At 41.0% G+C, this 144,179-nt stretch overlaps 6 protein-coding genes across 17 annotated transcripts in view; 3 read left to right on the top strand and 3 right to left on the bottom strand.

The window, feature by feature from the left end:
* sulf2a (sulfatase 2a) overlaps positions 1–12,376 on the bottom strand; it is a 68,636-nt gene extending 56,260 nt beyond the window's left edge. Inside the window, exons 1-2 of one of the 3 annotated variants that reach the window (XM_086087440.1) lie at positions 12,351–12,376; positions 11,352–11,409 (exon numbers count right to left, since the gene is read on the bottom strand). The gene's annotated coding sequence lies outside the window, so the exon portion shown is untranslated. Of the gene's footprint in view, positions 1–10,244; positions 10,306–11,351; positions 11,410–12,350 lie in introns of those variants that run through there. The other 2 variants (XM_086087441.1, XM_086087442.1) reach the window with 2 other exon arrangements.
* A 41,241-nt stretch (positions 12,377–53,617) lies between these two features.
* id1 (inhibitor of DNA binding 1, HLH protein) lies at positions 53,618–54,688 on the top strand. The gene is made up of 2 exons (XM_086086973.1): positions 53,618–54,098; positions 54,181–54,688. The coding sequence occupies exons 1-2, from the start codon at positions 53,736–53,738 to the stop codon at positions 54,214–54,216; spliced, it is 399 nt and encodes a 132-aa protein (XP_085943099.1). The 5' UTR covers positions 53,618–53,735; the 3' UTR covers positions 54,217–54,688.
* A 2,329-nt stretch (positions 54,689–57,017) lies between these two features.
* Positions 57,018–92,668, bottom strand: ncoa3 (nuclear receptor coactivator 3). 5 transcript variants are annotated; one of them, XM_086087043.1, is made up of 23 exons: positions 92,538–92,668; positions 76,929–77,007; positions 74,652–74,756; positions 73,338–73,498; positions 72,351–72,451; positions 72,053–72,227; positions 71,748–71,939; positions 71,537–71,623; positions 71,187–71,330; positions 70,420–70,567; positions 69,205–69,722; positions 68,184–69,133; positions 67,967–68,087; positions 66,754–66,993; positions 66,350–66,562; positions 65,957–66,074; positions 65,678–65,849; positions 64,469–64,825; positions 62,201–62,440; positions 61,862–62,117; positions 59,723–59,915; positions 58,829–59,063; positions 57,018–58,747 (listed from the first exon to the last, which is right to left on the bottom strand). In XM_086087043.1, exons 3-23 carry the CDS (start codon positions 74,735–74,737, stop codon positions 58,736–58,738), a joined length of 4,719 nt encoding a protein of 1,572 aa, XP_085943169.1. In that variant the 5' UTR covers positions 74,738–74,756; positions 76,929–77,007; positions 92,538–92,668; the 3' UTR covers positions 57,018–58,735. The 5 variants fall into 5 exon arrangements, with proteins under 5 accessions (XP_085943169.1, XP_085943168.1, XP_085943172.1 ...); XM_086087042.1 differs by having other exon boundaries at positions 76,939–77,007; XM_086087046.1 differs by having other exon boundaries at positions 61,871–62,117; positions 76,939–77,007.
* Positions 92,669–94,415: 1,747 nt separating this feature from the next.
* Positions 94,416–117,052, top strand: LOC147166889 (MYND-type zinc finger-containing chromatin reader ZMYND8-like). Of its 6 annotated transcripts, none has more exons than XM_086086493.1 (21): positions 94,416–94,465; positions 104,211–104,275; positions 106,556–106,704; positions 107,958–108,126; positions 108,255–108,368; positions 109,546–109,611; positions 109,804–109,896; positions 109,991–110,078; positions 110,750–110,805; positions 110,904–110,981; positions 111,056–111,171; positions 111,259–111,737; positions 111,810–111,932; positions 112,975–113,130; positions 113,216–113,713; positions 113,792–114,238; positions 114,325–114,449; positions 114,579–114,659; positions 114,737–114,815; positions 116,079–116,318; positions 116,389–117,052. In XM_086086493.1, exons 3-21 carry the CDS (start codon positions 106,622–106,624, stop codon positions 116,562–116,564), a joined length of 3,267 nt encoding a protein of 1,088 aa, XP_085942619.1. In that variant the 5' UTR covers positions 94,416–94,465; positions 104,211–104,275; positions 106,556–106,621; the 3' UTR covers positions 116,565–117,052. The 6 variants fall into 6 exon arrangements, with proteins under 6 accessions (XP_085942619.1, XP_085942616.1, XP_085942615.1 ...); XM_086086490.1 differs by lacking the exon at positions 94,416–94,465 and adding an exon at positions 97,560–97,671 and having other exon boundaries at positions 107,958–108,101; XM_086086489.1 differs by lacking the exon at positions 94,416–94,465 and adding an exon at positions 97,560–97,671 and having other exon boundaries at positions 107,880–108,101; positions 111,259–111,725.
* Positions 117,053–118,354: 1,302 nt separating this feature from the next.
* On the bottom strand, positions 118,355–120,684 carry arpc4l (actin related protein 2/3 complex, subunit 4, like). Its single transcript, XM_086086495.1, has 6 exons — positions 120,530–120,684; positions 120,001–120,119; positions 119,652–119,763; positions 119,301–119,396; positions 118,843–119,013; positions 118,355–118,767 (listed from the first exon to the last, which is right to left on the bottom strand). The coding sequence occupies exons 1-6, from the start codon at positions 120,530–120,532 to the stop codon at positions 118,762–118,764; spliced, it is 507 nt and encodes a 168-aa protein (XP_085942621.1). The 5' UTR covers positions 120,533–120,684; the 3' UTR covers positions 118,355–118,761.
* A 278-nt stretch (positions 120,685–120,962) lies between these two features.
* On the top strand, positions 120,963–124,338 carry tada3l (transcriptional adaptor 3 (NGG1 homolog, yeast)-like). The gene is made up of 9 exons (XM_086086494.1): positions 120,963–121,173; positions 121,558–121,805; positions 121,942–122,189; positions 122,547–122,652; positions 122,750–122,885; positions 123,187–123,290; positions 123,370–123,476; positions 123,644–123,835; positions 123,905–124,338. The coding sequence occupies exons 2-9, from the start codon at positions 121,596–121,598 to the stop codon at positions 124,095–124,097; spliced, it is 1,296 nt and encodes a 431-aa protein (XP_085942620.1). The 5' UTR covers positions 120,963–121,173; positions 121,558–121,595; the 3' UTR covers positions 124,098–124,338.
* The last annotated feature ends 19,841 nt before the right edge of the window (positions 124,339–144,179 follow it).

Raw genomic sequence — 144,179 nt, 5'->3', positions numbered from 1 at the left:
GTGTTTGTGTATTGTGTGTGTGTGTGTGTGTGTGTGTGTGTGTGCGTGCGTGCGTGCGTGCGTGCGTGCGTGCGTGCGTGCGTGCGTGCGTATCTCATTGTCTCCCATTACTTTCACCTGAGCTCAGCTTTGTAGTCAACAGCTCCCTAAGGTAAACAAACACAGTAGCTATATTATATACATTAAAAAAACATACTCCACCATAAATAATAGTGGATATGAGTAACCACTGCACGAAAGCATTCGAGAACTATCACGCTAGCAGGAGTAGCTGGGCCAGTCAGCGACAAATTTCTCCAGCCTTTATCATTTCTGGGAGCGGGTTTCAACCGTTTCCTGAGCATATTATCTGTGCAGCCTTCACTTTTAGTCTTAAATAACCTGGAGCATCTGCAAGACTTTTTAGAAACCAATACATTGGTTAACAAGAGCACAGCCATAGACTCTATAGAAGTTGTTTTTATCCACAATTTTTTCCCGCTTTTCCACGTTCTCCTCTTCCATTCACTGGGAAAGCTGTCAAGACCCACACTTCTTTCATCATAACCTTTGGACCGCAAACATACGCACCTATTCGAGCTACTGTATTGAAGTCCACAGCAGGTTGACAGAAATTGAAGAACCGCTTGCTGACCGTGGGATCCACAGATCAAAGAGCCCCCCCCCCCCCCCCCCACACAGACACACACACACACTCCCAATCAAACAGCCTTTTCCGTCCAAGAGATGAGCGATCACAAGGAACGGAAGGCGCTCGGGGCCAAGAGGCAGCATATCTCTAGACAATTAGCAGAAGCCCCTTTGACGGTGTGTTACTTGCATTTGTAATGTACAGCAGACAGTGTAACGTCTGCCAAACATATTAATAAGAAGCGCTTGCGGGCTTGTATAACAAGGCACCCCAGTGTTTTCAGCACAAATACATTTGTAATCAGTTTAAAGCGTCGTGAAGGCGGCAATGCAGAGGAGCAAAACCACTGGGACTAACAATTTCACAGAACAACTATAAGAATGCTTGTCATCTTCTATCCTCATGAATAGGGATAGATCGGTAATTGGCCTGGCTGATTATCGGCACCGATACTGGGCATTTTGACTAATATCGGTATCGGCCTTTTAAAAAAACGATTTATTTAACTTTTCAATTCAAGATATTCTGCTGACGCTGTGAACATTCTGAATCCTTTTTTTTCTCGACATTAAAACAAAGAAATGTGAAAGTTTAAGATTTTTGGTATTTTTTTATTTTGTAATAAAAACAAAGAAAATTTGTTTTGGATGTTTCCCTGCTCCAACGCACCTCTTCCAATGAACAGGATCGTTAACCTATCAGGCCGCTGCAGAGTTTGCTGTTGAGCTTCAGGTGTGTTGGAGAAGAGAAACATCAAAAACCTGCAGGACTCCGGCCTTCGAGGACCGTGTTTGGACAACACTGCTTTAAGACATTTCAACAGAGTCAAGATTGACATTGGTATTTAAATTTTTTTTAACGCAAATATCCCCTGTCCGGGGCGGCACGGTGGTTGACTGGTTAGCACGTCCGCCTCCCATTGCAGAGGACGTGAGATTGAGTCCAGGCTCTGGCCTTTCTGGGTGGAGTTTGCATGTTCTCCCCGTGTGGATTAATTGTATTTTTGAAGGACGTGTACCGACAGCATTTCCCAAAGGACTGTTTTGTTCATGAAAAGCCTGTTCAGAGCTGGATTTGGATTTGCAAACATAATGGATCGATCCCAGCGTTGTGTGACACGACTGCAAACGTGAAAGGTGTGAAAGTTTAACATTTTATTTTGAATATAGTTAGTGTCTAAAGTGGGATCTACATTTGTCATGTGGAGGTTGTTTGGTTACAAGAGGTCAGATATGTTAGCTCACTGCGTTGAGCACCCGCACCATGTGTAGAGGCTCGTCCTCGGAGCAGGCGACCCCGGGGGCTGTGCGGTCCTTTCCCTTTCTCTTTCCCGTTTCCTATCTACTCTTCAGCTGTCATGTCAATTAAAAAAACACATTAAAAAGACAAAAAGACAAAAGATATGATAAAACAGACGGTGGTTGGATAATAAAGTACCGGCCATCGGCCGAGCATCCCAGGGCCGCTGGAGCGTACCTCGGATAAAATCTGGGCATTTGTCGCCCCTCTACCTCCGGAACGGAAAGTCGGCACCGACACCGTTGGAAAGCTCTTGTCGGGCCGCGTCCGGTGACGTGATTATTTCCCCGTTAAGATTTTGCGTTCCGGAGATACTAGGGGCGGAAATCGCGGCCGGCAATGGTTCTCCCCCTTTTATTATTATTATTCGCGTATTGTTTTGCCAAGTTACAATCCGCGGTGGTTATTTTGCAGTGACAACTCGCCACCTAGTTGACATGACTTTGTAATGGTAACTGGCCGCTAAGTGGTCTCGACGTGACGGCTTGCACGTTGCGACTGCGCAGTGGCCTAAATGTGCACATTTGTGTTATTCATAAGCGCCAGTAAATGTCTACAAGCATTCACGGCAAATCAGAGACATTCACGGCAAACTAACGTTCGTAGGTGAGTTGCCGGTTACGGCGAAATAACCATTGCCTAAACAATTGCAAACTAACGCTACAACATAGTGTCTGTACTAGTAACGTTATGCTACTTTTTCTTAAGGTAAAACGTTATGCCACTTTTCCACTTATTCAAATAGTTCTCAAATGTGTAAAAGACGTGTCTGTCTGGCTCAACTTGGTACTGTTGTACCACACTGCTTCTCCTCGGCCATGGCGGAGTCGTTCCCATTCACAACATTAGCACATTGACTCCCGGTTTTTCTGCAGATTTAGGGACAGCAAAAAATATAAGATCCAAAGTCAATTTTGAGGAATGTATGTCACAGTATGTATTTTACACATTTGAAAACTATTTTAGCATGTGGAAAAGTTGAATAATATGGGAGCTTTAAATGAACAGCACACTCTTCTCACCGACGGTGCCTTCCCTAACGCACATACTTTAATGTAAACCTAATAAATAATAAAATACAGAACACCTGATTCCTAACACTTTAGAACTCACTTAAGTCACTAAACAAGTAACTATATATTATTGACAAGTAAGAAAGAGAAGCGCTGCTATTTACAGCTTGAATGTTATGAAAGTCATTGAGGGAGTATTCAAATCGTCTGAGGGGGTGACATCATTGGCTGTGTCCAAATATCCCCTAACCCCTCATTCACTCTATAGTCCAAACTATACAGTTGCCTAACATAAGTGCCCTCACGCTGTTTGGATTCGGACAGCCAGCTCACTACTTGATCGTCGTTGCATATCATGTGACCACCGTACCTCTTGTGAAGCAGCGGTGCATAAATCTCCGACACTTATTGTGAATTTAAAAAAAATTAAAACTGCATTTTATTTATTTTGTTGTAAATCTTTTCAACTAAAACCAATTAATTATTTCTGTAATATATAGTTAATAATAATGTATTGCTTTGATTCTTATGCTTGCGCTATTGCTTGTTTAGTTTTTTCCATACTCACAATGCATTGTGGTCTATATCAACCGGTTGAGTGATGTTCACTACTTCAAAATGCATTGTAGGTCATTTTTTTTTCCTTTTGGTCATTCAGATACCCCTACAAAATGACCTGAGCCCTTCGTAGTGCACTATATAAGGAGAGGGTGCACATTCGGAAACAGACATTTTTTTGCTACTCATGTGTCCATAAACAGGAAGGAGTTAGAGATTTGCATTTTCAAGATGGAAGTACAGTCACTATTTTGAGTTTGTGTCAGCTGAAACGGAAATATTAAGGTTTACGGCACACTCTGTGCTGTCAACAGAGGTTATGTAGCCGTGGCAATCACACTACGTCATAAAAATAAACATGGGTCGATAGAATCAAGTAATCAAAAAGTAACTGAGTTACTTTTTAAGCTAAGTAGCCAGTAAAGTAATAAAGTTACTTTTAAGGGTAACTGGGGGCAGCACTGTGCACCAGACATTAAGTGCTTCTCTGGCATAGTTTAACCTCTCGTGCAGCTTAGTAGAATGTAGTATAGTACTAATATGCAGCACTATGTTGCAACTAAAATCGCAATAACAGTACATCTTTTGTATAAATGTATGGCACTGGTGCTATTCACAATTCGTAGGAGATAGGGACCGAGCCAGCCGGCAAATAGCAAAAATCCGTGCATAATTGACGCCCGTTGTAAGTCATTGTTCTTGTGAGTGTTTGATGTGTATGTACACTCTGTGGATATACTGCATGTATAATATTTTGTGTGTACAAATACTGAGAAAAAAATACCCAGTGTTCATTCATTGTACTGCTTTCACACGTACTCTTAGTATGCGTGCACAGCCATAAACATTCCATTCAGTTAGAAGTGCACTTGAATGCAACATTGCAATCTTTCGAGTCAGTGAAGAGCCTGAATTGGAAACGAAAAGACTTAAAACAAATATGTAAATTAGCAAGCAGCCGTGTTTGGTGTTCTCAATAATTAATGGCTTGTTTGTACCAGAGTGGACCTTTCTTCTTTTTAGTGTCGCTATGTGCATCTTGCAAGCGAACACTCAACAAGGAGCTGATGGGGTTTAAGCCAAATAAATGACATCACCACTGAACAAACGTGGCTGCTGCAAGGAGGTGTGTATTTTTTATTAATTGCTGTACTCCTGAATGCAAAATACCTGAAGACAAAAGCAAAACATGAAGATATTTAATGAGACGTTGAAGACATGCAGATGTTTTACCAGCCTCAGCAGAGTGACACTTAAAGCCCACTAAAAACATAGCAGCCTTTTTATGAACTGCCTCTCCTTATTTCTACCCACTGGCCATGTCTAAATGGCTGGCCTGAAGCCGCCCTGTAAGCAGACTAACGACAAGTGGGAGGATGAAATAACTCCTTCCCGGGAGAGGGAGCAAGATGATGAATTGTGTAAAATCTCAGTTGGCGATGCATTTTAAAGACGTCACAGCAGAAAAGAGCTGATGCTGACAGAGCACAGGACGGCTTATTAAAGTCTGTCCAGCCATGTGACAAGTCGCTCCTTAATGAGCTGTCTGAAGTCAAACAAGAGAAATACCAACACAATAAATTACGAGGCTCATCGCTTCCTGTTTGCCTGCGCTCAGATACGGCTGGGTAATCTCTCTATCTGCTCTGCCACCATCCAGAATGAGATTCTGTCAAATGGCATCCTACGATCCTCGGGTTAATTTGCATAACTGCACTCAATGTCTCCAGTCAAGCTGGTGGCATGTTTTGCTGCAGTTAATTAGATTCTGGAATTAGTTTTCCCAAAAGAAAGAAAAATACAAGATGGTCGCTCCTCTGCTTGCTCTGTTATTCCCATTTGGAAGTGACAAGATAAAATTGTGTATGAGGGTAATTGCGCAGCAGACAACTGGAATGAAAGAAATGTATTCTTGTAGTATAGGGGCTAATACTCTGGTCCAATTTATGTCTGTTTAGCATGCAGGCCGTGAACTGTTCCCTCTGACACGGCGAACCTCATTAAGATAGAGCAAACTCATTCACTCGAGAATGAAAGCTAATTCTCCATACTTTTTTCCCCCTCTCAGAGATATAGAGACAAACCTAAATTGGGTCTTCGGGGACAAGAACGCAGGAAGGTAGAGACCCCCCCCCCCAACTCTCATCATCACACTTTTACTGTGAACTAAACTGAAGGACACAACCTTAAGCTCCTTTTGAACGGATGCTATCAGAATGAGGACGAGGACGAAAACCTTCAACGCTGCGAGCTCACACTGGACAAACTGTCAAAGGGATGGACATCAAAAGAGATCACACTGGCGTATCGATTCTTGCTCATACATCACGCATATAGTATGACCTTTGGATAAAGAGCAGGTGGATGGTGAAGAAGACAAAAGGGAGGAAGGGCCTGCAATGGGCGCACGTCCATGAACCGAGCACGCAGCATGGGATGTGACATTTAGCAAGAACAGCAAAATGTCATGTCAATTAATCAGGAACACCAACACCGGCTGTATCAATACTCGGCTCCCTCACACGCCATCTTTCAGCATGCGCGCACACCTCGTCTCTGTCTGTGAAAGAGCACTATCAAGATGGAGTGCTGTGGCTTGGCTCTCCTCTTAATAATATTTCTGCTTCTTCAGCTTGGACCCACACAGAGAAATGGAATGGATCCATCACTTACACAATCACAGAGTAAGGCCCCAGGAGACGGCATACATTTTCCACTGCAGGGAGTTGCAAATTGCTTTTGAATAACCACAGTCTAATTGACGGGAAAAGAATGCGCATGTCATAAACTGTCATCAACACATTTTTCACTTTGTACGTGCTCTGAGACATTTTTCTGTTGCTTTTTTTCCCCCACCTCAATCTCTCCCTGCTACGCTGACTATGTTTTAAACTGTTTCTGTGAGCTGCATGCCCTTAGGGGACTGAAAACACTGGAACAATTGGCTCATTAGAAGTAAAAACACATCAAAACAGTAGACAATGCGGCTGGAAGCCCTTCGGAGGAACGACAAAGTCAGGGAGAGAAGAGCACAGATGGACGGATATGAGACACTGGAGGGTAGTCAGCATGGGAGGGGTAGAGATAGACAAGCAGAAAGGTAACCTCCGGCCCTACATGCACTCAGTACTTCTCAACTATCTTGCTTGCGAGTCCATTTAAGAGTTCACTATTTGACACACATGAAGTTCAAGAAACTATTTACACTGCAATCCAAACTTATTGGAACTGAGAGTTGCAAATTGAAAACATTTAGATTTGACATCAACACACGACTATGAGACACGAGGTCAAAGGGTTTACGGGTGAAAAAAAAAGTTTGGGGGAACTTGACATCAACAGGATAATCGATCAAAGTCATTGCACAAACATCGGCATAATCCGTACGACCACGTACTGAAGAAGAAAGAAACCACAAACGTACTAAGTAACAGATGTCGAAAGGGTAGACCAGGGAAAATAACAGTTGATGACAGAAACATTTTGGGAGCTGTAATGAAAAACTGTAAACAACTGCTAGTGAAATCAGTAACATCAAAAGGGCAGTAAAGAATATCACAATTTTGTTCATGTAGCAAGATGCATGGTGCCAAAACAACAAATGAGTTCACCAAGGGAAAGACTTTTAGTCAATCTCCAGACTTAAACTCATTTAAGCATGCATTTTACATGCTAAATATTTTTGATCACCTAAAAAGAAGTAGTGTCAAATTCCGATTTTAATACACTACCTGCAAATAAAAGCTGTGGGAGATCCACACTGCCCATAAATGGTGAAATTTGCTCCTTAACATTTGACAGCAAGTACATTAGATTTTTCATCTCCACACGCATGTGCAACAAGCTAATTTGCTGATTTTATTGTTGTTGTTGTTATTTGTTAAATATTTTTTGTTCCTGACCAACTCCTGTTATATTCGTCAGTCCATGTATCATTTATATAGTGAAGATGAGTGGAAATGTGAATATTTGCTTCATAAGTCGATTTACAGTGTATGCCCCTAAATTTTCTACTTATAAAATGTCATATTAAAGCCCACTGTGCTCGATACATTGTCATTTTAAAAATCGAATTGTTGAAAATTTTGGATTATTAAAAGCTGTTGTTCTTATGTTGTGTTACATGCAAATATTTTTGTGGCAGAATGCTGGATGGGTGCTTTACAAGAGCTGTTTACTATAGCTACGAACTACTTAATTGTGGCATTTAAGAAAAAACTATGAATGTTAAGTTTATGTCAAAACTAATTTAGGATCAGTCTACATTATTGTTGTCGGAACATTTTGCACAGGAATTATTTTTGACCTTTAAAAAACCTTTAAATAAATGTTTGTTGGGTTTATTAGATTAAAATCGATTAAAATCGTAATCGTCCTGAATGTCAGTAAAAATCAAGATTATTTGGGGGGGCCATATCACCCAGCCCTAGCTCATAATAAAAATAAGGGGTTAGTCTGGGGTTTATTTCACAAAACAGGTTTAGTGAGAACCCTGAGTCAAGAAACTCTGAAATGTGTGAAACTCTGCGTCTTCCGTTTCAGAAAGGGAGGTAAAACCCTGAAACCAGGGGAAAAGAGGTAGGGGAAACTCTAGCCAGTTTCACAAAAAGAGGTAATTTAAGATCTCAGTCAGTTACCGTAGTAACACATTCCATGAACCTAACCTGGTTGGTCGCAGGTGTTTCACAATGAACCACAAGGTTTTCTCTGTCCTCGCCTCCTTTCAGAAACACACATTTCATTTCCTCATTCATAAAGTCCGCTGCGGCGAGTTTATAAATACATAAATAAGCCTATAATCTATAGCGTAAAGTCCACAAAAGTACCAGGTATCGGTATCGGGCCGATACCAGACATATTTCATGGTATCTGTACTCGCGACGGATATCGATACTGGTATCGGTCCCCGCTCTTGTGGACGTTTTACGGTCAGGAACTAAAGGCTGAAATGGTTATTTTGTATTTATTGACCGCCACAGGTACCTCGAGTATGAAAAATCCGAGAGCTTTTTCCTGCCTCGAGTACTGGTTTATTTAAGGCTTTAGCGTAGCGGACGCACAGGCTACTTTTAATTTAGCCACTTATATCACCAACGCAAGGGAAGGAAGAAGAAGCGGATGTTACTTATTTGATTCAAGCAGCGGGAATGAAAGAATTAAAGATAAATCGAAGGTGCGAGCGGAATGCGGAAATGGCGACGATGAACAAGGTTTCCGTAGGTGAACCTGCGGAAGGATAATTATCGGAGAGAGAAAGCGGCCCGACTCGCGGGAGCCCGGCCGGCCACGTTACGTTTCAACTGGCTCCAGAAGTGGCCTGTAGGGCAATACTAGTAGCTAATGTGTTTCGTGTCTGCAGATTCATCACAAACTTATTATTTTTTTAACCTGTAACGCAAAAGAATAAAATGTCTTAAAAATACCGTATTTAATTTGCCTTACTAGGCCTACTGGTCAACTGCTCCAAATTCATAAATGCATAATTCACTACCCTGGCGTATAATGTAAGTGTACAATTTGAAAAAACTGTTGATTTAAAAATAAAAAGGAAATCATTGAGCCAACTTGTTTTTCATTATTAAGTGAAAATGTCAAAAGTATACTTTATCCGTGTACTTGAGTACTCGATAGAATTTTCAGTTGAGTATTCGAATACTAAAATACTCGATAGTTGCAGCCTTACCGTATTCCTTAAAAGCAAGTTTTACAACCACATATTTTGATTGGGACTTTTCTTTTTCTGGCCACTGGATTATTTGTTTCATTTTATTTATCTTTTTTTTTTATTCATTTTGTGTGCTCTATGCAAAATGACTTTTATGAGCAAATTGAAAGAATATAATTGCCATTAATTTCAAGCAATTTTAAGGAAATTTGCTATAATTGGTCTGTGAGTACTGAAGATTTGAGTATTGGTATCGGTCTAAAATAAAAGTGGTATCGAACATCCCTAAAATTAAATATTCGTTGTGAGATTGTTATCAGACCGCGCATAGATATGCTGGCATTTCCCGACAGTTATCTTTTTGAGCGGTACCGTTTCACATCACAGTCCATCATCTACATACACAATTTAATCCGTCCTTACATTTGCAATTAACATTACCGGCGCCGTACTGATGCACTCACATCCCAGCATATATTGTGTGTTGAACTCTGCGTTTTTCTTAGAACCATTTGAATAATGTTTCATCTTAAGTCAAGTGCGCTTCTCCCCCGCAGGATTGCGCCTAAATGAAATGAAATAATGAGCTACCATTCAAGAAGTTTCCTCTGTAATATTATTGTGATTGCAAAGGACTACATTTAAATGTTCGCATTGACCCCGACTCCAGCAGCAACGTTCTCCCACGCCGAGCCGCTGCGGTTTGCATTTTTTTCTAAAGACATGTTCAAATTCGCCATAGATTAAGATTTTCAGTTGAGAGGGGTAAAAAAAATAAAAATGCGGAAGCAGAGGGTGGCACTGCGCTCTGCTTCCCCGTTGCCATGGTGACTAAACGAATCGAGGCTCCATTGATGTGATGAAACTACTCTACCTCAAATCAGCTGCCCTGGAACCGAAAACCCAGGGTTTCCTCTCTCAGTGTATGTCAACTGGATGTTCAGGGTAAGTCTCGGTGTTTGTTGAACATGCTTTATGAAATGGACCCCTGGAGCCCTAAGCCAAACCCCTAACCCTATCTTATCTGATATTCATCTTTGATGTCAAACCAGTCTAAAACAGAATTAAAGGAGCTGACCTCACTTTTCTTATACTTTTGGAGTGAAGTATAGATTCCAATAAAGTGTCATTTGTGGTGCCTGCAAAAAAAGAAAACATCACATTACTGACACTGTTGGGAATTACCTAAAGGTAATTTCCCTGAGGAATAGAACATTAAGGCTGTCAGATTTTATTTACACTTAAAAAATGCAGGCAGATAGTGCACTGCCATTACTTTCAGACTAGAGTATACTTAATTTTAAACAACAATTTGCTTGCAAATTGTGAAAAGTGGATAAACCCAAGATCATAGAAGTAAATCAGCTGCAACCAGAGTGAACCTCACTTATGATACCTCAGTTTACTATGCGATATTGGTATCTATGAGAAGTGTTATTGACTTCAATTAGAACCAACCGTCTACCTACTTTTGTTTCATAGTTTCATGGTATGGTGGCGCATCACAACTGGAGGGTGTCAGGTGCGATATATTGTTGTACAAACGAAACAAGCATTTCTAGCTTCACTCTTAAACATTGAGAGGATGATGACAAGTCTGGTTATAAATTATACAGTGGCTATAGATCTGATCAAGATTGTATAATGTTTGTAATGAAAAGGCGCCAGGATACTTCCAGGTAGCAGATTCACACAAATACTGAATTTTAATGATTTTTGGTTGGGTTGGCATTGAGTAATTTAATGCTAATACATTCATTCCATTTTGCAGTCAAAATAGCATCGTGTTGACTGTGTGAATTTCCATCTTGTCTATTTTCTGAATCAACTTAGCTCTCAAAACACAAGTTACAGTCTGTGTTCCTTCTCTCTTCAAAGTAATTTATCTCATGTACCATCTTTTTGACTGACACTTAACACATTCAATCTACCGCAGTAGAGAAGAAGGCTAAAATCATAATTTACTGTAGTTTTCTCAATCACTCTGCCTTGGTCAAGTGGCATGTAAAAGATTACTACTGCCATATTGACAATGTCTATACATAAAAGAAATAACTACAGGTGCCAATAATGAAAAAATATTGGAAGGAAATATAATCTTTTAAACAAATGTATATGTTAAACTAAAAATGTCTCAACATGTCATGGTCAGGATGTGAATATTTGAAACACCCAACTCTCTTACCTTGATTACGCATGCCAGCTCAGTCACTCTCAAGTGATGCCTCTTGTCAAGTAGTTGCCTGGAGCAGAGGGGAAAAGAAGAGAAACTGAATGAATGAATGAATGAATGAATGTATGACCTTCAGCGGCAGCCGCATTTTGTGCTACATTTCACCAAGGCTTACCACCTGCAGCAGCAGCAACCTTTTGGATTCAAAATGTACAGAATATAGTTTTGATATGTCGTTTGTATGTCTATCCAACCATCTTCTATACCGCTTGTCCTCATTAGGGATGTGGGTATCTCAGGGCACATAGTCATATATGGTCACACCTATCAGGCGTGAGGATAAGCGGTTAAGAACATGGATGGATGGATGGAATGTTTTTGTATTCTGAGATGAAGCCGGAATAAATTGGACAAAACTTGCTAGTATGGGAGGAGCATGTAAATACACACAGAAAGGAAAGGGCTGAGATAGATTCGAACCAGAAGATCAAAACTATGAGGCAGACAATCTCACCACTTACAACCGTGTTGCCGTTTCTGGGTGTGTCTGTAATTATTTCTCCACAGCTAAAACATGTTAATTAGTGGGGTTGTTGCAGCGGACCGTGTACATTGCATCATACCGTTACCGTGAGTTTCTGACGTTATATTATGCCTCACTTGTGTAGTAGTATATTTGAAACGCAGTGAAACAATTCTCCACGATTGCAAGCTCCGTATAAAAGGGTCGTGTTAAATTCACACTCCTCATTCAACACAAAGTATCGTTATTTGTGTAAGGGCATAACTAACAAGAGAAAGTTGTAGTCGTAAGTATATGTGTGACTGTTCCTAAAATTGTGGCTTGTGACTTGTGAATTTAGTTTAGCGTATGTGTTGTGTCACTAGGATTCCCGCACTACGTGATGTGAAGATAGAGTTTCGAAAAATGACTTTACATCCTGGCAAAAACTAAATTAGTAATTTAGTTATTATTATCTTCTAATCTGGAATACATTTCAGTTAACCTACCTCTTGTGACGTCATATCTATGCGTCTGTGGCGTAGTGCAACGGCTTTGGCGGAGTGTTGACTTGCAGTGCCATCTGCTGCTCGATTAACAAACAGCACGGGATAGTTTTCACATGGCTTGAAAAACATTTCAGTATATTGTTCAATAAACCATTAAAAAAAATACACGACTTGAAAATGATATAAGCACTTAGTTTATATTTGTATTGGTCAATATTAGTTTATATTTGTATTGGTAATAATATTGACCTAAAAAACGAGGCTGGATAAAAGCCTTAAAATGTGTTTAGTCACGTGGCGTTCTGTAAAAGTCAAATGGGAGTTATTACTTACACTTGGACGCCTCATATTACGTAAACGCATCACCGCCGTTTTGATCATGCCATGAGTATATGAATGAATGGAAGGTAAAAATTTTTTAAAAAACACACTTAATTATTATGATCATATTGATATTGTTAGTAATCATTTTACTGTTAATATTATTATTAGTAGTAGTAGTATTCTTCCATTATAATAGTACATTAGGCCATCTACAGTATATTTGTTATTGTTTCTGTGATTGGAATAACCTTTCAAATACTGTACTGTATGCCATTACTTCATCCGACACACGGGGGCGGCCTTACTACACGTAATATTTTTCAGTACTATTCTAAACTGTCAAGATTGGCTTGCCACAGGTCAAACTGAATGCCACTTGAGAAAATATTAATAGTGTAAGCATTTTTAAAGAAATATGTCGACGCCTTCTTAAAACAATCGCGTAGGTCATTTTTTTATACATATATATTTTTCAGGAAAAACAAAAAAAATTAACAATTTGCATCATGAGAAGATGATTTAGGCAAAAAACAACAACTAATATTTGCAACAACAAAAAATACGTAGGCAATTATTTTAAGAGGGTGCCGATATGAAATCCTTGAAAAATAATAATTGTAGGTTTTATTTTCCAAAAAGTGAGTATTTTGCATAAAATTTAGCTGGGCACAATCATTTAAGTGATTTATTTGTTGGAACCCAAACAACTAATTCTAACCTTACAAGAGGAAAGTCATCTTAAGATGTTTCATAAACAGCCTTGTTCATTCAAGCATCTATTGTTCCCGAGGGGTGTGTATGATGTGGGAAGAATGTGCTTGGATTACATAAATTCATCCCAGAGTTATGGGAGAGCAATAGAAAGAAATATAGCAATAACTTGTAGATCCCTTCTCTATGAGACCACTTCAAAGAGCTATGTTTAGTTTTCATTATTTCCTCAAGCTACAAAGGTCATAAAAAGGACATATTGTGCCCCCTCCCCCCAAAAAAGCTAACTAAGAACTCATTTAAACTGACTGTCTAGCAATAGGAAGAGCGCTACTTTTACTCTTAGCTCACCCTCAAGCCTGTTTCCGTGGCCAAGAATGTCAACCTCCTGATTCTGTATGTGAGTTCTTTTTATTTACATGTCTACAGTATTTGATTTATCAGACCTTCCTGCCTCAAACCCTGCTCTATCCCAAAGTCAGCTGGGATAGGTGGCCGTTTATCTGTGACCCTAACAGATTAATGGATTAAAATTAGTACTACAAAAAAAAATATTTAGAAATAAACTCATATTCATATATAAATAATCTGGTGGGGCACTTCTCCTCTAATGCAACATTGCCACAGACCAAGGGTATGACACAACAAGGTCAAGCAAAAGTTTTCAGGACCACCTGCAGATGGTTGGACCATTCAGGGCGTCATAACATAGCCATAAAAAAGCTCTCAAGTCACTTTGTTACAATACAAGTTAACACACTCGGAGAAGTTTACAGCTGGAGCAGATACACACTAAAGTGCTTTACGAAGTTCATGCCTGACAGGTTTGACAATGATGCGCATTCAAACTCCCGCACCTGCACACACACACTTTTTTTTTTAAACAATGACCTTTATTTTAATTACTTAAAATAACTTAGGTTATAAGTTGCCAACATTTGATGACACTTTCATTTTTGGTTTTAGCACATGACATATTTAGGTACACAAAAGCACAAATCACAGCACACAGTCACACAGACTTAAACTCAAATTATTATTCAATTTCATGCACAGTTAATGTCTATCTTTTAAAAGAAAACATTTAATGTTACTGCAGGTCAAAAACCAATGACCAGTTGAAATCTGTTTTAAAATGTTAATTGTAGTCTCCAAAACCACATAATCTAAACAAAATGGCTCCCTGTTTTTATTTGTCATGTTGCAGTATATGGGCCCTATAGGTCTGGCATTGGTAGAGATGAAGGGGATTAGGGAACCGTTACTGACAAGTAATGAGCAGGTTGACAGCAAGAGTCCCATGTGTCATTTTATGCATACTGCTAACTTTATATGTTGAAAGAGTGAGAAAACGATCTGGACATATATCAAAATAAATATTTAGCCACAATTAAGACTGAAAACACAGACAATCCAACAGATAATGTCCAGTCTGAAAAAGTTCAGATGGAAACTGTAACAAACTCCAAGAGGCACTAATGCCATGGCAACAAAACTCGGGATGGGGTACCAATGGCGAGAAAGAATGAGTACTTTGGTGCCAGATTTTCAGTGGTATCACTTTCATTGATGAGAGAGTTTGAGCACCTGCTCGCCACATGGATGTTGGTATATAATCATCCACATTAAAATCTGAAACTATTTAGATAGCTAGACTCTTTTATTCTTTATAAATGTATGCGTGCATTGCATAATTTAATGCAAATGTTAATGTAAATTCAAATGTCAACTGTCTGCAATTATTATTTATTTATTTATTTTCAGTCCATCATGTTTCAATATTGCTTACCCAGCGCATCATTTTCAACATTGAAAATGTTTTGAAAACAAAACGAGGAAAAAGCGACTGATCGAACGAAAGGTCATGAACAGCAATTCCCACACACCACAGCTGTGTGACTGTTTTTCTTCGCCTCTTTATCAGCAGTTATATCATATACACAATCATCAACTTGAGCAGCCTGGTTGCATTTCTTCACACCTGAATCTAAGATTGCCGATAACATGTTAAAACATGTTTTCCATTCGTGAAACACAAACCGAGCAAAAATAATAATACTTGCACCACCTGTTGTTCGTTCACTCAGTAATATTTTCATGCATGTTATTTGGTTAATTATGTAATTGTTGTGCAATTGCTGAGTTGAACAATATGACCACTTGTATTAGACCTTCAAAATTATTTGAGGATGTCAGTTAGTGTGGAAAAGTGGTATGTGCACAACATTGAGATCACTGTTACTGCTACATTGTGATCAAGTGACTTTCAACTGCACATGTTCCCTATCATTCTTTGAACACTTTTTCAATTGGACTACGAAACCAAAGAAAGCAAGGGAAAATCGTTACAGGCCTATTTCATTATATTGTCACTCTTTGTATGTAAATAAGAAAATATGTATATTACATTTAAAAGCCTATATAAATCAATGATGGGGTCAGAAATGGACACACACACCATCTCTTAGTGATCATGAGATGAAAAGGGATATATCTCTTGCAGGTAGACTTTTTGTGTGTTTTAACTCTACCAACAACGGATGCAAACAAAATATTCAAGGCCTCGGATGAATACGTTTCGGTAAAGCACGGTAACACCAACTGGAACATGTTGACGTAAGCGCCCCAACTCATGAAATGCACAATAAAAACACATCGTTGCTCACACATATTGAACCACACCTTTTCTGGAAAACTGGCTTAGGATTTGCATTGTTGGTAAATCCGTTTTTTCTGTGTTTTGTCATGGTTCACATTGGCTTACACAGGGGGTCGGCAACCTTTACTGTCAAAAGACACATTTCAGGTCAAATAAATAACAAAAAAAGCCGCAAATCATTTGAACATTGTGATGAAGGAAATAATGTGTTGGTGTTAGTCTCATGTATTGAGGGCTCACATGCTAATTAGAGCTGCGCCACAATAGAAAAATAGAAAAGCAACATGCAAAATATAGACATTCATTTTCTTCTGCCTTTTGTCTTCCGTTTTGGATAGTTTTGTTTTTTGGGGGTAATTTTTCATAAATGTTAAGGCTTTTCCTCTTTGTCAAATTTCTGACATTTTTGACATTTTTATGGATATGTGATATGGTAATTTCTTGCCTCTCTTCTTCCTTTTTTGGACATTTTATGGCTATTTTTGACAGTTTATTTTCTGCCCTTTTTTTCTTTTTGCTATAAAATTTCTGTTATTTTAACATTTTAAGGTCATTTTCGGGATTTCTTCTTTTATAGTTTCTTTTTAGGTCATTTAAAAAAACTTTTTCATATACACTTTCATCTCTCTTTTTCTGACAACATAAGAATTTGGACTGTGACATTTAATTATTCATTTTTTAATCTAAATCCTTAATTAGTTTTAGGAATACGTAACAAAAAATAAATACATAATTTCTACTTTTTTTCCTTTTTTTTAGGGAGCCACAGCAGATGGACTAAAGAGCCACATGTGGCTCCAGAGTGGCAGGTTGCAGACCCCTGGTTTACACATTTTCAATGACAGCTGTTGACCAATACTAAAAATCCTGGATTGACATTTTTAATACTGATACGCACACAAATCCAACAATTTATTTCCCATTTTACATTCAGGGTCTTTTTTCCCTCTTACTATCAACTGCAACTTCCTTGAGTGCTACAAAAGAGCGGAGTGGACGCCACAGTTGATACAGGTGGTGAGACGATGTGCAAAGGTTCAACTAGAGTGAGTGAGAAGAGACCATTCGAATTAGGAGCTCGATTTGTTTTCTAATGGTTTCCAGAGAGGGCAAACGGCGCTATCCAGATGTTTTCTTTCTTGTATTCCTCTCTCTCTCTCTCTCTCTCTCTCTCTCTCTCTCTCTCTCTCTCTCTCTCTCTCTCTCTCTCTCTCTCTCTCTCTCTCTCTCTCTCTCTCTCTCTCTCTCTCTCTCTCTCACCTTCTTTCTAAAATGAATATTACCTTGTTTTACCCGAGCAGCTGGATAATTTGTTCCATTTGAGGGGAGGAAAGGGGGAGGCCGGCAGGCGACAGTCAGGCGAGCAGCCACATAGGTTCAAGCCTTGTTGAAGAGTATCACGTAGCTGCCTTTTATGACCTGTTAAACACCCCAGAGCTGAACGCCACCATTTATCCTACAGTGTAGGGCACAGTGTGAATAAGATAGGGTGAACGTAATCGTAAAAAAAAGCATGTTTGTTACTGGGAGAGGAAATCAGACTACACGGGGGAATAAAAGGAGGCCCATGTAAGCCTACAGGAAAATACTGACACTCGACAGTTTGTTCCTTCTGTAACATTCCAGTCTGTATATGTGATAAATTGCCATTGTGTTGATAATGACTGATAATTAAATATGAATATTTATATAATTGTAAAGCAATGTGCTACAGATGTGCTTTGTAAACTGAAGTTGGCTGTAGCAAGTTTTGCTCTGACCAATCAGAGGACAAAAAATGCTGACATTATCAAGTGCCAGCTCACCAGCTTCATGAGAACAAATTGGCCTGGTTAAAAAAAACACGCTCAATGCTAATACAATTTAGTTTAAATTACATGGGCCAGCACTCCTGATTCTGAAGGCCCTGGGCAGATTAAATTCAAGTAGCAGCACTGAAATTGGATTAGCCGAAGAATCTAACATTAATTTATTGTACATACTGGAAGCATTGCAGCCAAGTGAAACCTATGAAATAAAGATAATAAACTCTTGTGAATAATTTCATGGAGCAACTATTACGATGTGCTGTAGGTTATACCATTACCTTAGATCAATACTTCTGACTGTGTTTAGGTCAGCAGAGATGGCTTTGTTGATCACTCACCACTGGGTTCAAGTGATATGCTCCCCATTTGTTTTTCTTAATGTGGCCAAGTTTAGATATTCTATAGGGGCACTGTGAGCAGCAACAAAAAAAAAAGTTGTATACGGTCGGTATGTATGTGGATACAAATATGAAATGCAATGTAAAGTCTCATACACACGTTACAATTTTTAACATCTTGACCAATTTTTTCAGCCAAACTTAGGGTTGATCACACTTTAGGAATATTGAACTGGTAACATTTAAGATTGTTGGCCTCTATTAGGGTGGAAAACCTACCTTTAACACACTACAGGATAATACGTCCAGACAGCCGATAAACAAATGTTGTTGGGTTTTTTTTGTTCATTTTTCCTTTTGGACAATCATAGAGACAATTTACAACATTCACTTTTCACATACAATTAAAGCCGAAAAGAAAAAGGGCTGACGGGATGAAGCCAAAACGTATTAATTCCCATTCCCAGAATACAATAGGACGCAGATAATCAAAGTGGTAATTGGTCACATATCTAGTTGAGTGGATTATCAAATTGTTGATTGATGCAAACCTCGATCAGAGTCAGAAAGCGGAAGCATAATGTATAGACTATTAAATAGGGAAAACACTGACTGCTGGTGAGTGCTGGTATTGTGTGTATTCAAACATATGAAGGAACTACTGGGGCCAACAAAGCATACACTCACCAAAAATATAAACACAACACTTTTGTTTTTGCTCCCACTTTTTTATGAGATGAACTCAAAGATCTCAAATTTCTTCCGCATACACAATATCACTATTTCTCTCAAATATTGTTCACAAACCAGTCTAAATATGTGATGGTGCGCACTTCTCCTTTGCCGAGATTATCCATCCCACCTCACAGGTGTGCCATATCAAGATGTCGATCTTTGATTTTAGAGTTCATCTAATAAAAAATGGGAGCAAAAACAAGTGTTGCGTTTATACTTTTGTTGAGTATATGTTTGTTTCCTTCCTGTTGTCAGTGTACAATATTTCCCACGTTTATTTCTGTATGTTGTGTAGTTTTTTCCCCCTACTATTTGAGTGAATGTAAATGCAGCATCAGTGCAAAAAGATGCGAATGAGAGACTAAAAGGCAAAAAGTGTGCAAGCTTGAATAAGTCAAAGTTGAGTTGAAAAAGATGTGTTTCTATTTTAATGACACCCACCAAAAGGAGTCACCAGTAAGTGTGTGAGCGATCATGTTTATCACACTGCTGTTTATACATGTCAAAGGCAATGTGCTTCAATGACTGATCTTTGTCTCAGATGTATGATCCTCGATTCCCCCTCCCACTCTCCAGCTTTCAGAGAGAGCAATAACAATCCTCTCCGTGATTCCTTCCACATGCATGTCGTGACACACACTTCATTTCAGACTATTTCGTCCATCGTCAGATGTGCTGGGCAAGAATTAGAGAGAAGAGTGAGAGAAAGACAAGAAAGGGGAAAGCGAGTGGGAGGGAAATAGAGAGACCTCTTCTTATGTTTCAATTGCGGAGCGGCAGCTACGCAAACAGTGGATGAAGGTGGGAGGGAGGCGCTGCAGCTGAGGCTGAGGGATGGATGGATGTGGATGTGGAGAGCGAAGAAGGGAGGGAGCGAGGCGCTAGGCAGAGCCACTGAGTCTAGACTCCAGATGTGCAGGCAGCAGCATAGTGGCTGCATTGGCCCCCACCAGGCTGCTCTGGGAGTATCCCCAGCACATGTCCCCACGCCGCCTGTAAATCAGTCCAGCTCGGCCTCAGGCTGCACCGCAGCCACAAAACCCCTCCGCATGGACCCCCAAACTTGGCTGGCCAGCGACAGAAAGACGCCAATGAGCCCACTGTGTTCAGTTTTATCCATAATTGTCTCTCGGACTGCCTATTAGATAAAACCAGCTCCAAATTTTAAGGAGACCTTTATGCAACAGAGTCTTTGCTGATTTTGATGATAAAATTGTGTTATTTTGACCATTTATTTACACAAGCATTTTGGAACAATGGTGGACTCACTTAGTGCTTGAACGTAACACTTTCTTTAGCATAGAGTACATTTACAGCAAATTCTACATTTACCAGGGATGGGTAACTTTGGAGGGGCCCACAATTTTTCCACTTACGCTGCTTGGGGTTACACAGAGGGTTACACACTTGCAAAAACAGGAAGGAAGACCAAAAATATTTTTAACAAGGTGTGAGAAGCAGACAAAAAAATAACCACATACCACTACTGAGATTTTTGTTTCCGTTTATTGCAAAGGGTTTTTGTGCATGAAAATTCATATTCAAACAGAACTGCCGAACAGCAAACAATCACGACAAACAATCACGTTCAAGAACTCATTTGATGAGATTTTCTCCAAGATTTTACTATCACACTATTGGTCCTGTAAGTCATTCAAAATCCCAGAAGGAAGAGGCCTACCCACTGCATGTGCACAATACGGCAGTGGTTCATTCGATATTGTTGAAGGAGCCCTGTGAATCAGGTGCACCATCCCTAACAATAGCTGATTCCAACACGATTAACGGCTTTGAAAAGTTCTGTGTTTTTGGAGGACAGAACTGTCAACAGTTTTTCTGAAAATCCGCAGCTGGCTAACGTGCATCACGTGTACTTTCATACAAGGCCAGGGAGAAGTAGCTTAACACTGTTGGCCATACTATGTTGTCATGTCATAGCTCTGGATGTAGCAATATTCGACTTCACAGTTTCTTGAATGTTGCCTCCTTACTGCTTGCCATCAAGTAAATACATGCGTATTTGTTCTCCATTGTACCGTTTAGCACTTTTCTTATTCTGATTAATAGATTCAATCCAGTTTTTGCTGCACAGGTACGTCTCCCAAAAATCAACCATCATAAAGCAAGATACTGGCACAGGAGAAATTTTTTTTACTAGCTAGTTGTCCTTTAATTAAACAAACTCGAAGGAGTCGCAATACTATTGCCTATCTGTGGTTTCTAATTTGTGTATGTGCATATTTGCATTAGCACATGCAAGTGTACACGAGAATGCAGCTGATGGTCGGCTCCAGCTGCCTACAGATCAGAGAGGAGTGCTGCTTGGTGTCGCTTCTCATTTAGTTCCACCACAGCTCATCTGCCGCCTGCTCCCCAGTCTCACTGGCACCAGGGCATTCCTTCAATAGCTCGCTGCTTCCCAAACTTTATATCCACAGAGCACATTTATACAATTACAGATTCCTGCTGGATGTGAGTATGTGTGCGCAATCCGTTTCCATCAATGCACACACATAATTAGATGTTGGACTGAAAGGCTCGCACCATATATAGTAAGCAACGCAGACCACAAGCATGCGCTACAAAAACCACAATTCTCATTGTAGTCCATCAGGGAGCTATTTTAAAGGAGGAGGAAAATGTTTTTTAGCGGGTCAGCATTTAACACATCCAAATCCAAATGAAGGAAGCGAGCAGAACGAGGCCTATGCATGTGTCTGTGTGTCCCGCAAACGCAGCCTGCGCTATTGTGCAAAGTGTGAGAGTCGACGCCTCGCTCAGCTGTTCAAACAGGTAGCGCGGAAACATTGGCGCCGTGCTTCAATTGATCGGGGTGTAGACGTCCTCTGAACAAACAGGTGAGCACAGGGATTGATGCAGAGGTCAGAATGCTGATGAGTTTGTGTGAACAGGTGAGCAAGTCATCGTTTGCAGTTCCGCCCATGTGCACAGACAAAACAATGAAACACACAAATTGACACTCACACAAATCCCAGCTGATCCTCCTAAACTGGTCTTTCCCAACCTTTATTGCAAATTGTGTGATCGCAGTAACAGCGGAGCTCACACTGTGTGTCCATATGTGTGTGTGTGTGTGTGTGTGTGTGTGTGTGTGTGTGTGTGTGTGTGTGTGCACATTAGAGTTGTTCAAACACTTTAATTGTGTTGATACTCGTCGCAGGTATACATGGAGAGCTTTCCCAGCGTTTAGGCCCTGACCCCCCCGGCGGGATGCTCCTGGAAAAACTAGCTGACAGCTTGTGGAATTCCCCTGGACATGAGAGGTTAACTGGGCTTTAACCTCTGCTCGGTGGGAGCACAGAACAACACAGATTGTCATCAGAGGCTTATGCGACAGTCAAGTCAAACGCGTGGATATTGAATGACGATACCACATGCAAAATACGCGACACAAGGTTTATTTTCAATGATATCATGGAAAATGTTTGTGAGTTCAATGTAGACTAAGAAGTTATTGTTGATTGAGTCAATTCTTTATACTGCTCATTTAGGGTGAGGATGTTGTAAGATCTGGACAGATCACTTGTCAATCACGAGACTGACAGAGAGACAATCTGTTTACAGTTTTCAATAAAGCTGGCCTTCAAGTGGATGCCCACTCAAATGTTAGGGTAACTATATGAAATGTTATGTTATCCTATGTAGCCCCACTATTCTAAACACGATATTCTGATTACTATTCTATTTGTGGAATCTGCGTTTAAGCAGGAAAATCCACCATTTTAATCCATCTCAGAAGGCGGCCATTTTGCCTTGTACTGCCACTTTCTATCCACTACAAATGACATCACAGTGGGGCGCAGGTAACGACCAATCACGCCTCATGTGTTTTCTGAAGCTGAGCTTTTGTAGATGACACTAATTTGCAGACTGACATTTCCATCATTTGAAGAAAGGTATGTGTCATTTTGTGGTATTTAATTACAGACTTATATCGCCAACTACTGGTCTGGCATGTTAACTACCAGACAGCTCTGGGGATCTCCTACACTTACAAACACACATTACATATTTTTGCAAGAACATTGCCAAGCATACATAACTGGTGACGGTAATCCAGTTTATAGTTTTAATCTACAGCAAATATGAATGAATACAGCATTTTACTTAAATAAAACAAAACAATATTGCATTCATGCAATTCACTGTGTTAGTAATCACATTTTATTTATTTAAAACTAGTAGTTCTATGTGGGCCATAATTGTTTTGGTCACTTGGAACCAAAGGAATAGAGACCAACAGTGTTGTTAGACTGCTGACAGAGAGTGAGTGGCATTCCAAGTCCAAAGCAGCGTGGGAAAAAGTGTAGCCGCAATTCCTCAGACAATATAATAATTACACGCATTCACAGAATACACTTTAGACTAGACACCTATTAGTAGGGATTGTCGAGTACCAATACCTTACCTTATTAAAAGGTATCCGTGCTCGTCATGGCAGCCGATGCCAGTATCGGCCTGTCTTCTTGTAACCATTTCACACTAGAAATGACAAATTGAAAGAATATAATTGCCATTAATTAGATGCAATTTTAAGGAAAAAATGCTATATTGGGATATATAGATCTTTGATTACCTGTCATTGTTTTTGTTTTGTTTTTGGGGGTGGGGGGGGGGGCTAGCGTATTAAAAACATTAGTCGGTCTGGGGGGGAAAAAGTCGGATCAAACATCTCCATCTTTTAGCCTGCATTCAGCAGTCTTCTGTTAAGTGCGTCAAAGCGCTTGAAAAGCTCCAATGCAGCAATGTGTTTTCTATCCCTCCACTAGAGGGCTACCTCCACCATCTGTGATTCTCCAGGGGTCGTCAACCGATAGGAGTCTGTGAGTCTGTGTATGCATTCGTGTGAGTGTCTGTCATGCATGCATGAGCAATCCCGAGTGGGGGGATTGCAATAGACAAGGCAGTCAGTCAGAAGGCCTTGGGTTCCTCCACTTAATTAGTAGCAGTACTAGGCCGCAAACAAGCCAGCATCAGCCGCCTGGCTAGCAGTCATCATGTGAAACGGCTGCAGGGGAGAACATCTCCCTGGTGCTGACTGTGCAGATAGAGTCGTTCAAAGAGCTTATCTCAGGCCGTCTGGCCTTGTCTTATCTGATGTGACCCCAGTGCAAACGCCTCCTGTTACGCTATGTTTCATCTGGTGCACAGTGTACATGTTTCTGTGTGCACAATTGCTTTTTTGGATGGCAACCAGGGCAGAGTGAGGTCACCGTTCGTAACCCAGTGTGGGTCACACATCAAATAAAGCGACATCATAGTATAGTTACATGGATTTGTTCTGTAGTGGAGTAGTGATTTATGAAGTGATTAATAATGGAGGTCTGTGAATAGGATATGTTGAAGAGTGTTTTCATTTAAGGCCACAGCTCAGCAAGAACAAGTGTCTGATATGGTTCCCATGACTTTTTCATGGAGGTGAAGGTGATTACTTATAATACTTATACACATTTACTATTTAACCACCGACTCCTGAATCATTCGAATAGGTTACTAATTGTGCTTTTGCTGAAAAATAAGACACAGTCCAAAAATAATGAAAGATCCAATTTAATGATGGTAAACAGTAAGTGGAGTACACTATGTATAGCGCTTTATCTACACCATATGTTCTACAAAGCGCTTTACCAAGCCTCCTATTTATTCACTTTTTGAAAACATGTCTGAGTGTAGGCCTACATTTACGACTGACAATGCTAACACAGCCGCATCAGCCTACGGAAAGATTTTCCTTTTTAGTTTAAAATAACTTATTTTGACCTCTAGGATCCTTTGCTGCACCCTGGCCAACAACAGAATCCAGGGTGTTTTTTTGGGGTTTGTGTAAAACTTTAAATCATGCGTGTCGTCCATCCATGACATCTGTCGTCGTGTCTGTCATATTAGCTAGCTTGCGCTAAACTAAAAACCGTGAGGGTTTGTCTCTCCCGTGCAGTGTCCAAATTTTCAACGGCTCTTTGTGCTAAAACATCATCAGAGGCTAACAGCGAAGTTACAAGAAAGGTGTTGATACACTACTTGATTGAATTTATTGACTGATTACTTAACAGGGTAGTATAATGATCATTAGCCATCTAATCATTGCCGTACACACACAAACACACGACGCTGTATACTCCCCACATAGGTACAAACATTACACACACATTCAATCATTCCTCTGACAATACCAGTGTTGTACCGGAACGAGTTCAATGAACAAAAGTTCATGAACTCGTTCATATTTTGGGCGAACGTGAACTAAACGTGGTGCATTTTTGCTTCGTGAACATTTCTGTGAACGAGCTCATTCTGGGGTAAATGATTGGCTTTCAACACAGTTCGGTTTTTTTTCCAGGTTGCCAGGTTTTCTTTTGTTAGAAAACCAAACTAAAGACACCATAAACTGGCCTTAATTAGACGGGAAATGCCATTATCTGGCGACAAACGGTCGTAAGGCACATACATCATCAAAATGCGACGCTAGCTTGCCTGATGTAACTCACAGCATCGCTGTATGTTTCTTGTGTAGCAAACGCAGAGCGTATGTGATTTTACCATCCCTAAAGGTAACAAACAAGAACAAGAAATACACCCACCATATATTTAAACACATAACATGTTTAGTTTAGAAAACATCGCTAGTGCTAACGCTGAAGTCGATGGCGGATCCCGTTCAAATGCTAACAGGAAATTAGCATCAACTTCGGGGAGTGCTATTCCTTCAAATAACTGCTCTTCACACACAAACACATTGGAAACACATACACACAGGTAAGATCATTCAAAGGCACCCCCCAAGCTGTGAAAAACTATTTGTATTAACAGGGCGCAAATGCGACTTTCTTCCATCACATTGTACATTGTATCTATGCATGCACGGCACCACACTGCCCCTAAGAGGCAGGAACTATCTGTCTTTGTTTTTTGTTATTTTATTTTAAAATTGCCAAGTCTTATATTACTTTCCTACTAGTTTAATATCTCATTGTTCCTTTAAGTTATATTTAAAGTTAAAAAAAACAACAACAACAACAACAACCCGATGAACTAGTTCCTTTTTGGACCAATGATCTTAGTTTAAAAATGTTTAATTACAAACTATGAACTGAACTAGCTCATTTAAAAATTTGTGAGCTGAACTTTGAACTTGTTTGCGTAGAAAATGAACTTTCCCAACACTGACTAGTACACATGACAATATGCCATGATTAATTCTCCCTCAAATCCGAAAATTCCGATTGGACATTCGCATGTTGTAACTATGTACACACTCATGGCACAAGGCCACTGGTGGGCCGGCATGAACAATTCAGACACGATTCAGCTCCAGTGCTGTGGTAATTGTTGTTGCCCACTGTCTACCCCAGGGGTGACCCCCGCTTCCCGAAATGCAAACACATGCAGATACAGATGCACATACTCAAACACATTAACACACAATGTTGACACAGCTTCGGCAGTGATGCCTCCCCTTCCCCGCATTCGCTCACGCACACACATCCACACCATATCCCCCCTTCTGCCTTCTTGATCCCTCATCCTATCATCCCTCCCTACAAGACACACTTGCACGCACACACACACACACGCACACACACTGCTGTTTAGAGATCAGAAGCCCAGCTCGGAGGCCCCACACCTGGGCATGTTTGTGGAGGAAGCGGGCCCTGGGCGGGCTGCGCTCCATGCGCCTGTCGACTGGCTCCACCAAGTCTGGCCAGCTGTGCTCCTGGCCTGGCCTCTTGCTGTGGGGGCTGTGCAGCTGGGAAAGGCATGTTTCCCAAAAGGGGAGAAAAAAGGACAAGCGAGGGGAGGAGGGAGGGAGGACATAGAAAAGAGGGAAAAAAAGGGGCTTTAGGTTATTTCGAGATCATTACACATTCATCCCTGGGCTTTCCTAAAGCATCTTTTTTTTGGTATGAGAAAACCATACAGATTCTAGATAATGCATTCCAGTTTATGACTTTTTTTTTTTTTTTTTTTTAATAACCCTTACTAAGAAATGTCTCTCTATTGAATCACAAAAAAATGCAGCTGTTGTGAACACATTTTCAAAGTATAACTGATTAAGGATTATGGGCCTTATTCCCAAACTATTCGTAATCATGTTTATGCACTTTTATTTAAAAATGCATTTAATCCTGACAAACATACTATAAGTGTGTCATGATTGAACAAAACAATCATGGCTAAACCTATTAATGAGGTTCTGGAAGAGTTTTACTGTACTGATAAAGAGATAATGGCATTTTGAATCTCATAATATTACATAAGTAAACACCTAAATGTGTGTATGTATTCGTTGAGTTCTTAAGAAAATACTGATCATCTACAAAAGTCTGTCCATGCAAGTTCATGTGAAAAAAACACGAGCATGTGGAACAGGTTGGAAAGAAAATATTAAAGTTGCTTGCATGTCTAATGACTTAATACACTAATTGTAAATGTCCCAAAAAATAATTGGCAAATTATTGTTATATTATGATTTATGAACGTGAAACGTTCACAAATGGAGTATTCCGTCAGCACGTGAAATGATCTTTAGATACGAAGCACCCATGCAAAACTTTCACCAGATTTCACAGAGACAACAAACAAATGTTGCGGCATTTGCTATTTCAGATGTCACCTCTTCCTGAGTGTACTTAGCCCGCTGCCATGCGGAGCTCCTTGGGGCTGCACAGCTGAGCCACGCTGCGTCTCAGGAAGGGGAGGACGTGTGGAAACGCTGGCTGCCATGTCCGCCTGTCACGCAGCAATCATCCACGCTGAACCATACAGGCCATGCCCGGTGCGTGACACGGCTTCGGGATGAGTGCGGAGCTCATCCTTGCCTTCCTTGAGGATGAGTGCCAAATACTACACGGCCTTAATTATGACGGATTGCGGGTGAGATTGCACTGATCCTATCAGCAGTGCTGTTGTTTTTCCAAGTTAGGAAAGTGAAACAACCAACCAGAGGTTGTTACTAAATACTGCTATCTCTCTGAGGAATCTTGACCTGTTTGCTATCACGTCGCTATTTTTCGCAGTGTGGGATAGTTCCGTTTGTAGGCACATTGATACGATCTGCGTAGGCAATCCAAACCCTTGACTGCTGCACAACCTCCACTGACCTGAGCATGAGTGTTCAGGTGAAACAACACTAGTTATCCAATGCAGCTATTTCAAGTCGTTCTAAAAAGCCAAACAGATGACCAACATACCAAAGGCATGTGTATTTAAGTTACGCTCGTTTAGTGAGTGGCAACGTAAGATGTCCGCCGCACATACAAGTAGTTCCTGAAAAACAAGTTTCCTCGTGAAAAGAGCATAAGCAAAACATAAACCTTAAGTTCAGTTCAAAGGAAGTACCCCGATCGCGTTTTTATGACCAAATACAGTATTTGGTTAGAAAAGGGGTAACCCAGGTGTCTTAATCAGGTTTTGAAAACCCCTAAATAAGAGCATGTTTGGCGTTTTGTGCATGTTTACATGGCCTTGATTGATTGATTTGTTAACCATATAAACATTAGAAAATAACAAATAATTGAAAGAAAGAAAAGGACCATCAATAGAATTCAACACAGTTTACATGTTCATAGGGGAGAAGGAAGAAGTACAAGACCTTATCTAGTAGGGGTGGGAATCTTTGAAAGTCTCACGATTAGATTAGATTCAGATTTTTGGGCCTGCGATTCGATTCGGAAAAAGGATTTGGTTAACTCATTCACTGCCATTGACGCCTATAAACGTTAAAAAAAATAATTTTACTGTTTCTATTAGTTTAACATTTTTTCGGCTTTTGTTAAAAAAAATTAACAATCTTTTTTTTTAGAAAAAAAGAAAATATTATAAAAAATTAGGGGCGTCAAGCAATTATTATTTTTTTATTGTAATTAATCGCATGACTTCAATAGTTAATTCACGATTAATCACAAATTTTATATCTGTTCTAAATGTACAATAAAAAAATTTATACTCTTGTTAACAAAAGTGGGGAAAAAATTAAACTAATAGAAATAGTTCAAAAATTTTTTTGACATCTATAGCCGTCGATTTTAACTTCAATCTATAGATGTGCTAGGAATTGTAATGTGGTAATGCTAATTAGCGCGCTATTCGCGGCACTTTTATCACTCAAAAGAACGGCTCCACACTGCAAAGAAACAACTTTTATTGGATTGATCGTACCTTTTTCCTTGTACTCTCTAATGTGGCTACAACTTAACAGTGTATTAGACCGCGTGGAACCACACTGCCCCTAAGTGGCTAAATTGGGTATAACATGAACAGCGCTCCAAATAAAGGCACACACAGACAAAGGCAAGACAGCATAAAATAATTTAAATAAAATCGATTTTGGGACATTTAAAATCGAATCATACTAAATGAGAATCGCAATTCTTATGAGAATCGATTTTTTGGCACACCCCTATTATCTAGTCTTACCCTACATTACTGTCAATACACTATCAGGTTATTCATTTTCAATATTATATCAAAATAAAAAAACAGAACATGCTTATGCTCATGTTTATATCTAATTTAAATATTTCTCTAACACTATAGATTTACACTTTTTCCACATTTATTCCATAATGATTCCATAACGTTCCACTTAGCAACCCTCTCTGATTCTGATCTCGTCAGCCTCTGGATACTGTGACAAAGATGGTTATCTTTGTACATTATGTGCGCTGTTTTGAGTTTGACTAAGTCATACAATTTGAGAGTGTTTAATTTGATATATAACGGATTACTGTAGTTGCTTCTGTATACTTGGAACGATTAATAACTCGTGAAGCTCTTATTTGTCAAAGTTCAAAGGAGATGCACACAATTTGACCCCAGGGGATGTCAAGGTAGCTTATTCACTGGCATCGGCCTGTAGCCTCACTATCGAGTGCGCGCCAGGACGTGACCCGCTATCTCTTGGCTAGTCCTGCTCCTCACTGTCGTCCCACCACGACTCTCACCGGTTGCCCAAAAAGAACATACGGTGAGAGAGGGACATAAGGTGAACATATTCTGAAGTGGGTGTCAGGAAGTGTAATTGTTCTATTCTAAACTAAAATAACATTCATGGATGATAGGTGATGCATGGCGGGATGGGAAAAAGTGAGAGCTCAGACAGAGAGGCGTCTGGAGTCAAACAGTCGCTTCTTTTGACTGCGCCTCCTACACTCTCGCTCCTCATGCTGCTTTTTCTCGAGAGCCGCCCGCTTCTGTTTGCTCGTCCACCGAGGCCTCCTCCTTGTGGGAAGTCTGTGCTCGCTTGCTGAGATTCTTCTGAGGCCATGCTTACATCACAACCATCTTGAATACGTTTTAATAACTCCCATATGAATATGAAGATGAACCCAGTGCACAAGGATCTCTGAAACAGAATCTGTCATCATAGTCAACAAAACAAGCGTGCAACAGCAATTGACAGATGTACTTTGTAAACTATTAATGCCACCAGGGAAATTGAGGAAAAATTTCTGACAAAATCCCGGATTAATTTTTAGATCTTCTCACTGAGGTCATAAGATTGAAACAACATTTTGGGGGGAAAATAAGGCTGTAATGTCAAACAAAACCTCTGAGTTCAAACTGCATCCATGACGTTACCTGAAGCATCAGCATGTGCCTCTCAAATGATTCTTTGCTTAGGTTTTGCTTTTTCTTGGGCTTTTCTTGATGCTTTTTTTCCAAACAAAAGAGAATAGGAAGAAACTGATACACACAAGTTACATAATTTGTGGTCAAAGTTGGGTACGAGTGTGTTTACAAGGGATGGGCGAGTTCTTATTTCAAGGTGGCGGTACTTACAACGGCCAACTTCTTGTGGTCGGGTTACAATCAGGTATGAGAAATTAGAAGAATAGAAAATTGCCATTAGTTTCATGCAATTCTAAGGAAAAATGCTCTATTAGGATATTTAGGTTGTTCTTTAAAATTAGCTGTGATTGTTTTTTTTGGGGGGGGGGGGGTTTTATCGATCAAAGGGTTAGTACTAGTTGTATCGGTACTTGGCATCGGTATTGGTGACTACTCAAGAGTTGAGTACTTGTACTGGTATCAGTTTTGGGGAAAAAAGTGGTATCGGTCTAATTTACCTTTTGTCATTAACTCATTCACTGCCATTGACGGCTATAGACTATTTTTATTAGTTTAACATTTTTTCCACTTTTGTTAACAAGAGTATGAAAACCTAGAATTGTTTTTATTGTACATTTAGAACAGATATAAAATGTGTGATTAATCGTGAATTAACTATTGAAGTCATGCAATTGATTACAATTAAAAAATGTAATCGCCTGATGCGATTTAAAAAAAAAATAAAGAAAAGATCATTTAAAATTAGGGGCGTCAGGCCATTAAAAAATGTAATCGGAATTTAATCGCATTACTATTTGTTAACAAAAGTGGGAAAAATTTTAAACAAATAGAAATAGTTCAAATGAATTTTTGACGTCTATAGCCATCAATGGCAGTGAATGAGTTAACAATGTTCTTTTTTAGGTTTGTGTTACAACTCAGAATGAGAAAAAAAAAAGGCATATGTGTGCTACTAGGCGGCACGGTGGCTGACTGGTTAGCACGTCCGCCTCCCAGTGCAAAGGTTGTGAGATCAAGTCCGGGCTTTGGCCTTCCTGGGTGGAGTTTGCATGTTCTCCCCGTGCTTGCGTGGGTTTTCTCCGGGTACTCCGGCTTCCTCCCACATTCCAAAAACATGCATGGCAGGTGAATTGGACACTCCAAATTGTCCATAGGTGTGATTGTGAGTATGGTTGTTCGTCTCTGTGTGCCCTGTGATTGGCTGGCAACCAGTTCAGGGTGTACCCCGCCTACTGCCCGAAGCCAGCTGGGATAGGCTCCAGCAACCCCTGCGACCCTTGTGAGGACAAGCGGTACAGAAAATGGATGGATGGATGGATGTGTGCTACTAATACTGTACTCATGATGACCAACACAACACACCATGCACATAATGATCTCTACTGACAATAGTGAGTCCTTTCTGTAGTACCAGGAGTGACCTGTGAGAGGCAGCATGGTGTCACGGAACATCCAACACTACCTAAAATATAAAGAAGAAGGACAAGTAGTAGAGAAACAGAAGTAGCTACGCTGTTATATTGCGGTTGCAAACTCTTCTCCTTGTCCTTTTTGATGTGAATTACTTTGAAGACATTTTATAGGCTTACTTTTACAATTTAGTCAATTTAAATAAGTTGAATATTGTAATTTGCACATGCAATGGTATGGTGATACGGTTCTATATTGTTCTGAACAGTATAAAATAGAAGGTGCAGAAAGACTTTTTAAGGTCAAAAGTCAAAACTAATTGTAAAAACATGTCACTTTTCTGGTTGTCTGAACTGATATATTGAACTTAAGTAAGCTTATTGGCTTTTACAACCATGCCTGTGGAAAGTGCAATCATAACCTTTGGATAATTATAGGGTGTTCTGTTATAGGGCAAAGTCATCACACTTGTAAAGTTGTTTATCACATATTTGTCATGTGATGGCATTCTTGCAATACCCAAGTCCTGGTGGCCGCCCGCTCCACTCTCACTTGCTGTCGCCAGCCCAGAATAAATTAACCATGAACTGGTTTAAAAATAAAATGGATACTGAAATACTAAAATACTGAGTGGTAAGACTTGCCCAGGGGCACTTTGTTTTAGAGAAGGAACTCTCAACCCCTACCTCTTCAACTTGCAGCCATATGGGTGGCAATGTAGTAAGTAACCATACCTGTAACATTACCTCTAGATATATATCAGAATAGTCACATATCTCTTAATTTCCGCCATGTAGAGAAAATGATAAAACTCTGGGGGATCTAATTTATTTGGCATAGCCAAATGAAACCTGCAGCACTGCAGAGAAAAAGGAAAACACAGTACAGAGGGAAAATCAAGTCCCTTGAGAAACGCAGAGAGAATGGAAAAAAAAAAGTCCTGACAAAAGCAGAACGAGAGAATTATCTGTGCAGCTGTCTGTGCATCAGGATGTTGCTCCCAGAGAGTCAGCTCCAACCAGCCTGATCACAGAGGCAACACAGGAAGTCGCACAAAAAGCAAAGGAAGTAAGCACAAGCTCCAGGAAGTGTTTTTTTTTTTTTTTTTTTTTTTTTTTGCAGCATCGGCTCCACGAAGTCTGGATCCTGGGAGGGAGGAGGAAGGGAGGCAGCCCGGCTAAACACCAGAGTGTGAGAGAGAAGGAAAAGGGAGGGAAAACCGACAGTGGGAGGGAGGGAGAGATTAGAGCATGCACATTATAAGAGCAGTGACATCTGTCTCTATGTCTCCCAGCTGTGTGTCATTTAGCGAGTGCTTAGAAAAGCCCGCCTGGCATCATTGAGTGATGTGCCTGATGCTGTGGCGCCAGGCGTTCCACTTTAAATGACACTGGGTGCTACCACCAACCATTTCCTTCAGCCTACGCACAAATTGCTCACTTCAACACAAGTAAACACAAGCTTGTGTTTAGGAGAGTTTAATTTTCTTTCCTTTTTTTTCTCTTCTCAATCGGAGATGTTTCCATTCTTCTTCTGCAACCCATTTCAACAGAATATGAAATGTGACACATTAGTGCAATTTAACAGTAACCAAGCAAACAGGCAGCATCAGGACAAACAGATTAGTGGCTCCGGTGACAAGAAGCCGCCCCCACCTTCCCGTCACACGCTCATACACACACCTGTGTTCACATATTTACCACCTAAGCCGTCATTTTGCATGTAAATAGAACGCGTCGTTGTGTTGAAGAGGTGCTAACTTCCTCAGTGTTGCACCTGGACGGACGTCTTTTGCATAAAGAGGGGGCGAAGGGAGAACGTCAGAGGTGTTAATGGAGTAAAACCTGATAATTGGGGGGTACTTAGTCAACTATTGTTACTGTGAGGAACAACAGATGAAGGCTCATTTTTAATTACATGTGACTTTAACAATGGGACATATTGAATTGATGTCGCTCATCTGTTTTTGCTTCTCTAGTCCAATCCTGACTGTTGATTCTTGGGATTTAACCATGAATGCCATGCTATAATTTGTCTTCAATTAGCTATTTCACAAGATAACATGAGCTGTACCAAAAACCTCAGTTATGAACTGTCTGGACTTGCAAAAACGAAAGGAGGCAAAATATATTAAGATTGCTTGTTAGGCAATTTAATTTATAATGGTTTTTTTTAATCTAAATGTAGAACCTTGCATTCATCAGTTCCTCACCACAATCCAATCCAATGAAAACAGCAGGGGCCTCAAAATTGAACCCTGTGGAACACCATACCACAGTTGGACAACACGCGGTACCGCGGCTCAGAGAGAATCAAGCATTTTCCGTTGCTGGTTCCTCTCTTTGGAATGACTCCCCGATCAATGCTAACCAAGCTTTCTCTCAGCCCGTTTGTAAAACTCGTCTTAAAACTAATGTTTACTCTTTGGCTTTTGATTCAGCATGACACTCTGTATTGCTTTAATGCATTGTGTTGTTTGTTTTTACGTTTACGGGTAGTCCTCTAGTTACGAATCTTCGCAGATACGAACAAGGGCTGACTGATGTCCATAAATGTTGCATTACGCTCGCAAGTTAATATTTTGAAGTGTGCGCCATATCATACATTTTGGTACAGTACTGTACTATATTTCCCCTCTCTGGGCATTTCAAGTACCTCTCTGTCCTGCGATGCACGGCACCGGAGCCATGGCGCACGCATTCTTCATACACCAAATATTGCCGGCACACTGTGAGTACATTTCAGAGGCTCTCCTCCAGGATATTCACGAGAAGCAGCCCTCAGTCATCTTCTTTATCGGCGTAGTAGCAAAACAAAAAACAATATCTCTTCAGCTTTGAGATCACTTGAATCTGACTCGGTGGTCGCCATCTTGAATCGTCATACACGGTAATCACATACATGTGCACTTCAGTGACTGGTCGGAAAACAGTGAGCGTATTTATATTTGTTTTTATTGCGTTGTACTGTGTAAAAATTGAATTTAATTTACTGTGAGGAAAAGTGGTTCAGATAATTGATGGATGGATGATGTAATACATTTTTTTATTTCATTTATGTACTTTATAAAAAGTATATATTTTATATCATTTAATTTGTTTCATATTTTGTATTGCTTAATTTATTTTTCATTTTTTATAATTTCATAAAATTTAACTTTGAAACAAAATTTATATGTGAAACAACCTCTCGGAACCCAGTGTGTTCATAAGTTGAGGACTACCTGTAATTTATTGTTTTAATTGTTTATGTTATTGTATGACAACATTTTTACTCCACGTACAACACTTTGTACGCAGCAATGATTGTCTTAAAGTACTTTATAAATAGAGTTGAGTTAACCACTGCAAGCTTGTTGCATACACGTTCCTCTGTCACATGCACTGATTATTTTTGAAAAGATTGAGTCCACACAACTCAATTTACATTTTTGTTATTGTTGTAAGCAACGGAAAATGATTACTAATATTTTAGTTTACTACTACTTGTTAATCACTGGACCAAAATGACCATAAAAATGAAACCCGCTGTAATATCACTGTCGGTCATTAGAAACACATCTTCAGTGGAACGTCACCCCAAAAATATTGAATCATATTATATAGTTCATATTGTCGATTAGAATAAAGAGATGGAATACTTCAATTTGTGTCTCAACAAGCAGTACATGCCATAATCACAAAGCGATCCAGCGGTATGCTGACTGCGCATCTTCACCGCAAGCGAGTGGTTCAAATGCAAAATCCAGACATCTGAATGTGTGTTTGACTTCACACAAAGATGGATAAGAAGAAGCCATCACGTCTGAGTGCGACCTGTACTGTATCTTGGTGTCCCCCTGCATGTCCTTTGCCTCTGACTCTGCTCATTCTTGCCTGATAAATGATAACATGAAGAGCATATGCTCTCCATTTGTTATCAGACCCTATCGGGGGCTTAGAAGCGTATCTGCTGTGGCCTCATCAAGGTCAGAAAAGCTGCTCATCCAAAAATCCTTCAGGCCTGCGAGTGCTTTTCAGATGGGACCCGCGCGTCTTGGAGCCAGCCCGGTACACACAGTCAAAACATTTGGGTTGGATTCTAGCAACAGACATAATTCAGCACAGCTTTGAAAGCAAAAGCCGATAATATTCGATATAACTTGTGTCATCGCACTTGAGAATGAGTGCTTTGGCTCGGGGCCAGTGTGCTATATTTGGTTATTTCTGCAGCCTTTTAATGACTTCACGAAGCAATTTTAGCCCCAGCCTGTGTGTTGTTTCAGTCTCATTTTCAGTCAACTCTGTGATCACCTGGCCTTTGCGTTCCACAGGCCTTTCACTGGGAGCACAAAGAGCCAAGGGGGCATTAGTCCACAAGAAAAGCCCAGCTTTGGCTTCTTTAAGAAAGCAGAGGTTTAGCTCTTTCACTTCCACTGCATTGTTATGCTAAGGCCCAGCTTGGGAATAAGAGTGAACCATTAGCATCTGAAGAAGAGCCAACATCTGAGGGAAACACGTCTTTAAGGCCCCAAAGAAAAGAATCCATGCTGTCTCTCCCTCTCATTTTCTCATTCTCTCACTCGCTTGCTTGTTCCTCGGCTCCTCTCTCGTCCCTCGCCGTCCGTTCCATGGCCCGTTCTCTATTCTTTAAAGCCTCTTTTGGCGCCAAGAGGGTTCAGATGTATGTGTGTGTGTGTGTGTGTGTGTGTGTGTGTGTGTGTGTGTGTGTGTGTGTGTGTGTGTGTGTGTGTGTGTGTGTGTGTGTGTGTGTGTGTGTGTGTGCGTGTGTGAGTAAAGAGGAGGATTAGAAATTGGAATGCTTGCTGATGACACAATGAATACAGCTCTTGACGCAAACTGCATAGCTGTATCAAAGAGGTCGCCTGAATCAATTAGAAATGGAACCCGCATCAGAATAGATCATTGGGCCACCAAGAAGGTTGAAGATATTGAAGTGATGTTTTGCCCGTTGATTTGAAGCAATTTAAAAACAACAATTTAGCCAAAGTGCAGATATCTGACATTGTGAAACCTCTGTTTAGACATGCATAGCAATTAACAGATTATAATGTCAGAAAAGTTTGATTTCAGCTGTTTGGACGATGAGAGCACACTTCACACGATCGAGACTTCGCAGTCAGGTTATTGCAGCTTCATTCGGTTGTTGCATGGTTTTCATTTGTGACCGTAACTTCATCTATTGTGGATTTTCTTGCTCTTTTATTTGTTTTTGTTTTCTGTGGGAAAATTAGTTTTACAAAAAACGAGACTATGAACATTACAGCTCGTCACCCCCCAAAATCCCCACTCGCTCATCGTGGGTGCGTTTGGAAATACATTCCGAGCACACTGCCTCACTCAGGCCGTTCAGGAACGCAGTACGTGGTTCAATTGTATCATTTGATTATTCAGGGTGCCCCACCTTCAAAAAAAAAATAAAAAAAAAATAAAAATTGAGTACCGGAGTCCAGTGCATCAGGCAGTACAAGGAAAGCAAAACGAAGATGAAAAAATGCGCTCTTAATAACAACCTTAGTTTTTAGTTTTTTGTTTAAAGTGGCTTACCTTAACAAAATCCTGCCTTTTAGCACAGAAAATCCTTGTTGTGGTAATTTTTTCTTCTTCTTCGTCTAATTCTTCTTCTTCTACTACTTCTTCTTCCTCTTCTTTTTCTTCTTCTTCTAATGGAAGACAACAAGGATTTTCTGCACCAGTATTTTTCTTCATTTCACATTTTAAAAGTTTAATTTAAGAGTAAAAGTTGTTTATTTTAAGGGTGGAAACTGTGAGTGGGGGGGAGGGGGGTATCATAATGGGAATGAGAATTCAGAAATCCCCCAATAAGAAATAGGGGAGACCGGGGCTAGTATCACGGGTAAGTTGTCACGTTGCAATTTTCTTCTGCACCAGAGGGCGTTACTAATATAATACTAATAATACTAGTTTTCGTCGTATAAATAAATGGTCAGGGGTTGTGTACTGTCTGAGAAGAGAATAGCACATTGTGAGTTGAGATGCGTGCCAGTTATCTGTTTTGCACAACCCAAAGTAAAAATGTTCAACTTCATATATTTTGAAACAGGCGTCGTACATAGACAAATTCTAGCAACAAATGATTTGGACTCGTTAGAGGAGAGATTCAGGCATCTTGTCATGCCTCAGTCACTGCTCTGTTTTAAGCTAACTTTAAACTAGAGCAAGTATTAGCCAACATGGTCGTTTGGAGCAACTTGTCTGGTTTGTTGTCGCATATGCAAAGAATGGGCCAATGAAAAATGCACCTCTGGCAACTTGGGCAATTTATGCCAGAATTGTTCTTTAGATGATAGAATCTGATGAGTGAGGAAATTAATTTTCCATGTTCTGGTTCATTGTTTATAGTTAGATTTTTCCAGTTGTTGGAACAGGACTGGTTTAAGTTTCATGATGGAACATCCATCCATTAACCGAAATGCTTATTTATTTATTGATTTGGTCCAGTTTCGGAAGGGTAGGCATTTGAGGCTGAGAGCTACAACATGCCAGCCGTTCCTAAGGACTTTAATCAATTTCGTAATATTTTATGTTAAAGTTTGCTCAATTATTATGCTAAACCCGTGAAAAGTCACACACAAATCTCTAAAAAGTAGTATGTCCAAAATTTTGCTTGTGCTTATGTCTCATAATTATGCAAGTATGTTTAATGTCCATGAGTGCAGACCAATCAAGCTTGGATAATTTAACCTGGCAACATTTCGAGTTTCCATGAGTGTAAGCAGCTTGTTGTCAACGGAGCCGGCTGAACATACTGACTACAGAGCTGCAGCCAGTTGGGGGGGGGGGGGGGGGGGGGCAGCTGTGGGATGAATCACTGTGCCGACACACACGCGCGTACACGTAATCTTGGGTGGAAACACACAGATGCTCCCCTGGATAACAGCTGGAGTGGAACACAATACGAGAAAGAGTAATGCTTTTAATAAATGGTCGGTGCAAGCCATGGCTAGGATGGCTTTTGTTAAGATCTGGTACTTAACAGGTACTTTTATTGTTTAGAAAAACGAAATATTAACATTGGTATTGTTATGATAGACCTTTGTATTGTTTTGAATACATTTAGTTTTCTTTAATGTCGTATTTTCTTATGGTTTGTGTCCTATCTCGGTCGTTTTCTGTTTCCACCTGTGCTCATTAACCTGGTCCCTTGTGTATGCCAATTAGCTCCCTCCTCCGTCCAGTTGCTTTTCCTTGTCTCGTATTTAGTTCCCTTCTTTTGTTGAGTTCTTGTTAGTTCATTTTTGCGCTTGCCATCTCAGTTTCAGTCTCAGACCAGCTCAGTGGCCTAGTGGTAGTGAGTCTGCCCTGAAACTAGGGGGTTGTGCGTTCTATCAAACCCATTACCTCCCTGCATGCTTGACACTCAGCAGGGGTGGAGTTAGGGGTTTAGATCACCAAATGATTCTCACCCGTGGCACTGCTGCTGCTCACCGCTCCCTCAGGGAATCGGGTTGAATGCGGAGAACAAAACAAACCCCATTTTGGTGTTTGTGACAATCAGTGGTACTTTAACCAGTCCTTGTTCTAATGAAGTTGAGTTTTTCCTCTGTTTTTTTTTTTGTACTTTGAACCTTGTTCTTTTGGATTTGTGTTATGTTAGTGTTCTTCACAATGCTAAAAATCTTAATGTAAAAATAGATAAATAAAAACTGTGATTTACTGAAAAAGTAATGTTGTGACCATATCACTACTCTAATATAAACAATTATTTAATGCAACAGAAAACAGCAGTGTAAAACAACAATGGCGTGCTAAAAGCGCTAAATGCTAATGGCGCGCTAAATGTAAGAGACTTGAACGTAGCATCGGTTACTTGTTTCTATCATCCATTTTACCACTGCATAAAAGTATTTGAGGGGGGGGGGGATCAGGACCAATCAAACCAAGAATAACCAACATTTTATATTAACGTAACAGTTAGACTGAGTGTTACTGTAAATTGATGAGCCACCTGGAGAGTGAGACGCAACGCTAACAGCTGTTGTGTCTAACTGAGCTCAGTTTTACCCTTTTATGGTGTCCGGGGTCTGTGAGACCCACGTACCCACACAAAACACAGCTCTCATAAACCCGAACACCATACGAGGGTTAAATGCCCTGATTCAATATTAGCTTAGGAACACAGCTAAACCAATAAACCCCACATGCCAAAATAACAATATAAACAGAGTTATATGGCACTGTGGACGTTTTTATATTTATATATACTACAAATCATATTGCAATATGACTGCTCAGAACTGTATGGGCACAGAAAGGAGCCAATTGTGTCTCTCACCCAGTGGGGCGAGATGGCTTGTCTCTAAGTTTGAAAATGCTTCTTAGACGAATACACACATTTTATTGTTATTTAGAAACGATATCAGAGAAGGTGCAAAATAACGTTCACAAAATAAAAAATAAAAAAATTTAAACAACTATAATTTAAGTAATTTCTCTAAGCTTGTTAACATACCCACTGTGGCATTTATTTAAGAACATGCATACGGTTCATACATTTGTGTGTCCACTTGTTACAGGACAGACTTGATAGGGCTCAAGCATAAATGTTTGCATGAAGGATCCTGCAAAACTGACGATTGGAGTTCCACAGAGTACAGCGAAAAGACAGCAAAGCAATAATGCCGAGTCAGTTGTCATCCTTGAAGAGAACTGCCCTCAGCTGCCTGTTGACATAAAAACGAGTCAGTTATGAGTGGCATGATAACAAACCACTGCCGGTGTGAAGCCTCCTATATGATAAACACAAATCTGGCAAGGCTCTTCGGTCAAAACTTTCCAGCTGAGTAACGGCTCACTGAAGCACACAGCCAGTTTGGGTAAAAAAAAAGAAAAAGAAAAAAGAAAGATGGATGACTAAGCCGTGCACCTGCCTCGCTTTCAGACTGTAACACTGACAGGAGGGGACGGAGGGAAAGGAGGGGAGGGCTGAGTTCGCATGAAAAAAAGGAATTTCCAAGGACAGGGAAGATGTTGTGAAATCATATTGCGCATGTGACCCGTACAGCTGCAGAGGGAGGGGATTGCTGCGTGTGTAATAGCATGAATCACCAGCAGAGTTCCTCAAAATTCAGAACATACGTTCACCTCTCTTCTATTTCTTCACTCTCTCTCTTTCTCTCTCCTTTCCAATCTGGCCTTCTTTTTGTCTCCTTAAACACGGTTGTACATAGTGAAGTAAAATGATCACATGAACGACGCTAAAAAAAAGATGTGAACACGCACACAAACAAGCACGCACACACCTTATTAACAATGAACAATGCCCGAGTCATCCAAAGGTTCTGCATCAGCATGAGATCATGTGACACATATAACCCATACACACTTCCTCCCCCCCCCCCCCCCCCCCCACCCAGTTTGGTGCAGGTGGCTGACTGCAGCAGCCGGAGCAACATTCCAGCTCCGTTGTTAAGTGACATCTCCCTTGTACAAGTGTCCTCATCCAGGAAAAGAAAATGACTCATGAGCTTGTTTACTTCAGATGGCAACCACGACCAATACGTGGAAGCTGGGGAGGGTGGGGGTGGGGTAGGTGTCTATTGCCTGGACACCTGTCGCATTGGATGCAGACATGACTTATCATATATTCAAAGTGTTTTTCGGTTGGCTTTGTTTCCTGACCAATTCTTTCATGACCTTTTTTGACTGAAGCGAATTGAATAAAAATCGATCAATCTAAAAGCTGGACTCGGCAAATCCATATTGACGGTGTTGACATTCAACTTAGGTGGTCAAAATCAGCACTTAGCAACCTTTTTTTCAAATATCATTCAAACATGAATATATACGAAATTTGTATCCGAATGGTTAGCTGACCATCGTCACATTTCTGAGATTGGAGTTCAAATCTTGCCACCTTCCTTTCTTTTTCCTCCCATTTTCCAAAAACATATATGTCAGGTTAATTGAATACCCTAAATTCACCATAGATGTGAGTATACTTACCACCAAAGTCCGCTGGGAAGGCTCAAGGTCTCCCGCTATGGTATGGAAAATGATTTCACTTCCCTTCCAAAAGTAATGAGGCCAGTTCATTTTGCTGGAGACTGAAAATATTCTTGTACATGTGAACTTGATAGTTGAACATTTCAGCTTTAATTTCCACTTACTGTACTTACATCTGGATCTGATACACAACTCCGATGACAGCACCTTTTGTTCAAAAACATCAGTTTTTCCTGTGAGCTCAAAGTATCGGAACATATGACTGACAAGTGTGTTTTGTTGCCCGGGAGCGTCCTCTTCCACAGATTTTTCAAAATGTTAAATCACAGTCTTTACACAAACATGGGCCATAGCCAGTACAGCCCTTTGGAATGCTCTGGATAAGGAAGAAGCCACTGGTGTACTAAGTAACAGACTTTAAACGTGTAGACCAAGAGAAACATTTTGAAAGTTGGAAAGAAAGAACCCTAAACAAGATTGAGTGACATCATTAACAACCTCCAGGGAGCAGGTGTGAAGGTATCTCGCAATCTACTACAGAGGACTCCATGGGCAGAAGAACGGAGGCTACACCAGATACAAACAACTCATTACCAAGAAGAACGGGAAAGCAATTTGCCAAAAAGTGCAAGTCGAAAAAAATTAATGAAAAAAGTTTTCTTACGGTCTATTTGTCAAAAGACCCGCTGACGGCCCCAAATGTACTTAACGATCGTTAATTAATCACCTAAAATCTAGAGAAACATTGTGTCTGCCAATTTAAAGAAAAATGCAATCAAATTCAGATACTTGAAAACATGGCAAGCTAATAACCCAAAACAGCAAAGGAGTTCATCAAGGGAAAAACATCAACGATTTTACACTCGCTAAGACTCAAACCCTATAGAGCATGCATTTTACTTGCTAAAGAGGAGACCTATGAGAGAACACAAATTGTATCATATTGCTACTTTTAGTGGCACAGACCAAATTTACGTACACCATTGTACTCATATTTTACTCAACACACATTGTTAATCATACTAATATGAATCAGTCTTGAACTCTCTCGTGTGTCTTGCCAAACTTGTTTAATTCTTTGGAGTGCTATATTTTGGTCACTACTTAGTGGCAAATCTGCAACTTCATGCTTGCCGATAATTTTGTTTTCAACAAACCCGGGCAACCTTGACAACTTTTATTAGCGGGTCTACTGAGCTGCACCTTGCAGCTGCCAGATGGTTCAACATCAAGAGAGGGAAAATGTTTTTTTTCTTCCTCTCTCTCTTTCACAATAAACAGATAAAGACTCAAATGTGATGATACGCCCATGGCCACTTATGACTGCTTGCACGACTTAATGAGCTCCAATACTAGAGTTATATAAAAAAAAATTGTGACCATGAAAATATTTTTTTAACTGCTCAGTATTGATTTAAAAATGTATTTATTATTATCGTGGGAGGAGTTGGCAGAGGTGTAAAAATTGCACTGCAGCTTCCTGAGAGCTGTTTCTTACAGGATGGATGGATGGATATATATATATATATATATATATATATATATATATATATATATATATATATATATATATATATATATAGATAGATAGATAGATAGATAGATAGATAGATAGATAGATAGATAGATAGATAGATAGATAGATAGATAGATATATAGATAGATATAATAGAAACGATATCTAACCTTAGCAGATGCAAGAAGTGAGGATGTGGCAGTTTCGATCGGCCTTGTCTTTTCAACAAGAATTTAAAATTGGAGTCGTTGCCACATCACCAAGAATAGCGTGTATTTACTTGTACAAAGCCACCTGTAGGAACCTCTCAGTTCCTAGTATGGCTGAGCCCTAAGCCATGAATATGAATATACTGAGTGATAAATAGAATATGGGGGGTAAGCAGTTGATGAGAAGCTCCCCAGTGAAGTGAAGAGGGTGCCGACATCTTTATCTATTCAAGCTGATGCTGAATTGAGAGCTTTGGAATGTGTCTTTAATACTGATTGAATGGTTAAATCCATCCATAGCCAGGCTGGCCACAGTGGCCCGGAGGGTAAATGTGTTATCCAGGGTCCGTAAGGACTGTCCCCTGGTCCTCTGTGTGGTCTACCACCCCCCACCTCAACTGAAGGCTGAGTCCGTTTTCTGCCTCCTTGTCCTCCTTTGATATCAAGAGTGCTGGAATGGAGGAGTAAAACTGCAACGAGGGCGGGAGGGGGTGGGGGGTTGCCGGGTCTCCCTAGTTGCCAAGCGAACGCCATATGGGCAGCTCACTGGTGTTACTGGGGGCCCAGGGCTGTTCCCAGAATTCACATGATAATGAAGCCCGGGGCCATTCAGAGTGCCGGCCTAAAGCTGGGCCTAAGAGCTTTTGATAGCCCCCGGCAGGCTGTAGGCCTGCCCACCCCAGTCCCAGCCAGCTTTCCTGCCAGGCCTAAACCACCTGTTTGATTTTCCCAGGGCCCTGCCACAGTGGAGTGGGATATAGGGAGGAGGGAGGGGCAGCAAAGGAATGCCTCACGTTTTGTCACCAAGTGTGTACTTCCCTTTTACTTCCTCTTTATAATCCTGCAGCCCTCCCCTCACATGCACTCACAGTTGGTCACACAAAGTATAACCTAGATGCACACACACACACACACACACACACACACATCCCCACACACACACACACACACACCAGTGGTCTCCCTTTATCAACGCAATTCCCGGGAGAAGAATGAAGTTTGAAAGTAGGGCACCTTCTGCTGCATAGGAGCTTCACACAAGCAGATTCCTGGAAGCCAGCCCTGGGTGCGGGTCTCTTCTTACGTGGGAACCAGGGGACCAGTTGGGGTGGACGAGAAGGTGACGGGGACGCAGCGGATGAATTGCCGGGGGGTCGATGTATGTTGACTGGGGGCACATTCCTTTATCGTGAGAATGGCTGGTCGGTGATAATAACTAACACCAGCACAGACATGGCAGATGGCCTCAAGCCTAACGCATTCTAGCTACTGCACATGAAAACAAATCATGTGTGAACAAAATCCCTCAATTGACTCGTCAAACAGGCGCTTGCAAGAGTGATATTTATAGATTGAATTTTTCTCAATGCCAAAACATATAAATTCTTGATCAAATGCGCTCGATCCTTTGGGCAAGATTTTGTGGTGGTTTTTTTTGTGGATTCGTGTTCTCCGAGCAGGTGTGCAGGTGTGGCGCTGTGTACTCTGCAGCCACTTCTGGTTCCCAGCGTGAAGGCGGGGCAGCGTTCCTGCAGTTTAACCTGAACTGCCGCCTTGCTAAGGGCTAAACACCTGCAACACTGTCACGACAACAGCAACAGGGGGTGAAGAGGGGCGGTGTCTCGTCTCATCTCACCTAACACAGTCTCTGGTTGCTGCGCTGCGTTGCCGCATTATTCAGGTGAGGTGCTCAGGGGACGGCGAAGCTATCAATGCCTTGCGCAGTGAAGCCCTATTGACAGTGACAAGAATACACGTAACTACACCTGTTGCACCTGAATTCCTATCTGGGGGGGCCCATGAATGGAAAAGCACAATTCCCACACCCAAGGAAATTAACTTGCTCTTGTTGTTGCACCCTCTATACACATTTGACGAAGGGAAACAACAAGCAAGAGCGGAAACCTGAGCGCGGGCATATAGAGAGGCTCGCGGAGGTGCGACTTAAATGTCAAGAGCGAAACAAAAACCTCCCCGAGGCCCAAATAACTTGATTATAGCCGCTCCACAATCAAAACAAAAGTGTCAGGCCCAATCTGTTCACTGTCAATGGCGGCTCTCATTTGTCAAGCCCATCGGAGAAGTTGGTTCTCAGGCGACTTGCACAATGCCCAGTGACAAACAGGAGGGCTCTCCTTTTAGCCCTGCCTGCCACCGGGAAGCCCATCTGAAGTATTAATCTTTGGGTGGAAGAGTGGAGGAGAGGGCTCAGCCTGGCCCAGCCATTGTCCCCAGGCCCGGGCCCTCTGAATGGGGCTTTGTCAGCTCCCCAGCTGCCACTGTCCGCGCTCCATCTTTGGGCTCGGACTCTCATGTCCCCGGCCGCGCTGACTGGACGCCTCTGTGCAGCTGTGGGGATGTGAGCGTTTGTTTGAGCGCCAGATGAAGAGAGAGGTCAGGTGACCGACTCTTGGCTTGTCATTTTGCCACCTTCGCTTTCCATGGGAGTCTCACAATTGCTAAACCATCAATATGATAGAATAAATACACATAAAATGGGGTCAATGTAACAGAGCCCGAGATGCTTCGGAGTAATTACTTCCTGACCTTTGACCTTCCCACTGTGGTTAAGTCCCCGATAACATTTTTTTACACCACAGACTGGTTTCCCTGGTTTGCGCAGTCCCCTCAAAAAATATTTGAACGGCATGGTCAATTCCTTTGTTATTGTTGTCCATTTGGGTTTCAGATGCAAAGATGAATATAAGACAATAAGTTCAGAATTCCAACTTTTATTTCAGGCTATTTACATCTAGAAGTGTTAAACAACTCGGGACAGAGCTGTTGCTCAGTTTTTGTTTGTTTCAACCTTCAGTTTCCTCATCATGAGGTAAAATGCATGCTCTATTGGGTTAAGGTCTGGTGATTGACTTGGCCAGTCTAAGACATGACTCAGTGGCAGCCTTGTGTTTGTTCTCTATGTGGTAAAGCAGTTTTGCAACGCATCATGGACACTTTGGATTTAGCAAGTACCCATTGATAAATAGAAAAACATCCCATAGATAATATCATAGGGCACAAAATCGGTCTTTTTTATTTTATTTTATTTTTACTTATTTATTAAAAAACCTACATCAGCCCTTCTGGTCTCAGTTCATGTTGTTGGATTCTTGTATCGCCTCGGTTGCTTCGTCAATTCTATTTCACAGATTTTATGACAGCTTGTTTGATTCTTCAAATCCATTTTTAAAGGTGTTATTTATTTGGTCTTCACCAGTCTACTAAGTTAGGAAAGGGGGAGGGGGCAGCTGGCCAGCAGCAATCAGGCCTGTCCCCCATGGGCATCTTCTGGCTACCAGCTGGGAACAGCTGGTCCTCCTTCTGCTACCAGTGGACCTGGACTCTGTTGGAGTCCTGGCGAAGAGGTGGTCTCACAGGATTTGACATGTGGGTAGTATTCAAACATAGACAGCCTTCTGCTAATGAAGAGGCCTCATTAGGCTACACTTACAGTTTCTATAGCGGTGCATCTATTGTTCACTGTACAACCACTGGGCTGGTCGGGACAATGGAGACGCTCATCAGGTTGTGTTGTCTGTTTTACTGTGACCTCAATGTAAAGTCAGTATAAACTCACCCGCCCGTCCACTCTTGTGATGTCACCAGTAAACGGTTTGCTGAAAGAATGAAGGGAGGGCTGAGATGGCGTTGGGAAAAACTTGTGGTGGTGATGGGCCGGGGCGGGGGGGATGACCAGCCGACGGAAAAGGGACTCGGGCGTTATTAGATTCGCAACAAGCCGTAACACTGTCTCCCATTGTGTTTCCCCCCACCCCTACACTCCCCCAAGCCGTGACCGTAGAAAACACTAGCAAGCATCCCCTCCATTTCACCCCCTACTCACCAAACTCGAGCCCAACGCCCCCTGCGCTCGCACCCCCGACTAAAGCTCTCTCTCCAGGCAATTGCCACTGGAGTGGAAAGTATTCCAGAGTACAATGTCCGTGCTCTCAATGGGTGCTTTAGCATGCCACCAGTGCGCTGTCACCAGCAGATGGGGAGCTAATTAGAAGCCATTAAAGGGCTTTGATAGTGTGTGTGGGAACCAAGCAGTGGGAGATGGCCACCGGGGCGTAAGGAGGGGTACGTTTTGGGTCTGGGGAATCCACAGACACACGTAGACCAAACCAAACTCGCTGTCGGGCCAAGGACGCAGACCAAAAGACACCTGTCCTTTAAGGATAACATGCAGATCGTGTAACCTGCCCAGTAGCACCCAACTACTGTCAAAAGAAAAGAAAAACACTCAACAGTCGGCTCCGGCCAGTCTGCGCTACTGATGACACATCTCTGAACCGGGACTCCTACAGGAAGTGACTCCCAACCACGGGCCCTCAGTCATTACACAGGGAGGTGCCAGGCCACACCGCAGCGCACCAGCATCTCCAGGAATCCAGGCGGGGTGTGTGCGTGCAGCAGCTGACACGCGACGACACAAAATTTCACTTTGGACTTCCTGTCCCGGGTGGAACGTCGCGGCGGCGTGTCCGTCATCAATTGGCTGAGGTTGAAATGTGACAATGCGGTTGTGGTTGACACCACGCATACACGCACACCTTCCTGGTCTCACATTAGCCTCTCCATTCACCTGCTCACCTGCACACAGGTGTGATCATTATCAAGCAAACAGGAAGAGCCTGACTGGGAACTGGAAACTAATCCCACAGCTGCGAGGAGACAGCCTCTAGCGTGTGTGCGTGTGTGTGCGCGTGTAGAAGAATAGAAGGAAAGACAGCAAGCAAGCACACTAGAAATAACAAGCTAGCAAGCTGGATAGTTAGCAAGCTAGCATAGATAGATAGATAGATAGATAGATAGATAGATAGATAGATAGATAGATAGATAGATAGATAGATAGATAGATAGATAGATAGATAGATAGATAGATAGATAGTAAATGTGGGTGTCTATGTAAAAATATATGAATAAGTGTTTTGGTTTGTGGAAATTATCAATATAAATAGCACATCGATATCTTGAAGGCAGATGTAACTAACATAATGGTGAATGGGGTAGAATTTAAATGAATTTTGCATTGTGTTTTAGCATTAAGCTAGTGGATATGCTAAAAACAAGGTCGTGTAGTTTGCTGTAAATAAACATGGTGTAATTCTGTTTGTTTTGTTTTATTTGACAGTACACTTTAAACGGTATTGACAAGAAACAGCTTGAAGCTTCTTCTTTAAAAAAAAAAGGGAGGGGGGAATTGTTCACTGGATGCCAAAGTGCAGTTTGTTTTGTGAAGTAAATTGAGTTTGCTGCCAACATCTCAATTTCTTGCTAGCAAGTCAAAACCAAAACAGATGCCAATCAAATCAATATATATTATATTTTTGTTTTTTGTACTGTATGTTCAAAATTAAAATCAACTCTATGAATGAAATAATAGTTGTGCTACAATAATATTTGTATGTGTGTGTTGATGATAATGTTATCTGTTTCTCTCGGAATTGATTACCAACAGCGTTTCTGAAACCCATCTGTCCAAGAAACAAAAAGATTTATTCCGTCACCATTATTGTGACTCGGGCCACTTTCATGTTTCAGGAAGTAGTAAGACTGCTTCGTATTGTCCCAACAGTAATAAAAACAGCAGCAAAAGTGTGCTGGAATGTCCCATTTCCTCTGAAGGAATTCCTGCATCAACTTTTCCCGGATACTTCCTGTAATGTGCTTTACTCGCACAAGTGATAAAGAGGGCGTATTATTGAATATGCTTCCCTTCCACCAAATGGAACAATGTCTCCAACAAAACAAAACAATAACGGCCAAGATACACAATGTTCTTTAAAAGCCTTTCTGCTGTTTGATGGCTGCAGGATGTTGCGACAGACCGTCACAAACGGTAGCCTGTCAGCAAACATAAAATAGTGGCAACCAGGCAAACGTCTAACGGCTCCGCTGGGAAATGAATCCCGTGTCGGCAATGAAGGCGGGACGGGGCGCCGCAAGCGGGCACTGCCATTCTGTCAGTTAAAATCAGGAGCTAATATGGTTCACTTTTCTTTACCCTCCTCTGCCTCTTCCCTCTGTCTCCTCTCGCCTTGATGTGCTGTAAACAGGCTAAAAAGGGCCCAGCTGTGTGGAGTTATTGTTGGTGTCAGTAGGAAGTGCTGATAGCTTTTGCAGCTGAACAAAAGCTGGATGAGGGGAGTGGAGGGGTGCTCCAGACACTGTGGCTCCAGCCTAGATTCTCTCCCACAATCCCTGCATCGCGCTCCCATTGTTCTGCCCACCCGGCCCTCCCACCGCCCTGTCAGCTGCGACCTGGGACAGAGGGCAGGGGCAAAAAAGAAAAAAAGAAAGTTGGGGAGAAAAGTTTTTACAGGTTACTGCAACAGAAAGAAGAAAAAGCCTTGGGCTAGTGAGATTGGTTAAAAAGAAAACAACGAGTCATGGCTCTTTTAATAGATTGTAGACTAAAACAAGGGTTATTTACAAAAGTATTTCAAATATTGCATATGTTTGTGCAAGGCAGGTATACCAACATATAGTCAAATATCTAGAGTATAGAGAAAAATACACTAATGTTAAAGAGGGTCATACACAAAAGATGGAATATGTGGCCTTGCATTAAAAAAAGAAAGAAAAAAAGACAGCTGATACTTGATAGCATGTAAAAATTTTATTTTCATTTTTAGAGCCAACAGAAATATTTCACCCTAAGGAAACTAGTCTGGACAAAAATAACGTGACAAAAAGTGTGGTTGCACAACCTTGGATTTCTGTTACTCTCAATGAAACATGTGCACCTGTCGACCGGTATTTTGGCACACTTGTCGTGACAAAACTGCTCCGGCTGGTTTGAAATGGCCTTTCACCAGATTGCATGTTTCAGATGTTCAATAGGGTTTAGGTCGGGCTCATCAGTTTTGTTCTTTGCCATTCTTTGCTGTTTTTAGCTCGTTTTAGGTCTTTAGATCTTTTTCTACATGTGTATAAGCGATATTTCAATTATTGCCAAGACCTGCATTCAATTGATTCGAAATTACAATTTCTGACCATGCATAACAGCCACGAGTGACATGGATTCGATTTGAAAATGATTCTGTACATTTTACATTACTTTCCATTTTTTAAAATCTATCCCATCCATTTTGTATAGCTTGTCCTGTTGGCGGTCACGGGGAGATGCAGCTAACTTTTTCAGTCCAATCACAGATCACATATAGACAACTATTCAGACTCACAATCACATCTATGGACAATTTAGGTATCAAACTCAAGGCCCCGGGGCCAGATCTGGCCCACATGTCGTTTTATGTGGCCCGCAAATCATGTGCGCTAACTTCCAGGAAAATCTGTGCAAAATTTCAAATTCTCATATGTAATGAATAATCATGTTGATATTGCAAGATTTTTTTTGTTTTATCAAACAGTAACTGTAACAACTAGTTATCCATTGGTCAGTTTTAAGTTTCTGAATTGCCTTAAGGAAAGATACGTTAAAGCTATTTTTTTATGAATGCCATAGCACTAATTATCCATCAGTTTGTTGTGAAATTAAACATTCATATGGTTTCACAGTCATAACAACCCTCTGTATCTTTGATGAGACCCACAACAAAAATGAGTTTGACACCCCTGATTCAGAGTCTTGAGTGAACTTAGCATACTTGTTTTTGTTACACAGGAGGAAGCCGGAGTCACCAGACAAAACCTACAAGCATGAGAACAACATACAAACTCCTTACAGTTGTGAGGTTTGAACCAAACCTCACAATTGTAAGGTAGTCATGCAAACCACTACACCCACTGCTGTCTGTATTTTTTTTTATTTATACAGTATATTCTATGATGTTTTATGTTTTAAATCATGATGTAATTAATGGATGGTTAATTGACATCATGTGTTCAAAAATAAAATCAAGTGGATGTAATGTATGAACAACAGTAAATCTCACAAAGAAAAAAACATTGTAAACAACTCATCAAAGTCAATGCAGTGACAGGAAGTATTGAAGTCCAAAATTCTTTGTCACTGTACTTAAGTAGATTTTTCAGGTACTTTACAATAGAACTTATTTTTAGAGAATTTCTGCACATTATTGTCGGCAATCAGGCAATGTGAATGATTTCTGGCAAATTAATTGTGTCTTGCGCCTTCATGAAATCCACCAAATTCTGGAATGCAAAATTTTCTGTCTAATCTGCAGATAAAATGTGTACTTTTCAGTTGCTATCATTAGCATAATTTAGCTTTCTTTCTACTTCTTTTTAATGTTGTTTTATTTAGATCATGCAGGACCTGTTGTCTTGATTATCATTTCATAATCTAGTTTGCAGTAAAGCTATGTCCTGTGATATTTTTTTTTTTAGCTAACAGGTAAAGATTTTAATATAGCCATAGCCTATTTGATGCAAAATGAAATAAAAACCGGCACATTTAGATAAAGATGATGACCAAAAGACAATAGATAAAAAGCCCACGTGAAAGTGGTCATGTGAAAGAATGCAAGCGATGTGTGTTCAAATGCAAATTCAGATCCTTCCCACCCCACCCCACCCTACCCGGTTTGCACTAGTCTAGCGGCGCCTGTGCAGGTGCGCGGGGCGGTAATCTCATCTGGCTGCTGCAAGGTGATAAATGAACGACAAAGCTCCGGAGCTGGTTTGTTCTCGGGGTGCAGGTGAATGGCCGAGCGAGGCGGTGCGAGTTCTCTTGTTTGACGTCTCCATGGAGACCGCCCGAGCGGCGCCAGGCTGACAGGCGTCAAGGCTCCAATGAATGGGTGACGTCACCGCGCTGGCGCCTGCCAGTCTGCGCGCTGCGCGGGCTTGTTTGGATAATCTGAGAGGGAGGGGGGAGACGAACCATGTGAAAGCGAGGCTCCGCACACACTGCAGAAACATGTGAAGGAATCTGCGAAAAGTTTGCGCCGCCGCGAACACTGCGGGTCTTGTCGATTCGGAAAAGGTTGGAAAAGAAGAGAACAAGCGAGCAGAAAGAAAGCTTTGAGCTCGAGTGGTTGCCAGTGAGGTGGAAATACTCACGTTGAATAGTGCGGTCGTACCTTAAATTCACTAAATGAACCACCCCACTTCTTTTTGTTTTATATTTTTAATTTAAAAAAAAGTTCAGTTAAGTCATTGTTGACATTTATTGTAAAATATTTAATACTCTGTTAATTAGAATTAACTTATATATCTAAAATGTTTCATCTGTTGTTGCACTTTATTGTGGTTGTTGCACTATAAATGGCTTCTGCACATTGTTGTTGCTGTTTTAAAAAAAAAACAGATGGATTTATTTATTTATTTTTGTACACATTAACACAGTACACCATAAGACAAAGATTAATTCAAACCACTCCCATTTTTTTAACAACATTTAACAAATAAGTATTTTAAAACTGTAAAATGTTCTTCCTGTACTTCATATCATTATTGTAAGCATTCAGGGAGCAAAAAAAGAAAAAATATATTTCCTTGATTATTTTTAATTAATCGGCTGATTAATCGGTTATCTGAATTTTATTCTGCCAAACGTCAGAATCAGCACTTGTACATGCACTTATTAATTTCTTATTGCTTTATACTGTGTGTTTGAAACAAAAATAACAATCCATTTGGCTGGCAGAAAATCCCAAACTGAAATTTATTTTAGGGCAGGGCCCCAGGAAGCAGCTCTGACAACAGCGGTGCACATCTGCAGCGCTAGCAACAATGGCCAAATGTGTGGCAGCCTAATTAACACGGCGCATTCATTCATTCATTCTCCCACCACAGCACCCCGTGACTGTCCCGCAGGCAATCTCCACCTGCAGAGTCCCCAAGCCTCGCAATGGACAGCTGGATTCCCACATATTAGCCATAAAAGACACACATTTGTTTCCATTTGTAACGCCATCCCTCAAACAGATTGGAAATCCCGATAACCAGGCGAGCGCGCTGATTGGACGAGATGTCAGCGCGTTCATACGAAAGCCGACACTCGATTGGCTGAGATCCTGCAAGGCCGCGCCCCCGACCACCGCTCTCGCTATATAACCAGGAAGTCTCTCCATGTGGACGTTGCGAACTGTCAACATTACCACGCTGCAATCTCCAAAGGAGAACTTACACATCGACCTTTTTTCCCTTCCTGTGTGGAAAGTACGAGCTGAAATCTTATCCCCGCCATGAAGGTCGTTGGATCTACTTGCGCCCTAAAGAGCAAAGTTGGCGGCGAGGACATGGTGCGCTGCTTATCTGAGCAGAGTCTCGCCATCTCCAAATGCAAGATCCCGCTGCTGGACGAGCAGATGAGCGTCTTCCTGCAGGACATGAACAGCTGTTACAGCAAACTCAAGGAGCTCGTGCCCACCCTGCCCACCAACAAAAAGGCGAGCAAGGTGGAGATCCTGCAACACGTCATCGACTACATCTGGGATCTGCAGGTGGAGCTGGACGAGCCGGAGAGGAGCCGCCACCAGCCCGGGGGCGTGCAGACGCGCACGCCGCTCACTTCCCTCAACTCGGAGCTCGCCGGCATCGCCGTAGAGGTGATTATCACAAAATTCATCTCTGCGATTCGTTTTGCCTCAAAGCTTCACGGTGTGCTAATCGTCTGTCTCCTTTTTGCAGAATGGCTGCTCGGATGATAGGATCATGTGCCGCTAAGAGCTTCACGAGGCTTTCCAAAGGTGTCACCACGCAGCATCCACGAAAACGTTGAACTGTTAGTGGTGGTGGGGGCGGTTTCCACTCCCACAAAAACAAAAAGCTAGAAGCGTTGCGTGGACGTTCTCGAGGATGTCAAAGCAAGAAGTCACTCGAGGCTCTCGATTCATTAGAGGGTCCAGAAAGAGAGAAGACACAAGACCGTGCTGGCCACTGGGACCAAGACGAGACCAGTCCAGCAGAACCTGTTGCATCTTCTACAAAGCTTCTGTTACATTCTTGTATCTTGTGCAAACTATCTGAAAAAAGAAAAAGAAATCATTCCACAAATTTGTATTGTATGTAATTCTCAGATTCCTGAGCGATCAACTGTATTGTATATTACAATGCCACATTACATGTGAACATATTGTTTTCTTACAATGTACATTTTATTGGTGTTTTTTAATTAAAACAAGACAATTATTTTTAACTTTTTCTGCGCATGTGTTACTGCTTCTGTCACACGTACACACACACGTGAGGCTCTTAGCACTGATTCGTTATCCATGTGTGAAAACTAACACTTAGCTATTATGGCACCGTGATGGGTCTTATTGGAGCAAAATGGTGGAATGTACAAGTCGATGTTTTGTCACACTCGGGACAAGCTGTTTGGTCACTCTAGTGAGTGTTTCATTTGGTAACAAAAAGCCACAAGTTTGGCGGGTCAACACAATGGCCCTGCACTAGAGCTCATTTGGCTTTGTGTGGCTCATTAGCAGCTATCCCCTTACTAGAGACGTTTCACTTAGCCTACAACTCTTCAACGTCGGGCGAAAGGAAACACAATGTATAGGCTCCCTTTAATATAACTTGTAATTTATTTTATAGACCTTAATTTGTTTTCAAGTATCGTTCTGTTGTGGGTCCTCGATTTACGTCGGAGTTAGATATACGTTGTAACCTGTACATAAGTCGGAACATGTTGCTGTAAAGTCATATTTACCCTACATGACCATCAAATAATTACAGACTAGTTAATTTTGTCTTGTTCGTAACTTCGGAAATATCTTAATTAATGTGATAAACACATAAATATAATGGGGAAAGTAATTAGCCCGCAAACATTTAAGTCATATCATTAATAAATAAATATTTGTTTACATGTTTGTACGTCGAAATCATCGTAAAGCGAGTGTGTGCATGAATTGTCAAATGACAAGGCGTCAGTCCACTCTAAAAGTAATTTCCCTGAGTCAGGCGTCACTTCAACTTGCTGTTTCAATGTGTTCTGCTATAAATCAGCATGTGCGCCGCACGGGTTAAAAACAGGCTCTGGCTTTAAGATCGCTTGTAAGATTTATTCTGTCTCCCCGGTGCAATGTTTTTCCCATTTTCCCTGCGGTGCGATGCGCACAGCTGCGGGCCGGCGTGGCCGCCCGGGCGCCGTGTGATTGTGTTTGTGCGATAGCTTTGTGCCAAGGGCAGGGGCGGGGGGGAGGAGGGAGGCGGCGAGGGGAGGGGAGGGCGGCCGGGCCCAGACTGAGCGGCGCCGCGGCACACCTGGGGAAGTTCAGGTTAAATAGCTCCACATTCCTCAACACACAGCTGATTGAAACATTAACAAACAGTAATCCGTGGGCCAGGCCGCAGATGGGCCGGGAACCGAGCCAACACACAGACAGAGAGAGAGAGAGAGAGAGAGAGAGAGAGAGAGAGAGAGAGAGAGAGAGAGAGAGAGAGAGAGAGAGAGAGAGAGTCAGCCTCGCTTTGGCACAGATTCCCACACTACAAACTCGTGATTGAGATAGATCTGCTACCCCACGTCATATTTTTACACACGCAAACACTGGATGACGTTTAACTGCGAATTACCTTCAATAAGAAAATGTAAATATATTATCGACTGTTTCGAGACGATTTACAGCATTTCCTCTAAATTAGTATTGTATTCAAGAAATGTGAACGACAACTTTACAATTTAATTACAAGCTAGCTGCAACTTTTGCAAGGAAGTAGCACTTCCTAGCGTTCATTTGGGGCATTGCAAGTATTCAGCCGAACCAGCTGGGCTGCGTTACAGAGCAATATTGCCCCCTGCTGGCTAAAGTGCAAAACGGACAGATCATTCGGAGAAGAGTTAAAAGGTTTAAAAGGTTTGGAGTTATTAAAAAACAAAAAACTGTTTATTCATTAATGAACAAATGATACATTTTCAATTCATAATTAATGTATCTATTAAAATGATGTTATGTAGCTACATTCTTTTTTTAATTTTACTATTTTATTTACAATACATGATACAATTATTAAACGAGACAGGAATTTATTACATTTTAATTTTAAAATGGACAGATGTACACAGATTTATGTAAAATATAAGGTAATTAAATACTGACATAATTCAAATGTACAATTAATTTAATTATAAACAAATCAGATAATAAAATAAAACCATGGCTTTTATTTTCAGTAACTCAATATTTTTTTGAATGAAATACATGAAGGAAAGCAATACTTACAATTTAATTAATTTAATGAATGCCACAAATATTCCAGGACTCTTGCGAAGGTGGCTGCTCGGTTGGCTGGATTACAGAACGGAGCAGGTAGTATATGGCCCACAGGCTATATAATGAACACCACTAAACAAAATGTGCAAAATGTATATTCTGCAGCTACCCTGTATTGTTGCCTTTTTTCAATGAACTCATAAAATAAATTTGTGTGAAATCTGGCCGTGTTTAGTTAAGATAAAGCTGATACACAGGCGGATGCTTTAACAACCAAATGTTATTCCACAATAACTTGACACGTCATGGTTTCCTTTGTTTATTTTGTAAACATAATATACTAGCAGATGTGTCCACTGATAATCATAAGTTCACAATCAAAGTGTTTAAATAGAAATTTGTATTTACATCAATATCAACATCAACTGAAAAAAACCTGTAATATACATCCTGTAAAATAACAGCTATTCAAATCCCAAAGATAGGAAAACAGTTCAATTATCTTTTGCGTCGCCTTGCACTTCATTCAAACATTACAAAGTTCTGTTCCCCACGCAAAGAGCAACATCAGGGCCTGGTACGAAGTTGTAGTTGTGCCATTGATATGTCTTGAAGTGAACTTTTCCTATTTTGAGTTGAAGGGCATTATGCAGCGGGGAATTTCATAGTCTTTTCTGCACACAAGCTCCCAACAACCTAACCCCTTTATATGACTAAAATACATAACCATCATATGAGTTTACAGATGTATGATATGTACCCATTTACCATCTGAATAAAATAATGTATATCATAAAAATGTACACTCCAAAACCTTAGAAACTATACAAAGATGTGGAAAAATATCTTTGGATTGCGCTTGTTGAAAAGGTAGATTGAGCAGAATAAGAGTCCAAAGGAAAATGACCAAATGGCAAAAAAATAAAAAATAAAACACAAAAATAAAAAAATACACTCCACAGAAAGAGGAAGCCGGAAGGAGAACAATGCGAGGACCATAGGTGTGGTGTACTGCAGACTGTTTGTTCACGTCCACGTCGTACTGCAGTCAGACGCGCCAAAACTCCTCTCGCACGTCAAACAAAACAGCGTTGCGTGACTGACAGTCCTAAAAGACGGCACTTCCGCAACACTCGTGAGTGCGTAAGCTCAAACCTTCAGTTCGCCAGATCCTTGTCACAATTAAAAGTGCCTCGCTAAGACATGAAATACAAACATTTGCAGAAGAAAAGAAAAGAAAAGAAACACAGCGTTTAAAAAGGAGGGAAGTCCCATCAGACCTGTAATATTTGGAAAGGTGTTCAAAATAAAACAAAATACAAACCTAATAAATCAGCTTTGACCTACTGGACAAAAAATACAAGCCAGTCTCATTCTTTGTGCAATAATAGGCCTTTAAATTCATGTCTGATATATTTTGTTGAATATTTACAATTCATATTCACAGATGATGTTTGAGACATCTAATACTGCAGTACCATTTGTTTGCTTCAAACAGAGGTTGAGATGCTCAGTTACAGACGAAAAGATGGACATTATTGCTCCAATCTGCATACCATAATAAATTGTGCTTATAGCTTCCAATGTCTTACATGAGGCGCATCCATCCAGACGATCAAAAACACAAATTAAATCAGAAACAAAACCCATTGTTGTGAAGGCATCCATTTTCGAGTAAGGCTGTCAAGATGAGGAAATATTGCATCAATCTTTTTTTTTTCATACAGAAACCTGCAGGTAAAGTGCAGTCAGAGCCAGTTGTACCGTCGCTCCCCGTTTCGCTCAACACTGACTGACATCTCCAAGTTACACACACACACACACACGCACGCACACGCACGCGCGCACTAATATGAGGGTGCGAGGCTCCTGTTGGAGATAAAACCTGGCACAAATTCATCCTCAGGGCAAAGTTCCACTTGGATGAGCAGTGTGTTGTGTCGATGTCATGCTTGATGCTGGAGAATAATGTTTGCGTGTCCTCAGAGCCAAAACCTTTGTGGCAAGGCTGTAAGCTCACGTACTCAGCAATATTTCTACAGAGAGATAAAAAAAAAAAAGATGAGAAATGTTATGACGCATCGGCAGAATGTCAGGTGTGGCAAAGTGTGGCGTACCTGATCAGGTCCCATTGGCATCCGACCCATTCCCATGGGGTTCATGCCCATCTGGCCCTGCATTGGTCCTGGCATCTGGCCCTGCATTTGATTCTGCATCTGGACAGGCATTTGGCCCATTTGTGCCGAGCCGGCACCACCGACCGCACCGGGTCTGCCAATCGAGTTGTTCATCATCATGTTCCCAAACTGTCCCTGGTTTCCCTGCTGTGGGAACTGTTGCTGGGGATACGAGCTGGAGGACACAAACAAAAAGAAAAGCTTAGTCATGTGTCGGAGATTTACTACACAAGTTCTTCCCAAAATTTTATACTCCAATTTATTTGTCAAAAATTACCATTAATTCAAACTATCTCTTTGTTTATCGGTGACAAAGTGACAGGCAGAAAAATCTTATGTTCTTCCACTAGATGGCATTTGGTGTTCATACAAAAGAAGTCATGGCTTCCTGTGCATAGTGTTCAATTCAACAGCCACATATTGCACACTGACTATGTCAATGGACTCTTTCATGATTGGACAAACTGATTAATCCAGGTGTGCCTGACCATTGTCGTCATGGTTACTGTGGTCAGGCACACCTGGATTAATCAGTTTGTCCAATCATGAAAGACAGGAAATGAAGGAGTGGTACTGAGTTCAGGAAGTAGTGGATTTGTGCAAAGAGCCCATTTGTGAGTACATTGAGACAAGATCATCTTTGTTTTAGTTTTCATACATTTTCATGTAGCCATTTTTTGGTAATGTGCCATGAATGTTTATACATAAAATGGTGCCAGCCCGAACAGCAGACATGATCCATCCTAGCAGCAAGTACTTTAAAAGTAATATTCCTTTTTTTCTTCTTTTATTTTACCCCAGAATGACTTGTGTCATTATGTTGGCCTTGCATACCTTTTGCGTGGCATCCCACCCTGCGGCCAGCCCTTCATGTCTCCTGACGGATACATGGAGCCTCCCTGTGGATTTCCTTGCATTCCTGACATCATGTTGTTCTGAGCAGGACCTCCCATCCTACCCGCCATCATGTTTTGCGGTGGGCTGCTACTTGGAGCCATGAACGATTGCTCCCCCTGTTGGTTCATTCCTGCATGTGCAGAAAAACAACAGTCAGGATTGCAACTTCCAACATGGCGGAGAAAACAAGCAAAATGGAGACTCATCTATGTAACTGCCACATTGGCATTTTTGTGGGGATTATTTGTTTTCTTTGCTATTGGGCATGTGTCACCACTCACACCAGAGAGGGTGCTGTAGGGCGGATACGGTATTAGTGGGTAAATAAAAAGCCAAAGGTGAGTGAGACCGTATCATTAAAGGCACAGAGTGTATTATTTAGATCACATCTAGTAGTGAACTAATAGAATGCAACGATTTTTAAGCATGCACACTTGCACCAATTACTACTCTAAATGAAGATTTATTTTATGTATTTTTGTTTCGAAGGAGGAGGACACGTTACAGACTATATTTTCAGTATGAACTTTCAACTATGGCAAGTTATTTTCAGTCAAATAGTAACTACCTCACGAAAATAGAGTGTTACACTATGAATTAGTATTTGGAGTGAGCAAGCAACCTGGCGAGTAAGAAAGAGCTGAAGCGGTTAACAAGAACGGCTAGCTGGAGTAAAGCAGAGGGAGACAAGCGTCGGGAGCCCGAATTAACGAGATTCGTAGCAGAAAAATGGCGGCGAAACATGTCCGGCTCCCGAAGGCATGGCAGCGACCTATGTAATATAATTAACGATTGCTGGACCTGCGATTAGTTTAAAAAACGTAGGTTGATGTGATAGAACACATTTTTTTGTGTGCATATTATTGAAATGAATAGTGGGGTTTTAAAACGAATGAATTAGTAGTTCACCACTAGATGGAGCTAAATATTACACACTAAAGCTTTAAGAGCATACAAAAAGTGCCCTTTTGGACATTGCATACAGCAAGTTTTTGTTGTTTTTGTTTTGGTACATTTTGTGTCGGTCAATATGTTTTTGTAAGTTAAGTAGAAGTTGTATTTATTTTCTTTATGCTAATTGTTGCGTTTGTTTGAGTATTTTTGCTCTCGTTTTCACGGTGGATTCATTGTTTGTCAAGGAGCAATAAACTCGGCAGTCAAGGAAAACCACTTGTATCTGCGGCTATGAAGTGCAACTAAGGCATCTATAATATAAAAAATATATATTTTGCCTAAAATCGTAAATGTGATTTTATTCACAAAGGGTCAAAACATTAAAGGGGAAGTCAACCCCCCCCCCCCCCCCCCAAAAAAAATCTTGTCAATAATATGTTCTATGATGCCCCACTAGTGTAAATGTGGTATTCTGATTAATATTGCGTTAGTGGAATATGAGTTAAGCAGCAAAATCCATCCATCTCATCCCATCAATGTTGCTCAAGTCTCAGGTAACAATCAATCACAGCTCAGCTTCAGAAAACAGGTGAGCTGTGATTGGTCATTGCCTGAACCCTGAGCAATTGTGTTGTCCTCTTCAGTCGACAGCAAGTGGCAAAATGTCCGCCCCCTGAGATGGATAAAAACGGCTGCATTTTACTGCATAATTCATATTCCACAAATGTCATATTAATCAGAATGTCATATTTGGACTAGTGAGGTCACATATAAAATATTATTGTCAAAAATGTTTAAGGTTGACTTCCACTTTAAGAAATAATCCATTCTAGAGGAAAACAAATATTAGCCAAACAGGAAATGTTTCAAAACATAAAAATAAATAAAACTAGTGGTTGAGGGGGGAAGTCAAGCCAAAAATGTTATTTGCAATTAATATTGCATTTGTGGAACAATACAAAAATCCAGCAAAATCCACCCGTTTTTACCCATCTCATTTGGCGGCCATTTTGACTGAAAATGACATCACAGTGCTAAAGGGCTCAGCTTGTGAACGTCACATGACCAAACCCAGAAAACAGGCGAGCCGTGATTGGTCATTACCTGAGCCCTTAGGCACTGTCATGTCATTTTCAGTCAGTGACTCTTAAAACACAAACAGCTTTGTCGTAAGTGACTCACCATAGTTACCTCCATAAGTGAATCCCTGCTGTCCTGGCTGGTTCATGCCGGGGCCTCCCATGGCACTGTCCATTCCTCCCGGTGCGGTGACATTTGGAGGAGGGCTGAATCCTGCGGCAGCCCCTTGTGCCTGTGCCTGTGCCTGTGCCTGTGCCTGCATCTGTTGCTTCTGCTGCATCAGTATCATCATCCGGTGTCTCCTCATCTCCATTTCCCTGCTGCGCTGGGCCATCATCTGAGCATTCAGGAAACCAGGCTGCGCAAAAACAAAAATACACTGACTAACTTGCGTCAATAATAGTGACTTTCGTGAAGCATGAAGGACAGTTGCTTACATACCTGACCACTCATCCCAGACTGCATCCCAGGCTGCATCCCAGGCTGCATCCCGGGCTGCATCCCGGGCTGCATCCCGGGCTGCATCCCGGGCTGCATCCCGGGCTGCATCCCAGGTTGCATACTGGGTCGTATGCCAGGCTGCATGCCGGGTTGCATGGCGGGCCGCATGGCAGGGCGCATGGCGGGATTTCCTCCAGGGGCATTTTCCATCTTTATGCCTTGACGGGTCTGGTTCATAAACTGTCATATGGGATCATTTCAAAACATATGTCATTACAGGGGTTGATTACTTCTGATGTACTGTAATCAGGCCCGGCTTGAGAAAGCGGGACGAGCGGGCCACTAGAGGTCACTATTTCGCTAATTTCAAAATCAGCCAATAATATGCTTGTGGTAAACCTTGAGCCATGCAGGCGCAGTGACAAAGTTGGAGCATATAATATAATATTTTTCAGAATGTACTTGAAATTATTTGCACACACACACACACAAAAATCATGAAATATTTTTGACCTCTTGTTATTTATAGCTTAGGTCAGTGGTGTCATACATGTATTTGTTTATTGTTCAAATAAACATTGTGATCCAGTAATCAGGGATGTGATTTGACCAAAGTGAAATTATCTGAAAATTTAGCCGGGGGTCTGGGGGCCGCGGGCACTCAGCTAGGTCCAGAGCTCATGGGTTTTCCGTGTTTTTAAGTACTTTCAATGCACTCAGATGACAAAGAAATAGACGAAACAACAGCATAAATTTTCAATGTATATTGAACTATCCCATATAAAATTGCAGTTTTAGTCAACTCAAAATCAGTCACATTCAAAAACATTGGACTGCCTTTGCTTTTAAAAACTATCACTGAGAATATCATCATATATATTTACCATGCAATAAATCATTTAATCAATCATTCTTAATTTAATACATAATGCATAACAAAAACATAAAATACCTCATGCAGCAAGCTCTGGTAAAAACACAATCATGCATTCGGATTGACTAAGATCATCTCTGTAACTGCATACATCAAGATAGTCAACATATTGAAACCTGAAAAGTGCAAATAATGCAGCATTCATTTGAGTTTGTGTCAATGATTAACCATGTTAAATATTTATGGCCATTTTTATTACGTTATAATATTTTCGAAAATTTGATTTCGATTAATTTGAAAAGTTTACCACCGACCTCAAAATTCACGACTCTATCAGCAACTGGTACAGGTTGTTGGGGTGGATCACGTCTCTCTATTACCGCTTCCGATTGTGATGTCAATAAGGGATGGAGGCCGTAAAGTTTTGGAGTTTTCGTTTGGGCACCGAAACTTCCAGCGATGGAATAATTTGTTCTTGACTGGAGTTCTTTCACGTGTTTTTTGCTCTTTGCGTGACTTTCAAGAGCTTTGAAACCTCTCCCACCATAGTCAATGGTATCATGGCACCAAATGCAAAGCGCTTTCCCAGCACGATCGATCTTCCGAATAAAGTCACTGAACAAATTCGTCACAGTCTTCTTTCCAACATTTGTAGATATATCCTTCTCTAACCAGTCCCATCGAAACTTGTTTTTTACGATCTTGTCAATTTCCTTAACTCGCGGAGCATCTTTGCGTTCGATCACGGACATCTTTCTTTAAACACCCGGCAAAAATGTCTGAGAAATGAACAAGGCATACTCCTATGCCTTTATAACAAGCGCGTTTATTGGTCAACAAACAATGGCATACGCCTATGCCTTTATAACAAGCGCGTTTATTGGTCAACACGAGACTTCAGCCAATCGCAAGATCAGTTTCATTTCAGTTACGGAAACACTAAAATGGAATGCTGTCGAGAGACGAAATCGGATTTTTTACCACTTAAAAAATTGTAACATTTTATTTTTGGAGATAAAAAAAAAGCGGAATTCCGCGAATTAGCGGAAAAATCACATCCCTGAGTAATGGCATTAAGTTGTTACTTTAATTTTTGATAAAATACACAAAAAATATCGATGTTGGGTGGAATATGAAGCTATTTTAGATCGATATGCTAATACTAATATGCAAAAAACAAAAAACAAAAACATCATTAAAATGCTGTGAACTGAAGTGGGCCAGTCTGAGCATTGAAACTCCAGAGCTGAAAATGAGTCCCAGTCCGGCCCTGACTGTAATACAGTCAGTACTTTACAAATTGACTAAACCATCATTAGAAGAAAAAGTACAATAAAATGAACATGACAATTTTTTAATTAAGAATTCAAGAACTACTCTACGAGTGTTATCACCTGAAGCCTCTGTTGCAGCTGCAGTCGAAGAGGCTTGGCTGTGATCATGCTAGGTCTCATGTTAGCGCGGGGGTTACCCAGACCTGCCATGCCCCCCATTCCTGGGAAGCTTCCGGGCTGGCCCATTTGATTCATCATGGGGTTGAATCCTGCTGGAGATTGGCTTGGTATCGAGTTGCCACCATAACCAGGCTGCATGCCTATTGAGGCAGTTCTCGGTGGCCCAGGATACCCTTGGCCATACAAGGGCTTTTGCTCCATGCCAATGGTTGAGTCAGGCCCTGTGAAAGGCTCTGATCGGGCAGATTGTGGCTGTCCTTGATCCTGGGCCTGAGGATGGCCCTCAGGTCCGTGGTTCTAAGGTAAAGAAGAGAGAAATCTCATCATGGATTGGACATTATAGATCTTAACTCATTCACTGCCATTGACGGTTAAAGACATCAAAAATGCATTTGAACTATTTCTATTAGTTTAACATTTTTTTCCCACTTTTGTTAACAAGAAACCGAGAATTTTTGTTATTTTACATTTTAGAACAGATAAAATTTGTGATTAATCTTGAGTTAACTAGTGAAGTCATGCAATTAATTATGATTAAAAATTGTAATCGCCTGACGCGCCTAATTTTTTATAATCTTTTCTTTCTTTTTAAATCGCGTCAGGTGATAATTTTTTTTAAATTGTAATTAATTCCATGACTTCAATAGTTAACTCGCGGTTAATCACAAATGTTAAATCTGTTCTAAATGTACACAAATGTTTTTTTCTAGGTTTTCATACTCTTAACAAAAGTGGGGAAAAATGTTAAACTAATAGAAATAGTTCAAATGAATTTTTGACGTCTATAGCTGTCAAAGGCAGTGGATGAGTTAATATGTATGTGGAGTGAAGCAGGTTTCATAACGTATAATGGAGGTACCCAAAACATGAACCTCCTAAATTAGAGGTGGGCAATCTCGGTCCTCGAGGGCCGGAGTCCTGCAGGTTTTGGAGGTTTCTCACTTCCAACACAAGCTGATTCCAATCCACAGGATCGTTATCAGGCTTGCTGATGTGCTGATCATATATCAGCTGTGTTGGAGAAGGGCAACATGCAAAACCTGCAGGACTCCGGCCTTCGATGCCCACCTCAGCTCTAAATAATAATAATGGAAATCAGTTGCCAATAAATTACTTTGCAGTTCAAATCATCCTTAATAGTACCCGTACCTGGCCTACTATCTCAGGGATGCCGAGGGCTCGGTCGATTTCCTGCAAAGCAATGACGTCTGCAGTGTTGAGCAGAGAGTCCAGCTGATCCAGAAGTGCCCGCTCATCACTCTGTCCTTCACTGCTCGCCAGGGGGCCGAGAAGCTCTTCTAGTGGGTTGCCAAACTGTTCCCTATCACAAAAGATGAAGAGGAAGATATTGAACGGATGTTACAAAAAGTTGGACAACGTCTGTCTACAATCATTGATTAGGATCAACTGAGAAAGACATATGTTTACCTGTTTGTGTTACTCCGTGATCTTTCAATGCCCATGGCAGAGTCTGGCCAGGACGGGGACCGAGGTGGGGGCCCGGCCCCACCAAATGGGCTCATGCTCATGTTGCCTTCATTGGTACCTAGAGTGGAGACAGTGGGTGGTGCAATAATCAGCAGGTGGTTGAAAATATTCAAATTATTCACATAACACAATACCAAAAAATTAATATTATAACTGCATATATGCTTACAGTCAGTTCCAAGTCAGACTTGTGAAAATACAATTTCAAGCAAGCATTACATGCAACTAAACTACCAGTAAATTGATTCGTTTATTGAAGAATGTTCAGACTGATGTTGCTTTGGTTTCTTTTTTATTACATAGTGTATACTATTAGTGCTTTGTCAGGCGTACCCATCTCCATAAGTTGTTGCTGCAGGATTGACCTCGTGTTTGCGGGCACACTGTTGGAGCGGTTGATCATGGGTCCCCCCATTGGACCGGAGCGAGCCATGCCTGGGTGGCCTGGTCCAGTCATCGGGCTGGTGTTGGATCGTTGCATTACCCAATCCCCTGGCCCTGCCATTGGAGGGCGTTGAGGCATTCCCGTCCCTCTGACCATGCCTCCTGATCGACAAAAGTCAATAACAAAACTTAGTCACACAGAAAATATTCTTTCTGAGACAAAGAGAACATGCAATAGTCAAAGATAGTTTCTACAGAAAACATCTATACATTTTTCCAATGACTATTCTCTGTAACTAAGAATTCATTAACAGACTGTTGTTTTAAGAATGCTAAGATTTTTTCAAATGTACTTGTTGGATGGCCTCTTGGTGGACACACTCCCGTGCCTCCGGGGAAGCCATTAGGAACACCCCCAGGTCGGATGGGCGCATCCATGTTCTCTTGTTTGATGAGTGTGGGACAGAGGACATTCCTTCTTCCAGCCAAGCCAACTCCCACTGGCACTTCGCCACCCATCGGCTTAGAATCTACAGACAGCGCTCTTTGACAGGCGCCTCGCTGACCTGGAGTTAAAGCGCCTCGATTGCCTTCTAAAACAAACAAGTAAACCATTTAGGCTCTTTAGTAGTCCAATGCGTACATGCTTAATCAGTCAATATTAAAAGCTATAACATGAAAATAAAAAGTATGATACCACTTTTATTTTCTTCAGACCAATATCAGGGTGACTAGTCAACTCTTGAGTAGTCACTGGTACTGATACCACTAGTATTTTTAATGCATAAAATTTCCCCCAACAAACTGACAGATAATTTTAAAGAAAAATCTACAATTCCCAATATAGCATTTTCCCTTAAAATTGCATTAAATTTACTCATTCACTCCCAGCTATTTTCACTGAAGCAATCCGTTTGCTCCCGGCTGTTTTACTGGATTTTGACAAATTTTGCAAGGCCCACAGAATATTGTGTTCTCGTGCTATAAAAACATGGACCTACCTACTAAAAGAAAGATTAGAGTATTTTCTTTCATCAGAAAAAAAACTATTTGTATCTGTTTCCGCTTTGCAGCAATTAGCATTAGAATATAGCTAAGTTTCATCATTATTCCCATTCCTGTTGAAAACACTGGCAAAAAGAGCTTTTTGCAACATAGCCCTGGCTGATCTCTTATACTCTGCTGCCACCTGCTGGCCGTTTTTTTAAACAACTACCATTGCTTCAAGCCACCTCTTCATGTCAGAAGCTGCATCAAACCCTTCTGTGTGCTCTTGCATTAAAAATATTTTAAACAACACACACATAAATATGTTTTTGGGAGTGAAGGACAAAGTATTAAAAAAAAACATGTACTTTTATCGCTTTGAATGAGTTCACGACAATTTTCTATTTTTCAAATTTCTAGGTCCTGATTGTAAAACGGCCACGCTACTGGGATTGGCCGCCGTCGTGGGTACCGATACCTTGAAATAAAGACGGTTATCAGCCCGATACTGATACCTGGTATCAATACTCAGTGAGTACTCAGTCTTTCATCCAAGAAGCAAAAATGTATTTGGCTTACCAAGCAAACTGTCAGGCATGATTCCCTGTTTGCTCCCGACTTCTTTTCCTGATCTGGAATCAGGCTCAGGGAAGAAACCAGAAACATTCCTTGTTCCAAGGATGGTCTCCAGGGTCTCCACCTGCATCATTGATGTGGGGAATCAAATTAATTACAAAAATGTTTATTGCGCTGACTAATGCTAAAATGAGATTGTTGGTTTGAGTGAAAATATCACCTCATCAGATGGCTCAAGCTTGACTTTGCCATCCATTGAGTGGGTCTCAGAGCTTGTGACCCCTGACCCCAGAGCTCCCCTCCCCTCTAGCTCTTCCAGCTTTGGCTTGATATCAGCACCTTCTTTTGAGTCATCCTTATTAAGGAGGTAGTGAAGGAGTGCATGGGGCTTCTCCTTCTTCGGACTGTGCTGCTCCTGCTTGGATTCTGATCCCCGAACTCCTCCGACAGCTCCTGCCTCAGATGTGCCGGACTCCAAGCTACTCTTGCCAGTGGCTTCTTCTGTGATGCGGGCCACCTCAGCGGGGGTGTTCCCAGTTTTCAGAAGCTTGTGGAGAATCTTGTGCTTCTCTTGAAGTGACTGGCTTGTGAAATGCCCTGAAGAAGACACGGCGCCGTGACCTCCGCCTGTAGAGGAAGACACACCAGTTGAGGAGGAAGGGCTGGTAACACCAGTTGTTCCGTCTTTCACATCCAGTGTGGAACTGGGCCCAGAGCTTGGAGGGTGTTTCGCTGGCGCAAGCTCATCTGTTGGGGATGTGAGGAGCTGCAAAAGCTTCTTGTGGCTTTTGTCGGGCCCCCGACGATGAGATTCTCCCATGTTTGGTCCCGCCTCTCTGCTTGCTTGACTGTCTGGTTTGTCTGAAGGGCACTCGCTCGAGGGGGTGTGGGGATGCTGCTCCCCCGTTGCCCCCAGTGAGCTACCCGGGCTCTTTGAGTCGCAGTGGGATGGGAGGCCGGATTTGCAGGGCCCACTTGTAACCTGGTTGGTGGAATTAATACTTGGTGAGCTGTCAGGCTTGTGCGTGGTAGGGGAAGTAAGTGGGGAGGGCAGTGGGTTGCCCACACCCTCGCTGATTGCTTGCAGAGCATTCAAGGAGCTGCTGGAGAAAGTAGTGGTCCCGCCTCCAGAGTTACCCGGGTGACTGGAGCTCATGGGAGAATTCAAACCTATAAATAAGATAGCACGTGAGCTTGGTAAAACAAATACATGTGAGAATTGCAGATTTTGCTTTTTGTACCTCCAGGAGAGAAGGGGCTGGCACCCATCTTGGGACTTCCTCTGACTCGGGGTGAACCCATGACATTGTGTGGAGGGCCATTTATACCTGGACTGGCCTGTGGCGGACTGGTCATTCCCATCCCGTATCCTCCACCTCCAGGTCCACCCCCGTGGAACTGAGCCATCTGTTGATGTTGATGTTGGTGCTGATGCTGCTGATGCATGCTGTGGTGGCCCATCGGATTCATTTGCCCCATTTGGTTCATCGTGTTCATTGAATTCATGGAATTGATTGGGCCCATGTTGTTCATTTGGTGCATGGGATTCATTTGATGCATGGAGTTCATTTGATTCATGCGGTTGCCCCCATTGTAAGGAGGTGCTCCTCTTTGGGCCAGGTTTCCCTGGTCAGCAATGCCATAGGGCATGCTCATGCTTCCACCGGACACCATGTTCATTTGTTGGTTGGGGTTGTTCACACCCATGCTTTGAGGCCTGATGCTTCCTACTTGGTTTCCACGATAGCTACTCTGCTCTCTGAAAGATTAAATACAAAATATGATGAGACAATCATGCAGTTGAATCCAAGTCGCATCGCACCGTGAATAACACAAACTGGTGTATAATACCCACCAACAGACCAGAAAAAAAACACCCTTAAAAAATGTTGACTTCTCTCTGTACTTGTGTATATTACTGTCCGCCAATTTGTTGATATCCTTTATTATCAGAGTGAATAATATGAATGAATAAAGAGTCAAACATACTACTATTATGTAAATGTTTTTAAATCCATTAAAAACAATGCTATTTTCCCATACCTATGATTAAGGTATTTCAAAGTATTTTTAAACTCATGTTTTCCAAAATCTTGTTCTTGCACTGTACGCTCTTTTAGTCACTTTCGTTAGCTTTTTAATTTATTTGCTTTTAAATCTCTTTAACTCTATTTGTAACTGCTTTCAAATAGTGTAATTATACAGTATGTGAAGCATATTGAGTTACAGTGTGTGTAAAATGTGCTATAAATCAGTAATTCTATTTTTTTCTACAACCCGCTAGGGACTGGTAAACTTCTAAATAATTTGAAATTTGAATTTCGCCAACCCCCCCCCCCCCCCCCCCCCAATTAAGGATAAAATTGCTAAAAATATAAAAACACACGCGGGGGAAAAATTGCGTGTAATTCACAAATTCACAGGATGTTACAGCTGATTAAAAATGTCATTTTCACCTCTGAAGCAGGTGTGTAGAGAGAAATGAGTGTGGTTCATTGGTGTTAGGATTCCTGCAGAGGTCACTGCGAGTCTGGGCGGTGACGGGGGTGCCATCAGAGAGGGAGAATCGGTAGAGTGGTGTTTCTGCATGGCCATTGTGGAAAGCTGTTGTGAAACAGAGCAAGGAAAAAATATTTAAGAAAATTACCAGACATAGTGAATATCAATGACATGGGGCCAAAACTCCATCCATCCATCCATTTTCTTCACAATGGTTGCGGGAGGCGCTGGAGCCTATCCCAGCTGGCTTTGGGCAGTAGGCAGTAGTACACCCTGAAATGGTTGCCAGCCAATCGCAAGGGCCAAAACTAAATAAGTCTCAATTTGCTAAATTTCTTATTGTAACACAAATCTATCCTATTGGTCAGTCCACACATGTGGGTGTTTTTTTCACAAATAATTGACCAATCTAAAGTGTTGAAAATGGTTTGCACTCTTTGATGATTTGGTGTTATTAGTTGAACAAAAAAAGCAATTTTTAGGGTCTTCTCAAAAGTGACTATTTTAGAAGTACAAGGTTTCGGCCCAATGCCAGCGATATAAGTGACTGAGCAGTCAACTGAGGTCATTTAAGGATAGGCATACATTTTGAATGCTGTCTGTTATTGTTCCTCCTATCTAGACACAGAAGTGAATCCCGACCCTGTTCAAATAAAGTGGTCTGGTAAAATATGACCACATTCTGAATGTAATGCTTGAAACGACTCAGTTCAGAAATACAAACCATCTTGATAGTGGCGTTTGTAAGACCACGGCTGTCCATCGCTTCGACTGAGGAACATCTGTATGCAGCGCCTCACCAGGTCCTCCCAACCAGGACGCATTGTGGTGTGAAGAGTGCTATGCTGCTCAATTTCAATGAGTTTACCTAGAATTGCGGGACAAAAAATTAGGGTTGCATTGAAATGTAACTGCTGGGATGCATGAAATGAAATGTCATCCTTTCATCTACTGCATGAAAGGATTTCAAACCTCATGTTGACACAGTGAAATTATACAAGTAAAGCAAGACCCTTATGCTTGTTTTTCATTATTTCCCATTTGTACACCATTCGGGAAAAAAAGGAACCTTACCTGACAGCTCGTGGCGTGTGCTAAACCGCTCTGTCCTCTCTAGTGCTGTGATGCGTCGAGCCACGCAGATCATACATGACTGGAGATCTGAATCAGAAGACAATATAATATTACATGCTTTATTTTGATACTACTTTTAATGCATTTTTAATTTCAGATTAAGCCAAACGGTATCTTAAAATTTTGGGGACAAAATATTTGAGCTAGATACCTTCCCCTTCCTCCATCATGGCCCGGGGCTGAGTGAGAGCAAAACACTGCATAGTCTCATAGCGCTGTCCACCGGGCCTGTTTTCTGACAACCCATGACATTGACCATGGACCAAGTTTACCAACATGCGACAGTTGAATGTGTGGCTCTTCTGTCTGGGTGCCTCTACCGCCCACGATGCCCCATTTGGAACTACAAGAAGCGATCAAAATGATTACTGAGTGACTACGATAACATTTTGTATTGTGTTGGTGTTAAGGCGTTTTACTCATCATACTCATTTGAATGTGTAATTCATATCTCACCAGCAGATTTGGGCAAATTCTTGTGAAATGCCTCCCTGTCGTCATCATGAATGATGTTATACACACTAGTGTTGATGAGCTCCTCCTGTTTGTACTGAAGGTATTGTGTCACATTGTCTGACACAAACACAATGCTTCCCTCTCGGTTTACTACAAAGAGAAACCCATCTAGAGCCTGGAAAGAACAAAAATGTGGAGAATTAGGAATGCACAAACTTTCAGTTGACTTGTCAAGTGCAAGCAATGACAGGGGGGAGGACGCATCATATTGGATTTTTGGCCCAGGTGAGAAACTGACCTGTAAAAGCAAGGGTCCCAGGTGGTCTTTGTCAATGACTCCTTGACCAGTAGAGGACACATCCGCCTTCTGGACATCGTCAGCGCTGCAAGAGTTTTTACCTGAGGAGACATTGCACAGCAGCGACTATAGACAAAAATCGGCATTTATGTCATATGAGTTTCTTAAAAGTGCCCCCAAAAATTAAGATATATATGTAATATCTTTGTCTGATCACCAGGTGGCAGCACAAGTCACGTATACATGCTTAACATACCTTTCTATTTTTAAATTCAGCATGTGTCTGAGACTTTGTTCGACAGCCTTCAATATAGTAGGACTATCTCTGGGGTTAAGTGCTAAGTAAGACACAAAATAGAGTAACCTTGGAATAAATATCCTTTTGTTTGCGATTGCGAAGATGAATGTCACCTCATCTGAGAGTCCAACTGTGGATGTAGTGGAAAAGTAAATGATGTGTTGAAACAATATATATATATATATAAAATGGTCCCCTTCCATTTTGTCTGTCCATAGCATCCTGGTAGGGTGATGCTGCGGGGTCCAGTAAAAGAACCAGTAACTGTGTGAGACAGCTCTTAGATCTTATCTCAATCGCGCAAATACAGGTGAAAAGAATGTTCTCAATTAAGTCAAATTTGCAAAATGGTGAAGTGGCATTATCATTATTCTCCAATGGCAAGCAGGGAAAACAGATCAACAGTGTCTCTGACAGCCTTGAGCCATGACCACCGAGCATTGGTCTCAATTACTGGTGTTCATTTACCCTCGATGACACAGCCAAACTGGCTGTCGATCTGAGGCCTGGCCCTGAACCAAAAGCACCACTTCATCACCAGCATCATCTGCTCTGCAGAAGGGTAATCCGTCTTGCCAAACCATATTCACTTTCAATTCTCCAAATACAAATAAGGAAGATACAAATTGCATATTGTGCTATGGAGGTGTCCATCATATATGTAGGTGTCGCATGCACTCGGCTTGTACCTTGCTCTTTGATTTGTCTGATCTGCCGCACAGTCTCCTTGAGGATTGCACATTTGTCAGGCTTTACATTGAAGCTATCAATGTTAGAGAGGTTAGCAGAGATGAGCTCAGCCAGCTCCTCGATGTACTTGGTCTCTTGTTCCCGTCGACGCTTGTCACACCTGCCAGGGCGCCAAGGGGATTAGACATGTTGCCAAGACAACCTCGCCACCCCGTCAGTATGCGCAGTAAACTGTTCAGATAGTTGCAAGGCAGGAGTAAAAGCAGTAGCCCGCAGTGTGTCCATACATTAAAGAGGAAGTCAAACCTAAAATGTTCTTGTGTATTGTGATTAACATTGCGTTTGTGGAATATTCGTTAGGCGGGAAAATTAACTCAGGCCATTTTGTCACTTGCTGTCCACTGAATATGAGAAAATCATTTAACGACCAATCACGGCTTACCTGTTTTCTGAAGCTGAGCCTTGATTGGTCGTTACGTTTAAGAAACTGTGATGTCATTTTCAGTTGACAGCAAGTGTCAAAATGGCCGCCCCCTGAGATGGTTAAAAAAGGGGCGAATTTTGCAATTTAAAGGGAAAGTCAACCCAAAGACTTTCTTACAATAATATGTTCAATGCGCCCCTATTAGTCTAAACATGTTATTCTGATGAAAATTGTGTTTGTGGAATATAAATTAAGAAGCAAAATCCACCTGTTTTTATCCATCTTAGGAGGCGGCTATTTTGCCACTTAGTGTTGACTGAAAATGACATCACAGTTGCTCAGGGCTCAGGCAACGACCAATAACGGCTCACCTGTTTTCTGAAGCTGAACTGACCAATCACGGCTCACCTATTTTCTGAAGCCATGATTGGTCGTTATCTGAGCCTTGAGTAACTGTGACAAGTGGCAAAATGGCTGCCCCCAGAGAAAAATGGGTGGATTTTGCCATTTTATTTACAAATTATTATTATTATTTTATTCATTATTTTGCCATTTTAAAGGGAAGTCAACCCAAATATTTTCTTTAAAATATGTTCTTAGTCTAAACATGGTATTCTGATTAAAATTGTGTTTTCTGAAGCTGAACCGTGATTGGTTGTTAACTGAGCCCTGAGCAACTGTGATGTCACTCTCAGTCGACGGTATGTGGCAAAATGGCCGCCCCCTGAGATGGATAAAAAATGGGTGGATTTTGCTGGTTCGCGCATATTCCACAAATGCAATATTAATCAGAATGCCATGTTTAGCCTAGTGGGGGCACATATTATTGTAAAGAAAATCTTTGGGTTGACTTCCCCTATAAATTGATATTTAAGACTAAAGCACTCACCCTATGCCTGGTGTCTCGCAGATGGATAGTTTACGTTTGCGGTCCGAGCACAGTGGCTCCAACGAGTTGTCCCCTAATCCACTCATCGTCAGAGCATATCAGCACCTGGAAATTTACAGTCACATCTTACACGTGTCCACTCACAAACAAAGGCTTCAATAAATCAAACACTGAATGACCTGGGAGTGTGTTTTACGTGCGCTTGTACGATCTGATCAAAGGAGACGCGTCCTCTGATGTCAGTAAAATATGTCAAACCTCAGGCAAACCTTGAAAGCTAGGTGTCAGGTTGAGGTAAAAAAAATAACATACAAACTCCCTAACCAACTGAGGTTATAAATGAAATGACTTCCTTGGGAAGAGCAGATTCCTTCTGATTTATGAGGGAAGACTATCCAGTTAGTAAAGCAGCCTTGGTTCTTGATGGGAATGAAATCTCATCTGTTCCACTGTGGGGAGCGACTGATGATGATGTGGTGATTTGAAGCCTCGGGGGAGATGGGTCATCCTGCGTTCAGCCAGCTTGCCCGCTAGAATGGTACCACTCCACTCTGCCGGCAGTAGCAACACACATACGTATACATGCTGCTATACAAACCCTTTCTAGTACACGTATGCGCTCAGGCATGCCGCAGCACAGTGTGTAAGGGAGATGAATGCTAGGAGCAGCAAGGCATATATTCTGCAGCCTGCCTCTCTCTCTCTAACTGTGCAGGACCACATGAGTGAAAAAAAAAGAAAAAAACACACACATTTCTCAATCTTGTGTAGCCTAGACTTGGTCCTCTTCATGGCTACCCACTAAATTTCAGGGACTAGCAAATAAATATCCCGTTTATGCATTCTATTTACTTAGCTTTCTCCACTAGGCTACATCCGTTCTTTCCTTCACAAGATTTTAACTGCTCTTTCTCCGCATGCCAGCCTCAGACAACCCCTCCCCTTCTCTCCCTGCTTCAATATAGTATTCAATCCAATCCAAACACATTTATATTGCACCAAAGCAAAACCTCAGTTACGTCTCGTCATTTTTCACATAGGGCAGGTCAAGAATTACACATTCACACAGCCACATTTGCACTAAATAACAGTTGCAAGGAAAAACGACATTTTACCCACAATTACCAACATAAGCTTGTGCTAGATGCAACTACAGTAATCTTGTGGTGACTCTGCACTTAATTCATTTCTATAGCACTGACCCAAGTCTGACCTCCTCTCAGTTCACATAGGAGGAAATCTTGTTACCCGGTCTGTAAGGTCACTCCTCCTTCCTATCCCCTCCGACAAATACAAAGTTGCAGTGCTCTGTCTGCTGTACAACCACCAATACTATCCTGGACACTGTGTCTGCATGGTTGTAAATGCACAGGAACAAGCAGTCTTTCAGCACAAAGGAGTGAGCTCATTCCAGAGTTGAAAAGTGTAGAACGGATGAGAGCAATTATGCAACTCCAGCTCCACAGTTGCAGGCTCGAACATGCAGCTAGGTCACCCACCACTGCTTGCCACGACTACATCTACCACCAATTTGCACAAGTAATGCCAGTGCTACAAACCCTCAAAGGCACACTTCATACTATAAATCTGCTTGTCCAGCTACCCAAATGATCTTGCTTTGCTCTGCTCTGCCTTGAGCTAATCTCCCTTCTTTTTTTCTCCCGTCCTCCCTGGTTTCTGTCCTGGGGCTCACCTCTACAATAGTGGAGAAAGATGACATCAACACACAGACAGCATCACATTCTGAAATGAACAGCAGAAGTTGAGTGCGCTAGCATTTCTGAGAATAGGGAATTACACTTCAGGATTTTCATTCTGGTTGCAGGAAAACAAGTTTGAGCATGTTTTAACGTAGAAATGTTGTTTTCTATTATCCAATCAACTGTGCCAGTTTATCCTCCACTCCAAAAACAGTTGGGTCGAAAATAACCCAACTATGGCTAAAAAATGGACCGATCCTCTACCTGGGTCAATTTGACACAACTTTGAGTCAAGAAATGTGTCTTTTAGTGTAAAACAATTCATAAACATTGGTCAGATCCTTTACTTGGGTTAAAAAAAACTTTGGGTCAAACAGACCCATAAAGTGGATCTATCCTTTTTTTTTTTTATCCAAAATTGGGTTGCTTTTGACCTAACTGTTTTTAGAGTGACTGGTATGAATCAGCTCAATGTGGTAAATGTGCTCAGTGGCATTTGGCCTGCTGGTAAAGGACTGTTCATTATAGTATTTAGTCAGAGTCAGATTTTTTTTTTTAAACATTTTTAAACACATACCTATGCTCACCTTGGTGTGTAAAATTCCCAGCTAAGCGCCATTCGGGTTCCCTGGGCAACTTCAATGTGCTGTCATCGCCTGAGAAAGCAAACAAAATCTCAAATGTAACATTGTATGTTTATGTTTAGCTTGACAGAAATTCATAGGAATAGATGATTTTGAAAATTTTGCAAGAAAGCCACAGTAAGTTGCATCCTGTTTGCTTCGTTGCTCAGCTTGTTCCACTGCGTCATCACTTCCCTTTCCTGGAAGTGTGCCCACTGCCACTTCATCCACCCAATTTACTGCCTGTATCAGGCTCGTTGTTTCGAGTCATTTTGGTTTCTACTCATGTTTTGACCATAAAAGGTTTAGTAAGCATAAATACTTGACAACTCTCAGGTCTTCTCTCGTATAATATTGCAAAAGTCAGAATTAATGAGAAAATAGTTCCTAATTGCAGCGTACCTGCAGTGGGCAGTTGGTTTGTGTAGTCAAGAAAGCACATTAACTCCTAACCGCCTGCCACATACTGAACGACAATACCGGTACATAATATTATCTGTATAAAAGCCACTACGACGGTGCCTGTCCAACATAGTAAAGACAAACATGACAATAGCAAACTCCTCCTATTACCAGAAAGCAATTTTCACTACAACACAACTGAGAACTATGTTAGGATCCCACTCCCACCTTCATCCTACCACCAGCCATTGAGCCTTGTCAGGTTTTCAAACAACAAATTTTGTATCTTGTAGTTCGCAGCGTTGTTGTAGTAATGTGTAACTAAATTATTTTGAAGTGATTTATCAGTATACTGTACCCACAACCTGCATTTGCATTTGTAACCTGCTATGAAAAACAAAATAGACAAACCCTATACTTACATATACAGTACTTTATACTAATTTATCTATATCTATAGTAGAAAATAAAAATATATCTATTTTGAAAAAAGGGGCTACCTGGTAGAACAACATTCAATCAAGTACAGCTTGTTTATTCTTCCCTCACTTTAACAATTGATGAAAAGGAGTCACAGCACATGCCTGAGTACGTCATATTCATGCATGCCTAACACTGTACAGGACTGTTGTGTGAGTTTCACTCAAGATTATGAGCTTGAAAGGGGGGGAGGGTGGGGGGGAGTCATATTTAATTACGAATACTAACAGTAATTTGTTTGCTGACGTCGGCACGATTTGCGAATGACTATTTCAGGACCAAGTCCAGCCCCTAGCTATATTATACATCTTTTCTGTTTTGTTTGTATATAAAAAAGAAAGAAAGAAAACTCACATAAATGTATTTATAGTTTATAATATTTGTGTAAATGGGTCATTAAAATACGTAGTATGTACAAGCAGTAAGAAAGAGACCTAGTAATAATCTGCATCAATTCAAGATCAAGTTGCATTGATAATCAGTCACTGAATCATAGCCCATTGAATTGTAATTTAGTCAAATTGTGAGGTGGTTTGAGATGCCCACCCAAAGTAGTTTACCAAAACTGAGACCACATTAAGTGAATGTTAGTGTGTCACAAGATGTCACGAAGAAGAAGTATGATATTATTTTTTTTTTTAAGTTTTTATTATAGCATTTGGTCTGAAGAGGACACATTTTTCCTCTTTGCTGTGTCCTGTGATGTTTATGAAGATAATAAACATTTTTGGACAGGACAAAATGTGCATGAAAGTAGCTTGTCTTTTAGAAGTTTTGTTTGGAAAGTATTAGCTTCATGGTTTTAAGTTGTGCTTAAAACTGTTTCTGAATAGTTTATTCTCCATCTCTTGCAAAAACTTTCCAGTTCTCGTGCATTTGTAAAGCATTCTTTTACCACGCTTCTTTTTCTTTGTCCTGTTTTTGCATAGCTAGGCAGCACAACCAACTTGTATTACTTGTATCTCAGGATAAAATGTATTTTAGTACTATATATTGTGCTGGTGATAGATTGTACAAGTTGTGGAGTATGAAGACTACACAGATGCTACCAGGAATAAGTGACTTGATCACAACAAACTGGTTTAGTGTCAAATGAGGGTTTTTCCCGATACTTTGTAGATGTATTGGCCGTGCTACTGCTGCAAAGTTCAGAACAGCAGCAGTGTCACGCAGTCAGTACCAGAATAGTGAGGAGGACATTCCTGCTCAGCGCAAATAAAAGCCTGAAACTTGAGCTCTCCGAGACAATGACTTGTGGGCCAACAATAAACACGGACACACCCAAAACAAACTGGGGCGCACGTACATGAACACACGATTACAATCTCACAAAATCACACCCAATTTATTGTACACTGACACAGCTGAGCAGAGAGGTAAGCAGGTGTGTCTCACAACAGAGAGAGGTTCCAGTAGATTCGACTCATCTCTGGCTGTTCTGAGTAGAGTTTACGTTTTTTATGTCCCCTCCACATTAAAAAAATAATAATAATACAAGAACCTGACCATGCAGATGTACTGAAGGACTTTATTGTCCACAGGTTGCCCAAAGTAAGCTGGCATAGACTCCAGCTTGCTAGGGAAACTAATTTCAATTCTATCTTTTATTTTAAAGACATCATTTATAAAGGAGGAAAAAGCGTTATGAAAAACTGATTTCACTTAAGACAATCCTTTCCGAAACCTCCAAATGTCATATTTGGGGTATTAAACATAAAAGATCTGCAGTGCTCCATAAGAGCTTCTGACATCACGTACAAAAAGAAAATCCAAAATGACTTCCTGTTTTTCTTTGAACAACTCCACTACCTCCTAACAAGCATGCTGCAAACAACATGAATATTAACAGGAATACTAAACACTATAGACTTTATAACAATTCATTTTACGGGTGAGATCCAATTCAATATTCATTTCCCACCAAAAAGCGATGACAACACGGCAGTCTTTTAGCAACTGCAGAAAAGCATCTGTAGAATTTTTTTTTTTTTTTAATGAATGGCCTGCTCTACCGTAAGCCCTGTGTGGAGATTGAGAACAAGCACCACACACAAAAAAAAAGACCTTAAAAGGAACACAGGACTGGAAATTCATTTTCCTTCAATCTATGAAGCAGTGCATATGACCATTAAAACTTCAAATATCAAACGCATCTGATTCCCTGAAAGATGATTGAAGCCAATTAAAGGTGTTTTCAAGGATCTTCTCGATAAGTAGAAGGCAAACGTCTGTTACACCTATCAAAATGGATGGATGGATAAGGACCTACTCTGTATGCTGCCTTATTGGACATTTTTGTCCAGTCCCCATCATCACTGTGATGTTTTGCGTGGGTTAACACTGCTCATTTTGGACTTGTTTCCTGGTCTATAGTGCTATGAAGTATTGACATCATTTAGATGGCACTCCATCTCAACCATCTCAAGTTTCATATTCTCCTTTCAAGAGACGGGGAAAAAAACAGTCCCATCCTGCGGAAGTGACTGACTGAGTGTGCAACCAATACGGTGGGATATACATGAAAACTGTGATGAATTCCAGCCAAAATGTATGTAGACATGTGCAGACATATGCTAATCATAGCCTAAAAATATTAGAATGGCACTCGCGATATTTTTTTATTCTATTCACGTCATAATGACGGCTCTCCTAGTTGCCTCGTAGACGCAAAACATAATGTCGCTTTGTGTCCAAAAAAACTACTGATTGTCACCAAAATGTATGTGTACAACAAAACTCGCAATATTTGGGATTAGTCAACATCGGAGTTAGTATGCATATGAATGTGGCAACGTTTCTGACCTTAACATAATCAAAAATATCTGTATTATCTGCCGATTCCGAGTCCCAATCAATACCTCTGCAATGAAATGCAATAAAGAAAAAAAAAGGAGACCACATCCAAATTGTCTCATTGATATCTTTTTATAGGGATGTGAATCAGCAGTGGTTCAAATCAAGTAAAGAACAAAAACATTTTATTTTTGACTTTAGAAATTAAGAAAATTTAAAAATCCAATCTTCTTCAGATGGGAACCAATCATGTGACAATCACGTGCCCAATTTCCAATCATGTCCATCGGATCTTGACAACCCTACCAGTCAGGAAATTTTCCAGTATGGGATGTAAAATGGTGAGTATTCAAAAGGAAATACGTAAAAGTAATATGTTCTTAAAGTAAGATGCTAAATATGAAATAATTATTGAAACTTTGTTTGTAAAAAATACCAGCTTTTCATGGATAGTATCATATGGCACAAGTGTACTGCTACAGGGCAGGTGTTGCACTTCCAACATTTCCATTTTTATGTTCCACAACCACCAGCATTAAATTATGTAAGAATCCATTATTGTGACATACTAATCAATTCAGAATCCTTCACATCTGCAATATGATGCACCTAAAAATAAAATTTCTCCCAACACTAAGAAAGCTTTATGGAAATGAATAAGCTCATTTCCTTGTCAGTCAAGTACAACTTATTTGATGTACAACAGACTATATGGATCAGTTATTTATTGTCAAGAAAATATGAGATGCCAAAGCAAATTACAATTCAAATTTGTTACACAATTATGCAGTAGGAAATGTTTCAATATTAAGCAAACATGACTTTTACCATACCAACCAACCACTGTGCTACAGCATATTATCCAGTTTCACTTAATTAATTAATTAATTAATTAAAACTAGTGCATTCTCGTTTATCTTTTCTTGCCAGAACAATCACAAACAAATTACAGTGCGCAACCTGAACCTCGCACACATACTAACTCACAACAGAAAAATGCAATCGCCGCCATTATGGTTAATGTTTTGAAGCACCACACAGATTATATTATTGAACCACAAATAACATGGCATGATTGTCAAGGAAAAACAGAATTGCCCGAGCTGCTGTAGCTTGACTTCTCCATTGGCAGAGACAAAAAAAAAAGGAAACTGGCAAGAAGAAATGCGAGACTATGTACTGTATATTTGAGAGGCTGTTAGCAATGCTAGCTCATTTCATTGTTGAGCGCAGTGAAAATGAACTTTTGCTGCATCCTAAACCTTAGCGCCGGCGACAAATTGGATTTCGCTTGATAACAGCAAATGTAATTTTGGTGGCGAAAGATCACATGATATAACCGTGTGTTTTGATTGGGTGTACTGCTGTGACACCATTCATTCGATTCAATATTTGGATGTGCAGCCAAACTCGTTGCAGACGTTCGGCAACTCATTAAAACTAGTTGCGAAAGCACACACACCGGGTGAGGCAGCTCAACTGTTTATTGTTGTTTGTTCAGCCGCGTTACTCTGTGTGGGGCTGGCTGGCAGAAAGTGTAAAGGAATTGAATGTGGTATAAATCATCAATACGACATTGTGTAAACTATGGTGCACTGGATCAATTCCCATGCAGCTGGCATGACGTATTCATAATGGCATCGAAATAACGTTTTTCGAAAGAACAGGTATTTGTCCTGCTTGTGTTTACGCTTTACTCTGGGAGTGCACATGAGGTCCAGTGATGACAGCAGCAGCAAGGGAGAGGGAATATTTCAAAGCAGAGGAAAACTGTTTTCATAGAGATGTTTTAATAGAAAGGGGAAAAAACCAACCCCCACCCTCACATCTCCGGTAAGCAGGGTGAGAATCTTCCAATTTTCTCACCAAAAAATGCAACGTGTAGAAAAAAATGGGGGAAATAAATGAAAGTGGAAACAAAGAGGTGACAGATTAAGCTGTGTGTGCGTGTGTGCACATGTGCGTATGCACGCACGTTCTCCAAATGCGTCTCATACAACTATCCATCATGAATGCCGACAAAGAAAAGAAAGAAACAGGAAAGGATCCACGTTGACTGTGATTCGACCACAAAAGTCAAAATGCTGCTGCAGTGTTATGATCAAACGAACCAATATTTTTTTAAACGCTATAATAAATACTAATGGTATACAAAACATGGAAGAGGGGTTCTGTGAGAAAAAAAGAAACGCAAAACATGATTGGGTGATGCGAGGAGAACCAGTGATGGCACCAGGCTAAAATCATGGAAATGCGCTCATTAATCAATGGCTAACTCGCCTTTTATCAGCACAGCCAGAGCGCCAGGGTTTGATCGGCCATGCTAGCCACTCTGATAACGCAAACCTCTTCTGCATCTGCAACTGAAAAATATCATGCTGCCCAAGATCATTTAGACTGAAGATATGTCAACCATTATGAATATTTGATGTTTTTTGAAAATGAAAAAAAAAAAACACAATATTGAGCCAAAAGGAGTTGCTTGAATTGAGAAGTGTGCATGTCCATATTTCACAGTCATTTTAAGATTGCAGCGCACCACTGATTCTCTCCCAGTGCATTTTCTCTCCACCCACACTGCGCTCTCTACCCCTCCCCCCACGTTCCTGTTGGATTGGTGGAGTAAACACAGGAAGAGAGCGGGCTCTGTTCCACCATGCCAGAGCTGAGGCTGGGCGTTCCTGCAGCGCTCCTGCGCCGGGGTCAAAAGTTTACTGTGGTTTTCATTTCACCTTTCCTCAGCCAATCACGGCGCAACACTGTAGTGTGTGAACTCTGACCCCTACAAAGAATTTTGCTCAAAAGATGGTCTGACGCCAGTTTCACAAATACACCCCAGCCCCGTCGCCCAATTCTCTTCTCACTGCTTCTTTTCCTTTCTTCCTTACAGGCCAGTTTTCATGTGTTGACAGAGACCGCGAGTGAAAGATTTCGACAAGGCACACTGCAGAAAAAGACGGGCCAATTTACCTGTAAAGTAGACTGTGAAAGTCAAGTTCAGGATCAGGGGGAGTCTTATTTTTCCTCTAGTTCCCTCCGTCCACTCAATGTTCAAAGAAAGAACAAGTTGAAAAGGCGGCGAGATTAGTAGGACCGAGAAACACAACCACACACACACCCTTTACTGCATAAAATTTTGCTTTTGTTTTTGACTTTGTGACACGCAACTCTTTGTAATCTGAAGTATGATTACGCTTGTGCTGCCAATCAGGTCCTTCAACTGGTTTTAAGCACGCAAAGGAAAATGTACTCCAACATAGTTGAGACTTGTCAGTTTATGAATCAAACAGCCTTAAATAGTGTTCACATGCGTAGAAACAAAAAGTCATTGATCAACCATGTTCCAGTCAATGAAATGTTCAACCAGGCCAGGAATTTTCCTTTTTCAAGATCAACCTCACAATATTAACGACGTTCGTTATTATATGCCACACCCTTCCAGACACTGACAAAAGGACAGATAAGTGAAAGCAAAATGGTTAGCTTCAAACTGTGTGGTGTTTAAGAAAAAAACGAATGAAAGACTAATCATATGGCACATGCCTAACCGGTGTCAACACGCTGTAGTATGTCTACGGCCCTTAACTATGGTGTGGGATCGTTCGTGACTAGACTCTCTTTGAACTGAAGGTGACAATAAAGTAAAAATTGCACTTACACAGTGGAAACTAAAAATGTGGGGGTGGTTCTGTATTGTAAATCTCAGAGAAATGACATCAAATGGAAACACGCCTCAGCAACAATGCAACAAAGTTGAACCACCGAAGATATGCAGTGGGTAGTACTAGTGAGGATAGTGAAGCTTTGAGGAAACTTTAGATAATCATCAGAGGTGATGGCAAATCTAAGTCCAGAAAGTAAAAGCCCTGCCCCAGTTTGGCTTTAGCCTCAGGTGCTTCGATTCACCTTTTGGGTGAGTAGAAGCAGGGTTTTTACTTCCTGGACCTGGATTTACCACCTTCGATAACCAAAAACATACTATTGACCATTTGCACCGACGTCACGTGATCACGTGACTGCCCTATGACGGACATGAATGTTGAATGGAAGTGGACGTGACCCGGAACAACTTAGTAACTGCTATTTTACAAATTAAACGTTATTATTGCCCATTGAGCCATGGAATCTATTACTTCAACCGAAGGTTGCCTGTCAGTGGAAGTTGCACATTTAGTCGGGACTCAGAGAGCGCGATATTTACTTAAGTTGGAAATCGCTAATTTGAAAACAGCACTTTACATTCTGTTGCCTGCTGTTTTCAATCAAATTCACAGCACACGACCTACATCATTATGTAGTCAATGCCGTCTCTTCTCCTTACTCTGGGACGAGATGCTACGCTCACACTGGGGGACAATATACCTCGTAATGCAAAGGTAAAACATGTTTATCATGCTAACTGACTTATTTTTACATAGTCCGTGTTATATTGAAACGCTGTGATGATGTTATGTTACTATGTTTACTAGCATGGAACAAGTGACTATTGTAGTGGCAAGCTATGCAGTAATTTCGTGAATATGACTCCGGCTCCAGAGTGAAAAACTCCAAGCACAAATATTAAATCCCCCATTATTAAACAGTCAAATGCACTTAATAGTTTTGAAGAAGGTGCTTTTTAAAACTAAGCTGTGTGTTTGTGCAGTGGGAGTGGATGCTAACTATCTGGCTCGTTAATGTGATTTGAAACACGCAATTCGACACCTCTGTTACAATCTTTGTTAGAGTGTACGTTTACGAGTAAAATGTATGAACATTTATCTACTAACCTCGCTAAAAATTATCGCTGCAAATCCGTGAATACTTTGTGGGCTGCCGGTCCTTTCTGTTGATTGCTGCTATCAATCAACGTCATTTGTTTTCATTAGGAGGTATGCGATAAAAAGCAATATTTGGTTTACTCCTTTGTCTGTCTGTACAAACGACCGCACAGCAAGATATGACCATTTTATAAGATAATCGATTAGGTAAAGGACTTTACGCTGTACGAGATTCAATGGTTACAATACAGGCAAGTGTCTCTTTTGCCGTCCAGCGTCCCGTAGGGGGCGTTCCCATGTGGGCTGTGACGTCACGTGCAAAAGGTCAATACAGTGCTGTAAACTAAGGCCTTGTTTACAGGACAATGACCTTGCTAATAACTGAAAGGCTCCACGGAAATTCTGAGTGCACTGCATACAAGTCTTGTAGTTGGCAGTATAGCTATTAAATAAAATATACACCTTATTATTAGTGCAAATGTTTGGACAAAAGTATTTGCTGGTTTTTCCTTGTGACCACTAATGAAAAAACGTGAACATATCAGGAACTATTAAAACGCTTCGGAGGGGTCATTTTCGCCCTCCCACATGGCTGACAGCAGTCATACTTTACACCCTTGATGCAACAGAACCCCATTCTGCCAGCTTGATGATAAATTATGTGGGTCCAAAAGATTATGTTCAGGAACAGAGTTTCAAGAGTAAGCATATTTAGCGTCACACGGCCAGCCAGTCATCAGAAAAATCGGTCCAAATGCTGCAAAACATTACCTATTATATTAGGTGTACTATAAGTTGTAAGTATTTGCTGATCACCAAGTACGGCATGGAATTAACAGGCAATCTATAGACAAAGAGAAGATGGGGAAAGTCCATGTAACAGTTGAAAAGTTCATCTACAAACGTCAGTCTATTTTTCTTGACTTTTTCTCTCCCCTCCTTTACTCGGCTCCCTCTCTTCACTTGAAGCTGCCAAAAGAGGCAGAAAGAGAGCATCTGGTAGCAGTTATGACACAAACCAAACTTGTCGCCCTTTCTGTCTCTTCCCCCAAAGCATTTCTTATAAACAAAACACAAACAAAGTCTTGCTAGGATTTTTACAATAGTCACAAAACTGTGCCCGGGATACCCTTCCCCCCACTGGCTTGTTCAGGTGAACTCATTTTACGAGCATTCTTTAGCTAGGGGGGTGGGGAGTTAAAGGGAGAGTTGAAGTTAAAGAGGAAGGGCAAGGAGAGGAGGGGGACAAAGCTCTCGGCACCCCCTCTGCCAATAAACTCTTGCTTTCGTCCAATCGGCAGAGACTACAGAGAGTTAACTGTTCCAAATCCTTGCTGGTTATAAACTTGAATTGGGTGCAATGATTGCTTCAGGCTGCCCGTTTGGCTTTGAGAAGTGTGCATGGCTCACATATGGCTCAGCTTGCCTGACACTTGGGTATTGCCACAAAGTTGAAGATGAGGGGATCGAAGGGGTGAATGAGATGTGACTTCAAAAACAGTCCGAGTGCAAACTGCACCGCTTCACTTGACTCCACGCCGAGAATCGGCTGTCTGGCTTCTTCGGAGTTGTGAATAACAATCTGGTATGATGAGCCGCTCTCCTCAGACTCTCACTTGTTTGGGCAAAGTCACAGTAAATATTTCAGCAGTGGAAACACGCCTGTCTTGTTAGGCAGAGTTTTCTATATTTAGCTGGGAGGACGAAAGCAGAGGAAGCAAACCTACCTGTTGAGCGTTGGTAGAAAGCAAACTTTGGAAAACACAAATATTGAACACAAAATCTCAACTGACCACAAGACATAAAAAAAAAATACAAACTCAGGACTACTTCGAGAAACCAGGTTGCATTAAGAGCTCAAAGTACGTTGATTACAAACATTAAGCAATTCATGCTTCTATTACCATAAAACAATGCAATTTAAAACAATTCAGGCAGATGATACAGCTCGACTATTTCTTAACTCCACAGTACTTGTGCCTGACAAAAAGTGCAGGGAGTCATATTTCAATTAGGGGATACAATCGGGCTTTCCTTTCAGCTCTGTGTTGTCACGACTACTGTGACTCCTGCTCATCTACACTGTGGTAATTTAAGGTCAAGTCTGCTCAACATGGGGGGGTGTAATTGGCTAAAATTGTAATGGATACATTTCTATTAATACAGAACCAATCTAAACAACAAAGTCATATTCAACTTTCTTGTATCCTTTTATATTTGAATAGGAGACCAGTATTCATGTAACACCAAAACGTTTCTGGTACAGTAGCCCATATTGTTGAGAAAATTAAGAAAAGAGGACCCGTTTGTTGAAATCAGCAGCGGAAGAAAACCAAGGGGTTGTGACTTGTCAGTGAAGTGAAAACAAAGAAGCAAAATGAATTGGGGGCAGGCACCAAGCAGAGAATAAAGACAGACAGTGTTTCAGTTTTTCCAAAGTGAAATCACTAGTGGGGGGACAATTATGTGTTTACATGCACAAGGTGGGGGTGGGGGGGGGTCATTAGATTGATTGAAAAGTTCTCAATCAATCACACATGTAAACCCCTAAATCATACTGCATTTGACATACTAAACATACTAAAAGTATACTTCTAAGTATATTTTGCATTTACATCTGGCTTTGATGTATAGAGTACACTTGTGTACTTCTTCAAAGTACTGCATACACTTCACTCACGACTCATGAGCCAGAGTGCTGGTATCCTGCCGTCTCTGCAGAGGATTTATCAGGGATCCTAAAACCATTTCAATCTCAATTAAAGAAGATGAAGTTAAGATGGGAGGATGGGCCAGATTTGGACAGGCAAGGAAATACATTCATGTTCCATTATCTTAAAGGAGAACGCAAGTCAAATGTTTTCTTTCCAATAATATGCTCTATGCGCCTTTATTCTAAACAGCATTCAGATTCAACAGCATTGTGATTATTATTGTGTTTGTTGAATTAAGCACACAAAAACACAAATTAATTTTCATCTATCTCAAGAAGCGGCCACTTGCTCTCGACTGAAAATGACATCACAGCGCCTAACAGCTCATCTGTTATCTGGGTTTGGTCACGTGACGTTCGCATTTTCATAAATGCGTAAAAAAGTAGACTGAAAATAACCTGCCTGCATTTTGTTAGTCTTAAATATTATACAAGTAAATATGAGGTTAACTGTGTATATATTGTACAGCTAATGGCTATTTAAAAAAAAAAAAGCAAAAGGACCTTCATATTAAAGTGAGAAAAAAGGGTTACAATGACACAACACATAACCTTTTCCTGTCTCCATCACCTTCTTATAACACAATAAGCCATTTATAAAAAATACAAATACAAATAAAAAGATACCGCTATGTACAAGATGTACGGAGCTATAAAGTTGTCAATTTTACCACTTAGCAACAAGCGAGTAGCATTCCACAACTTTCTGGTTGAAAAACCAATAGCGGAATGAGCTTAAGGAGCATAATCATCAGCTAGCATTGCAAAGGTAGACTAAATTTGGCCAAAGATCAAACTACATCCAGTGCATGTAAACAGGAATTTCAGAGAGAAGTGTAACAATTAAAAGAAAGAAAAAATACACCAGTAAGCCAATTAATTTGTGCAGCAGATGTATTTAATTAAATGTGTTTTTATAAGGTCCCTGCTTTCTGTCAATTTAGCCTAAACACACTCTTGCCTACATAGAAAACTGCATCATCTTCTACAATTGTCCTTCTTAAATGTTAACACAAACACATACCACATGACAGACTGGCAGTTGCAAGAAATTAAACTTAACGTTATCGTCATTATCTCAGTTCCAGTCTCTCGGTCGCAGACTAACACTGAAGGAATTCTATCTATTCAAACATCAGAGAAAAAAAATGCAGTTTGACGAAAACAAACTGGAGACAGCTATCGAAAATAGACCTGCCACTTTAGTGTGGCAGATTTTAAATACCTCTTGCTGATACCGGTCAGACTTCAGTTTACAAAGACATAATTAACAATTATCAGAGTTCTGCATTAACAGTGTGTTGGGCCACCCAAAATTCACTGACGTTGGCCCAAGCGGGCTAGTACAACTACATAAATACAATCATCATTGATCTTTTGGACAATTTTAAATTAAACAAGATCTCTAAATGATTAATCAATTACAGAAAAATAATTATTGATTAATTTGATAACCAATTAGTTGTCAATTAATCATTACACCTCAAATTTTATTAACGGTTTAAATGGTACAAATATGCTAAATATGAAATAATCAATGAAACGTTTTGAATATATATCATGAATATACAGGGCCACAGGGCCAACACCCAAAAAGCCTTAGATAGGAGTCAAAGGACACGGATTATACCTTTTTGATAATCCTATTAGATCCAACTGTATAATGATGAATAACTCATTTAAGTATGCATTTGTCTGTGATAATATTATTAGCTATTTTATTTTCATAGCAATTTAACTTAACAATTCATCACAGCCCAGCATGCAAATACATAAAGAATTCTACAGTTGCGCCATTTTTAATTTGACAGCAGTGCACAGAACGTACTCGATGGGAAAGCAGTAATCAATATGCACAACCATGTGGGGATTGTTATTACTCAGTCCCAAAGCTACCAATAAGAAGAAATGTCTGTATGTCAAATGAAACGTGTTGGTTTAAATCCAATCCCACCTGTCCAACCTTTCCTATTAAACAACACAAATGTGTTAGCGAAAGGACAACATCTGAGCATTTTTAGATAATAATCTACTCGCATTATGTAACCAAAGTTGCCACTGTAGAAAACAGACTTTTCTGGCTCTCATGAGAAAAAGTGATAAGTTAATGAATTATTGAGAGCACAGGGGCTGACAGACAAAGAGCCAAAGCCATGCATCCCAGTCACTTCTTCACCCCATCTGCAGTCAAAGAATGCCCCCAAAGATTGATTCATTGTTAACACAGCCTGACACCCTGTGTGAGGGAGAAAGAAAGTGCTAGATAAAAGGACAGAGAATGGGGGACAGGGGGCTCCATTTACCAAGAATATGAGCAGAAGCAGTCTATAGGACAGATTCCCACAGTGATCATTTTGCCACTTTCCAAAATACCACATATGTGGGCATGAGTAATGGCATTCCATCAGCTTCAAAACGAACAGTGCATCTACACTCAGGAACATTGTTCCTCATTTCCCAGCTAGAAACAATTTCAATGCCTGCCCTGCATTATTGATATATCACAGCTATATGCAGACTTTCTGCATTGACTTACATAAGCAGCAACATTTCCGAAGAGAAGAGCAAATTTGATTCCTGCAGGCAAAATGCAACTATTACGGCAGTGGATTAAAAAGTTATTTGATTCAAGGTAGGCATGTGCAAATTGAGGAGGAATAGGCAAAGATGGCTGCTAGCACAGAGAATGAAAGTGCATTTAAAGCTCTCACTCAGATGGTTTTACACCAAAATCACATAAAACTCATTTGGCAGTATATGTGAATGCACTTTCTGACAGCAGCACTAAGCCAAGATACAAAACTGGGGTCAATGTTGCTCCTGCGTGAACTTGGAGGAGGGCTGCTTGGACATTCGGTCGGGGGTGGAAACAGCAGTATTTTGACTTAAATTCCACAGGTGTCATATTTAAAACGGAAGCGTCATGTGCCCGCTATTAAATCAAGAATCTCTATTTTCAAAACAATTTCAATTACACATATGCGAGTGTCCCTGCTAGTGATGTACATATTACATGACTCAGTCTTACAAGTTCACGTGAAGTGTTCAGCCTCAACATCTGTCTGCATCTGCCTGTCTCTTGCTTTTTTGCACATACAAAATGTCCTACATGTGATTTTACCAGCAGTTAAAACTAACATGATATGCCATTTTGCCTGCTATCACAATCACGCATATGCAATCTCAGTAAAGCCCAGCAAATAATAATTAACAGATGCTTTGGAATCCAGCTTTCGTTGTCATCTCTGAGGACACGTGATCTAGTGGTGAAAAAAAAAACTTTTTTTTTTACTTCATTGGCTGCCTGCCCTTTGTGCATGTATATAATCATAAAACTATGACAGGAGTACGATATGCATATGTGAGGTAATGTGGTACCAGATCACAATAAACAATAGGCAGTGGTTATTTTGCCGTGACCGTCAACTCTCCTGCTAGCATTATTTGCCGTGAGCGGCTCTAATTGGTCAATCACCGAAACGGGTCATGTACTCGCTGTGGTTCCTGCCTTGCTTCATCCACTTTGGTGCCATTTCACAAATATTTCATTTTGTCCCCCCCCCCCCCCCCCGGCCTTATTTTAGTTCACCACTAGATGGCACTAAATTCAACACATTGTCCTTGCGGAAAATTCGCTAACTGTTCAAGTCTTCAAAAAACGTGTGAAGCAAAACGACTCGTTTACAACTCCCGACATGGCTGCGAGAAATTATAACAATGTACAGAGTGGGATTCGAACCCATCACTCCGCACTTTCAGGTCGATCACCCTAACCACTATTGCACAGCCTATACACATTCACTGGTGCAGAATTTGGACTTGAATCATTACAGACAGTGGGTTTGTAACTAATAACTAACTAATAACTAACATTGTAACATAACTATTGTGTTGTAACAAGCTGTGTGACGAGATAATTTCTCCAGTTGGACTTGAAGGCAAGTCAAGCTGGCTGGCTAAAAATACTTACTACCCTCGAAGCCATCCCGTTGTGTTGTTTAATATGTCAAGCGGTGCCAAAGAAAAACAATAACCGAACACAAGTATGTCCCACACATAAACCAACGGTGAGTATTGGCTATCGTATTGCACCCAGCGAACAAGACATATATACGCTATAAAGTTTGTACATGGAAGGCGCCTGCAAACACACGGAAACGAGTACACGTATTTTACCCAAAACGAGTGCATCAAATCGTTGTATTCAACGCACAATTCAGATGGCAAATAAAACCAAATAACTGAGCATGGAAAGGTGGCTCGCTGTATCGCGACAGCTTAGGGACCATAGTCTGCTTCGGAAGCGGAGCTACAGCGACTGCCTCGGTGACAAATTTACGCAGTCAAACACACGGTAGCAACAGAGTTCGAAAGTCGCTCATTGACTGATGACAAAATATTTCAAATAAACTCACCGGCTTCGACGTTTTCATAGAAAAAGCAGTTTCTTTTACATCTCTACAAACTCTCCGCCATCTTCGGAAGGACCGTGTTTGTTTAAATGGGAAACACTCCCAGACGGAGAGCCAGCTTGTGGGCAGAACCACATGCATTCTGGGTAATGTAGTCATTTACCTTCCGTAGAAATTGAATGCTACTACACGTACACAATGCGATGAACATGATTTGCCCCGCAGATATTAGTAGGGATTTAAAGATGTATTTATAGCGTGTCCGGAAGTCAGCTTCATTCACGAGTTATCATGACAAGAGACATTGGAAAGGGTTAGACTTATTAAATACATAACTTCAAACTGAACGCATTAATAACTGTGTTGTGTGCCCATTTGTAGTAAAGCGATGCAGCGGTATCCTGGAGTTTGCTACAGTGCAGGTTGTATAATCTCTCTGTGACATACAAAATCAAGTGGGTTTGCATGTAACAGGTACTACAAGCTAATTTTATGTTGCCTTATATAAAAACAATGTCACCATTGCGCAACAACTGCCCCTTCTGGACACTGAAAATATGTCAATTTGGCATAGGCCTATGAATAATAATACTGTACTAGGACCACTAGTGAGTCATCACACATGCAAGGTGAAAGAGACAGTCTTAGCCCTGTACTCTTCTTTGCACAAGGGCTTGGATTTTATTTATTTATTTATTTATTTAGCTACCGAGAAGGTAGTCAACAAAATACAATTTAAATTCTGGTGATAAATCTGTGAAGTTCAATGTCATGCATTGAAACATTTTACGACAGTCAGGCTTGGCAATAGCTGCTATTCTGACAATGTAGTCCAACATGTTTTGCAAATAGCAACCACATGGACAATTATTCGTGATGTCTTGTTGGGCCCCTTAAAGCAAAGATGATTATGTATTGATTATCCCACACACAAGCTGTGCCTATTATCTGTACCCCCCTCCCCCTCAATTAATAAATACTTGATCAAACCGTGAAATGCAACAGTCAATACATTAAATGCCCTTTTTTTTTTAAAAAAATTACTGTAAGGGCTTTATGCTGTTTATACTGAGAGAGAGCGAGAGAGAGAGAGAGAGAGAGAGAGAGAGAGAGAGAGAGAGAGAGAGAGAGAGAGAGAGAGAGAGAGAGAGAGAGAGAGAGAGAGAGAGAGAGAGAGAGAGAGAGAGAGAGATTCCATTCCACAGAGAGCCACTGAGGGGCCATGCAGGCCCCTGTTTGTGCCCCATCCCCCAACAAAACATGCAAAACTGACCTTCCCCCTTGGTGAGTGTGAGACACTTAATTCCATGCCCCCCTCCCCCCCATACACTCCTACTACTTTGAAAGGACAGGAGATAACAGTTTGAAAGGACAGGAGATAGCCCTATAATCATTATTGTATTCAGATTGGTTTACCTGCAAACTGCTATACAGCTTGCACAGCACACACAGTTCAATAAATCCTAAACACAGGCGACGTTGTTATCAATTTTTGAATCAACATCACATTATTCAATTGGGGGTAAAGAGACCAATCATTTAATATCTTGTGGTCTTACTCAAGTTTGGCATTTCATTTTCATTCGTGATAAATAACAAAAATACCAGTTATAGGATGTAATGGAAATTGCCACGATGACGCTGGTATTGTAAGTTAAATTTTCAGATGATGTTAGATGATTTCACAAACATTTGAATTAGTACACTGTGAAACAGAAGAGTTGGACTAACAATGCGTTATGTTATGTTTAAAATTTGCTATATATAGGCTATTACTATCAGACGGTCACAGTATAAATCTACTTGCGACGGTGACAAGAGGACTAATGACTAACGACAGCGCCATCTCGAGGCCTGTAGAATTCCTTACAAAGAAGTCACCCACACGAGCCAGATGTCACAATCTGAACCTGCCTCCGGAGGAGCAAAAGGTACGATGGCTAACGCCAACATCACACAAAATAGCAAAAATGTGAATGCATTTTGTAAGTGGGCCACTGTCGTCACTATTACAAATTAGGTTTAAATTTTGCGCTTTTATAGAACGAACTTACATGAACAAAATTCGCACCTAACTGTAAAAACGAACGTGTGGCCTAGCTAATTTAAGCGTAAAATAATATAACTCGAGTAAAATTGTGTGCTATGGTGTTTGTTACCGCCACATACTTCGAATTTGTAAAAAGGGAGTAAACAAAACGCTTATTTTTAGTTAAGCTACTGTTTTAAGGCTACTTGTTGTCAATCCTATGTTGATAGAAACTCCTCACGCCCTCTTAATTAGTTCTAAAGAGATTTTTTGGAACAATGGAAAAAACACAATGTGCATATATATTTTTTTATTATTATTTAATGTCAATTAATTGAGCCTTGAGTGACACTACCTGAATGGTGAACTGATGTTGCAGTCAAAATACTGTGCTGTAGAATGATTGTGATTGAAGTTGTTTATTGTTTTACTCACCTGATGATTTGCATGGTCAACCTCTAACTTCATGAAGATGTTGGCCAACTCAGCTTGGAGATGCTACACTTGAGAGTATACTACAACTATTTTTTCTTTAAATCTTTATAATAAAAGGTAATTAAACCAAACAAAAACAAAACAATTTACATCTAACAACATAATAGTGATGTGACTTCATGCTTTTTTAAATGTCATACAAAAAAGTTAAAAAATAAGTTTGAAGAAAGGCAGAATGATTCCACCCAAACCCTGTAGGTAACGGTAATTCTAAAATTTCCACACACAAAAAACAAACAAAATATTTATGTTGATATTTTGCCATCATGAATTTAATATGACAAAAGAAACAAGAAATCAAATCTTGTGGTTTGTTAACAATCCTTGATCTGGTTTGTCCCAGGAGCTTAAGCATGATCAAGCAGACATATCACTCTTTCTTAAAAAACATTCATCCATTTTCTTTAGGTGACATTAAATTGCAGCGAGATTTCACTTTACAAATTATTTCAACATAATTGTATGTGTATTGTACCACAAAAGGTCATTTCTGCCTTTCATTTTGGAACGACAGATGTTTATAAATGTGTAGTTAAGTGCTTAAAGTGACAGTGTGTAATCATCTAGTGCTAAACTAATAATTCATTCATTTTAAAAACCCACTATTGATTTCAATAATATGCAAAAAAAAAAGTTCTATTACACCAACATAATTTTTTTTTTATAATCGTATGTCTAGTAATTGAAAAATATTACATGGCTAGAGCCTCACTTCACCGCCATCTTCTTGCTACGGATGCCCAAAGGACAACTTCGCGAGAGTAGTTAGCCCCGATGGTGCTTGCGTGTTACCTGGCAATAGCCAGATTGATATTGTGATCCATTCAAGGGAGTTCTCCACAATATCAATCTGGGACTGCTCAATGGTGATTTGCTCGGGAAAGGCAGGACAATCTGTTCAATACTTAGAGCTGATTGGGCGATGCGGCATTGTGAACGTTTGTTTTGACCAATCACGGCCACGGATGAAAATATCTTCATTCTCGTCGAACATCTTTACCAGCAACAAAAGCATGAATGAAACGCATCTCGCTGTTCAACATTCAACTAGGAAACGGTGAGTAATTCTGCAAGAACAGAATTAATTTCAGCGTCCATTCATCCATGTCAGGTTTGTTTTTTCCGGCATCGGCGCTGGCTTCTTGGTTTCGTCACAGCTGCATATCACGCCCCATACACAATGTCGCTATTTGATTAGGAGGGGCCGTAGGTGCATGCTGGCAGCCAAGCTTCTGTTAGCCTGACCCAGGGTAGCTGTGGCTACTTAAGTAGCTTACCGCCACCACAGTGTGAATGTGTGAGTGCATGAATGTATCCATTGCATTGAAAAGCGTCTTTGAGTGTCTAGAAAAGCGCTATTTAAATCTGATGTATTATTATTATTATTATTAACTTTTTACACACTGTAACTTTAGGCATAGAGTAAGTACATCTGGATTTAAGATCAATCCTAGCAACCATTTAAAAATGAAAACTATGCTCTGTCCATGCTTTCATGTATATGTTGTTCTTGTATGAACCTTAAGTGGTAAAGTACTAGTACTGTAGTTATATTTTATACTGCAAAAAGAGTCAACAACTGCGAAAAGAACAGACAATAATGTGCATCAGTTTGAACATTAAATATCTTGTCTTTATAGCATATTCTATTGAATGTAGGTTGAAAAAGATTAGCAAATCATTGTATTCAGTTTTGACTTAAGTTTTACACAATGTCCCAACTTCATTGGAATTGGGGTTTGTAGACAAACACAGCCACACACATCAATCGTACATCTCTTCAGGGATTGTTCAGTTCATGTAAAATCAACAACTTTATAAATATATTTTTTAACTCATTTCAGTTAGGCAGCGCAACAGTGCCAGACGCCATAAGTAATTGTAGTTCCGCTTTTCTTAAGTGCGATTGGAACCTTCAACCATTCAGTACAAAAGCCAAGCCCTACAGTTAAGTCACAGCAAGCCTTAAAATGTGCAGTTAGGCCCCAGCGAGAACTGAACTCGCGACCCCTGGTTTACAAGACAAGTGCTCTAACCGCTGAGCTTTGAGGCCAGCCCCTGTAACCTGACTAGTCTGTTGGCTGTACAGAGGCAAACGGTCAAGTTTCCTGGTAAATCATTTAACTGCTTCATAATGTTTTTAATACTATACAGCTCAAATGCAGGGATAACATCGCTAAACTGTCTATTTAAAGAACACCTCGTGTTTTCTTGGTTAGTTAAATTAAGGGTCAGGCATATCGATTGAGGTCGTTCTGGGAAAGGGACTGGCTTTTCTCTGACGTAATTATTAACCGTATAAAATGTTTGAAAGCACAACAGCTGAGTGGGAAGTTCTGCGTTTCAGCCTTATCTTTTCATGGTTCCGCCTCTCTCAACCTAACAAAAGACGAGCAGCCAGGAAGTGCAACAGCCAATCGGCAGCTCTCTTACATTTTGCCAGTGTGTCTGTCCACTCAGCATTTGCTTTTTATGAGAGCAGCGCGCAGGGCCGCTTGTGGAGACTGAGAGCGTGGCTGTGCTGGGAGCAGGGTGAGGGCTGACAGGGCTGTCCTCCATGTTGTAATAAGCATTGACATATCACACAGAATTGTTAGACATGCATCCACAGAGGTAAGCCAGATTTTTATTCTTTCACTAATATGACGCTGTTGTCAAGGCATCAGCCGTATATGAGCTATGCCTTGAAAACTGGGGGAGGGGAAGCAAGATTTTGTCCCACCATATTCTAGAATTGGAGCTGAAAAGATGAGCACAGCTAATGGCGATGAGTCTCTGTACATGACCAAATTGGACCCACCTGGTCAGAGTATTCTAACAAAACAACAAAGGTCTTCAGAATGGGAGAGGCAGCCACCATTGCAAAGAGGACAGCCCAAAGGAATTAACAGATGGTAAACTGATTGCACAGCAAGTTTAATTTAGGCCTCAAACTGGCGTGAGAGCAGTACTGCCAAGCAGGCATTCTCGGCAATTGTATATTCAACAAACCTATCAAAAACAATCACCCAGCACTTTCCTCATTCACGGAAAGTCAGTTCACTTTACCACACATTTGCCCTTTTGAAACATGTCTTAAACGGGCCTAATTCTAGAATCTGCTCACCAATTTTAGGTTGGTGTTGTAAAGTTATAAATGATCTGCAGACCTATTTTGCCGTTGCGACTTATTTATCGCAGCGGATGAGGAATTGCTGAAGTCTAATGGTGTGCACTGCCTCCCAATGTTCTCTGCTTCTGAGTGTCAGCCATCTTAGAGAACTTCCCCTTTCTGTCCCTGTGCTCCAAGCACACTGGTTACTTGTATGTAAGCGGGAGGAAAGAAGAAGGGAAGGATCTCCTCTGAATAGGCTCTGCAGAGAAATCTCATCTCATCCCTGTTTTCGAAAACCTGTCTGAAGGACAAACAGGTTTGGTAGAATCTTGTTTCAATGTGCTATATTTAGGTTGCTTGCTTTCTGCTTTCTTGGATGCTTTCTGCGAGTCTGGGAAATCATACAGTGTGGTTGTTTTGCTCTGTCTTCCAGTTTTAGCCTAGTATGTTTTTCTTCTGACAGTTATACACGTATCTGGTTCAGACCTCGTTACAGACACTCTGGCCTGGTTATGAAGACTTGCTTGATGCTTGACCTGAGTTCAAGCTCACTCTCTATTGACTGAAAGAATCACCCCCCCCCCCCCCCTGACACCCCCCCCCACCTGTGTTTTGTTTTCTGGTCACACCTTTCATTTCCTGATTTGATGATCATATTTGCATTGTGCTGTATTTCATTTCGTCTCTTATATCACTGTCTACCAGTTGACCGCTTCTGCTGTAACTTGACCCGTCACAGACGGCTGGATGTGATTTAGTTTGATAGCATATTTATTAGTGTTGTGCACAAATGGGTGATAATTTGGAGAGTTGTTCGAATGGGCGTGGAAAATTACAAATCAAATCATAATTTTTCGGTCTGGGATCAGATGGTGTGGCGTCACCAGAACCTGCATTTTATTTACATGGTAACCTTTTAGCGCGAGTCCACTTTCTATGACAATTGCAGACTTAAACCATGTGGGAACGCCAGTTGACGCATCTTAAAAAAGGATGTGTACGGAGTTCTGTCCATACACATGAAATCGTACCTCACCTCCTGTTCTTTTCACAATAATCTTTTTGTCGTCTCCGGTGATTTGCCATCAAACAAATGCGCATTAGCTTTTTCCTCCCTGGCTGTTAGGTCAAAGGCCAACAACGCAATAAGGTGTCGGGCTGCAAAAGAAAATTTTGAAATACTATGCGATCGTTTAGTAAATGGAAGCAAGACACGTATATTTTGGCAAGCTGCTCCCGGTACAGAGATCTATACATAGAGCCTTCACTCTGAGTGGTTACCGTGTTGAGTAATCCCCTCGATGGTCTCTACGTTACAATCCCGATTTAAAGAATAGCATGTGGCTAATGTCATAGCTGCATGTCTGATGTTTGTAACAAATCAATCTGTGTCAAAATCACTAAAGAATTAAATTACTTATTATGATCTTATTGGAGCCAAACACACTGATTACTCTATAGCTAATATATCTATGGTCTCTGCAGCTAGCTTAGTTTACCAAATAGCATGCAGGCTAACCCATTCAGCAATCAGGATGTTTGCACGCGTACTACTACTTTGTAACACCACAGTGTGCAATAACCGATACACATTCTACCGCAACACAAGATTCTACTTAAAACTCCTGAACACAGACTATTCCATTTTGAATCGCTACAGCCACCTGTTGATGAAAAACGAAACTGCACACACTCTTCTTCACGTACACATTGCGCACAGACGTCATATACATAGACAGAGGGCGGGAAATTAAAATTATTGCCCAGAGGCTTGCAGGACTGGAGTACCCATTGTGAACATCTAAGGAGTTAATCTACTAATTAGAATATGTTTCAGTCATAAATGGTCAAATAAAAAGACTATTGTAAAGATATTTTTGGCCATATTGTTACAGAGAGCAGCCATATTGTTACAGAGAGCAGCTTTAAGGTTAGCCATTTGAAACTTAAAAGTGTAGATAAAGCACTATATAAGTCTTCTCCATTTACTATTTAAGTCAAATTTGATTTATTTCTGTGAATTTTTGTTTTCCCCGCCCTGGAAATAATTGTATTAAGTTACAAATCCAAATGGAATTCATTTGCTGACTTCAGCACAATTAGTAAATCTGGATTTTCGGAGCGAGTCCAGACGCTAATATTTATACTTTAATGGTGCAATATTTATTGCAATGAATGTTAATGATCCCCACAGTTACAGCAAAATGGTCTCTTCAGAAATATTCAGGAAATGTCAAGCTAAAAGACTTTGTGTTTTTTTCCCCCCATACTCAAGCAAATTCCTGCAATATTTCCTCAATGTAACCTAGCAGCAAAAGAGAAACGGATGGCTTGTGATGGATTTAGGTTCTGCCTTCTGAGTCAGACCTGTGACTTCTGTCTTTGTGTCTACTGCATAATAAAACGCAGAGGACACGATAACCTGCATGTGGTCCTTGTTCACTATACTCAACTGGTGCGGTGTGGACTTGTTTTGTGTGTGGTGCGAGCAGCTGGAGAGAGAGAGAGAAAGCCTCATCAAAATGGATGCCATATACCTCTGAGAGCACAGAGAGGAGAGAAGCTCCGCTCGCCGTCTCACTCATAAAAGCTGCATTTTACATGTCCGTGGCCTTTTTTGTGCGCTTTAACGGAGGAAATAGGGAATTCAGGAATAGTGGAGAGCAGTCCTCTCTGCATTGCAGCACTGTAGCTGAGGAGATCAAAAAGCAGAAAAGCTTATGTGGTACATTGAGCTTAGCATCCAATCAGGTACCTCGGAGTGCTGCTCAAGCCAATCAGGCGCCTGCAGCTGAGGTTAAAGATTGACAATTGCAGGAGGAAGCAGCGGGGAGAGGAGGCCTTCTGGGATACTTGGAACCACCGTTTCCCTCATTTCACAACGCCCTCCATAATTGAAAAGAGTTCAAAAATAGGGTGAAGAATCTTTATGTGAGTAAGATGGAAAGCATGCTGTTGATTTCCTTCATTGAAGCATGGATGTTCTAGTGGTGTAGGCTGTGGAAATGGTTGTATCAGTACCTGATGTATAATTCTCTGTTAGATAATATTCATGCCATAGAATTGGGTGTCATGCGTTTGTCTTATGTTAATTGTTGCTGTATTCCTGAACTGCATGGGACATTGCTGTGATCATTTGACTGTTCAGACTGGGTGCTTGAAAAGGCCAGAATGTCTTTTCACTGCCCTTATGTCTGTCTTTGTGTATGGTCTGTGTCCATGGCAGACACATGATCACATCATTCTGTGATGGAGATGGAGGAGGAGAGGGAGGATGGGTGAGGAGGGATTGGCGAACCACATTTTTAAAAAGCTCTGCTCTCTCGACAGAGAGCCTGTAAACAACAATAGGAATGACATCATGGTGCCTACAATACAAACCAGGGTGAAGCATTGACTGATACTGAAAAATACCTGGTGGGTATTTAGACACCAGGCTTTCATTTGCATATTAAATAAATGTTTCTTTTGGGCGGGACTAGCAATCCACGATTCAGTTGTTTTGACTTGAATGTGACTTGTCCAATTTAAACCACAATGAGTCTGTTGTTGTACTTGTTTGGTGGTATGGACTAGGGATGCACGATAATGCTATTTTCAACCGATACGATAAACCAGTCATTTAGAAAATGCCGATGTCAAAAACCGATAAGTAAGCCGATAATTATTTGCAAAATTTACTTGAATACAAATATACTTTATAGGCTTTCAATGGGTCTAACATGTTAAATACATTGTGTAAAGCACCGTGAAGCTGAATTTTATTGATATCTCTGCTTCAAAGACAACCAGTAACTCATTTTGAGTTTACCATGTTTAAACAAATACAACAAAAAACTGCGATGGTAACATTTTGGGGAGACACAGTAAAGAAAGCCCACACTGGCAACTACCATGTCACCATGAAACATCTTCTGTGAACACGAGGTTGCGCACATTATGACATCACAAATATGCGACACAACCATAGCAGAGGGGAAGGGTTGAGAAGTTGGGCACAACTTGAGCCACAAACACAACAGGTGGACCAATGTGGCATGTCTATTATTATCGGCAGATTTCTTTATTATCTGTTTTATCCGTTTGACGTGAAATTGGTCGAAAAAATGCCGATAGTTATCGGTCACCGTTATTATCGTTCATCTCTAGTATGGACTCTGGCACAAAAGATGTGTTCTATGTTGTAGGCCCATGTTCAGCAAATAGGGATGCGAGGATATCCAAACAATCACGATATTGTGGGTTGGTTGGCAATATGAAAAAAAATACTGTGTAAAAACTCACAATATTGAACATCCCCCCCAATAATAATTCAATTAAAAACAAATTTTTAAACATTTTTATTTATTTATTTGGGGGGGGGGGGGTCATTGTCATTGTCATGACATGTCATTGTCATGTCATCAGCGGCACAAAGTATCATAGAGATGTTGAAAAATATTTGCTGGTATTACTGATTTATATAAGTCATAACCGCAGCAGTGGCAGTGGCCAAAACATTCCTACTTCAAATCCAACTGCATTAATAACCTAACCACCAGAGGGTGATATAACTGCACAAATGGAATACAACCTCATCATCCTCAACCTCACAGATGTGCTGATTTTAATATTGTGACATGACAATGACGATATTGTGGCAATTTTAATATCACAATATCACAATGTTGCCGTTATTGTTACATCCCTATCGGCGGAGTGATTATTTTATTTTATTTGTTTTGTATTTGTAGCTTTATCTGGGAGCATGGTCCCTGGACTGTTGGGATAAGTAGCCCTGTTGTGGAAAAAAAAGAGGAAATGGTTAAAACACTGGGCACTAAATTGGAATGGAGCACCTATAGGGGAGTTATTTATTAAATTTTTACTTTGTTTTACTCTGTTGTGTGCAGGCAGGTCGGCATTGCAAATGTAAATCTGTTCCCAATAGTCATATATGGGTAAATAAAGGTTAGATAAAAAGGTATTGCCATAATCACTTTGTACAATTGTGCTATCAGAATGGTCTTTGTCATTAGGGTATGGTTGGTCAGTCAGGTTTTTTAAACCAGTAGGTGAGTGTACCATGTCTTTTGTGATCAGTTTACTAAGGCTAACTACTCTGGTTGGCTCTGGCTTTTGTATAATTCTTTGTTGACATGGTTAACTTCTTTTTAGGTTTGCGTAGACTGTCAAGTGTATTCTCTAATGCCTCAAATGGTCAATGTTGAGATATTGGCGCCAAAGCATCTCTATTTCATTATCTGTTATCGCTCTACAACATTCTGTTTATCGTCCATTGTCTTCTGTTGCCAGAGTGCTTCTTGTCTTTATCTGGTCTTCCAGTTACTGCCATTTAGCCACTCTTGGGCCAATATTGTATCTCCAGGCGGACTTACTGTGTATATGAACACTTGACATCGATTCATTTGACTGGTTTGAGCGCTACATTTTTTTGGCCCCAGCAAAATTTTGAGTCTTGGCAAGTATTCTCAAATGACTCCAAAAGTGTATTTGTTAAAATACATTAACCTTATCATTTTATCAACATAAAACGAATAAGGGGTAGGACTAGATACGTTTTTAACTTCCTCCTACCCTTTTTGAAAATATAAACTCTTTTCTTTCTTCCAATTTTTGTATTTCTTTTTTTAAACTTCTACTTATATTTTAAACTTGTAATGTGTTTTCTTTATGTTTATATGTTTAATACAACCATAAACCCCCCCAAAAAATCCACAAAGTCAAAGCCCATGTTGGCTGAAACAAACATTTCAGATAATTGATGTGCATTGTTAATGCAGTGTATTATAATGTCTTATCTCTGCCAAATGAAAGCTGACACTGATCTTTCAGTGATCTGTTTAAAAAAGTATTGAAGAAATATTGTGTTAGCATCATCACAAGGACGGTTTTTGATATGCATATTGTAAGTAAAACCGTAGCTTTGTAAGTCAGTGAAAATAGATGCAAAACACTGATCAGCGCCAGTGTTTCAAGTTTACAAATGTGCACTGTGTAATTCCCACGATGCGATATGATATGTACTATATTAACTAAACTCTTTTGTCTACACAAGCGGAGCAGACGAAGTAAAGACTGACACTCCAATGGAGAAAATGGAAAGCTCAACGCGATCTAAAGGTGAGAATTAATCATACATGCTGTAAAACTTTTATATTGCTTCAAGTAAAGTTTGCATGTTTTATTTTAATATACTTTATTTGTATAACTGTATTCAAGATTGGTATTTATAATTGTGGTCAGAAGTTTACATACACTCATTATTTCATGACTATCATATTAGCATGGGTCTTTTGATGATTTATAGTGCTGACAGGCGATAATTGTTTTAAAATCTAATTAATTACAGGATTTCTAATTAATTAATCTATTTAATCTATTTTAATCTCATATCTGATAAAGGTTCCCAAATAAAGAATTTGAATTCCAGGACATTACAAAATTGTATTGAATGACTAATCAATTGAATACACCAAGAAGAGAAGAGTGCTTCATAAGTGCTTCATAAATTAAATTCAAAAGAAAACGTTTAAGCACATCAACAAACCAATTAGGCCATACATTATTTTAAAAGATAATCTAAACTTCAATTAAATGTAAAAAAAAATGTGAACAAACTTTAAACTTCCACAAGCTGCGGTCGGTGTATGGATGGCATGAGATGAACTGATAATAAATAGCTGTGGTGGTTTTTGAGCTAAACTATCAAACTGGTAATCAGGAAAAGTTAGAGGTTAGAAGGAAAGGTTAACAAAAATCTAAAGCTACAATATCTGGGTCATAACAACTCAAACCCAAAAGAGGAACTGGGGCTACAGTATCAACTCCTCAAATCAAAAACCCACCCCAAGCTAGGTTACAGGATCAACGCTATGTGTCCTTGAGCCAGTTGCTCAAACAAGCTTGTTTACATTGAGAGTCTTAAATGATAAGTCAGGCTGGAGCTGCTTTTTTTCTTTTTTACAAAAGGTACAAATCACTGCGTTCTTGTTAATAGTCCCGGCTATGCTCTTTTTATAAATAAACTTGCGTTTAACCACTAGCACTACCAGAATTTTAAGACAACTAGATCTCCCAGAGCCGTCATTTTGAGCCTAATATATTACTCGCTGTTTAAAGTAGCTAATAAAATCCCTCTCTTGCTTTTCTGAGGCGGACGGGTAGTGGACCTTTATTGATTTCGGTTATCGGGCTTGTACTGCCAAAACGTCATGACTCTTTTAACTATAAGCCTTTACTATACCTTGAAATCATCGGTCTCGTGGAGGTCTTTGGAGCCACAAACCCGTGATTTTACCCGGTATAGCAACCATCGCAGGTGGGGTAAGTGTTTGAAAATCACCGGTCTCCTAGAGGTCTTTGTGCGGACGTATCTCCCGAAAAGTACGTCCTACCGGGGTCTTAAGGGCATCCCCGGACTCGTCTTGACGACAGATTTCCAACGATGTCGGTGCCATCGCTCCACGACATTGCGTTCCGCCATGGTGATCTAGCTTGTAGCCTTCGTGATGAATGGCAGTTGCGGCAGCGGCAGCAACTACGGAAGCCCAGCGGCGCAATCCCGGGGGTCCTGGCGAGGAGAATGATGTACATTGAAAAGAATAGAACCGTCAAAATATCGGTTCTGGGAGATATAGGTCCAAATAAGTTTGCCTCACTCTCCTGGCTGTGCTGCACTCGCGTCCATGTCTGCTCGTAGTGGCTAGTAGTGCTACCCTGTCGTGGCGCCTCTGCCACCTACAGGTACATCGATGGGCCAAAATGCATGTTGACTTGCCACTCACGATCAATTGCGTTATTTTTTTTAACGCACTAATTTGCGTGTAATTAATTAATCTAGATTAACGCGTTAAAGTGACATCCTTAATTATTTATTTAAAGTGGGGGGTTTTCTGAGTGGAATGATCGTACAAGCACCAATTCCGATGAAGTTGGGATATTGCATAAAACGTAAGTATATATTAAATTGACTACAATACAAACTACAAAGCCAAGATATTTAATGTTCAGATTCAGACTAATACATTTTATTATTTTAGTTTTTGCAAATAATCACTGCACATAAGCGGCAAAGCCAAAAACCAAACCGGCATCATTGTAAAGCGTCTGGCTGAGGTGAAACAAAACTTGCTAAGGGACATTTAACCAATTGTTAGTGGGGTTGTAAGGATCTAACTTAACCTTTTATTAATGGTTGTCACTTTGTGAGGAGTAGAGAAAGTCCTAATTGCAGTAAATGATGTGTATCTAAATCCAGTCTGAGACTTCAAAAAAATGATTGAAATTCTAAACTGAATACAGTTGAGTGATGTAAACCTCTGATCATAACTGCATGTGACTTAAATAAGGCCCTCACGGAACCTTAGTTGATTTGTATCAAACTGTCATCTGCAACACAAGACACAGGCTCAACCGAGCGGACGACCCAGAAGCGAAAGATGCCAAGTAGTCCCTCTCACTCATCAAATGGTCACTCCTCTGCTGACACCTCCCCCAGCCCAGCAAAAAAGAAGAAGAAACCAGGTGCTGTTAGCAGCAGCAAAGACCAGGTAATAAACAAAAGAAATGGAGAAAAAATGGCTTTTTCATCACTCCTCTCACAGCCATCCAACATTGCTAAAGGGGAAGTCAACCCCAAAATCTTCTTTACAATAATATGTTGTATGTGCCCCCCACTTGTCTAAACATGACATTTTGAGATGGACGAAAATGGCTGGGATTCACTGCTTAAAACTTATATATATTCTACAAATGCAATATTAATCAGAATACCGTGTTTAGGCTAGTGGGCTGCATAGAACATATTGTTTAAAAATAATAATAAAAAATGGGGGTCTGATTTCCCATTTAAGTAATTTCAAGAATTCTAATCTGAAGCTATATGTAGTGCTGCAAGTAGTCCTTGGAACCTTGCGCACATTTTAACAGTAGAGAAGAATATTGCATCACCGTCTTCACATCCCAGTACAATAATATGTTATATGTGACCTTACTAGTCTAAACATGACATTCTGATCAATATTACATTTGTGGAATATGAGTTATGCAGCCTTTTTTTATCCAGCTCAGGGGCGGCCATTTTGCCACTTGCTGTCGACTGAAGATGACATCACAGTTGTTCAGGGCTCAGGCAACGGCCAATCACAGCTCACCTGTTTTCTGAAGCTGCGATGTGATTGGTTGTTACCTGAGACCTGAGCAACTGTGATGTAATTTTCACTCGTCAGCAAGTGGCAAAATGCTGGATTTTGCTGCATAACTCATATTCCACTAACTCAATAGTAACCAGAATACCGTATTTAGGCTAGTGGGGCTGCACAGAGCATATTATTGTTTAAAAAAAAACTTTTTGGAGGGGATGACTTCCTCTTTAGAAAAGAAAAATCTATGGTAACAATACTGATATTGTGCTTTATCACACTCTTAAATGCATGGGAGTCGCCATTTTGCAGGTGCCCTCAATGGTATCTTCAGGTTGTCATAGATACCACTCTCAAATGCTGCACTGCATTACAGAACATCTTGAATTTAATGAATTACCCATATCAGCTGCAAACAAAGCACTCTGCAAATAAATCAAACCTCAACATCCATGGATGACCCCAGCATTTTTTTTGTCAACAGTGCACCTTTTGTCGTCATTGTGCATCTCTGCTTGTCTTTGTTCAACTTGGCCCGATTTTGATCTCCCCCAACCTTGTGTTTCTTTTTGCCTGCATTCCAGTCAGAACTAAGACATGGTCCCTTTTACTATGTGAAGCAGCCAGCACTCACCACAGACCCTGTTGATGTTGTACCGCAGGACGGCAGGAATGACTTCTACTGCTGGTTGTGCCACCGCGAGGGTCAGGTGCTCTGCTGTGAGCTCTGCCCCAGGGTGTACCACGCCAAGTGCCTCAAACTACCAGACGAGCCAGAGGGCGACTGGTTCTGTCCGGAGTGTGAGGTACTCACCCAGGAATATTCTGAGTGTAAGGGTGTTGGAAACCAGAATTTAAAGACTGATGTTTCATCTACTTGTGTTTGTTTAACATCGTAGACCTCACTGTGGACGTCTACTAACTATTTTCCTCTCAATGTTTTTTTTTTCTCTCATTAGAAAATAACAGTTGCTGAATGTATAGAGACTCAGAGCAAAGCCATGATGATGCTGACTATAGAGCAGCTGTCTTACCTACTCAAGTTTGCTCTTCAGAAGATGAAACAACCAGGCGTAAGTATGCTGGTATCACTGTCTCCATGGGGATCTCATGCTAACTAAATGGTAATATTGGAGCGAGAAGCTGCAATACAGTGTCAATGTTAATTTGTAATTGTTTATTCTTACTGATTTCTATCATCTGAGCATATTTTCCTTGGCAAGTCAGCACAGCAAGCTTATGGCAGTAAATGAAGAGCTTTTACAGTCATCGTAGTCTCATCAAGTCTCTTCCCCTAAAATAAGGCTGGACGATTAACCGAAATGTTATCCTGATTTCGACTTTAAATTTTATTTTTTATCATAATGATCGAAGAAAACCGATTACTGTATTGTGCAGAACGCCGCGGCGCGTTTACAAGTTCCCTATGTTGAGAAAGGACCCTGAATGCACCATGTAGCTTGTAGCTAGCACGGAGCGAATGAGTGTGATTCTGCCGTCCCTAAAGCGTCCTTTAAGCTGTTTAATGACACTGCAGTTGGAGTTAACTGTAAAACGAAATACACGATAAGGATAATTACATACAGTGTGGATTTGAATGCAAAACATGCTTCGTTTTTAACACATCGCGAGTCTAGCGCTAATGCTAATGCAAGTGAATGGAGGAGCCCATTCAAATGCTAACAGTACGTTAGCATCAACTTCGGGAGGAATAGTCCTTCAAGTAACGCCTTTGCACACACAAATTCTGTCGAAACACATGACGACAGGTAAGATAACACTACACAAAGGCGTAATTTCTTCCCAACTAAGAAAAACGAGTTATTTTAATATAATTCAATCGCAACTTTCTACTGTTCTCATTGTATACCACACTGCCCCTAATAGGCCAAAACCCGCAGGAACACCCAGTATTTGTTTTGCAATTACTTTTTTAGCATACAGTATTTTGATGCAATAATAATAGTTTTGAGTAGTTGGACAAATACTAGTTTTAAAACCAATGAATAATAATATTATTAATTGTGAATTCCATCTCAATCAAAATACCATAATCGTGATCATTATTTTTTCCCATAATCGTCCAGCCTTACCCTAAAACCTGTCCTCCTTTGCTCTAGCATGAGACCTCAATAATTTGCATGTGAAATTAATATTCATATAATGCACACAACATTCCACAACATTGAACTAGACTGGGCCTGTCAAGCTGATAGTGAGGATACAGCTGCGCCTCTCACTCTCTTTCAGGATCATCCCCGCTTGTCATCTCGCTCTCCCAATGCAGCTTCCACGCAGAGAAAGACTTTTAATTGGGTAATAATTACACCACTAACAAGTCCCTGTCTTGATTTCTTCCTTCACTGGTTGTGCTTTTTGTTTGATGCAGCTTTTGGAGTGTTTTGTAGTAGCATGACAGTAGTGGTCATCTGCCATAGTGGGGAAGGATTTGCAGTAAATTGGTGTGTTGAATCAAACCTCAACACCTCTTCTCTTTTTATTTTAAAGACTGAGCTCTTCCAGAAACCCGTTTCTCTTGAGCAGCATCCAGACTATGCCGAATACATATTTCACCCAATGGACCTTTGCACTCTTGAGAAGGTAAAAATGTGTCCATATAAAGTTTTTTAATGAAATACACATGCATGTTGAACACCTCTCATTTAAAAACTGATGTTTTCCATTTGCAACACAGAACATCAAAAAGAAAATGTACGGCTGCACGGAGGCCTTCTTGGCAGATGTAAAGTGGATTTTGCATAACTGCATCATATACAACGGAGGTGAGTTGCCTATTTTAACCTCTAAAAGAAAATCATAAAAGGATGGGTACAGTACCTTGGTAAACTATACACTCTATACACTTGGGTTAAAAATAAGCCAAAAAAAAGGGACTGACCCAAATTTTTGGATTATTCAATTTACCCAAAAAGTTGGATTAAATGAATAACCCACAAAACAACCCCAAATGGGTTGCTTTGTGGATTATTAATTTTATTTGATCCAACTTTTGGGGTTAAATAAATTTAAAAGTTGGGTCAGTTTATTTTTGACCCAGTTCAATTGGGTTATTCAATTCACCAAAAAGTTGGGTCAAATGTATCCAAATTAATTTAACTTGACCCAACTTTGGGGTTAAAAAAAATATTTTTGTTTAACTTATTGGGTTAAATAACTCAGAGTCAGTCAGTTCTTTTTTGACACAGTACTTTTGGGTTATTCAGTTCATCCAAAAAGTTGGTTCAGTTGAATAACCCATAAAACAGCCCCTCCGAAATGGGTTGTTTTGTGGGTTATTAATTTAATTTGACCCAACTTTTTGGGTCGAATAACTCAGTTGGGTTGGTACATTCTTAACCCAATTTGGGTTATTTTTGACCCAACTGTTTTTAGAGTATATGAAATCGTCAAACTCTTCCCACTGTATTATATATACCTTACTTTATATTTTCAGGCAACCACAAATTGACAGCTACAGCCAAAGTTATCGTCAAGATTTGTGAACATGAGGTGAATATGCGGTTTGTGTCATTTTTTTTTTTTTTGGTAGTGGAGATGAATTTTTAATGATTGATTCAGCAAACGTAATTCTGTATCCCTTTTTGCAGATGAATGAGATTGAAGTCTGCCCTGAATGTTATCTGTCTGCTTGCCAAAAGAGAGACAACTGGTTCTGTGAGCCGTGTGTAAGTGGGACTTGTTTATGTTTTCATGTAAGAGTCAACATTTTGAGGTTGAGTATATTATTGTGTGATGACAGGGTAACCCTCACCCTCTGGTGTGGGCTAAATTGAAAGGTTTTCCATTCTGGCCAGCAAAAGCTCTGCGTGACAAAGATGGACAGGTGGATGCTCGCTTCTTTGGTCAGCATGACAGGTCGCAATCTTTCGTGCTTCACATACTTGACTTTGTTGTCGTTTCAAAAGATTTGATGTCACTAACATGAATACGTTTACCCTTTAGGGCTTGGGTCCCTTTAAATAATTGTTACCTGATGTCCAAAGAGATTCCATTCTCTGTGAAGAAGACCAAAAGCATCTTCAACAGCGCCATGCAAGAGATGGAAGTCTACGTGGAGAACGTGAAGAAGAAGTTTGGTGTGTTCAACTACGCCCCCTTCCGGACACCCTACACCCACGACAACAGCTTTCAGATGCTGCACGACCCCTCCGACCCCTCATCCACTCCGTTCAAGCCTGAGAAACAGGAAAAGATCAAGTTGAGCTTTGACATGTCTGCGTCACCCAAGATCTCCCTGACCAGGACCATGTTGTCGGGGGCTGGCGTTGGAGGGATGATGGCAGGCCGTCGGCTGCCTCTCACGGACGTGCCTCGCTCCCCCATGAGCACTAACTCTTCTGCGCATACAGGTTCGGATGGAGAGGACACAACAGACAAGTCCCATGCGAAGGCCGCAAACAGTCAGGGAGGTATTGGACAAGGTATTCTGGCCTTTATTTCAATCCTATGAAATTATACTGGAGTCTTATTTGTTGGTAAACACCTGTGTGCAGTGTCACCGGCTCATCCTCGACCAAGTCAAGCTGACAGCCCCAAACCTTTACAGCCACAAGCCCCTGGCAACACCGAGCAAGAGAAGACACAGCTGACAGGAAGCATTTTGAATCTTAATCTAGGTGAAGTAATCGCTCATGCTTTTGTAGCGTGTAAGAAATAGGGATGGGCGAGTACTGATACAAGCCTTATAATTAGGTATCGGTACTCGATCATCAGCCGAGCCGATTATCGGTGTTAATATTTGGCATTTTGACAAATATCGTTATCAGCCTTGATACGAATCTTAAGGCCAATAAAGCTGGTATCTCACCAAGTGGTGAATGTTTGCGAACGTAGTGAACTGAGGGCTTTCATCAGGATTTGTAAAGAGTTCAGACACTTTTTACTTGTTGCAAAGACTTTTTGAACATATTCAGACAATTTTTCACTGTCTGCGAAGATCTTTTGAACCCTGACAAAAAATAATAATTAATTTGTTACATTTGCATGCATTTTGTTGCTCAGTGAGATACAGGGAACTTTTCATTTATGGATTTATTTAAATTTATTTTAAAAAAATGATGCTGACACTGGGAACTCCCTACACTTTATTTTATATTCAAAAATAAAATAAAATTAAGAAATTATGTTTTGGAAAACTTTATTTACAATAGAAAACTTAAGGGAACTATTTACTTGCTTTGTTTTTAATTTATCTTAACACATGCTGTTGACCATTGAAGCTCCCTGCAACTTTTTGTTATAATTTTTAAACAAAGCTATCAATTCTTTATGTTTAAAATGAGAAGAAAAAGTCATTTTTAAACATTTTGACGCTAATATTTTCTCTTTTACTGCAAATGAACATCGGCTTGAAATATGGGTTATTGGTCTCCTTGACTACTACTATTGGTATCGATCTTCATTTCATGGCATTTTAAGGGAAAATGCTATCTTAGGATATACAGTATCAGGCCAAAAGTTTGGATACACTTTCTTATTCAATGCTTTTGCTTTATTCTCATGACTGGTTACTTTGTAGATTCTCACCAAACTTTTGGCCTGATACCGACTACTCAAGAGTTGAGTACTTGTACTGGTATACTGGTCTGGAAAAAAGTGTTGTTGTTTTTTTTATTGTGATATTGCTATGATGAAGTCATTCATGTAGTATTCTTCCAGATCGGAGTAAAGCCGAAATGGATCTAAAGGAACTCAGTGAAACGGTTCAGCAGAAGCTGGGGACCCCCCCGGTTCTCACCTCTCCCAAACGGCAGATCAAGAGCCGCTTCCAGATGAACTTGGACAAAACCATTGAAAGCTGTAAAGCACAGCTCGGTCAGTACAAGTTTCATCTCATACATCGTTAATTATATATACGTGTGTTTTGTAATATCGCTTTGGTGCTCCAAACATTTTGCAGGTATAAATGAGATCTCTTCTGAGGTGTACAAAGGTGAGGAACACAGCGACACTGAGGACTCTGAGGGTAAATCCGAATCCAGTGACACAGAGTATGGCAGTGATGAAGGACCAAAGGTCGGCGATTCTGCACCCCCAGAGGAACCCCAGAACAAGAGTAGAGACCAAGACCACTCATCTCCAATCCAAGAGAGCAAGGCCAATATTGCTCCGGTATCTGAACCTGCAGCAGCGGATGTTAGTGTAATGCAATCAGAAACGCCGACTCAAGAAAACGTTCCAGAGAGTTCCGAGAAGACCAAATCCCCCCCAACGTTACCTGTGTCGAGGGAGAAGGGTCAGGTGAAAGAAGATATGAAGCCAAATGCGTCTGCGGAGGATTCGGACTCGGAGCGAGAGCTGGTTATTGACCTCGGGGAGGAGCATGGGAAAAAAGACAAGAAGAGACGCAAAAAAGACAGCACTAATGCTAAAGAGTCATCTGCAAGTAAACCTGAAGGTGAGATGCTGGTTTTTATGATGTGTGAGTGTGACTTTGTGTGAAATTGCTCACTAAGCAATCGATTTCTCCTTGAAGGCAAATCCCTCACCCCGTCAACATTCCCATCTCAAAACAGCACAACCCCTTCCACACCCTCCAGTGTTGCCTCGCAGTCCCCTATGGCCATGCCCGTCACCATGATCTCCCTCGCGGCGCCCTCTGCTGCCAATGTCAGCCTTGCCACCGTCTCCAATGCCCCTGCAACTCCACCTTGTTCGTCCTCGTCTTCAGCCTCCACCACCCCGGGATTGAAGAAACAGCGCCCTCTGCTGCCGAGAGAGAGCGTGCCCCTAGCGCAGAGCGCCACCGTGTGGAATCCCAGCGCCAAGCCGCAGAATTCCTCACACAAATGGCACACGCGGCAGCAGCCTGCCGCGGCAGGGCAAATTCAAGCATGTGACAACAATTCATCGTCAGCGACTTCATCTTCAACACAACAGTCTTCACAGAGCACGCGTTATCAGACCAGGCAGTCAATTAAAGGTATCCGTTGAATACATTCCAATAGTCACTGCAAATCTTAGCGTAATCTGAATATCTCATTTTATGTTCTCTGTTGAGCACATCAGCTGTCACCCTGGTGTCAGCCTCGGGCTTAGGCACATCATCTCCATCCTCGTCGGTGGAAACGGATCAGTACATCGCCACAGCCTCGGCAGACGTCGCCGCAGATATCGCCAAGTACACTAACAAAGTAAGCCTTTCTGAGCAAGGTGTTGATGAGCGTATGTTTGGAAGTAACTTCCTTAGGAGACTGTGTTCTGGGTGAGAATGTTGATTATACATTGCGTGACAATATGACAGGATTATTTTTATTTTCCAGATAATGGATACAATCAAAGGTACAGTGACTGAAATCTACAGTGACCTCTCGAAGAGCACTTCAGGGAATACCATTGCTGAGGTGTCGTTTTGCACAGTTAATGATATGCCTTTGCATCTTGACACCCCCTTGATGTTGTCTTTGGTTGTTTGTTTTAGATGAAGCGGCTTAGAATTGAAATTGAAAAACTACAGTGGTTACATCAGCAAGAGTTGTCAGAGATGAAACACAATCTTGGTAAGGACCTTATTCACCAGCTCTTAACCTTGTTGGAGGTACTGAACCGCACCAGTTTTCTTCACCGAACCCTTCTTTATTGATTTTTTTCTTCAAATTTAAGACATGAACAAAATAAACAGGGAGAGTAGCCTTTTCATCAAATCTTAAGCAATCAAACTTTATATAGCACCTTTCATACATTAAAATGTGCTGAACAACTAAAACATCCATAGTACAATAAAAAGAAAATCTGACTTTCTTCACCTTGAATTTAGACCGAACCCCTGAGACTGACTCACCGAACTCCTGGGGTTCAGTAGAACCCAGGTTAGGAGCCACTGAGCTACGTAATATATACTCAACACAACTTTATTTAGCTCAAAAAACACAAAAATTACTGCAGCTGAAACCAAGTTCTGTACATAAAATCAAATGCAGAACACAAATAATAATAATAATAATAAATACAGTATTCTATGTTGATATTTTATTTAAAAAATAATGCAGCGTTAATTTTTAATAAAATATCAAAATATAAAATATGATATTTTAACTCATTCACTGCCATTGACGGCTATAGACGTCAAATATTCATTAGAATTATTTAATTAGTTTAAAAAATGTTCTACTTTTGTTAACAAGAGTATGAAAACCTATAAAAAAATTGTATACTTAGAACAGATATAAAATCGTGAATTAACTAGTGAAGTTATGCGATTATTACGATGACAAATTTTAATGAAATATCAAAATATCACCCTCAGTGACATCAAAACACCCCTGCAGCGCCTCCTGTGGCAAACAATGGCCTCGTCCGGCCCGTTTGTTTCCATCTTGAAAACAAGTCAGCCAGCTAGCAATGTTGACTGAGCTATCCTCACAATATGTACTTTTTGAGCCTGAGTGAAAACAGGAGAAAGGTGAAGCGAAAATTGGATTGGCTACAAAAAAAAAAAGATAGCTATTATTATGGTGTGTGCGTGTGCCAGCCCTGGGCAGATTATATTCACATGGCAACATATGCAGCCTGAAATCTGATTGGACAGAAAAATCGACATACGCATGACTAGAAGCTGGGCGACACAGACACATCTTATGAAATGAAGATAATGTTGTTGGAAATAAAGTAATCCAATTTCATCTAAGTTTTAACTGAAGATCAGTTTTTCGGATCGTGTTTAGGCCAGCAGAGAAGGCCTTGAAGGCCCTTACTGGCAGATACATGCCCTACTTCCAATGTAAAGTAATGCAATGTGTTTGGTGAACATGAATCTAATCTAGAGCTTACAATGGCTGAGATGAGGCAGAGTCTGGAACAGGAACAAGAGCGCTTGGTGGCCGAGGTGAAGAAACAGACGGAGCTGGAAAAGCAGCAAGTGGTGGATGAAACCAAGAAGAAGCAGTGGTGCGCCAACTGCAGGAAAGAGGCCATCTTTTATTGCTGCTGGAACACCAGCTACTGCGATTACCCGTGTCAGCAGGCCCACTGGCCAGAACACATGAAGTCCTGCACCCAGTCAGGTAAGAGATCCTTGCATTCAACAAGGACTGCGCCGTAGATTTCTCTTTTCGAACGTTGGTGTGTTTGCAGCCACGGCTCCGCAGCAAGAACCCGAGGCGGAGTCTGCGGCGGACTTGTCAAACAAAGGAGCGGGACAGGCTAACTGTGGACCGAACACTCTCCGAGAAGCGCCACTCTCTGCTTCGTCAGATAAAGACTGTGAACCAGAGACCAGCGCTGACATTGCTGCTGACACATCAACTTAACTGTGTGCAATATACTTTTTTTTACCACTACACTGATGTATGTATACGATATGTTCTATATATGCCCTGTTAAAAGTGGCTGTATCCAAAGTATTTTTTATTTATTTGTTGGGTTTACAATGCAGGGCTTAAAATGGCTGCCTGTGTACAGTGTTCCTTTTTGAATGTGAAAACAAGACTCCCAGCCGTTGTTACCAAGAACGAGGGGCCAGTTTTAAAAGAAACGTGCACTACATGCTGTATTCATGCACACTTTGTAGTCAGTAGTTTGTAACAGCATGCATCACAAAAGACAAACTGTTTAACAGTCCAATTGGCAAATAAGAGAACCTACAGTATTTGAATGGACCACTTAACTATAAGAGTACTACTGACAAACATGTTGTCTGTAGAGTTCATGTTGAATTATGTTAATTTATGTTTGTATCTGTTATGGTGTTGCCTGCTGTATATTGTTCTATGGCGAGAAGAAGACGTTTTCAACAAGATGTTTGTGTGGTTGTTCTTGTTACAAGTAGACTGCAGTGAATCGTTCACAAATCGAGTATTGTCATCACATCACAAAGGTGTTTTGGGGTAGATTTGGTCATAATGTTGTGGGCGTGATTTAAAAAATGTCTGGTCAAATATTGGGCGTGTTCCAATTTAACTAGATGTTCAAATGAAACCGGTACCTCGAAGCAGGCGTCGAACGTCCTGAATCACACAGCTTCGAAATGGGGCTTCGGAGCTTGTGTCATTCTGCAAGTATCACGTGACCGATGACGTTCGAAGCTTCATACGTCACAGCGCGTATGTATTGACGACCCGAAACGCTTTGGTGGCTGGTAGACCGCGAAATCGCGTTGGAATTGATGCGGTCCTTTGAGAGGTCCCGTTAAGTTCAACGTTGATTGTCCTCCTCTGGGCGGTGAAGTGGTACCGTTACTTCCTTATGGTATAAGAGGCGTGGGTTCGCTTCTCCCCACCGGGAGATCATAGTGAAAGTTCTCTATTCAAAGCTACCTATTTGAAATGTATAATATTAAAATGTATTTAATTATATTGTTTGTAAATTTTGCCTCATAACTGAGTAGATCTGGTGCTTTAAAAATATATATTTTTTATTATTATTAAAGTACCACTAATTGTCACACCCACCGAGGTGGGGCGAAACCTCCCAGTCTCATGGTGGACACTCTACCACTCGACCACTGAGCTAAACGACGTGCATTTTCAAAGCTGCAAAATTAGAGAGCGTGAAGAGACGCATAAAATCTTTGATAAATAAATAATTCCATGGCCCGCGTCCTTTGTAACTATTCAAACGTACTCCCGTTTATAGTAAACATCAATATACACACGTCAATCATATTTTATTTATGAAAACACTTTTATCAGTAGCACATACTTTTGTAAATAATACACGCTCTGTATCTTAATTTTTTAAACTTTTATTGATGAAAGATAAGTGTGAGTGATTGTTTCATACTTCAATGACATAGGTTGCATTTACTTCTTTCGTCCACTAGATGTCCCATATGTTGCTTTCACTGAAGCACCAAAGCTTGGAATGTTTTTCGGCACAATTTGAAAGAAAGCCTCAAAGGTTCACAAAGCTTCACCCACACATCTCTAAATTTAACTGACTCTTACCTCGGGTGTCATTTAAAAAAATCAACCGAGAAATGCTAACAAATACAACATGTAAAGTTTTTTTTTGTCAGTTCCTCATCATCTTAGTTTCTTGCCAGCCTACATTTGTGCTGCAATCTCAAAACAATTTCCACTACAAACGACAAGCAAAAAGGTAGAAACATTGGCGCTTTATTTATTTTATACAACATTTTGGTGAATTTTTTTTCTTCTTTTTCCGCATGTGTATCTGAAGACAAACTTACATACACTGAATACTCACACCTAACTACTTAATTGCATTTGAACACACCCATAGTTTCTGTACTCAAGGACACCAGCGTGTTTAATACTTTAAGGACCCGCCTTTGTTTGGGCATTTATTCTAAGTGGTAGAAAATTGAAACTGCTAAGTATTTCGTTATATACAGTCACTGATATCAATGAATACAGAAATGAGTCATTAGACAAAGCCAACATGGGGTCAAAAATGGGTGGGTGGTGTTGCTCTCACACTGGAACACTGATTGTTTACACCCAACGTTTTCTGACAGCTGGCTGTCCATCTGGGAGTCAGCGGTCATCAGAACTGTGGAAAAGACAACAAAACGGCTTAATGCCACAAATTCTGTCTTTTAAGACGCATCATATACTTCTCTCTTACATTCTTGAGGAACTCCTCTGCGACGATACGGGCTCTGGCATTAACGGACAGCTTCATCTCGCTAATCTCCTTGTCGATCTCCTCCATGAAATGGATGACAAAGTCCACCAGCTTGTGTTTGTACATTTGCTCCGTGTGGAAGTTGGTGATCAAGAAGCTTATATCATATCCCTGAGAAAAAAAAGTTGTAATTTGTCAATTACAACATCAGGCACGGGAATTTATTTTTACAGTATTTATGGGAATGGATGCATTATTTATTATAATCCATCCAACCATTCTCTAAAATGCTGGACTTTGCACAGAGCTCACTATTTTTGCAAGCCCCAGCAACTGTCATTTCTATCAGGGTAGTGTAATAGCATTGATATAGTGAAGAGGCGAAGCCACTCCTAATCTTTTATTTTCTTAACAATCCGCATACTATGCAAATGAGCCACCCTCAACCCGTTTCTCACCTCGACTGGTTTCCTCCTCAGAATGAAGAAATTCTCTGCCCTCATCATCATAAAGCGCATGAACTTGTGGCAAAGGATCTTCTCAATCTCATCAGCCTGAAGTGGTAGACATGGCACAATTGCTTTTAGGGTGTAGATTATATAGAAAAACAGCAGAATTGTATTGCCTCCCAAAGGCAAACACAATCCAATATTCCTCTCTACTTACATTGTGTATCTCTAAATACTCATTCGGTGAAGTGCTACCGCCACTTTTTTTTTTTTTTTTAGGACAACTGGCAAGTACAATGTCTCATTGAAGGTCATTGAAATCTAGAGGTTCCACTGGACTGTTGAGAAGAGGCTGAATACCTGCTTGACAGCAATGCTGACTCTGACAGAGTTGATGGATCCCTCAATAAGAACCTTCTCCTTGTCATTGCGGCTGATCACAACAGGCTGAAGCAGCAGCTCCTTACTGCTCCTGTAAACCACAACAAAAACAAACATCAGATATTCATGAAAAGTCTCAAATGGAATATATGACCAATTGCTGAACTTCTCATTTAAACAATGGCGCTTTCAAAGCGGTTGCAGAAGCCAGTTTCACATCTTGCATGCACATCCAGCATTTCCCACCCTCGAAGATTGCCATGTGCGAGTTAGCACAGGTTCAAACTTGTGTAGAAGTAGCAATCCTCTGCAAAGCAGAGTGACATACCTGACTTCCACTTCGGGCTTGTTGTGACGCTCCACCACCTGAGAGGAGAAGTTCTCCAGACACAGGGCCGCCTGCAGGGTGGCCCTCACGGCGTTTAAGTAGGGACGCAGAGTTGCTGTCTAAGGACAATTGGACAAACTCAGTGTCTGCAGGTTTTTGTTTTTTTACGAAAATGGCATGAAATTCATAAAACATCAGCATCAGGGGAGCGATGTCACCGTTTAAAAAGCAAGGTCGTAAATGAGATGAATACAATTGAGGATAAACCCGATAATAACTGTTTGGATACAAATAATGATTTTAATATATAAGAATTAACAGGAAAAAGCTAAGTGATAAACAAAAATGGGGGGAAACTGATTCTACAAGAGAAAAATACTATATGTGCTAATGCACTTTTTCCCAAAACCCCACTTGTGGCAGAAACATGAAAGTAGCAATGTAACTGTCGCTGTAGTCTGATGCTGTCAAAAAACGCAAGACTATAAATTAACTAAGTAAAGAAGACACACTTGAAGAGAAGACTTACCATTTTTGCGCTGTAAAAGACGGAAGTTCCTAAGCCACGCCTGGGACTCAACTTCCGTAAACCCTACATTTCCAGAAACGAAAGGGTGCGCTTGTTTTATAATTTTGTTTTCTATGAGGAAGTGGGCTGCTCTATGGACTGTGCTTGTCTAACCACTAGCTTCTTTACACCGCCCGTTTTGAGTATACGAATACATAAAACGAACATTTCCTTAGCGACGAGTCCATTTGGCTGCAGGAATAGGGGACATTTGTTTAGTGGTCGTGATTGTATTTGTTTCACAGCAATAATATTTAAAACAATAACACTTAAAACAAGGTTTTAGTTATCAAAATAGTGGCTTTTAACTACTAAAATAAACTGTGTACGAGGGAAATAGTGTATCCGTTAGCCCATATCATAACATAATGTGGTTTAATCCGACGCTACCATTAATATGTGGCACTGATGTCCTAAAATAGGGTGTCTGGTCAGAAAACTGGACAACTCTGGATGAATTTATTAATTTACCGTACTTAGTTATTTATTGTCGTCTCAAGTACCACCTGAAATATTGTGACGGTGTCGTAATCTCAGTGAATTCAACAGTTGTACACCCTTTTTCTTTTAATGGAGTTTTCCATCATGGACGCCATTCTCTGACTGTAAGTATCGCTGCATGTAGAAATTCACCGATATATCACTCTTTTATACCGTTTATTATCTCTCAAGGATTCACATAACGCCACTGCATAAAGTGTGTAAGTTCAACCATGTAAATACAATGGTAATTTTTTTTTAAATATATGTTAATACACTATTCACGGTGTGGGCCCTGCAGGTTAGCGATGTATAGCCCAAACCTAACCTGCGTGTATCGTGTGGGCGAAAAACGAGCATTGCTCACATACACTTAATTCTAAGTACAAAATAACATAAGTTAGACACAATGTAAACGTTCATCATCTAACCACCCCTCCCTCTCTCTCTATTTCTCTCTCTCCCCCTCTCCCTCTCCCTCTCCCTCTCCCTTTCCCCATGTGGTTCAGTTTATTCGTAGGTAGGCAGGCCTCAGGTAGCCGGCATCATGAGTGATCTGAAGGACTGCCCCCCTTTGAAGTACTATGACTTCAAGCCTGTGGAGCACGTCAAAGTGTGTCCCCGGTACACGGCAGTGCTGGGACGCTCGGAGGACGATGGGATTGGTATCGAGGAGCTGGACACGTTGCAGCTGGAGCTGGAGACTCTCCTGTCCTCAGCCAACCGTCGCCTCAGAGCTCTGGAGGAGCAGAGACAGGTGGGAAAGAAAAGAAACTCATCCGTCCATCTATTTTCCACTATCTTGCGCCAAGAGAAATTGAAAATTCAAACGCAATAATAATGATATGTTGATTAACAATATTAATGGTGTTATATTTTGTCCTGCATTGCAGATCCTCACGGACTGGCAGGACAAGAAGGGAGACAAGCGCTTTCTGAAAATGGGAAAAGACCCCGACCCTGCCGCGTCATCTCGACACAAGCCAAAGAAGCAGAAATTAGATGGCAAAAGTAGTCACGGGCCAGGTCCAGGTCCTGGCAGACCTAAATCCAAAAACCTGCAATCCAAAGTCCAAGAATATGAATTTACAGATGATCCTCAAGACATTCCTCGCACTCCGAAGAACGATGTCCCCAACAGGTCAGTAATAATCTCTCTCATATTATACAGGAGTATAAATTAAAATAGAGTTTAAAGCGTAACTTTTTTTCAGTAGTTCAGTTAAAAAAGTAAAATTCATTATATGGATTCACTACAAGGAACATTTTTCATAATTTTTGTTTGCAATTTTGATATATTTGACCTTACTTTTAGCGAAACCCCAAATTCACCATCTTAAGAAATTATAATTTGATGTACCTAAAACACTTTCTGGTGCTTCTCAACTCAGAAGAAAACATTAGGTCTTTTTTTCTTTTTTTTTAAAGCAAACTTGGCAAAAGACAGCAACAATTGTCTTTGTAGTTGGTCATCAACTTGCATCGTTTCTCTTTCCAGATTCTGGGCTTCTGTTGAGCCGTACTGTGCCGACATAACAAATGAGGAAATTCGGTTACTTGAGGAACTTCTAAAACCACCAGAAGATGAAGCTGAGTACTTTAAAGTAAGCCATTTGCGTATGCTGTTAGTACGTGTGGCGAAACGCGTCTTTACGTCAAGAGCAGTGTGTTCAATTTTGGTGCTGTGTGTGTCAATTGAAGATTCCAGCATTAGGGAAACACTACTCGCAGCGGTGGGCTCAGGAGGATCTGCTGGAGGAGCAGAGAGAAGGAGCTCGGGCCAACGACAAGAAGAAGAGTCTCTTGGGTGGTCCGCTGTCTGAGCTTGACGCAAAAGGTGACAAGAATTTTGCTGCCAGTGCCTGTAAAAGGAGGCATTCCTGCTCTGATGTGTCATGGGAAGGATGATGATGATGATGATGAGGAAGATGACAAGATGTTATGGCCAAATTACACAAATGTAAAATGCATTTAGTTGGTCTGGCCTGACTGAGGGTAACCTCCGCATTACTCCACCGGCAAAAATATTTCCCTTATTTCATAATCATCACATCAATGACTGTAATGCAAAAGAGGCAGGCAGCATGCAAGCGTTGTGACGTCACGGTGTCTTTATGCACTTGGCTGATGTTTACTAGATGTGGACTCTTTGCTGAAGAAGTCCGAGTCCCAGCATGAGTCTCCGGAAGACGGCTGTCCCTTCGGCCCTCTCACTCAACGGCTCCTCCAGGCTCTCGTCGAGGTAATTCTACTTTGGAAAGTGAAATTCATGCTTAGGTCTTTGGAAGTTTAAACATGGATGTCTTCTCTGTTGCATTCAGGAGAATATTATATCCCCCATGGAGGATTCTCCTATACCAGATATTGCAGGGAAGGATGCTAATGATGGAGCCGGGACATCTCCTCGAAGCCAAGGGAAATCTTTTAGGTAGGTCTGCAGACTACAATAAGAGTCGTGGGGATTGGGACGGAGCCTTTCCACGAAAAATGGAAATCTGTAATAAATTCCCTTTTCTGATGTCAAACCCAATTTTCCAAAGTTATGTCCACTCATTAAAGTGAACGAAATGAAGCATCTTGACGTTCCCATTGTAGCGCACCTCACACACGTTCCCTCGAAGCTCGGATCAAAGAGGAGCTGATTGCCCAAGGAATCCTGGACTCGGATGAGCGACCCGGCCCGGGTGGAGACTGCGAGGACGAAGTGCTGGTCGAGCTCCAGAAGAGGCAGGCGGAGCTCAAAGCTCTCATTGCTCACAACAAAACCCGCAAGCAGGAGCTGCTCAGGTGAGGATCATCTCAAGATGGCACCACAGACTTGTCAAGCTCCTGGTTACGCTTCTTTCTGCTTCTTAGGTTGGCAAAAGAGGAGATGCGCAAACAGGAGCTGAGGCAGCGAGTCCGGGTGTCTGACAATGAGGTCATGGAGGGATTTCGGCGAATCATGGCAGCCAGACAGAAGAAGCGCACTCCAACCAAGAAGGAGAAAGACCAGGCATGGAAAGCTCTGAAGGAGCGGGAAAGTATTCTTAAGTTACTGGATGGCTGAAGGAAGGGAAGACGTTAACAACTGTGTGAGGAACAATTTTTGGACTACAGTCACGCACTGCTGCATGTGGAACTTAAAAAGATGGATCTCCCTACAGGTGGCATTTGAGGAGGGGCATTTCTGTTGATTATTTGATTCTGATGTCAAGATGGTTTTTCTATGGCTTTTTTGTCTGTTGTGATGGCATAAAAATGCATATCAGTGTTTGTATAAATAATTAAAAGCTGTTGTTGTAATGAAAGGAATTCTAGCGTTTCTTTTCTTTTTTCTTTTTTTTAAAGTTAAGAACTGTCCTGAAAAGCTTACGTACTTAGTATGACAGACTGTTGACTGACTGAAATATCATTTGCTTAAGATGATAGCAAACATCAATACATTTATGTTGGTTGATCAGCAATCTACAAAGTAATTGTCATAAATAATGAAAGCTTGCACAACAACCAAGAGTTTACTGTTTTTGGCGTGTAAACCGTAACGCCACGTGGCCTTAAAACAAACTGTGCTGGTCATGTGACTACAAATTCCTGCATGGCAACAATCTGGGAAATGAGAGAAAAGAATCAAGACTTTCATGTAATGTGCCTAACACTAGTCACTCTCAATGGATAAATGTCTAATAAATGTTGTAGGGTGTAAGTGATGAAGTGTTACATTTACACATATAAATGTGTACTTTAATGGGAAAGGTTTTGAAAGCTGTACATTTCATGAAATATGCCGTATTTCATAGCACAGAAATATTTTCCAACACCACTAGATGGCAGTCAAATCTTATTTAATCCGTTTAATCCAACCAGTTGGCCACGCACTCTAGTACAATAACATTAAACGGGTCCTCGCTTTACGACGGTGTAACGTTGCGTACGTAACATTGCCGTTAACACAGTCGTAAAGTCACAGGCTCAGTCATGTGTATGAAAAACACTTTCCCAGTGTATAAAGGCTACAGAGGAGGTCATATTATAGCTCATCTTTATAGGAGGCCAGTTTATGACACATAGAACATTGCGACATTATGTTTGCACAGCGCAGAGAGTAATGCACCCCAAGGTACTTTATTCTTGTTTCCATGAACTTTCTCCTGCTATAAAACTTTTGACTGCTGAACTTTTCTGCTAGCCTCAAGCTTTTGGGATCATTCTGTCCAAATGTGTCTCTTTTGCAAACAATTTGTTTGGCTAAACTCTAGCAAGGAGATTCATTTCGTTTACTTGTTTTCATAAAAAACTGTCTGACGGATTTCCACAATCTAAAATATGTTAACGATGTAGGATTTGTTTCCCCCTAATTTTGCAAGTATATGTAAGTATATCAATGGCAACATTTGAGGAGGTTGGTATCAGTTAGATGTTGATCCATTCTGAGACTTGTCGTTGATGTTGCCTTTTATCAGTTTAATCACATGTACTAAGCTTTTTGTTTTTGTTCTTCATCACACCCCTGCAAACCTTTTCAGCCATTAATGTGACCTACAGTATGCCTAGAACCTGTACAACTACAAAAGAAACATTCGCAGGGAGGTATAAATAAACAACTGAGATCATGTGGTTTCATACGTGAGCACAGACACACACAAAAAACTGTAGAGGGCGCCCCGCCCTTCTTTAACTGAGGTCCAGGGTCTCCGATTTGGAGGTCTTGAATTTGAGTGAAAATAAATAAATACATTAATTAAATAGAACTGTACATATTATAGGTCGCATTAGTAGCGGAAAAACATATGACATGTTTTATCTTTTTGTTTTTTTTGTATATCACAAAAGCCTGGCATTTAAGCAGAGGGCATATCCAATGGGGTATATGCCACGGAGGAGGCGGGACTTCCGACTTCCTGGTTTTCACACATCAGCTTTGTTTCCGTTTCCTGTTTGCGACATGTGGGCCTCGTCCCAGTTCTTGCGCTTCCGCCTTTGTGCCCCTCGGTTGCGCGTTCCCGTCGACAGGTGCGAGTGTGTAGTGTTTCTGTCTCAGTTGTGCGAAGCATTTCAGAGAGTTGAGACGCCCGTTTGGGGGGCACAGGGGTGGGGTGCGAGTGTTGGAACGTGGCCATCAGTGGCCGTAAACGACGCTGATGTGTGAAACCCGGAAGTCCGTGGCATCTACCCCATATTTATTTTTATACTATTAAATGTAAATTAAATAATCCACTATATCAGAAAATGGTTGAATGTTTATGCACACACAAAAACATGTTCAGTGTCCTCGCACGCACTTTTGTGCTTACACCCAAACAGACACCAACAATGACCTCCCACCCCCACCCCCTAGCCACTTCCCTGTTAGACCAACATCCTCTATGCAAATTCATAATGCCATGAACCCATTTGCATGAAAGCTCTTTTTCAAAATACAAACCTATTGAATCCTCCCCAGGTGAATGAATGCCAGAATCCACGCATGTGTATACAGTCCCGCAGAGCCTTTGTTGCATTTGTTGTCATTATGAGACCTCAGCTGAAGGGCAGGTGGGTTTTGTGTTGTATTGAAACACAGCATACATACTCACTCATTCACTATTCACACTTCATTACATTGAACTGCTCTTAAGTGTACTTTTGATAGTGCAGGTGTTTTGTTTTTGTTCACCCCCCCCTAATGCTGTGACCTGTGAGGTTCTGCATTTCGGTCTTGGCCCCACCCTTTTACTTCTGCCCATGTGAAATTCAGCCATTAGGTGCGCTTCTTCACTTGTCCCTGTCGCAGCCTGTAAACCTTTATGGCTGTTTGGACAAGAGAGCTCTTCACTGGAGGGCCTGCTGTATAATATTTGAACTTGAAGTATGCTGGGCATAATAACGTTACAAGAGTAGAATATGGTTTGGTTATGCGGATGGATGCAGTTAGGCCGAGTACGTTTTTAAACAGCGACATTTGTATGATTTTTGCTTTCCCACACCACACTTAACACATCTTGACGTAAATACCATAAATAAAAGAAGGAATTCTTAACTTAAGTCTCATATTCATCTTTAGATCTGAAGCCCAAATGTTGTCAGTATACAACAAAAACAACAAACAAACCTTGCCGTTCCAATACTCTTGTTGGATACTGTATGTTTTTAAATGTGGGGACTAAAAGAAAAAAGTTGTCAGAAAAATAAATACTCACATATATATATATATAAATTCTAGAAAAAAAACTCGCAGGTTTGTGACAATATAAAGTAGCACATTTGCAAGAAAAAACTCACAAATTTATGAAAATAAACTTGCAGATTTGCGACATTATAAAGTGGCAAATTTGTGAGAAAAAACTCACAAATGTACCAAAAAAAAACCTCATATATTTACGACATTACAAAATGGCACATTTGCAAGAAAAAAAACTAGCAAATTTACAAGAAAAAAACTCATATATTTGCGACATTACAAAATGGCACATTTGGAAGAAAAAAATCGCAAATTTATGAGAAAAAACTTGCAAGTTTGTGACATTATAAAGTGGCAAATTTGCGATATATATATTTTTTTACATTTCTACTTCCCACTATTGTAAGTATATAAGGTACAATTATAGAAAGCGCTGTCATTGTCCAAATACTTCTGGACCGGTCACACGAATCACACTCCTCTGCTACTGTTACTAAGGTACTTGGCTGTATCTCCATGTTAGTCGAGGGGGGCTTTCTGTTCAGCAAAGCTCTTTGTTTTCTACGCTGAGTCTCTTTCTTTGGGGCCTTTACTCCTACTCCACCTCCGCCTCTGCGTTCCCGAACATGGACAGAGAGAACCTCTCAAATAAACATCCTCACTCATACATACAGATGAGCACAAGATAGCACGAGCGAGACGCATACAGGGAAAGGGATTTAACATGTTATGACTGTCAACGCATTGTCCAAATGCTATGTCAATTTCCAAGCTAATAGCACATGCTGAATAGAGATTGTGTATGCGCGGACGACATGTCCACTGACAAGCGCCTCTGTCCAGCCGGGGTCGCGCCTATTCGGCTATTCACCTCCTGCACAGAGAGCGATTGTCTTCAACGCTGCTTCCACTATTCTGATGTCATGATTTGTCCTGCAGTAAAACCGTTGTTGCTGATGTTGTGCTAAAGCTTGAACGACCTTACAGCCTCAAGTCAGAGGCACAAATGACCTAAAGGGCAGAGCGTCAGAATACTCTCTCGTCCTTCTTTACCTTGGATGGGTTTGAATGGCATTTGTTTCTTATTTGCATGACAGTTGATGTTTTTCGTATATGACTCCTGAATTTGGACGCTCCTATGCAAATTATTATTTTTTGCCTGATTCACCTCAAACGTCTGGGGCCGGCTCACTGCAGGAAGGAAGTTAACTCATTCACTGCCATTGACGGTTATGAACGTCAAAAAATAATTTTAGCTATTTCTATTAGTTTAACATTCTTTTTCTACTTTTGTTAACAAGGGTATGAAAACCTAGATTTTTTTATTGTACATTTAGAACAGATATAACATTTGTGATTAATTGTGAGTTAACAATTGAAATCATGCGATTAATTACGATAAAAATTTTGAATCGCCTGACGCCCCTAATTTTTAATAATCATCTCGTCAGGAGATTACAATTTTTACATTTAATTAATCGCATGACTTCACTAGTTAACTCACGATTAATCACACATTTTATATCTGTTCTAAATGTACAGTAACATTTGTTTTCTAGGTTTTCATACTCTTGTTAAGTGGGGAATTTTATTTTTTAACTAATAGAAATAGTTCAAATGAATTTTTGACGTTCATAGCCGTCAATGGCAGTGAATGAGTTAAAGACTTGCCTGTAAGTTGCCGGCAAAATTAGGACCATTGCTGACAGTTTTCTACTGCTTTGTTGGACAGGTGCTAAAATGAAGACAAAGTGCACTAACTGTGGAGGAAATTAAATTACATAATAATTAGGAATGGAAGAGTGGAAGACCTTATAGCTGCAAATGGGGAGACCAACTTTTTTTTTTTCCATTTTCAGTTCCTGTCGGTATGTAATGACCAACACTTTTGTCCTTATACAGTTACCATGGCAATGCACTTAATGGACTCCATCATGTCACCATATTTTGAACAGAGCACTTACAGTACTTGCATAGCTGCAGGCAGTTAAAAGTGTATAGAAAAAACAAAACGTCACCACAGGATATCACGAAGAGAAGAAACATTTTCAGTCGAAGGTTTACTAAGAGTTTTACGAGTGTTTAAAAGATTCGAGGTCATGTTAACTATCTCCCTTTTGAAAGAAATTGGTGCTAAAGCTACAAGCTGGCTTTGGGGGTGGGGTTGCACTGCCATCTGACTGCTGCAATCACCGGTGGAGGAGAGAAAAGGTGCTCTCAGCGTGTTAGTTCACTTGGACGGCAGAGGTCAAAGCTCTTGTGAAAACCCCGTTTGACACAAGACCGCTTAGCAGAGGTAATCTTTGGGAACATATACATTAGCCCAGCAATATTGGTCCTCATTTGGGACGCGGATGAGCTGGAGTATATCCCAGCTGACGAGTTCACCAAATGGCCGTCAGTCAACCGTAATTTGATTGCCAGAGTGACATTAATTGAACAGTTATGTTTGTATAGGTGGCAAATTGAGAAGCAGTTATAACTGTGACTGTTTGTGGTGTAAAACTGAGCTATAATTCAGAGTTCGGTTCATACCTTGGTTTTACGTTCACATTGGGTACAGCAAGGGAACAAAATGCAAAACTGTTTTGTTTTGTGTAGACAGCAATACATTAATGACTTTGAAAACAGCTTAAAACCTTTCCTTTTGACAATATTTTTTTTGAACTCATTCACTGCCATTGACAGCTATAAACGTCAAAAATTCATTTGAACTATGAGTTTAAATTGTTTTCTCACTTTTGTTAACAAGAGAACAGATATAAAATTTGTGATTAATCGTGAGTTATATAGTAAAGTCCTGCGATTAATTACAATTATTAATTTTAAGCGCCTGACGAGATGATTATTAAAAATTAGGGGCGTCAAATTTTTAATCATAATTAATTGCATGACTTCAATAGTTAACTCACGATAAAAATTTGTTTTAAATATCTGTTCTAAATGTACAATAAAAAAATCGAGGTTTCTATACTCTTGTTAACAAAAGTAGAAAAAAAAAAGTTAAACTAATAGAAATAGTTACAATGATTTTTTTTACATCTATAACCGTCAATGGCAGTGAATGAGTTAAGGAGATGAACAAGCAGTGTAGTTTTTAGACACCTAAATAAGACTCCTGCCCTGGGACTCGGTGTCCCAACCACCAACCACCACCCTTACCCGTCACCCGGCTCATCCCATCACCCCCCTGGCACGCATGGACTGAGAGCTGATCTGACACTTGGACACACCAGCAGGGCAATGCAGGCACCGCACCACCCGTGAGGAAGGGGAAGAAGAAGCCCGGTCCTCCAGGGGGCCCACACTGTAGGTTTAGGGTCAAGAGGAGAGAAACTCAGCTACATGCAAGTGACCCTTTGACATGCACACAGGTCTCCAATGAAAAGACAGGATATAGGGCTCTATTTAAGATTTAGCCGTTGGTTGAAATTGGTAGCATGCAATCTTTCCCGTTGAACAACATTATTTCGTCAGCGATTGTTAAAATGTAAAGTGACGGCTGGGAATGTCTCTTTGGGAGATCTATAATGTACTTTTAAATAAGAAGATAGTGGAATGTGATGATGTTCTCAATAGAGAGGATTTCGTCCTGCGGTTCGTGTTAAGTGAAGCAGAGAAGCGGACTTGTCCAGCATTGTGGATAATAATCATTCAGGAAGACGCAGGGAAAGACACTTCTCTCACCACCCACTACCTCTCTGTCATCCTCCCTCTCTTTTGTTCCCTCTGCTCTGTTATTATCACCATCATTATTAGGCTCACTCTCCCCTCGCTGCGATGGAGAGGAGGGCCGGCCGCCCACATGGTGAGAGATTTCCAAGAGCAGCAGCAGCATAGAAAGAGAGGGGGATGAAGACAAGAGGCCCAATAAAGTCCATCTAAATATAGACAGCAGGGCCCTTTTTTCTCTTCTCCTTATAAAGAGCTGGTGGTGAATCAGGGTGGACAACCCTCAGCGCACACTGATCATTCCCTCCAGAACTGGAAATATAATTGTATGGGCATAGAAAGACACACACGAACACATGCAGGCTTACAATGTTTTTACGAGTGAGACAGGACAGAGAGCTTAGTGAGAGCTTTTTTTTTTTTTCACATGAGAGGGAAAATAGTGGTTGATACTAAATTAGGAGAGGTCAGAAGAAACCCTCAGAAAAGAAATGATGGGAGCATTGAGTGATGGGGGGAGCTTCCCGGCCTGAAAACTCGAGACCAGCGCAAGAGATTAAGAAGTAGGATTTAAATTAACTTGTGACCAAAATGTCCATGGATGGATTTCATGCCGAGAGATGCCCCTTTTTGGCTCTCACTCAATATACAAGACATTTTTTGCTTACCAGCCACTGTGGCTTATTTTCCAATATGGGGGGGGGGGGGGGGGGGGGGAGGTATTGAGAGAACTTTTTCTCGATACAAAATTGGTGCTGCCACAAACAATTACAGTATTTTGATATTTGACTATAGTCCGTAGGGCTATTTTAAAAAATCGATTCGGCAATATATCGCGATATTACAGTGCACAATTCTCGTATCGATTCAATATACAGCCAAATAGATTTTTAAAGATCAATTTTTGATGGAAATATTCAACAAAATGTCTTAATTAGGGTTAGGGTTCACACTTAAAGCCTGGAAGAATGTTATATTAATGGAAAATGAAGCCTTAAAATTTGATTTCCGTTCCGTTCCGTCTTCAATTCCGCTTATCCGGGGTCGGGTCGCGGGGGCAGCAGCTTTAGCAGGGAAGCCCAGACTTCCTTCTCCCCAGCCACTTCAGCCAGCTCCTCCGATGGGATCCCAAGGCGTTCCCAAGCCAGCCGTGAGACGTAGTCTCTCCAGCGTGTCCTGGGTCGTCATTTCGGCCGCTTGTATCCGGGATCTTGTTCTTTCGGTCACGACCCACAGCTCGTGACCATAGGTGAGGGCAGGAACGTAGATCGACCGGTAAATCGAGAGCTTTGCCTTTCGGCTCAGCTCCTTCTTCACCACAACGGACCGATACAGCGTCCGCATCACTGCAGACGCTGCACCGATCCGTCTGTCGATCTCCCGCTCTAACCTACCCTCACTCGTGAACAAGACCCCAAGATACTTGAACTCCTCCACTTGGGGCAGGACCTCATCCCCGACCCGCAGAAGGCACTCCACCTTTTTCCGACTGAGGACCATGTTCTCGGATTTGGAGGTGCTAATCCTCATCCCAACCGCTTCACACTCGGCTGCGAACCGCTCCAGCGAGAGCTGGAGATCACGGCTTGAAGAAGTCAACAGCACCACATCATCTGCAAAAAGCAGAGATGCAATGTTGAGGCCACCAAACCGGACCCCCTCGACACTCCGGCTGCGCCTAGAAATTCTGTCCATAAAAGTTACGAACAGAATTGGTGACAAAGGGCAACCTTGGCGGAGTCCGACCCTCACAGGAAACAAATTCGACTTACTGCCGGCAATGTGGACCAAACTCTGACATCGGTCGTACAGGGACCGAATAGCCCGTATCAGGGGGCCCGGTACCCCATACTCCCGAAGCACCCCCCACAGGACTCCCCGAGGGACACGGTCAAACGCCTTCTCCAAGTCCACAAAGCACATGTGGACTGGTTGGGCGAACTCCCACGCACCCTCAAGGATCCTGCTGAGGGTGTAGAGCTGGTCCACTGTTCCACGGCCGGGACGAAAACCACACTGCTCCTCCTGAATCCGAGATTCAACTTCCCGACGGATCCTCCTCTGCAGCACCCCCGAATAGACCTTACCTGGGAGGCTGAGGAGTGTGATCCCTCTAAAGTTGGAACACACCCTCCGGTCCCCCTTCTTAAAAAGAGGAACCACCACCCCGGTCTGCCAATCCAGAGGCACTGTCCCTGATGTCCACGCGATGTTGTAGAGACGTGTCAACCACGACAGCCCCACTACATCCAGAGCCTTTAGGAACTCCAGGCGAACCTCATCCACCCCCGAGGCCCTGCCACCGAGAAGCTTTCCAACCACTTCAGTGACTTCGACCCCAGAGATAGGGGGGCCCACCTCAGAGTCCCCAGACCCTGCTTCCTCAAAGGAAGGTGTGTTGGTGGAATTGAGGAGGTCTTCGAAGTATTCTCCCCACCGATTCACGACGTCCCAAGTCGAGGTCAACAGCACCCCATCTCCACTATACACAGTGTTAATGGCGCACTGCTTTCCTCTCCTGAGACGCCGGATGGTGGACCAGAATTTCCTCGAAGCCGTCCGGAAGTCGTTCTCCATGGCCTCACCGAACTCCTCCCATGTCCGAGTTTTTGCCTCATCGACCACCGAAGCCGCATTCCGCTTGGCCAGCCGGTACCTGTCAGCAGCCTCCGGAGTCCCACAGGCCAAAAAGGCCCAATAGGACTCCTTCTTCAGCTTGACGGCATCTCTTACCGCTGGTGTACACCAGCGGGTTGGAGGATTGCCGCCCCGACAGGCACCAACCACCTTACGGCCACAGCTCCGATCGGCCGCTTCAACAATGGAAGCACGGAACATGGTCCATTCGGACTCAACGTCCCCCGCCTCCCCCGGGACAACGGAGAAGCTCTGCCGGAGGTGGGCGTTGAAACTCTTTCTGACAGGGGATTCTGCCAGACGTTCCCAGCAGACCCTCACAATACGTTTGGGCCTGCCTGGTCGGACCAGCATCTTACCCCGCCATCGGAGCCAACACACCACCAGGTGGTGATCAGTTGACAGCTCCACCCCTCTCTTAACCCGAGTGTCCAACACATACGGCCGCAAATCCGATGACACGACTACAAAGTCGATCATCGAACTGCGGCCTAGGGTGTCCTGGTGCCAAGTGCACATATGGACACCCTTGTGCTTGAACATGGTGTTCGTTATGGTCAGTCCGTGACGAGCACAGAAGTCCAACAACAAAACACTGCTCGGGTTTTGATCGGCGGGGGGGGCCGTTCCTCCCAATCACGCCCCTCCAGGTCTCACTGTCATTACCCACGTGAGCGTTGAAGTCCCCCAGCAGAACGAGGGAGTCCCCGGGGGGAGCGCTCTCCAGCACACCCTCCAAGGACTCCAGAAAGGGTGGGTACTCTGAGCTGTTGTTCGGTGCATAAGCACAAACAACAGTCAGGACCCGTCCCCCCACCCGTAGGCGGAGGGAGGCTACCCTCTCGTTCACCGGGGTAAACCCCAACGCACAGGCGCCTAGCCGGGGGGCAATGAGTATGCCCACACCTGCTCTGCGCCTCTCACCGTGGGCAACTCCAGAGTGGAAGAGGGTCCAGCCCCTCTCGAGAGGATTGGTACCAGAACCCAAGCCGTGTGTGGAGGTGAGTCCGACTATATCTAGTCGGAACTTCTCAGCCTCGCACATCAGCTCGGGCTCCTTCCCTGTCAGAGAGGTGACATTCCATGTCCCCAGAACTAGCTTCAGTAGCCGAGGGTCGGACCGCCAAGGCCCCCGCCTTTGGCTGCCACCCAACTCACTGCGCACCTGACCCCTTTGGCCCCTTCCACCGGTGGTGAGCCCATGGGAAGGGGGACCCACGTTGCCTTTTCGGGCTGTGCCCGGCCGGGCCCCATGGGTGTAGGCCCGGCCACCAGACGCTCGCCTTCGAGCCCCACCTCCAGGCCTAGCTCCAGAGGGGGGCCCCGGTGACCCGCGTCCGGGCAAGGGAAACGAAAATCCAAAGTTTGTGTTCATCATTGGGGTCATTTGAAAATTTGATTTCAATGCTGTTCAAACATGAAACAGATTGCAACCTGTTTGTTAAATATAGTGGCTCACAGTTATAAACCTGAAGTACATTTTCATACAAAAACTTACAGTGTACGTGTAGAAGTTTACTGATTAGTACTTTCTAAATTTGAGTTAAAAAAAACAGATTCGTATCGGGATTAATCGGTATCGAATCGAATTGTGACCTATGGATCGTGATACAGATCGACTCGCAAGGTACTACGCAATTCACACCCCTAATAGTCAGCTATTATTTTTGCAGTTAGTTGACTAATCAGATACTAGCATCTTATCACACGACACCGGCAAGCAGCTGCTCTTGTATAACCATCATTAACTTCCACCTTGAATTATTTAAAGTACGTGTAACCTAAAAATAAAGATAATTGAGATAATATATATTTTTCATAAACTTTGCCGTTTGTACCAGCTTGCATGACATGTTTTATGATGTCCCATTTGTAGCTCTAAATGTTTAGGTGAGAATATTTTGTGGCTCCTTTCCAATGTTCTGTATTAGCACATGCTTTGACATTGACAAAAAAGTAAACCTTACAAAAATCAGTTGAGAAATGCGCAAATGATGACTTTGTGTCAATTGACATTAATGTTGCCCCCACCAACGTGGCTGCAACATAGGCACTAGCAAGATAGCTGAATTTGTTCATCAGAAATAGAATCATCCACAATGTGCTTGTTTTTTATATGTGTTGTGTGTAGCCTGTGACTGTTGTGCTGTTACGAATGGCAAGTTCTGTCTTGGAGGATTTCCTCGTTTGTATTTCTGGTAAAATGCTCAAACTTTCGGGCTCCGTTGCTAATGCCAGTTAGCCATGTTACAGTTAGCTTACAGTACCAGGACTGCAAATGTGGGCAGATCCGGACGTTGACATCACGCATCCCACAATGCACGTTAGCGTCACCATTCTGGCAGGATAGAAAAGGTGTCCGCTACTTTGAGTCAACGGCAAACACCTCACTTTAACAATGATAGACAGGGGAGAACAAAAAAAGGAACAAATGCGTAGCCAATGGATCATGGCAGCCATCAAATGTGTGGAAAACAAGACGGAGGTGGATATCGCCTGTGTCAGCGAGTCAATTACAGAATCAGTTAGTCATGTATATGTATATATATGATTGTATAGTGAACGCCGAAAGACGTCATCGGACACTTTGCACATGGCGGCTGAACCAGCAGATGCTAGCCTGCGTGAAGCTAGCCTCCCACCACACGCATGTGAGGAAATAACTTGTTTTTTTTGTTCATTTGTGCTACTACGGTTTAATAGCTATCACAAAGTTGAATTTAATAAATGACCAACAGCATAAAGAAGACTTTTTAAAGCATAAGTGACAGGCGGCGCTGGCCGAATCAGCAGATGCAAAGTTGCTAATATACCTAACAATACTGCAAGACTTGTATGAAACTGCTAACTTAGATTGCATTTTGATTTGAAATAAATTTTACAAGGAAGATAATGTTTGAATTATTCAACTGCTCTTCACATTTAGACCACGCTAGACCATATTTCTTACTTTTTACTACCTGGCTGACAAGTTTTTCTCCTGTAACTCACGGCTGAAACAAATCATCTTACGATCCAAACTATTCCGTTATTTCAACACACATTGCTCATCTGTTGTAATCATCAGACTTCAGTCAGAATAAAGGTGGCTTCTTCACTCTGGAACTTTATTGCAGGACACATGAGCAGAAACAGCAGCTGCAACATCACTGCCTAATGTGATTTATCCCCATAACCATGCTCTGTGCCAGTCTGTCTAATGTGCAGTTGTCACTATAACAGCCTGTTCTCCACCCCCAACCGTTCATTAAGTAACTACATGAGTGATAGACAGGTCATGTGCCGGGTCCTGTAGATACCAGTGTCTCAGTAGGTCACATGGAGAGCACTTTTTGACGGAGAGAAAAAAAAGGGGACATTTTTACAGCTGTTCTCTCTTGCCAGCAGTGATCACAAAGTTCACAAGTCAAATAGGGGAATAAAGTGTGCTTTTAACATCCTCTTTTTACGCACCTGTTGCCCATTGTCCCCTGTGGTATGCTCACCACAGGCAAACTCTTCATGGTGTATAAAGATGAGACCATGCACCAAAGGCAGCGCATAAACATTCGGAGCATATGTTTAGTTCTTCCAAAACTGGCAGAAAGAAAATAGTGAGACAATTGGTATGATCCACGTGGGATCGATTTTGTGTTTGTGGCGCTGACGGTTTGTGGTCGTGAATGTCTCCGAAAGCGGAAGCTCAGCTGTCAAGAGTCATGGAGCACCTCACTTGTCTTTCTGTTTCTCAGCTGCTGTTGTTATTGCCTCCAAAAGCCACCCCCCCCTCCCACCTGCCCTCTTTCCTTTCCTCTCTTCCTTCTGCTTTCTGCCCCCCAACAATGCTGGCTGAGTCACAGGTCGAGGTGGAGGCCCCGCTCATTTCTACAAGCATGCTAGCCTGAGATAAGGAAATATGGCACCAAACCAACAACTCGCCTTCATACCCCCCACCCTACTTCTGGCTCTACATACGACATACACACCAACATATTGAGCAAACAAGTGTTGAAGATAATAAGCGCTTCCAGTCTGATAAAAAAATTATTATTTTTTTAATTGCTTGGTATTCCACTCATGTAGGTTACAGTAGTGCGCTTTCCATAAAACAGTGTTCACTTGTTTATCGCGGGGGTTACACAACAACAACAACAAAAAAGCTGGAATAGGCAAAGTCCGCGAAGTAGAGATTGTCAGGGTTCCCACCCTTGTAAACACTTTCTACACTTAATCAATTTAACATTGAAAATACAAATTGAAAATAATTCCTACCAAGCTGCTGATGATAGGCTGCATTCAGAAATTAACGTGAGCGGAGCGCGCTCTGCCTCCGACGTCACAAGCCGATGATGGAATGTTCACTTAACAACTAAATGTAAGGTTTTTTTTGTTTTTAGTTTAAAATGCCCTACCTTAACCACAATCCCAAATCGCATTGTAGTCAAAGGTAAAATTCTTGTGGAAAACAAAACCAAGTCCATGACTTGGACTTCTTCTTTTTCTTTTTCTTTTAAAGCAGACAAAGAAAAATAAATAAACTTCCGCTGGAAGTACGGAAGTAGCCAACCATAGTAATGGCAACTTAGTTTCAGTTTACAAATAACATATAACGGCCCTTCCAAGTCATTCACGACAAAAACAACAACTGCAGTGTAGTTACAGATACTGTAAGCTAACCGTTAGCCTAGCTTTTTCTATTTCTTCTTTGTACTTTCCAGCAGTCTGTGGCGCCAAGCAGTCTTAAGTACTATGACAGAGATATCACTATGTATGGAGTGTATTGTCTCGGTTAATTAAACATATCTTTCTGATGTCATAAAAAATGTATATCCACACAAATTATGTAAACTAAGTCAAAATGGTCCAAAAGCTATTTTTAGTGGTCTTAAACTTTGGGTGTGACTGAAAAGCATATGCTCAGAAAATTTGTCTTTTTGTAAGAATATCCTTGATCGTTTGCTCTGTAATCATAAACCCTACATCATAATGAAATATTGAAGTGAATTTCAAGTTATTTGTTTACAACTTGGATTAAAAAAAAACAAAAAAACAATTATCATCCGTTTGCATTGCACACAGCGTTTGCTGCTTATATGCAGAATGACACAGAACAAAGCTTCTTGCGGGCTTTAAAATAATTTCTCTGTTTGCATGCTGGCAGGCTGGCATGATGTGAAATGAATATGAGACGAGGAAGCGTCCGCGGCGCCTCATCTTTCTTGCCCTCCGGAGATGCGGGGGTGGAGGTGGGAGTTTGCTGAGGGTGTCGGGATGGGAGTGGGTTGACTATGCTCGCGATTACCGTTCAGGTTTCCCCATAGGAAACTGGTGGGGTTCGGTACATACAACAAAGTTAAGAACCACTGTTCTAACCCAATATGTGGAGTTTGTAGATCTTTCCCAAAAGGTTCCTATGGTTGAAATCCGATATCAGATCAAATTGCAAGACTTAATTAAGGTCTTAAGATCAGATAAAAGATGCCTGTTGCTGGTATAGGAACATAACACAGAAACAAACAAAAAAATCCACATGAAGAACATATTTAGTCCCTCTTTACTCCGATGTCTTCTAGAAAGTCTTCTCTGTCAAATCTACTGCGTCATTTTGTTTGGGTCTCCATCATTGCAGAAAATCGCAATTAGCAGAAATAGGATGTTGGAAATGGAAGTAAGCTGTTCAGTGGCTTTATGGCAGTTTTGAAAGCTTCATTGCCTCATTTGCAAGTCAGTCGCCACCTATTATGTAGAGTGGGCTTGGTGAGTGAGAATCACCTGTAGCAATAAACTTGTATTTTCAGCAGGATTGCTGATATTGCCTCTTGGTTGCAGCTTTCTTTCTTTTTGGGGAGATGTCTTCTGTCTCATCATTTGGCATTTTAGATGGATGCACCTGATTCTTAACATGAAACCTTTTTTGTGTGTGTCTGAACTGTGAGGCTGGTGTGCAGCCGGCCCCTATGAATTTTTCCCAATGCTTTTCAAAAACACTTAATTAAAAAAAAAAATATATATATATATATATATTAAAAAAATTTTTTAGGGGAATGAGCGATTGACAGATTCACACTTTCATTCTTTCTTGTCTTGGACACATTGTACCGTACCTTGGATTGAACCGATTAGCCGTCTTTCACTCTGATTCAGATCTGACTCTCTCCAGACAGCCTGTGTTATCTCAACGGGTTAAGAGTGCTAGTGAATGTTGAAGTGAGAGGCTCTGAACGTCTCGGACGTGACACTTTCCAGGATCAGATGGATCTAACATGTGGTCCTGGAGTCATATATATATATGTATATATATATATATATATATATATATATATATATATATATATATATATATATATATATATATATATATATATATATATATATATATATATATATATGTGTGTATATATATATATATATATATATATATTTACCCCATGATGTTAATAAGGGAGGAGTACTCTCCATCCATCCATTTTATTAAAAGTCCAATCTCATCAGGGGTGTTTGTAACTGTAAAATTACATATTTTGAGAGGACACCCTAGACCGATCACCAATCAATCAGAGGCGACATCAATTCAAACTCAAATTTTTGCTTATTTGCCAAACATGTATGGATTCTCAAGTTGCAGTCAAACCTGTCCCACTCCAGTCCTGTAGGTGGCAGTAATGTATATTATCAACTGCCGAACAAAGACGAAGAAGACATTTCAACCATCATATCGAGAGCTACAGCATTTCTATACTGTGTACTTTATTGACCTCGTTTAGCTTCATGACAGAATAAAAAAGTTAGAAGCAACTTCAATGTACGTCATGTACATCGGGCATAAAAAGTCTACACACCCCTCTTCAAATGCCAGCTTTTTGTGATATAAAAAATGAGACCGAGATTAATTTCAAAGCCTTCTCCACTTTTAATGTAACCTGCATAAATCAATTTATTATTATTATTATTTTAAAAATCTTTTTGAGAGGGGAAGTAAAAATTAATGTGTTGCAAAAGTGTGGGCACCCTTTTATGACGGTCTTCAATTAACCAATCACGTTCAAACTCATGTTAAATAGGAGTCAGCACACATTTGCCATCATTTAAGGTGCTTCTGATTAACCCCAATTAAAGTACAGATGTTCTAGTAGGCTTTCCCCTTCTTTTTCTTTTCTTGCAGGAGCCATAAGGTTTTATGCTAACATTGGCTGATATTAGCCTCTAGCCTAAAAGAACTCTTGAGAATTCTCTCCACCTTATCTGGGTAGGTATGGCGTTCTTTTGGTGATGAGCAGTTTTTAGTTTGCACCAAACATACCATTTGGAATGATGACTGAAAAGTTCAGCCTCAGTTTCAATGGACGATAACACATTTTCCCTCATGCTTTTGGTGTTTCTTTTCACACGTATTTGGACGAACTTGTCATGGTCCACCTGCTGCAACATCTGAAATTTATTTGGGGTAAATCAGTGGCAGGTTGTAGGTCACGTTTATGGCGAAAAGCGTTTTGAAAGGATTTATCTTGGTGTATTCTTTTTTTACATCACAAAAACCTGACATTTTAACACAGGTGTGTAGACTTTTTATATTGACTGTCGAGACTTTTTATATCAACTGTATATAGTTCAATTTTACATCAATGCAAACTCATGTTCTGATCTTGTTTTAAAAAACAAACACAAACAAAGTGCTTATTTGCATAGTTGGGATTGAAGCTGAACAGAGATCTGATAAGGTGGGGGCATTTTTATGACACTTCTGAGGAATCCCAATACGTCAGAGTTGCACAAGCGAGCGAGAAGCGTGCGGAGAGTGAGATGTGACTCAAACCTATTTACACGAACATGTGAAGTAGAGACACACATAGAGGGACTGAAACAGATCGGCCTCATGGTGACTCAGCATTACAGGGGCCTGCACAAGCTTGTTTTTTATCAAGCTGACACACTGTCAACTCAGTTTGGGCTCCTCGCTGCTCCGTCTTCGCCAGGCAAGGGACGGGAGAAGAGAAAGAGAAAAAGGAAAGGAGATGAGAGTGGAGAGAATAAGCAATGAAGCGTGAGGAGAAACAGCAGCGCGCTCACCAAAGTGGAAACGAGTGACAGAAATGTCAAGGAAAGAAAAACACAAATGACTGCCAGAGTTGAGTAAATCAATGGGTGAGTGAGAGCACAGCCGTGGAACAGGGTGGTGAGATAGTGAAAGATAAACAGTGACAAAAAGACAAGAAAAAAAAATGTGGGGGTGGGGTGTCGTAGTTGGCCCACAACAGGAACAACCAGTTTACAGCACAAACATACTGTGTTGACATTATTGTGAATTATATCGCTGATATAAGAAATCCTTTAAAGGGAATTGTCCTTCCCAGACAATTCATTAGGTACATCTAAAAACATACACACACATCTGCAAATTCACGCTCAGAATAAGAGTTTAAATGACGGGGAGCCAGTCAGTTAGCTAGCCAGTAGTAGCTTGGATTTAATATGAACACGTGTGTGCCAAAAGCATGTTTCTCTCATTGTATTTCAAACAGGACAGTGACCACCACCTCGTATAGCTAGCAAAAACGCATGCTAACGTCTAGCTAACAACATAAACAGTGTCTTATGGTTAAATGCGGTGTAAATTAGGCCCGCTAAAGACGATGTGTACTTAATGAGTGGCATAAGTTACGCAATTTGCCACACATCCATGTTAAGTAAGGTCCAGTAAGGCACAGTACTCACTCAAACTATTCCATGTGACTGGAATACTGCTCACTCCCACTTAGCTCGTGGCTCAGTCAAGAAGAGGTGCCTGGATCCAACCATGTTTCCCACACCATGTTAATACTAAGGAGGGCCACCGCCCAAGAAGCTTTCAGGGAAATGTATTTAAAATATATATATTTTTAAAACTGTTGCGACTGGATATACCGCATGTTATATATGTTATGTATTTCATATATACACAATGTTAGTTTGCCGTCATTTTGTCAATGGCGGGACGAGAGGAGACGTAACAGGACTCTGACCAGAAATCAATGAAACCTCATGTATGATATTATTTTCACAATAACTATACTATAGTTAATTTCAGTTAGATTTTTTTTTAAAGCATTTTTTGTTTTTGTTTGTTAATTGTATTAATTATAATAACCCTTCTACCAAGTGCTGTGTGGCTTTCACACTTCTTTAGCTGAGTAACAAAAGGAGATACTCTAAATAAAGTCTTGAGACCTCTAACGTTTTTGAAATTGCTTGGCTGATCAAAGGAATGATTTTGCACCTCCAAAAATGGAATAGACACACCCATGGCCTTAATATAAAAAGTCCAGTTTCAAGAGGGGTATTGAGGTTATTATTATTGTTGTTTTTTTTGTGTGTTTTTAGAGATGTACAACTGCACATCATACTGAGAGCTGTGCACAAGATTAAAACTATTATAATGAATAGAATGAAATATGAAAGGATGACAACAAGTTGATGGAGTTGATCTTTTTTTCCCCCTTTGGGCAAATGTCAGAGAACGTAGCGCTGGTGGAAAGAACATGCAGCACCCTGGCAGGTGGTGGTGTTGAGGACTGATAAGTCCAAGTCTGGGGCCTCGTGCACCCCCCACCCTCCCCCCCACACACCCCCACATGCAAAGGATCCAGTGACGCACACACTCCTCTGGATAACAAGCACACTTAGGTGAACTCTGTGACCCCGTATTACTGACGCAGTAATGTACCAACAATGACACACACAAAGCAACCTTTTCAGTAGCAACCTTCAGTGTTTTTTTGTTTGTGAAATAAAAACGTTGTATGTATCTTAAAGAAGTCAAGTCAAAAATATGTTTATGTTCTATGTGGCTTCACTAGTCTAAACACAGTATTCTGATATAAATTAAGCCGCAAAATCCACCTGTTTTTAGCCATCACAGGGGGCGGCCATTTTGCTACATGCTGTCGGCTGTTGCTCAAGTAATAACCAATTATTACAAACTCAGAAAACAGGTGCACTGTCATTGGTCGTTACCTGAGCAACTGTGATGTCAATTTCAGTCAACAGCAAGTAGCAACATGGCCGCTCCGAGATGGATAAAAACAGGTGGATTTTGCTGCTTAATTCATGTTCCACAAATGCAAATATTAATCAGAATAATAGAATAGTGAGGGCACATAGAACATAATGTATATAAAATGTTTGACTTGACTTCCCCCCCTTTAAAAGATAATCAAATATACTACTACTGCGCAACAAAAAGTTCAGAGGCATAACTAAGTACAAATTCTTTATTCTCAATTTGTTGTATGGCTTTTCTTAAAAGGACTATAAAATGTATTTGCTGATGCAACCAGAGTCATCTACAAATAGGCCTCATCTGTAGCAGCACTTAAATGCACTGAACATGGTGACAAAACAAATATCCATGGTTGTGCAGGTATGCTTCTGCAGGTTAATTGGCATCAGTGCTACAACTACAGTCATAGTACAAAAAGAAGAAGCAAAAAAAATCACTATTTAACTTAGTACCTCTTATAAATACCTACGTATAAATATTGTAAATGTACTTGAGGACTGAAAATATCTTGAATGCAGTGCTTGGACAATTGGTGACAGTGAGATAGAAAGGAGGAAAAATGAGCAAAGCGCCGGTTGTCGGCTGAAATCCGTGACAGGTACACAGCACGCTTGGTCCCAAACGGCCACATACTGCATGTAATCATCTACATCCACCTAAAATAACGA

Source organism: Leptonotus elevatus, chromosome 10 (genome assembly GCF_054856555.1).
Source record: "Leptonotus elevatus isolate MCC_2025b chromosome 10, RoL_Lele_1.0, whole genome shotgun sequence".
Classification (NCBI taxonomy): Eukaryota; Metazoa; Chordata; class Actinopteri; order Syngnathiformes; family Syngnathidae; genus Leptonotus; species Leptonotus elevatus.
The sequence above is the reverse complement of the archived record's forward strand: the minus strand, read 5'-3'. Positions and strand labels throughout refer to the sequence as shown.

Excerpts from the sequence above, each read along its gene's own strand:
- arpc4l (XM_086086495.1), bottom strand. Across the intron at positions 119,764-120,000 it reads AAGCCCGAAGTGGAAGTCAG|GAGCAGTAAGGAGCTGCTGC; the intron begins GTATGTCACTCT and ends TGTGGTTTACAG. Across the intron at positions 119,014-119,300 it reads TGAGGAGGAAACCAGTCGAG|GGATATGATATAAGCTTCTT; the intron begins GTGAGAAACGGG and ends TTTTTTTCTCAG.
- id1 (XM_086086973.1), top strand. The coding sequence starts at position 53,736 with ATGAAGGTCGTTGGATCTACTTGCGCCCTAAAGAGCAAAGTTGGCGGC. Across the intron at positions 54,099-54,180 it reads TCGCCGGCATCGCCGTAGAG|AATGGCTGCTCGGATGATAG; the intron begins GTGATTATCACA and ends TCCTTTTTGCAG.
- tada3l (XM_086086494.1), top strand. The coding sequence starts at position 121,596 with ATGAGTGATCTGAAGGACTGCCCCCCTTTGAAGTACTATGACTTCAAG. Across the intron at positions 122,653-122,749 it reads ATGAAGCTGAGTACTTTAAA|ATTCCAGCATTAGGGAAACA; the intron begins GTAAGCCATTTG and ends TGTCAATTGAAG. Across the intron at positions 123,477-123,643 it reads AGCCAAGGGAAATCTTTTAG|CGCACCTCACACACGTTCCC; the intron begins GTAGGTCTGCAG and ends TTCCCATTGTAG.
- ncoa3 (XM_086087043.1), bottom strand. The coding sequence starts at position 74,737 with ATGAGTGGATTAGGGGACAACTCGTTGGAGCCACTGTGCTCGGACCGC. Across the intron at positions 70,568-71,186 it reads CAAACGCCACTATCAAGATG|CTTTCCACAATGGCCATGCA; the intron begins GTTTGTATTTCT and ends GTTTCACAACAG. Across the intron at positions 59,916-61,861 it reads CACTTATGGAGGTAACTATG|GAATGAACCAACAGGGGGAG; the intron begins GTGAGTCACTTA and ends CTGCACATGCAG.
- LOC147166889 (XM_086086488.1), top strand. Across the intron at positions 109,612-109,803 it reads AGAGAAAGACTTTTAATTGG|ACTGAGCTCTTCCAGAAACC; the intron begins GTAATAATTACA and ends TTTATTTTAAAG. Across the intron at positions 113,131-113,215 it reads AAGCTGTAAAGCACAGCTCG|GTATAAATGAGATCTCTTCT; the intron begins GTCAGTACAAGT and ends AACATTTTGCAG.